This window comes from Microtus pennsylvanicus, chromosome 4 (genome assembly GCF_037038515.1).
Source record: "Microtus pennsylvanicus isolate mMicPen1 chromosome 4, mMicPen1.hap1, whole genome shotgun sequence".
Taxonomy (NCBI): Eukaryota; Metazoa; Chordata; class Mammalia; order Rodentia; family Cricetidae; genus Microtus; species Microtus pennsylvanicus.
In genome coordinates this window covers 74290718-74399179 of record NC_134582.1, presented here as the reverse complement: position 1 = coordinate 74399179, position 108462 = coordinate 74290718, and the positions used below count along the sequence as shown (strand labels likewise).

Below are 108462 nucleotides of genomic sequence, written 5' to 3'. Positions count from 1 at the left end.
AGTCTCCGGACACACACCTCACACAGGGACCATGACAGTCTTTGGACACATACCTCACACAGGGACCATGACAGTCTGTGGACACACAACTCACACAGGGACCATGACAGTCTACGGACACACACCTCACACAGGGACCATGACAGTCTGCGGACACACACCTCACACAGGGACCATGGCAGTCTCCGGACACACACCTCACACAGGGACCATGACAGTCTGTGGACACACAACTCACACAAGGACCATGACAGTCTACGGACACACACCTCACACAGGGACCATGACAGTCTGCGGACACACACCTCACACAGGGACCATGACAGTCTACGGACACACACCTCACACAGGGACCATGACAGTCTTTGGACATACACCTCACACAGGGACCATGACAGTCTACAGACACACACCTCACACAGGGACCATGACAGTCTGCGGACACACACCTCACACAGGGACCATGACAGTCTGTGGACACACACCTCACACAAGGACCATGACAGTCTGTGGACACACACCTCACACATTGCACACAATGTCTATTCAGCTCTATGGATACCTCGCACAGTGAGTATTCTTTAAGAACAGAAGGGCTGGAGGGATGGCTCAGCCATTAAAGGCTAGGCTCACTGCCAAAAATATAAGAGTTCAGTTCCCAGAACCTACAGCTGTTTCTCCAGCTACCAGGAAAAAAAAATAATCCTTTTTTTCAGAAAAATCTTCTTAGCTCTGGGCCCCTTTACAGCAGCAAGTTCTGTCTTCCCTGCATCTGCGAACAGCAGATAAGGAACGCCTGCCAAATGTCACCCTTCCATTAGTGTCAGATAAAAGCGGAAGCAGGGTTCTCACCGCACCCTTCGTGAAGACAGACAGATGGCTCTCTGAGGTGACTCTCAGTCCTCATGAAGATGAGATCAGAGAAGCTGACCTATGAGCCTTGACTCCACGCTTCCTGGGGCTGCAGGGGACATTTCTGTCTTGAGTGTATCAGAAGGTGCCCTGGGGCTGCAGGGGACATTTCTGTCTTGAGTGTATCAGAAGGTGCCCTGGGGCTGTAGGGGGACATCTCTGTCTTGAGTGTATCAGAAGGTGCCCTGGGGCTGCAGGGGACATCTCTGTCTTGAGTGTATCAGAAGGTGCCCTGGGGCTGCAGGGGACATCTCTGTCTTGAGTGTATCAGAAGGTGCCCTGCTCTGAAGCTCTGTTGTGTGCGACAGCAAGGGAGTGAGGTTTCATGTCTGGATTTTGTAGGGTTTTCTTCACCTGGAATTGCCTGGAGAGACCTCAGAGAACGAGTGTTGCCGCTTACAGAGGTTCCCAGCACCCCGTAGCCACCTGCAGCTCCCTTATAAGGCAGCCTGATGCCCTCCTTGGCCTCCGTGGGCACCCACACATAAACACACACACATAAATAAAAGTTTTTAATTTAAAAAAGGCAAGCAGCCGGGCTGTGGTGGCGCACGCCTTTAATCCCAGCACTCGGGAGGCAGAGGCAGGCAGATCTCTGTGAGTTCGAGACCAGCCTGGTCTACAAGAGCTAGTTCCAGGACAGGCTCCAAAACCACAGAGAAACCCTGTCTCGAAAAACAAAAAACAAAAATAAATAAAATAAAAAATAAAATAAAAAAGGCAAGCAGCTATCTGTGAGTTTGATCCTGACCTAGTCTACATAGCAAATTCCATTCCAGTCTGAATGGGGCCATATATGAGACCCTACCTGAAAATAACCAAGTTTTTAAAAAAAAAATCTGGAAATTTTCGGAATAAGTCTCTGTGTTAAAAACACAAAATGGGTACAAGCATAGATGTTTACAAGGCAATCTCCCAGCTGACCATTGAGCAGAATAAAACAGCATCCTCCAGCCATGGGCTCTTGAACAGCATTACAGTACCAGCATGAAATTCCCTTCCGTGGATCACACCTCACAATCCAGCCAGATGTGCACCAGTTCGGACACCTTGCCTGGCAGGTCCACACTGCAGCACGCAAGCCCAGCACTGAGACCGTTGGTTCGTTTTCTCCCCCAGCAACCTGCTTAGCCCCTTCCAGCACCGTGAAAGCTGGCCAGCTGCAAGTTTCCCAGTGGTTTTAGACTGATTTCTCCAGGTCCGGTGGTCTGTTACATGGTGGCTTTAGCAACAGGGTCTTGGCATGTACTTACGGTGGGTAACTGCAGCCATGGCAACGGCACGTGTGGTTTTGGAGACCTCTGGAGCAAGAACTTGTAGGGAGGTTTCCCAAACCTCCTGCTTCTCTCTGTAGACCTGGGCTGCTCTCAGTCTGTCAGAGAAACCTCTCTCTGCAGTGGGCAGCATCGGGTGCCGACAGAACCAGGTGAAGTGGTGAGAACAAGAGACAGGTGCTCAGCCCTAAGTGGGCTACATCCACACCAGCACCAAGGCTCGGTAACAGCAGGGAAGAGGGGCTGGGCAGGAGTGCACAGAACATAGCCATGAACTCGTGGTGCACCTGTGACCTGCACAAGGCCTGTACAAGATCCAGCCAGCCGCGAGCCCGAGCTGGGTGGGACAGAAAATACCCAGGCCCCACCCCTTACTGAGGAGTGGTGGCCAATTGCTGGGGAGGAAGAGTTGTCCTTTAAGAGACTCAGCTATTTACATGTCTGTGTGTGGGGTCCAGAGGCCAGAGGACACCATTTCCCCTGAAGCTGGAGTCACGTGTGTTTTAAGCTAAACTGATGTTACCATGGGAACCAAACCCCGCTCCACTGAGCAGCAAATACTTTGAGCCACTGAGTCACCCCTTTTGAAGATGCAGTTTTCCCATGCTCCAGTGGGTGTCCACTCTTACGCATACGTGGGCAGCGCTATCTGAACCAAGTGAGTTATATATAAAAGCCACGAAGTTGGGAGTGTGTTGGGGAAGACATTTTGGGGAAGATGGGAGTAGATTTTATTAAGTACATGTTTGATAAACCAGTGAAACCGAAAGTTCCAGAATGAAGCTGAAAGGCCACTGTCGAGCACCCTACAAGAACTAGACATCCATTTTAATAGAGCCGTTCTCACTAGGCATGTGGCAAGGAGGCCCACAAAACTCTCAGAAGTTTTGGTAAATAGATTATTCTCATCACAGTGTTTTGCTCTGAAAATATTTTAATTTTTTAAACAAAGACTGGGTTCTATTGCCGAAACTTTCCCCTTACATGTTCCATTTCTGAGGAAGAGTTGGGTCTCAGGACACCACCTTTAGCAGATGTGAGGATGGGGGGGGGCACAGGACACATCTTCATGCACGCAGGGCTTACCTGGGACTAGGGATCCCTGGCCTCCGGGGAAGGTGTATAACTCAAGAATTGTGACTGCTGCTCAAAAGATACAGGAGGATGTCTCTGTTCAAGACCGAGTGTCTGACTTGGACCTGAAGAGAGGTCTGTCTGGGGACAGTAGCAGCTACTTTCCCCTTCTCCATGGTGGAGAGAAGCAGCCCCATGGGTGGAAGGCTGTCCCTTGGTGGGCTTGAGCGGAGCCTGTAGCCGCTTCTTCTGGGCCCACTCCAAGAATTCCGATTTCTGCCCACACAAGAGCTTATCCTCCAGGAGCTTCCCGAGGGACGCCATGAGCTCGTGGGCTTCGGGGGGTCCATAGCTCATAGAGAGAGCCCTGTCTTTCTCTGATCTGTGTTTTGTGCTGTCTTTGCTGGAATGAAGCCACTGGAAGAATTGTCCCATCTTTTTTCTGAAGTAACCTTCGGGAGAATGTGGCTTGTGGTCTGATTTTCCTTTAACCGGTTGGCTCATCCTTCCTGCTTTGGATGTCTCTAACCCTGGGGTCTCACTGCTACTGTTTTCTCCTCGGGGTACTGGTGAGGCCAGTCTGTTCTCAGCTGGTGTTAAATTCCTTAATATATATTTGTAGGCCCTGGGCTTCTGCCATAGATCCAAACTGATCCCTGGGTTATGTAGGTGGGCGTGGAAGTCCCTGGAAACCGAGATGTCCACACTGGACACACTGTCGGAAGAAGATGGCGAGTAGCCAGTCAGACTGCCTGAGGCTAAGGACACATTGCTTTCAGAGCTTACAGTCCGGTTCTGGGACTGATTCTCCAACTTCAGCTTCAGTTCCCTAACCAACAGCCTCTTAAAGTCCAGCACTACCGGATCTTCAGGAAGTTGCGCCCTTGATGGGTTGTGCTCTGTGGCCAGACTGGAGGCTACTTTATTCCTGTCTTCATCCCCCTCTGTGGAGCTTATGAACTTGCTGCTAGAAGCAGACCCCGAGAGGAGTGGGCTCACCTCCGGGGCCCTGAGGATCTCGCTGAGCATGCTCCGTGTTATCTTGTACATTGGGTTCCTCTCCACCTTCTGGTCGCCTTTGGGGATTTCTGGGTGAGAAGAAGAGCCTGCCATTTCATTCTTCGATTCAGACTCAGCCACTTGGTCCTTCTCGGGCGGCTCCTGTCTAGGTCTACTGTGTGGTTCACCGTCGTCCCGACTTGTGTTGTCCACATTGCTGGGTCTGTCTCCCTCGGCTGTCTGGACCGTGTCTGTAACCTCATAAGCAGGGCTGGAGTGTGATTGTCTGAGGGGCTCCCCTCCTTTCCCGTCTGCATGTGGGATGGAGAGGGGAAGGAGGTCTATGATGGAGGCTGAGTTTGCTGAGTTTCTTTCTATCTTGTCTTCATGAAAAAGGTTAGAGCTTCCTCTGAGGGGAGTGGGGGAGGTATTTTTCAAATCCAGCTCAGAAGTACTGTTGGAAGGGGAGGGGCAATCAGACTGAGGAAGGGGCCATGTTTTGGCTTCTCTCAACATATAGCACTTTATGGATTCAATGACTTTGAGGGGGAGGTCCCACTTCTGACTCATTCGGAACCTGATAAGATGGGTTTCTAGCACCTTCTGTGTCTTGGCGTTGAGAAAAGGTATGCTGGGAATCGCGGCATCGCAGGAAACATTTCTTAGTGCGTTCCAGGGAAGCAAATCTTCAGCCAGCCATGAGCGGCACACCTGGAGTGGGATCCGACCCATTGTGATCTGCCAGAGCTTTCTGTTCATGTGTGACCTAAGAAGGCTTCTCGTTTGCCTTTGGTCCAAGCACTTCCTTAAGATGATGAGCCGCTGACGTTTCGAGCCAGTCCTGGAGTGGCACTCATGATTCTGCTCTGTCTTGGGTCCAGCGCTGAGATTGTTCAGGACATAACACTCCGAGATCACTTGTGCGTTGTCTAGGGGGCACCTTCCTAGGATTTGGCCGAGATTCTTGGCTACATCCTTTCCCAGCTGAGGCTGCATTGAGGCCTGCTCATAGAAACTCTCTGACTGGCTCAGTACTCCAGTCCTGATGTCGCTGCAGCTCTGGCTCCAGTGTACGGAGCGTTGAGGTTTAGCACATCTGCAGCCATGGGGAGATGTTCCTGTTGGCTTGGACTGAGGGTTCACCACTTCCGGGACGCCTGTCCTAATGCAGGGCTTATAGCGCCATGATGGGATGGGGCTGTGTGGTCCATAGAGCTCCAGGTTGTTCTGAGGTTCACTGTTGAAATGAAAATGGCCAGTCCTGGGGATGGAGACATAGGCCTGTGAAGGCTGGCTGACTGAGGGAAAGCTGGGAACTAGAAGACCAACGACATGTTCATACTGACATTCAGGGACCAAGTGCCATAAGCTAGCTGGATGATTCTGCAACAAATGGTATTGAGAATGTCCGCTTCCGCTTAAGACTTCAGAGATAGTCCTGGTCTGCAGTGTTCTGAGAGGACTTCCATGGGGCACAGATGATTGCATGGGAGAGAGTGGAGATTGCATAGGAGCCTGAGGATGGACAGGAGAGAAAGGGACAGTCTGTGACTGAGGATGTACAAAGGTGAGGGACACCGGGAGGGGCTGGGGAAGGGCTGGAGATCCGTGGTCCAGTACTGGGGCTGGGCCAGCCTTACAGACCCCGTTGAACAACACAAGGTGAGGTTTTAGGGGCACCAGGAGATTGGCCACGATGGACTCGCTGTGTAGGGAGGGGAGACCCCAGAAGCGTAGACTGTGCTGCGGTTGCCCCAAGTCTTTCCCTGGGGCCTTCACACACAGAGGCTCTTCAGAGACCCCCAACTGTCCTGCATCCCCTGTGAGATTCCAGTGAGTTTTCGGGCCTGGGGTGTCCTGCCCCGGTGCCTTCCACGGGGGTGTGAGTTGACATTCTGACCCCTCGGAGTCCGAAAATGTGTCACCCTGCTCTTCTGTCGTTGCCATTTCATTTGTCTCTACGATTCCTGTATGTGAAGGACAGAGAAAGAAATCGGGCCTGGTCCTGCTTCCAATCCCCAACCCAGGGAAACTTCCTCTGTGAAGAGCCGCAGTGACTCAGTCTCATGTGGTATGCTCTGCGGAGGAGCGCGGGGAATGGCGGGGAACAACAAGAAGAGACAAAGTGGTCCGGTCCAATAACTGAATCACCTTTTTGAGTGTGAAGCACTTTCAGGGAGGGAGGGTGTGCAGTCGGGGTAAGGAATGCTCACTGGAGGTCAAACTCCAGGGGAGGAGTGGGCTCTAGTGTCGGAGAGCTACTCCGTCGGTGGTCAGAGTGGAAGCGTTCCCCTGGTTAGGGGACAGGATGGAGGAGAAAGTAGGAAAAGACTCAGGCAGAGGGCCTGGCGCTGGGGTTCCAAGAAGGGCCAGGGAGGTCATGCACAGCCACAAGAGCTAAGGAAGCCAAAGGGACCAGAGATGGGGCATTTGTGCTGGTCAGGCACAGCAGGTGACTGACCTCAGCAGGACACCTTAGTTCCTGCAAGTAGCTGCTGTCACGATGCCCACCCACAAAGTGCACATGGAAAGACCAACACAAGGGACGGAAGGCCATGGTGGTCCATCTTAGGTGGGATGATCTAACGCCTATCATGGTCTGTCACATCTCAGACCCAGCGACTATCTCTCCCAGACCAGGACCGGCTACCCTGAGCACCCACGGCACACAGCTGTGTTACAAGGGGAACAAGGATAAAGACAAATACTTAAGTTATCTTCTAGAGCAGACAGCCTCTCCCCTTCTTCTGTTTCTCTCTGGAAAGCTCTCCAATCTGGGAAATAAAAACAGTAGTTTCTCTGTAATTGTAAATCTCAGTCGTCGATGTGGTGGGATTTACCATCCTTAAACAAATCCCTGCCATGTCTTCAAGGCACTTTCTACATTAGGCTAATGACATTGAAGAGCCACACTACACGGCAGCACCGGTGTAATGGTATTATATATGTTATAGTAAATAAGGCTTGCCTGAGGATCAGAGAGCAAAGCAGCCACACTAGTCAGCCATAGAGGCCAGGCAGTGGAGGTACACACCTCTAATCCCAGGACTCAGGAGACAGAGACGAACATCTGTGAGTTCAAGGCCACCCTGGGCTATACAAAATTGAATCTATCTAAAAGAGAAACAGAGCTCACATAAAGGTGATCCTAGCACTTGGGATCACACACCTTTAATCCCAGCACTAGGGAGGTGGAGACAGGAGCCATATGGCTGGGCAGAGAGGAGAATACATAGTGGAGAAGACAGGAACTTAGTGAAATGTGGAGTCTGAGGATTCGTGGAGACAGGTTCTCACCCTTTCAGTCTGGAGATTTGGTACAGGTAAAAGTTCTCTAGTGGCTGACTGCTTTGCTTTTCTGATCTTCAGCTTGAACCCCAATATCTGTCTCTAGGTTTTTATTATTCCTGCTCACTCTGGCTGACGGGCTGGGGCCCTGGACTGCACACAGAGGAGAGAGTAAGCCGACAGCTCTCATGTAGCAGTGCTCCTGGCTGCAGATGTGTTGTGAGATATTTGACTGCACTGTGAAACTCTGAGACTGTGTCAATCAGACTAACCTTGGATCAGGTTAATCTGATCCAGTGACTGGTCGACAAGAATTAGCCATAAAGAGTATGAAGAACCTGGGAAGACCAGAAGGAGAAGGAAATTTGCAGGCCTTTTTGGTTTGGGACAGCGTGGAAAGAGGTTCTCTTGCAGGGTCTATGGCAAAAAGGGAAGGTCAGCAGGTTGCTTCTCAGCTTCTCTGACCTAGCAGGTTTTCAACCCAACGTCTGACTCCTGAGACTTTACTGGTAAATAGGACAACTTAGGTAAAAACAACAGATGCAATAAGTCACACCGAGCCCCTGCTGCCATGATTTCCCCTCCAGGATAGAGTGTACCTTTGAACTATAAAACAAAACAAACTCTTCCTCCAAGTGGTCAGGGCATTTCATTGTGGCAACATCAAAAGTAAGTAATACAGAAATGAAGATTGAGACATAGACTCTACAAGAGTCCTTTGGTGGTAAGCACAGACATTTGAGTACTTGGGAACAAAGCGCTGCACATGATATCAGGAGACGGACATCATGACTCCAAGCAGCCAACAGACCTGGTTAAACGTCTCCTGACCAGAAAGGAGAAGGACCCAGTGCTGAGGTACATTGTTCCAACTACTGCATTTGTTCCTGTTCTGTTGCCGTGATAAAACGCCATGGCCCAAGCAGCTTGGGCTTACAGTTCCAGAGAGTTAAGAGCCCACTGGCCACAAGAACGGCTGACAACTCACATCTGGAGCCTCTGGCAGGAAGCAGGGGGAACAAACTTGAAATGAGGTGGGTTTGAGATCTCATAGCCTGTCCCCAGTGACATCCCCCCAACAAGGCCACACCCCCTAAGCCTCCCAAACACCACTACCACCTAGGAACCAAGCACTCAAATGCCTGTGACTACGGGGGTCACCGGGGCTCCGAGGTGTGCTCAGATGTGAACCTGTAAGCATTTTCTCTGAAAATTCCTCCTTAAGAGGAACTGTGTCTAGCAAGTGACATTATCAGATCATGGGCCTGGAAACTCATGGAAGAACAGGAAAGGCATTTTGAGGGGCTCAGGTCGGACAGGAAGAACCTTGGCTTTAAGTGTTAATTTTTTTTTTTTTTTTGGTCTTCTCTTGGTTCTGCTCTGGGCAGCATTAACTTTTTTTTTTGTTTGTTTTGTTTTGTTTTGTTTTTGCTTTTGCTTTTCAAGACAGGGTTTCTCTGTGTAACAGTCCTGGAACTAGCTCTTTTTTAAAAAAATATTTATTTATTTGTTTATTATGTATACAGTATTCTTCCTGCGGGCCTCATTACAGATGGTTGTGAGCCACCATGTGGTTGCTGGGAATTGAACTCAGGACCTTTGGAAGAGCAGGCAATGCTCTTAACCGCGAGCCATCTCTCCAGCCCCCTATAACTTGTAACTCTTGTAGATCAGGCTGGCCTCGAACTCACAGAGATCCGCCTGCTGGGATTAAAGGCATGCACCACCACCCGGCAACTCGTTTCTCTTCTACATCTATTATCCCTGAATACTGACTTCAAGTACCAGTTTCCTTCTTATTAACTTTGAAAGACAGTCATTTTTAACTGTTCTTTTTTTTGTGAAACTAAAGGAGTTTGCGCGGTCACATTCCAGGCTCTTAGCTCCTGGTCCTCTACTCCAGGCATGGTTCAGGCCGGCAGCCACAGCTCAGGACTTCTGGAGGTCCTATGTTTTGGGGACACAGGTTTTGCTCAGAGGCCCTTAGGGACCTCATCCACTGCCCAGCTTAGGAAAGGCCTGGTGAAGGGCAATGAGAGTGAACAGGGCAGATTAAAGGATTGGGGACACTGCTCTTCAGGGAACTCACCATCTGGAAAGAAGTCAGTGAGACCCCAAATCAGTGTTTGACCCTAGATCATGGGACTTCAACTCAGAGAGGTAGGCTGTGGGTCCAGATGAGAACCTTGGTTCTCCTTGAATCCCAGCCCTACCAGGCCTCATGCCCTAGGGCAGCCGTGTTCTCTCCCCTCCTAGGCATCCCCCTTCAGACGTCTCTCTGCCACAGCCAAACTCTTTACAGTCCTCCAATAATACGAGGACAGAAATGGGACACATCAGTAGAGAATAATCTATAGGGCTCACCTTTCTGAGGTCTTGGCATTTCCACGGTGATAAAATGAAGCCAGTGTTCCGTACACCAGGCACAGGAGAAGCAGCCCCTGCGCTCAGGAAGGTACGGTGGATCAGCATCCAAGACAGCCCAACCACGTTTCAGCGGTGGTATTCAAAAAGGAGAGGACCTTTCTCCATCATGTGAGTGGCTAGGCTGCCTGAGGCAGCTGAGAGCTGAGGCTGCCTGGGCCTCGCTCTAGTCAGGTCTGCATCACAGAGCAGGGCAGAGTCATAGAGGGTTTGTGAGGGCAGGGAGGAGGGTGAGCCCTCAGCCCCTCCCTACCCCCTAAATCCCAGCTTGAGAAGAGTCCAAGCTTGCTATTCTCTTTCCCACCCCATGTTCCCCACTTTGGGTTCCACATGAAGCTTTTCTGTTAGTTCCTTCTGTCTCCAGGGCTTCACCTTAGCCGGCTTTAGGTTTCGCAGCTCTCAATTCTATGTGCAATCGGTTTTACTGCTTTGGACTCCAACAGCCTACCTGGGATTCTTGCTTTGGGTTGGATTTTTAATCTCAACAGCACAAATGTCCTCCAGTACATCTTACCTGTGGAGCCGGGCGGTGGTGGCGCACGCCTTTAATCCCAGCACTCAGGAGGCAGAGGCAGGTGGATCTTTGTGAGTTAGAGACCAGCCTGGTCTACAAGAGCTAGTTCCAGGACAGGCTCCAAAACCACAGAGAAACCCTGTCTCGAAAAACAAAAACAAAAACAAAACAAAACAAAACAAAAATTTTATCTATGGAACGGTTCTATTTTCAGTCGGATTAGGAAGAAAAGTTCTCTTGTACTTACGTCTATAAATGTTGACTAGAACATTTTCATGTTCCAGTCCGTACTTTAACCAGGGGTATACTCAAATCATCAAACTCAAAGAAATATAAACCCTCCGCTAACTGCACACAATCACACCTTCCAGCGTTCTTGCATATAGTTTTATTGCATTTATTTTTCTGAAACTAGTGAAACTTCAAGTGGACCAAGACTAAAAGTCACACATGCGCTGTTCTCAAGTCAGAGACGATTTGGTCTTCCCGCCTTCATTTCTCCGACATCATCTTTTGACCCTGACTTCCCCCAACTCTACCTAGAGAGTAGAATCCTGGCCACGCCAACAACTGCATTGGCATTCCATGATTCAGACAGGGCTGATTGACCATAGGCCCTTGGGATGAGTCCCCAAGTCCTTGGTGACAGGGTGGGACCCAGGCAGAACCTAGGCTCAGGGCTCTCTATGATTATCCCTGAACTAAACTTGCTATAACCACCTAGTCCCAAGCTGGAGCCTGCCATTAGTATTTCTTCTCAGGTTTAAATAAATCTAATTCATACCCCACTGTCGCCTACAGTGTTCTAGACTTTTCCTCCATCTGCTCATTTCTCACAACTCCCTTAAACGCTAAACCCCGTCACTTCCTACTACAGCCCATGCAAGCCAGTTGTCTTGCAAGGGACTGACTCTAAGCTAGGCGGAGCCTGTCAGTTAAGCAGGACACTCCCCTGCCCAGAGGACAAGCTCCTCTTCATTGGCTTGCAGCCTCGGGCAGGTCTTCCTTTAGCGTCCCTCACTACTGCTTGACTAGGCTTCCCTGCCCGTTTCTCCAGCATTCGGCCGTGAACTAACGGTCCTTTGGGAAAGACGGATAAATAACACTTGGCACCACTGCCTAGATATTCTCCTGTATAGGCTCGTGCCAAGAGTTCAAGCCTACATGAAGTTTCAGTAACAATTCTTTTCCCAGATCCTACTTTGGTCCATTTTCAGTGTCTCCCAGATGTCCCCGCAAAGCTGAAAGAACAGCTGAGGACTGTGTTCTCCCCAACAAGGGAAACTTCACGAAGGTGCAGCTGCGTCCGTGAGGACATATTTTGGATTGCCAGCAGTGACCTCCACTGATGTCAAGTGATAGAGCGTCCTAACACGTATCCTTCTTACACCAACTGATTTTTTTTTTTTTTTTTGGTTTTTCGAGACAGGGTTTCTCTGTGGCTTTGGAGCCTGTCCTGGAACTAGCTCTGTAGACCAGGCTGGTCTCGAACTCACAGAGATCCGCCTGCCTCTGCCTCCCGAGTGCTGGGATTAAAGGCGTGCGCCACCATCGCCCGGCTACACCAACTGAACTATTGCAAACACAGTTGCTACCTGACATGCGGACTCTCAGCAACCCAGTGAAGAAAGCAGGGCAGGTACTGGGAGCCTTTTCTCAATGGATACAACCAAGCGCAGAGAAGTGAAGTAACCTCTAGGTGGCACAACCTCACAAATTCCTATGTTCTCAGTGCATCACTTAAAAAGTGATTTCTTTTTTTTTTAAAGATTTTATTTATTTATTATGTATACAACATTCTGCCTCCATGTATGCCTGAATGCCAGAAGAGGGCGCCAGATCTCATTACAGATGGTGTGAGCCACCATGTGGTTGCTGGGAATTGAACTCAGAACCTCTAGAAGAGCAGCCTGGGCTCTTAACCACTGAGCCACCTCTCCAGCCCTAAAAAGTGATTTCTTAATAATTAGGTCTGTACTGGCTGCTTTTGTGTGTTAGTGTGACACTAGAGTCATCAGAGAGGAGGGAGCCTCAGCTGAGGAGAGGCCTCCGTGAGATCCAGCTGTAAGGCATTTTCTCAGTGATTGTGGTGGTTTGAATGTCACTGACCCCCATAATCTCATAGGGAGTGGCACTACTAGGAGGAAGTGTGTCACTGTGGGGGTGTGCTCTGAGGTCTCCTATGATCAGTATCCTGCCCAACGTCTCAGTCGACTTCCTGTTGCCTGAAAGACGGAAGAACTCTCAGCTGCTCCTCCAGCACCATGTCTGCTTGCGTACTGCTATGATCCCCACTGTGATAATAATAATGGATAATAATGGACTGAACCTCAGAAACTGCCAGCTCCCTCAATTAAATGTTTTCCTTATAGGAGTTGCCATGGTTGTGGCATCTCTTCGCGGCAATAGAAACCCTAACTAAGGTAGTGATCAACGGTGGACAGCCTGGTCCACGGTGGGTGGGGCCATCCCTGGGCTGGTGGGTGGGGCCATCCCTGGGCTGGTGGCCCTGGGGTCTAGAAGAAAGCAGGCAGGAAGCTCTGTGAGTAGCCAGTAAGCAGCTCCCTCCACAACATCTGCATCCACTCCTGTCTCCAGGTTCCTGCTGTTTGAGTTCCAATAGAGCTGTGGGTGTGAAAATGTAAGCTGAACAAACCCTTTCCTCCCCAGCCTGCCTTTTGGTCATGGTGTTTCACACAGCAATAGAAACTCTAACAAAGACAAGGTCCTAGTTTTAAAATGAAAGCAATCTCATAGCCGAGAATATGACCTAAAACATTGGCCAATTTGTGAGTAGAGTTGTTCTGTGTGCCTTGGTCGTCTGCTGGGCTCACAGCTCCAGCACCCTCTGCATTCCTGCTTCCTCTCCTGGGAGTAACAGTGTGACATTCTTCTAAACTGAGAGCCTTGTAATGAGAATGGGGTATGTGAGATCTTTCTGAATGCCTGTCATGCCAACATCAATAAAGGCGGTTTGTAGAAAACAATACTTTCAAGGTTTGTATGAGTTAAAAAGCAAATGTACGTTAGCCTCTTTTCTCAAGGCTCTGGGGTCTACTTGGAAGAGGAAGCAGAAGGTGGTAAGAGACAGAAGTGACCACAAGAAAACCGTGTCTTCTGGAGACTCCTAGATTGATGCACCCGTGAACTCAGGAACTGTGACATCAGGCGTAAGACCTGCACAGGCTCAGTCAAATCAGAGAAAACCCAGCACAGCAGAGAAGATGGGGCTGCAGGCGAGCCTGTGGGGCATTTCCTTAATTAGATATTGCTGTGGGAGGGGCCAGCCCACTGTGGGTGGAGCCGCCCTGGGCACGTGGTTCTGGGTTCTCTAAGAAAGCTGAGCAAGCCACGGGAGCAGACCCATAAGCAGCATTCCTCAAGCTCCTTGTTGTTTATCACAGTGACAACAACCCTAAGACAGGAATTGGTGACAGGTTTGTGGGCTATTGCTGTGACAGACCTGGCCATGTTTGGGGAGGGTTGTAGAAGGACTTTGGAACTTTTCCTAGAGAAGCTGAGTTTTCAAAGCTCAGTTAGTTGCGAAACCTGGAAAACTAGAGGATAATGCTGGGAGCAACACAGTCGAGGGGAACCGGCCTGTGAATTTGCAGAGGGAAGCGAAGATGGCTATCAGGGCCATTTGCTACTTTGAATTAAGACTCTGTGGTTCTGGTCAGCCAGCTCAGGCTAAAGAATCAGCTGCGAGTAGTAACAAGATTCCAGAACCCCTGAGGTAGAAGCTTTGTTGTTCTGGGACACTTGCTGCTGCTTAGTTAAGAAATTATGGGTGCTTAAGAAGAGACCAACCTCACCGAGGTCAAATCTTCTGGGGGTGTTTTCGCAGGGTCAGCGCAAAGAAGCTGTGTTCCGGGGGGGCCTGAAGTTGCATCCCGTGCTGGCAGCTGCCCTTGGTAGTGTAAGCACCATCCAGGTGGTGCTGGTTTGGAGGGCAGAAAAGGGTCAGGAAGAACTGCTGAGTCACAGCACTGCGGGCACTGTGTGGCAGAACCAGAGTCCCTGAAGGGAGATTAGAACAGGGGTATTGGTGGAAGTACAGGTCAGTTGAGGCAGAGACTCTAGCATTTCTGAGATGCCGGTACCAGGGATGATCCCCAAGGACAGCAGCAGTGGGGAGTGGAGCGAGCCGGAGCCTAGAAGACAAGCTGTGTGCTGCGGAGGGCGGAGGGGAGAAGCAACCCGAGCCCTCAGGAGGAGCCCTGAGCATTTGAGTTCATCTCAGCCTTCTGGACGCTGAGGTATTCACACTGTTAGAGCTGCTTTTGCTTTGTTCAGATTGTGACTGTGCCCTGGTTCTTCCCCTTGAAGTAAGAGAGTATTTAACTTAATTTTTATTTTTCTAGGAGGCCACAGTTGAGAGACTTTGAACTTTTAAGGACATTTTAGGGTTTTGCAGAGACTTTGAATGCTTTTGAAGGAGATTTAACGTCTAAAGTGATTAACTTTATAAAGATGGTTGGACACTTAAGTTTTCAATGTACTTTTATAATATATTGATATTCATGAGATCCTGGGGACAAATGATAAACAAAAGTTCTAGTTGAGAAGAGACGTGTTGTCTATCAGGTTGATGACAGAGATTATCATCTTGACACAAGCTAGAGCCACCTGAGAGGTGGGAACCTCAGCTGAAAAAAAATACCTCTATCAGATTGGCCTATAGGGAAGTTTGTAAGGCATTTTATTAATAATTGATGTGGGTGGGCCCAGGCCCCGTGGGAGGTACTACCTTTAGGCAGGTGTTCATGACAGAAAAACTGTCCCTCAATAACTGTCTGGGAGTTTTGACTGGTATGTGTAGCTTTCTTGTCAGATTTTCTTTGGCCTGCCGGCCCCCAAATAATAATATGGAGACTTATTATGAAGGTTTGGTCTTAGGTTTATCCCACTACCTCTTAGAACTTAAACTAACCCATTCCTATTAATCTGCATCCTGCTACGCAGCTTTTCGCCTCCCCCATAACGCATGTCTGACTTCCTCCGTGTCTCACTGGTATTTCTTGATGAGCCAGATTCATCCCCCTGATCCTCTCTCTGCCTGGAAGTCCCACCTAACCTCTTCCTGCCTAGCTTTGGACTATTCAGCTCTTCATCAATCACAAGACTCATTTTCACACAGTGCACAAAAAGATTATCTCACAACAGGACCGCTTGGGATTTCTAGACCACTGGGGATAGGATGGTCATTGTCACGATATTGTTTCCTCTTGCCCGAAAGCATGGGATCTTTCCCTCTTCAGTGTCTTCAACGTTAATGTTTTTATTGAAGAGGTCCTTGATTTCCCCAGTTCGGTTTATTCCAGGACATATTTTGTGGCTATCATGATTGAGGTTGCTTCCTTGACGTTGGCTATGTTTGGTGTGTTTGTAGGAGTGGAGGAAGCTGACCCTGTCAGCATGTTCCTGACTGAGCTCTAGAAACTCCATCACTGTACTAAGCACACCATGGCCCAGCACACCCCTCACCTCATGAAGAACTTGGCTCTGAGAAGTTGACTCGTGGAGCCCACTGAAACTCAAAGTACAGGTGAACATTGCACAGCCTGCAGGATGGAGGAACTCACTCTCCAACACACTGAGGCTTTCCTCGGGAGATCATGAGGTCCCAGGGTCCCAGGGATTAGGGAGGAAGGTGCACTATTGTTCACCGAGAGACTATTATGTGAAAAGATGCCCGTTCCTGAGGACACATCAGGACGATCTACTCCTTGGCAGTATATTAGAGCTGCCTTGGTTCTGACTCCAGCATGTGAGTGTATGTGAATGTACGACCATGTGTGCACGTGCCTGTGTATGTGTGTGTATGTCTGTATGCGCATGCCTGTGCACGGGTGTTTGTGTGTCAAAGACGTAGTTGATAAAGCTCTTGAACGTTTTGCCTCCCATTAGGTATTTGTATGCTCAGAGGGTAACTTTAGAGTTCAGAGTCCCTTAAAACCTGAGTCACGATTCTCTAAAAGCAAAACTTGAGACACGATGCACGATGACCCAACTTTACGGAGCACAGGACGCCGGTTCTGCAATTAACCTGGACCGCTTCCCAAACACTCGGGAAATGGCTGTTCCAGTTCCGAGAGTCGTGGACACCAACTGCCATGTCTATTTCTGTCTTACCACAATTTCGGTTGCTCTGAGATTTGCCATGATGAGGTTGAGGCAGTTTCTAAGTGCTTCTACTCACAGCCTCTCTCTCAGTTGGAGGGTGATGGAGCTCTCCTGTGCTCACATTCGAGAATCTGCAAAGCAAGTGTCACTTTCTGTGGTGGTTTGAATGAGACTGGCCCCCACGGGTGGACAGATTTGCAGGCATCGTCCCCAGCTGATGAACTTTCAGGGACGGTTCCGGAGGTGTGGCCTTGCTGGTGTAGCTGTGGCCGCATTGGAGGAGATGTGGTTTGTTCAAAGAGGTACGTCACTGTGGGTGCACACTGAAGTTTCAAAAGCCCCCAGCAGGCCCAGTGTCTCCTGCTCTGTGGATCAGGATGTAGCTCAGCCGCTCTCCAGCCCCATGCCTGCCTGCCACCATGACAATGGACTAAACCTCTGAAACTTTAAGAAAGCCCCCAATTAAATGCTTTATTTTATAAGAGTCATCTTGGTCATCATGATGTCTCTTCCCAGCAATAGAACAGCGACTAAGACATCATTTCATGGCCTGAGGATCCTTGCACAGCCTAAGCAAAAGCACAGTGGAGGCGGCTATGGTTGGCCTGTGTGTCCCCTAAAGAACATAAACTCCCTGAACTGCTCTGCATGTCACTAACTTCTGGGTGCTACATGGAGGGTGAAGGCGGCGCCCTGAGAGGGCCTGTGGGACTCCCTGCTGCTCTCCACCACAGCAGATCTTTCACTCACCAGGTAACGATTTTCTCTGTTCACAGGCCTCGTATATAATAAGGGTTGCCTAGGTATTTTTCTAATTGAATAGATCAATGGATAACCAGTTTCCATGCAATAAATGGGGCTGGGAAAACTGCATATGCACAAGAGGCAAGACGGTGGTGAGAGACGTATGCTATAATTGTAATTATTATATGATATTGAAAATATGTAGCAACTAATAATAATAATAGAATAACAGTCCTAAATGGCATTTCCTTGCAGAGCAGAGTTTCTCAAAGTGTGGCCTCTTATAGCCAGTCATTTGGGTGAAAGTTGAAGTCTACTTCCTGAGGCTCGTTTGAGTTTTGGTAAGTGAAGCCTGAGGTATAGTTTTATACTATTGTTTTCTTAAGTCAGGGTTTGTTTAGCCCTGGTTAGTCTGGAATTCTGACCCTGAATTCACAGAGATCTGCCTGCCTCAGCCTCCCAAGTACTGGGATAAAAGTATGTCCCATCATGCCTTGCCAGGATATGCATTTTATCAAATTTCTTTGGGTAATTAAAAAAACTTTTTAAAAAATTTATTTATGTGTATAAGTGTTTGGCCTGCACATCTGTCAGTGCACGTGTGTGCAGTGTCTTTGGAGGCCAGAAGAGGGGGTCAGTTCCTCAGGAACTGGGATTACAGATGGCTGTGAGCTGCCAGGTGAGTTCGCTGGAGGAGCAGCCAGGACTCTTAGCTGCTGAGCCACCTCTGTAGCGCCACGCCTTAGGTGACTTTAATTCACTGAAGTTTGGAGATCGCTGGCATGGTGCTTTTGCCTTAGGAAAACCACACTGGACCCCAAGTCCCCCACTTATGGACAGACTGCCTGTCTCCTGTGGCCTGATTCTGCAATGTTCCTCAGAGCACGTGTTTTACTGTAGGCTGACTCCAGTTGAAAGGCGGTATGCAGCTTAAGAGGCAGGGACTAATGAAGTCCTCTGTCACGGGGGCCTTTGAAGGTCATTTAGCCCATGGTCTCCTTTTCTCTTTCATTCTGTGACACCAACTGAATGGGACCCCACTGACACTTTTTAAATTTCCTTCCTGTTTTAACTTTGTTTGTTTTTCGAGACAGGGTTTCTCTGTAGTTTTGGAGCCTGTCCTGGAACTCACTCTGTAGACCAGGCTGGCTTGAATTCACAGAGATCCACCTGCCTCTGCCTCCTGAGTGCTGGGATTAAAGGCGTGCGCCACCACTGCCCAGCCTCGGGTCTATCTTATAGTAGAATGTTTTATAGAAACCAGACATGGCATCCACGTTTAGTTCACTCATCAGGGAAGGGGCAACACTGTACTGAGTTGGTTGTGACGATGTGATTTACTGTGGACAGGGCTTAGTGTAACACTGGCTCTAAGTATTTGGTCTGGGGATGTAGCTCAGTAGTGCGCTGGGGTTGAGTGGGCATATGGCTTGCTCTTCAAAGCTTGGTGATAAGGTAAGGTAGGAAGCGCCCAGTAAATGTTGGGATTAACTCATAGGGAATGGAGCATTTTACATTACTTAGGAAAATCTTCAACTGTGAAAGTGTTTTGAATCTTTTTATCTTTGGCAATTTCATACATTAACCTCCCTTGATAACGCTTCCTAACTACCTCCCACTGACGCCCTCCCTCCCCCCTCCTCTGAGTACAGTAAGGGCTGCCTTCCGCAGTCAATGTCGTCAGCTTCGTCCACGCGGGTCTTGTACTGAGTTCCTGGGCACCACAGCCACACCCAGGGGATAGTATTTACAGTGCACTCCACTGGCTTTTATACTCTGTTTGCTCTTAGGCGTGTCCCTGAGCCTTGGGCAGGGCTTACTGGTGTTGATAAAGATGTCTCATACAGGGCAGAGCATCCAACAGTCACTTCTTGTGAGCCCTTGACCAGTTACAAGTCACTCTTGAGGAACCAGGGAGGTTTTGAGTTCCGTTCCAGCTGTAGCGTGTGTGCCTTTAGCCAGTCTCATCATCTAGTTCTGGTGGTCAGCCGAGAGCAATGGCAGGCAACAGTAGCTTGTCTTGTTTTAGGGGCCCTCTCTGATTAGTTCCTCATGGAACTAGCACTGAAATTTTCATTTGATTACTCATGTCTCTAGGGAAGAACCTCCTGTCTATCCGTGTAGGGTACCTGTTTTCGAACCTTTACAAAATTCTACTTTTAATCAGATGCAGAGGTGAATTTTTACAAAGGAATTTTGTATATGGTTAACCCACACTCAATTCCTTTCCTCCATCCCCTGCCTCACTTAAACCTTCAACCCCCAGTACTTCCCAATTTTCACAGCATCTGAGTTCTAATCCTTCAGCCCTCTGCTCCTCTTGGACCGTTTCTGGTTTTGTGGCCTCCACACACTCCAATTTAAACACACAGTTCCGAAAGTTCAAAGCAGGGATCCACATTAGAATACAGCACAATGTCATTTGGTCCACTTTCCTGCGGGTTGCTTAACTTCATTTTTCTTTGATTGAGTAAAACTCGACCGCATTTCCTTTGTCTGTCAGGCTGATTCCAGGAGCGAAGGCCAGGGATGAGCAGGCATTTTTGTAAGATGGTACTGAATCCTTTTGTATATGTCCAAGTTCTGTTGCAGGTTTTTGAGAAACCTCCCCACTGATTTCCACAGTGGCTACACCAATTCACGCTCACACCAACAGCGAACAAGTGTTCTTTCCTTGCTAGCATCACTGTGGTGTTCTTGACTGTCATTGGTATCAGGGAGGGGGACATGGAATCCCCAAGTCATTTAAATTTGCATCTTCCTCATAGCTAATAATTTGAACACTTTAAAAGATGTTTATTAACCTTTTATTTCTTCTTTTGATAATTCTGTGTATAGCTCCAGGGCCTATTTTCTCATTGGGTTATTTTTATTTTCTTGACATTTAGTCTCTGTATAGGTACTAACCCTATGTTGGATAAACTCCTGGCTAAGATTTTCCCCCACTCTTAAAACTGTCTCTTCATTGGATGTCTTTGTGAAGACACTTTGATGAGATCCCATGTGCCAGTTACTGGTTTTCTTTCACGTGGGATTTGAAGCCTATCAGAAAGCATTTGGTTCTGAGAACCTATCTGAAGACTTAAGAATTGATCCATGCTATTTCACCGAAGAAATCAGTTTCATTCAAGAGCCACAGTTAGGATTTGTGCACAGGATGCAATGGCTGACATCAGTCTAGTGATGGACACTAAATACAGGAGCTGATGCTGTGGTAATTTGTGTTATATCCACAGGACAGAATCGAGACTCGCCCATGAGCTAGGCCTCTGTGTGCTTGTATGGGGTTTCTCGATGTTGAGGTGGGAAACCTGCCTACTGTGATGGTGCCTCCCCAGGTTGGCTCCTGGGCGGTGTAAGTGGAGAATGGGAGCCTGGCAGCCACTGCATCCATCCCTCTCTCTGCTGCTTTACTGCAAATGCATTGCGCCTAGCTGCCTCAACTTCCGGCCACTGTGACTACTCCATAAAAATGAACATGTGACCTTGAACTGAGCTGAAGGAAACCCCATCCCCCTAAGTTGCTTTTGCAGAGTTATTTTTATCACAGGGACAGAAAAGAGACCAAGATGGATGCAATAGCAGATGAATTCAGCCAGCATTTCTCAGTGACATGCAAGGCAAAGACCACATGGCTGCTCCAGAACCAGGACATGGTTACGACATCTTATTTGCATGCACCGTGTTTCTCAACAGTGTTCTTACTAGACAGGCACAAAACTGGACAATCCTGGACCTATGCGAATCATTTTTGCTGTTTCCTGTCGGCCAGAGCTGTGGTGTCCAGTATGCGCACCTAGCTTGTTCTCCCTGTTGCTGGGACCTGCACTGCTAGGTGAGATGAGGAGGTGAGGTCACTACGGGGAGGGCCGTGAGCTACAGCAGCCACTCTTTCTCTATGCAGAGTTTAGCTTGCTCTGCAGCATGGTGGGACTAAGTGTATTGCAAAGTAGAGAACAAGCCCCAAAAGGTAAGGGGTTTAGGGGCACAGGCTCAATTGTGCTAAGATAGCCCAAGATGGGGCATCTGAGAGTCTCATATTTGGCAGTCAGCATGTACTACACTGCTGTCACGAACCTCCCCAAGCCAGGCACCTTAAAACAACAGAAATCTAGTCTGTGTGTCTGGAAAGTAGACATTCAAGATGAAGGTTGTCGGTAAGCCCACGTCGTCCCCCCCTCCCCCCAAGACTGCAGGAAAGACCTTTTGTATGCTTCTCCTAGCAAACCCTGGCATTTTGGACTACTGGCTCACGACCTCAACATGCCTGTGCAGTCACAAGGCTGCTCTGTGCTCCTCTTCTGAGAACACTGGCTAAGGTCAGGAGTAGATGGATCTTCCTCCTTCCTTCCATGGGATCAAAACCAGGTTAGTTTTCATTTCTAGACCACCATGCCCGAGGCTACTTGTGTTTGTGCTGATTCTGGGCTAAGCATGTCACCGATACCCCAGGGTTTAAATGAGTGCTCACAGCTTAGACGAACATCACAGACGTTTCCTGATGGCTCATACATCAAAACATGACAAGAAAGGCTATTTTTGAGGTATTTCCTGCTGAATCAATCCTAGGAAGTAGTATTTTAGGGATCCCCCAATCTTGTTCTCCTCCCTCCCCAATCTCCTATCCCATTTCCTGTTTGAGGAAAAAAAAAGCCATTCTAGTAGGTGCAGGGGTGGGGATGTTCAGAACAATGAGGCCCACAGGCTGGCCTTCTGAAACGCATTAAGGAGTGTTTAACCACAGTGGCCTGGACCATTCAACTCAGAGCTTCCTAACTGGGACAAGGACGTTTTTAACTGAGGTTATATGAAGAAAGAGATTTGCCACCTTGTGAGGCTCCTGGCTTGTCACTCGGCGATGCCACAGGGCTGGAGTGGGTGAGAACCTTCTAGGTTGGGCCCCCTCTCTACCTCTTCTAGGCCACTTTGTTGTGGTAGCACAGGACTGATACCTCTGGATGCTCTTCTCTGGCAGTCCTCCATTTGTAACTTTTAGGGTGGGGTCTTGTCACCTACCTCCCCTCCCCTCGCCCCACCCCCAGCCCTTGCGGGGCTCACAGATTTGTGTCAAGGCCTCCCACCTTGTCCTTTTCAGGGCATAGCTTCCCTCTGCAGTTTTCAAACCCATTAATTTTGTTCTTTCTCCCCCTTTTCTCTACATTTCTTGTCCTTAAAAACTCAGCTCAGAGGACATAACCTTGAGGCCACTTTCCGCTGGCCTCCCACCCCCAGAGGCCATTAAAATATGCAGTATTTGGCTGTACCTGTTCAGAGCACAGGGGTTATTTGGACCAGGCCATGTGTAATTTAATTATATAAAGTACTGTACTCAAGTCATGTTTTAGATTCTCACGTATGAAAAGAATGCAGTCAGAACAGTTCTGGCGCGCACCCCACACACAGCAGTTACAGTGCCGACAGCCTTCAGTGCGTTCATCTCACTGGATCTGAACTGCAAAGACCCTTCTGGAAGGAGAGAAGCTGAAGCTCGGACAAGGGAAAAGCATCCGGAGAGCAGATGACACTCTCTCCTGAGGAGGACTGGAGGCATCTGTGTCAGATGAGGGATGGTGTGCACACACACCTGTGTCAAATCAGAGATGGTGTGGCAACACACACACACACACACACACACACACAGTCAGCTGGAGCGACAGCGTGATGGGCTATGTGTGCAGCACAAACGGGCAGCATCTCCAGTGTGCACTCAGGTTTCTGGAGACAGCAGCATAACCGACAGTGGTTTAGCAGCTGACTACCCAAAATCCCCTCCCCCAACAAGAAAAGACAGTATTAGGATCACAAAGAGGTGAGTTTTTTAATTGATACTCAATCTCTACATACAATATTGCACAAATTAAAGATGTATCAACAATTCTATTTATGATAACAAACTCGTAACAATCATATAAAACTACAAGGTGGTGCATTTTGGTGGTAGGAATTTTAGTAAATAGCGCAAATATGAAACTCAGCTACTTTGTGAGAAACAGCCTTCCACAAAAGAACTCCAGGTTATTTAAGATGTCAAACACAGGTCAAGGTAAGATCACTTTTAAGAAAAACTTGGGATTCAGGTATGGTGGCACATATCTCAGAAGGCTGAAGCAGGAGGGTCGCCAGTCAGGATGGCCTATACTATACAGCAAAATGATGACTCAAAAAACTGGTGTTAAAAAATATGAAAACTTCAGCAATTTCATTTAGGAACCAGGAAATATATGCGTATTGGGAACTAAGAAGACACCTCCATGTCTGCTCCATAGGCCCTGTGCTCCAAGAGTAAATTCTTCTGCTGCAGGATCTCTGTAAGAAACTATGGTTTCAAAGCTCTGAACAAGCAAGATGGCAATTCAAACAAAAGAGCTTAAACAAGACTCTTCCATTCAGAAGAAAACAAATGCGGTCTATAAATTAAGAAAGTCGTATCAAATTGCTGCCCAGGCATGGAAGGCAGGCACCACTCACCTCCTGAGTGTCTCATACAGTACTGGGGTCACCTGTGAGGAAGGGAGAGCTGGGTATGGTCCTAGCTCTCTAACTTATCAGATCTGGTCTTCATATACACAGGGTTAAGTGCGGTGAGCTAGCTGGCTGCTTGTCACAGCTTCCAATGGAAAGGTCTAAGCCAACCATCTCGAAGCATGCCCTAGGGGATGGACCGAGACCAGGTCTGGCAGCTCCCACCTTCTGACACCATCACTCAGAAATCTGGAACTACTGAAGGGCGGGAAGAAGGCGTCCGATGATCATATTTCTAATAAAATGTAAAAGGCCATGGAGAATGTGAGGAAAATGAGGGACCACTATGCTGTTACCCACAGCTGTCCTGCCTGGGAGATGAGAAGGGGGCGAGGAGATGTCTCAGTCCACTCACTAGGATCTCTGGGTGCACACCTGTTACCCGTTCCCTCAGCTCCCGGCAAAGCAATGGCCACGAAGTTGGTCCTAGCGCAAAGAACAAAGCTACAGAGTTAAGAGCAGCGCAGGGGTTTTCTGTACAGAACAGGAGAATGACCTAAAGAAAACAATGTTTTCCCAGTTTCTGGGCTTTACAGACAACACAGATACCAGCTTTTCGGGATTAGCACAGTGGCTGCATCACTTTATTCCCCCCTGAGGTGGCCACACATCATAAACTCTGAAACATTGACAGTCACATGATTTCTTCAGTAAGCTCCCAGGTAGATCCCGGCTCTCCCGGAGCTTGGAGTCCTGAGGTTTCAAATGTTAAAGCTTTCACCACAGCCACAAGTTCCTTTGATGTTGGGGTTATTGAAAACAAACTCACTGGACAGTTTGTCCTCCACATAGTCCATTTCTGTTCCTAAAAGTGTTAACTGTGCTTTCTTTTCGATGAACACTCTGACTCCTTGGGAAAAAGAAACACATGTCACATAAAGCCTGTGGTGTGCAGAATCTGCAGTGAATTTCCAGTCGGTGCCACCAGCACCCACAGCTTCTGGGCAAGTCTAGGGCTTCCTTAGAGGAAGCACACCACTTCCCACCAGTCCAGCCCGTGCCTAACCCCAACCAATTATAACAAGGAAGAATTTTTACATTTGGAAATTCCACGGCATTTCTGCAAAACTGGTTTGCCTTTTACTCACCTCCCCACCCCAATCTTTTATGGGAAAACGTGCAATTCTGTGAGCTTTTAATGATGGCATTCACGAGACTCTGGGAACATCTGTCCTGACCCTGTCAGCTATAAACGCCCACAGTACTGTTGTTCCATGGTACATTCTAACCAGACCATATAAACCAAGACCACACAATGAGACATGGAATTCAGAGAATGCCCATGGGACCCAGAGCGGTAATCTGCTGCTAACCTTATAAATGAATACCATTCCCTAGTCACTGGGAAGGAGAGACTGACCTCTCAAAAATGCAAAACGTGCTTTTCCTCAAAAGACATCACTTAAACATGAACATACTCTATAGGTCTTTCCTCTGTAGGGGGCAACTGCAGCTTATACTTCTGAACTGATGTTATTTTTTAAGATTTTTCATGTGCATGGTGTTTTGCCTGTAGATATGTGTGCAATGCCTGTGGCAGCCAGAAGATGGTGTTGAAACAAAAGTTACAGATGGCTGTGAGCCACCATGTGGGTGCTGGGAACTGAGCCCAGGTCCTCTGGAAGAGTCAAAAGCACTTAACCTCTAAGCATCTCTCCAGCTCCATTTTTTTATAACTTAAGAAGGCCTTTATCGGTTAATTATTTCAGCTAAATATGATGGAAGTTGGGAATACAATTTCCTGCTTGTCTCACACCAAAATGGCTCCAATATACTAACAACAATATCTAGTGGTGGTTATTACCTTACATAGGATCTTATTAGCCCAGGCTGGCCTGACCTGATCTTTTTTTTTTAAATTTATTTATTTATTAAAGATTTCTGTCTCTTCTCCCCCACCGCCTCCCATTTCCCTCCCCCTCCCCCAATTAGGTCCCCCCTATCAGCCCAAAGAGCAATCAGGGTTCCCTGCCCTGTGGGAAGTCCAAGGAACCCCCACCTCCATCCAGGTCTAGTAAGTTGAGCCCTGACCTGATCTTGAACCCAGCACCTAAGATTCCAATCCCAGTATTAAGCCTGAGCCACTGTACCTCAGTCTTTGGTAGGTTTTGCAAGATGACAGGGGCTGGTGTCAAATGCAGGAGCTGATAAAGTGGAGCTGGGTCTGGAGAGCTCGTGCTGCTCTTGCAGAGGACCCCGCCTGGTTCCCAGAAGCCATCTTAGGCAGCTTACAACTGCTTGTCCTTCCTGCTACAGAGGACCCAACCCCTCTGTCTCCACAGAACTAGGAATGTGCACTAATACGCCCACATAAAACTGGTTCAGCAGAAATGGCTGGATTGTTCAACTGATGGTCTTAAAATCTGTGTGTGGTGAGTGGATGCCTGACTACCCAGAACCCATGGACCCAGGAGAGAACCAACTCTCAAAAGCTGTACTCTGACTTCACACACTAATACAGCTTTTAAAACCTGCGAGGATGAGCTTGATCCTCAGCCACTGTCTAATTCCAGCACCAGGATGTGTGGGAAGGAAGATCATAGTGAAGCTCTGGTCTCAAAAACAAAAACAAAAAAAAACCAACCAGGAAAAACAAACCTACAAGCCTAAACTGTTCGCTGTGATGACCATTCAGAGCTGAGACAAAACGTAACCCCCCCTTAACCCTTAGAACGGACTGGGTTCAAAGCTTCACTAGGTCCTTTCACTGTGAGCCCCTGGGCTTCCCAGCTACTGAGTCTCTCCTTGCACCAGGTTCTCCAACAGAAGCCAGGAAACTGTTGCCTCTCCCTATTCAGTGGAGCACATGGCAAAAGACTGTCTGCCAGCGCTGGGCACGTAACAAGCACCACTTAGACGATTCCTAACTCAGCAGCCTTACATCAGTTTCTACAAGTTTTCATCAGGAAAAAGTGACCACAAAATGTTAAAGAACAATGACAAAAACCCGTCCATTACTCACCAGAGCCAAGTGTAGGTGCTTACTCATACCCCACCCCATCACTGGGAGGCACAGCAGGAATTAATGTCATCCCACCCAGCTACATAAGAGTTCAGGGCTAGCCTGGGCTACAAAAGAATCTGTCTCAAAAAGACAAGGGAGCTTACCATCTTGAATAACTTCTTCATCAGAATCTCCTTTTGTCTTTGAATACTCCAGGGTGTAAGAGAGGCCATTACAGCCCCTGGTTCGCACGCCAACTTTCAGACCCACCTGAAAAGAATTGAGAAGATAAACATTGTGTGATGACCTACACCTTGAATCCCAGCACTGACATGAAATTCTCCTCTGTATGCTGTGAATAAGTTTTATTACCATTGGTTAATAAAGAAGCTGCTTTGGGCCTATGGCAGCCCAGAATAGAGCAAGGCGGGAACTCCAAGCAGAGAAAGGAGAAAATAAGGCGGAGTCAGGGAGACACTATGTAGCCATTGAAGGAGACAGACACTGGATGGAACCTTACTGGTAGGCCACAGCACCATGGCAATACACAGATTAATAGAAATGGGTTAATTTAAGATATAAGAATTAGCCAGAAATATGTCTAAGTCATTGGCCAAGCACTGTTGTAATTAATATAGTTCTGTGTGATTATTTTGGGTCTGGGCGGCCAGGAAATGAACACACAGCCTCCGCCCACACAGTACCTGCTTGGGAGGTGAGGTACAAGGACTGTGATATAGCAGTATATTATTTGTGTTTTAATAAATAAAGCTTGCCTGAAGATCAGAGAGCAAAGCAGTCATACTAGACAGCCACAAAGGACAGGAATGGTGGCACACACCTTTAATCCCAGAAGTGGGAGAGGCAGAGGGATCTGTTAGTTCAAGGTCACCCTGGGCTACTAGATTGAATCTAAAAGAGAAACAGCTCACACAAAGGTGATTCCAGCACTAGGGAGGTGGAGACAGGAGTGATGTGGCTGGGATGCAGGGGGAACGTAAGGGGAAGAGAGGAACTCAGTGGAGAGTGGAGTGTGTGGTGTGGAGTTTTCAGGATTCATGGAGACAGGATCTTGCCCATTTTTGGTCTGAAGTAGAGGTAAGAGCCAGTGGCTGGTTGCTTTGCTTTTCTGATCTTCAGGATGAACCCCAACATCTGTCGCTGGGTTTCTATTATTCGTGCTACACTGGCAGGCTGGAGCCAGCCCAGGTAAGGTGCACATGGTCTTGAGACAGTCAGTGCGGGTTCCACTAGTAAAGGGCACAAGAGCCTGCGGCAGATTCCTAGAGTCCAGATGAAAAGGCCCGGCACAGTGACACGTGTCTGTACCCACTCTGGGGAGGGGCGCAGATGGGCCACTTCTGCACCTTGCTGACCAGTCAGTCTAGTCCACCTCCTCAAGTCCAGACTTGTGAGAAACTGTGTCTCCAGTCAGGATGGGTGACTCCTGAGGTTGACCTTTGGCCTCAGACACATGCACACAAACACGAAGGTACTAATAGAAATGCATGCCTACATACAGGATAGCAAGCAAATTAAAAGACAGAAAGCAACCTTTGATATTACCACTATTCATTTTCTCGTAAACTCAGTGGTAAGCAACAGGTTCCTGGTTATAAGATGCCCCTATAGGAAGAACAAATGTCACGGGAACAAGCACTTAGGACAACACAGAAAAAGTGCACAGGAAGGGACTGCACAAGCCTCACAGTGCAGGAAGGTGGTTTCTCTGTCTCTCCAGTCCTGGCTGTGTCTGCATAGTTTTACTACAGCATAGTAAAAGTTTTACTCTATCTAGGCCTTTACATAGTCACAGTGTTTGCTTTCTTAACTATAGTTTGGAAGTAACGGGAGCACAATGCTCTCCTGTAGCCATCAGCATTCCTTTTTTTGAAGTACAGGAGGGCCACAAACCCACCTGTTTCATCCTTCAAAGTGCTGGGATTGCAAGGGCACTGCCATAACTGGCTTTTCCTTTACTTCTTAAACACAGGGTCCACAAATGGCACCACCTGCTATGTAGCCAGCTTCTACCTCCAAAGGCTGAGGCAATGAGCTCAGGCACCACCACATCTGGCTTTGTCTTTTCTCCTTTTGGTTTTTTGAGACAGGGTTTCTCTTTGTAGCCCTGGCTGTCCTGGAACTCAATCTGTAGACCAGGCTGGCCTAGAAATCAAAGACTCACCTGCCTCTACCTCTAAAATGCTGGGTCACCTCATTTTTTTTTTTTTAAAGGGCATTTGATGGTAGATTGCCTTTAAAACCTGGGATTCCTTTAAGAGGTTTTGCTCCACTATCTGGAGGCTTCCATGGTTAGTGAGCACTGAGGTTCATCTTCTCACCTGGCTCCAGTTCAGGAGCTTCCTTTCTAAGGCAATCTGGTAAAACATCCCAAAAGACCAGGAAGCCAAAGATCATAGAAGTTTAAAATGTGCCGGGCGTTGGTGGCGCACGCCTTTAATCCCAGCACCCGGGAGGCAGAGGCAGGCGGATCTCTGTGAGTTTGAGACCAGCCTGGTCTACAGAGCTAGTTCCAGGACAGGCTCCAAAGCCACAGAGAAACCCTGTCTCGAAAAACCAAAAAAAAAAAAAAAAAGAAGTTTAGAATGTGTAGTGGGGGGGGAGAGGGGATAGAGGGGCGGCAGGAGCTGATGCAGAGGCTGTAGAGGGTGCTGCTTACTGTCTTGCTTTGGTCCTTACTTTCTTATAGTACTTACAACAACCAGACTGGGGATACAACCACCCAAAATAGGCTACCCTGCCCCTCAACTAATCACCAATGAAGAAAATGCCTCACTGGCCTGCCTATAGCCAGATCTTATGGAGGCATTTTCTCAACTGAGGCTCCCTCCACTCAGATGACTCCAGCTTGAGTCAAGTTGATGTAAAACTAGCCAACACAGCACACGACTGGTTTTCTAACAATATCTACCTACACTCGCAATCTTGGTTCCTGCCCTTTAAGTGAACAATCAAGCCCTACTACCCTCAGTTCTGTCCCACCAGGGCACTGCAATCCTGAGAAACCCTGTCAGGTGTGCTTGCTTCATGAGCTTGATTGCAAAGCTTAGACTGAGGGCATTCCATTACTCTGAATGCATGAATTTTTGGGATGCAGGTTTAGTTTGTCTCTGTGATCAGGAAGTCCTTAGGAGAACAGGAGCCCACACATTAGAGTGTGCAGATAGGGCGCGGGGTGCAGCTCCGCATCAGGTTTGCCTAGCATGTCTGAAGTCCTGTGCTCACTCCCAGAAACACAAAAAGCAAAAGCAAACAGAAACCCTCCCCAGTCTCTGAAATCCAGTTTTCAGCAGGCATGGCAGCTCACACCTGCAACCCCCAGCACTCACAAGGAAGAGAGGGTGGATTACCCATGAATTCAAAAGTAGCCTAGTTTCCATAGGGATTGTTAATGCTGTAAATTACACTTATACACCAACGAGAACAAATACCTTACAATCCTACAAGGCTAATTTTAGTTTTTGGTCAATTTTGTGCTAGAAAGTTCAGAGTTAGAACACTGACACCTGGCGGCATTTAACAGCCTTTAGCATGGAGTGTAAGAAGTCCGGTCATGAAGTATAAGAGAATCCGGAAAACAGTACCAGGACCACCATCCACAGGCCACAGCCAGAAGCGACTGCATGCAGGGATGACCCCATGGGCATGGTAAGCCAGGCTTCCAGGTCTGACACTGGGCATGACTCACTTCACCTACAGCTGGTAAATTATGTCTGCGGCTGACAGCAAAACCCAGATAGCTTTCACACAGAGGATCAGTTGAACACATCAAACCTGCTCAGGGGAATACATGCAGTCATGAAAGAGGGGACCTTTACCAAATGATCTGGAGACTGAATTACTAGGTAGAACGAAGTGTAACCAAGCATCTACTGCATGTGTCATCTACGGAAGAAGCGAGAGAGATAGACCATGCAGGCCAGTGGTTCCCGAGGAGAACTCCAGAACATCCTCCAGCTACCCTAAGGCATGCAGTAGAGGCAGGGGAATGCCCAGCTAGTAAGCACACAGCCAACCTCAGGCTGCATCTGACTTAAGTGTGACAACGTGGAATCTTAGTTGTCTAGAGCTTTGAGCAGTGAGAAGCTGCTTTCTATGGAAAAACTCCCTGTGTGATTCAAGAATTTGGGTGCAGCTCCCTGTACTTGCTTGGCATGAGTGAGGCCAGGAAGTTGACACCTTAGCAATGTAAAAACTAACAAAAAACAATTTAATTAATGAAAATATACTATTTGTAACAAAATACATTTGACCTGCGACCACAACTTTTAGCTCTGCTAACCCTTCCGCAAGCTTACATGTTACTTACATGCTCTGGCTTGTCTTTAAGAAGTTGTTTTATCTTGTTCACAGCTGAGGGGGTCTGGAAAAAAGAAACAGCTGTTAGGCTCATCCTCTGACGCACAGACGGGCAGATGCCCCCACCAGAGCCTGGTGTAGTGCATGCCTGCAGGTTTTCCCAGAGAACCAGGTGGGTTCCATCCCATAAAGGAGCCACCGCGAAAGCACACTCCTGCCCTGACAGAAGCCCACCTTTTCTTGTGAGACCATATTCTGTGCATCCACTGAATGGCCTGTAACAAGGACAGTGCCAGGCACAGATGCTCATGAATAGCCCATCAATGGAAAAGTCAATTTTTTGGGTGTTCCCCTGTTGGTTCAATCCCCTTCAAACCCATCTGAATGCACGGCTGGAGAGTTGTTCCTGGGCACAAATTTCCACTGTGGGTAACACATACCTGGACATCTAGGTGAGCAGCCATGCTCCTCAGTGACAGAATCAAGTATGTGGCTATGTAGCTAAGAATGCAGTTCAACCTAGCCTAATGGTCTTTAGCAGGAGAAGGTGTCCCAATGTAGCGTGTTCTCAGGTCAGTATCACCAGTCCCACCTTCCTGTAGAGGGTGCTGGGAACCTATTCTGATCTGCACTGCTCCTGGACTGCTTCCTGGATATGTCCCAAAGGTAGACACTTTAAACAGTTTTTTTCTAACGTTTAGGAGGGATAATGCCCTTTCCTAGGATTCCTGTAAAGACTAATACTGAATACAGGGAAGGCGGCCTAAAGAGGATGGCATTCTGAAGTCCAGGAGAGGATGGGGCACAGTGCAAAAGGTGAGAGAAATCACGGTAAGGGAACGATGTCCTCCGTACTTGTGTTTATTGCCGAGGAGACAGATCACAGGCCTGGCCCTAGACCAGATCTGACTTAGAGGCCTGGACAGATGATGAAGTACAAATACAGCGTGGAACCAAATCCAGAGTCACAGAAACAATGCAGAAAGTACAGAACCAACAATGAAGGAAGAAGCTGTGCACTGCAGGCCGTGAAGGCGGCTCAGCTGGTAAAGAGCTTGCTTTGCAGCCACGAGGACGCGAGTTCAATCTCCATAAAACAAAACAACAAATAGGGATAGGGAGGGGAGTAGGTAGGCAGCCATGTCCACTTGGGGGGTTTCCTGTCAGTGGGAGACCCTTTCTCAAGACTAAGAAAGGTGGAAAGCTCCTGAGGAATGGAGAATACTGGAGATGCCCTCCAGCCTCCACACATGTGCATACATGAAACATGTACCAGCACCCCGCACATACGAAAAGAAAGCAACACGGCATGCTTAAAACAAATAGATGCTGTTTAGGGCACTATTTTAAGTCAGTGTGGGCTGTAAAGTCCTGACTCTCAGTTAAGTGCAGACAGACTGAACTGGCACACAGACACAACGTGAAGGGTAGAAGAGAGGAATGCCAACCTCAGGGAGTTAACAAAAACACTCATTAAAATCAACCACAAGCAGGGAGTGGTGGTCCATCCTTTAATCCCAGCACTTAAGAGACAGAGACAGGTGGATCCCTAAGTTAAAAGCCAGCCTGACTTACAAAAATGAGTTCCTGGACAGCCAGGACCACACCTGTCTCAAAAACAGCCAGGCAGTGGTGGTTCACAAGCCTTTAATCCCAGCACTCCGGAGGCAGAGGCTGGCGGATCTCTGAGTTCAAGGCCAGCCTGGTCTACAAGAGCTAGTTCCAGGACAGGCTCCAAAGTTACAGAGAAAGCCATCTCAAAAAAAAAACAAAACAAGAAAACGAACACACACTCCTAACTGTGATGCCCAGCAGACTGAGCTATAAGACTTTGAACTTCTGTCTGGTTATTTGGCAGCTTCTAATTATCACAAAGCAAGCTAATTACAGGTGATTTTATTACATCTTGCCATTATCTGTATTTCTCATAAAGTAAGGCTACACAAATAAGACATTTAGAGAGAAAGCCAAATAAAAGCTACTAAAATAATAAGGAGCATAAGGCAACAAGAGAAACTGGTAGGCAAGCCCATGCTTCTAAATCCTTGAGATTTGAGTATTGGTGAAACGAAGCTCCATGAACTTCAATGGAGCAAGAGGAAGGAGAGACCTTGCCTTTGCTCCTTAACTGTACCTTAGCTGTCAGGCTGCTTTCCTCAGGAAAAGCCACTGTGCACAAGGGACCAACCCAGGGTACTGCTATACAGTGACAGCATATGTCAGAATACACCAATATTCGCTGTTTCATATTTAAAGTGGTTGCTCTACAATATGGCCCCAGAAAAGAATTTTTAAATGTAAACTTATTTGGGAATTAAATAGTTATACAGATTTTAAAGATGCTAATACATTTTTAAATGATCTAAACTTAATTTCAGAAAGAAAACTATTTTAGTAAAAGTAAAAGGTTTATCAAAGATAAATAGAACTTTAAAAATGTGCTTATTTATTACACTTCCAGGCAGCTGCCCACAGCCCTTACTTCCCAGTCTTCCAGTCATACACTTTCACCGGCACATTTTCTATGAAAGTGCTGAGGAGACAAACCTAGTGTTTGTCAATACAACAGGACTTAGAGCACTCACTAGCTGTCCTTGCAGAGGACCTGACTTTGATTCCCAGCAACCACATGGGGGGCCAGCACCATGTAACTATAGTTTCAGGGAATCCATTGCCCTCTTCTGACCCCTGGGGACACCAGGTACTCATGGCACATATACATACACACACATATACATACAAACACAGACATTAAACAAAAAGCTTAGGAAATGCATGGCCTAGAAAGAAGTGTTTATTGGAGCAAGAACGTGAAGGAGAGCCTGGATTTCAAGCGCACAGGCCAAGGTGACAATGAAGCCTATACTATACTGCGTGATGTGAGCACGCAAGCTCTTTTTGATTAACTGGACCTGAGTTTTATTCCCATAAAGATTTCTAAGTTACCTAGATTGGTTTTATAAATCAGTGGGTTTTCCTCTCTTCTCAAGTCTTAGAAAACATTTAAACAGTAGCTGCTTATACTCCTTGCTACTGGGAAGCTGAGGCAGGAGTATCATGAATTTGAGATCAGCTTGATCTACACTGCTATGTTTTTCTCAAAACAAGTTCAACATAGCAAGTAAAAGCAAGGCATGTAAAACCACATGGGCACTGGGCTGCTAACACGCAAGGGGGAAATGACATTAAAAGGACCCAAATATTTTTGAGCCGCTGTCAAAGGACCAAAACAGATCCTAACTTTGCTGTCCCTCCCTGGGGAGCTGCTACTAAGGAGTTCTCAGCTAAGAGGGACAGACAGCTGAAACTGGCAAGTGACTATCCTGACTTTGCCTTGTTTTGGAGACAGACACTCAACTATGTATTCCAGGCTGGTCTTAACACTCGACCCTCATGCCTTTGCCTGAGTGGGGCGAACAGCTATTGTTCAGCTGAAGGAACTATTCTGGTCAGTAAAAAGAATTGAATGGGGCTGACTGTTGCTGGGGGTGGGGCTGCCCCTTTCTGTTCTAGATATAGCACTGTATTTAGCCCTAGAAGAAGGTAAGTGACTCCCTTGACTCACGTCCTGGCAATGATGAGGTCTCTCCTGAAGCCCACTGCAAAACTGGCAGTTCCCTACTGTGTCTGCACCCCTAGACCAGCTCAACCTGACCTCCCCAAGAAATTCCCCAACAAGTAAGGACTCAGAATTCAAATTACTGAAATACCCTAAAATCTAGCAATGTCTTTGGTCAGCTCCCGTGTACACCATAGGAACATGGTTACTTACAGGGACAACATCTTGAAGATGTTTACCAGGTAAAAGAGCGTGCCTCCACATTGAGGACCACACGATGGGAGATGAGAAATGATTCCCGAGCTGTCCTCTGACCACACAATCCCTAAGGCGCATGTGCCCACACCTTAAATAAGTCTAACTTTAAAATATTCAAAACCACAAACCAAAAATTGTTTCAAGGCCGCTTTTGCAGTCAGAATGCTGGGAAATGCACTCCAAGTGACCGTCTCAGCTCAGCTCCACAGTAGGGAGTCCAGGCCATCCTGCTCCCAGCCCAGCACTGGGAGTACAAGCATGCACCACCCCCAACCCTAGCTGTTTCTATCCAGGAACTGGAGAGGAAACTCTGGCCCTCAGGCTTCAGAGCTGTCTGCCAGCCTACCCGCCTCCCCCACCCCGGGGTTTGTTACCCATCATGCATTTAGTCTTACAGTTCTGTAGTTTAGGTATAAATATTTGCAGGGGCTGCTAAATTAATGATGCGAGAGTTAACGACTGAAAATTTTCAAAAAAATCACTTTGCATGGAGTATATAATCCTTTGGTAAAAGGCTCTCTTCCTTCTCTGACCCTAGCAGCTGCTCTGCCGCTGGACGCTGTAGTTCTCCTGGTAAGCTTCTGCCTGCATGCACGCGCCAGCTGCTGTCCCAAAGGTCTCTGGGTCCTACTCCAGAGAAGTAACAGGTCCATACATGTGTCCCTCAGGCCCTCAGTCAGGCGGCACCTGGAAGCTAACGGTGAACGAGCTTCTCTGCACACACTGATCCGGCCCCATCATTTACTCGCAAGTTGAGCTTTGGGCGGCACGAGGCTCTGGTCATAAGAGAGCTGCACTAGCTCTGTCTTGTGCACCAACGGAGATCGGGCTGCCTGTCAGCCAGCACGTGTTTAAGTCACAACTCACTCTGGTCCCTACAAACTCAAGTCTACTTAGTAACTCCTGGAAATACGGGGTGGAAGGAGCCCATGCTCCCTGGATGTCCTCTGCAAGCACCCAAGGGTCCTTGCACTAACGTCATCGGTGAGCTGGAGCCATTCCTCGTTTGTAGACAGTAGCCGTCAACAGTCTCACCCCGCCCCCCCCCCATGCCAGCCCATCAATTCCCTCCGTGGTTAACTGGAAGAGCTAAGTGGCGCCCACATTTCCATGTTACACCTGCCCTCGCCAAGGCGAGCCTCGAGTGGGCTCTGGAGCACTCCTCCCCTGTCAGAGGTCGCGGCCAGCAGAACCTAAAGCTATTCTATCAGTTTACTTTGGTTTGCTAGTGTCGCCCTCCCGAGCTTTCTGCCTGTGATCATCACGCGGCTTTTGCATGTTACATGCTAGGGTTCAAATGTTTACCAAACACACGAAACACAGGCGCAGCCTGCACACCAGCCAACAGGCGGTGGGGCTGCTCCTCAGCCGCTCCGCCGAGGAAGGACAGGATGACTGCCTACAGCTGAGACAGGGAACACGGAGAGGCTGTCAACTGCGATCTGCTGTGACCAATCATAGGGAGTGGAGCACAAACCGACTGAGCCAGGGTCTGTGCAAAGGAGGCGACATTTCGGGTAAGACTGGGCTACGGAGGGCGGGACCCAGGCAGCTCACTTATTTCTTGTCACAAAACAGCAGGGCTTGATAATGTGTGCTGAAAAGGTAGGGATGGGGAAGAAAGAGGGCACCTCGAAAATTCCCAGGTAACAGGTAACATTGCCAAGGGAAAAGCCTGCCTGGACACTGACTTTTCGGAGGATTCTGCTCTGAGTGAGAGGAGACACAGCCGGATTCCATGGTGTAACCTTGCGGAAATAGAAAGGAGCCGACTCTAGGAAAAGCAACAGAGAGCAGTGTAACTGAGACTAACTGGGGGCCGACACTGACCGAGCACAGAAAGGCTCCCCGCTTGGTCCCGGCTCCCTTCTATTTTACTTCACTTATTTGTTAGGACCCTAAACGGAGCAGATTCCCCGCCTCACGCGGGGAGGATTCTAAGCCTGCCTCCCGGCTGCCTCTGCCGACCCGCCTTCCTCCGCGGCGCCTTCCCCGCGTGACCTTCCTCCTGGACGCCGTGACCTCGGCGGTGGCCGCCCGGGTCAGCGCGCCGCCCGCCGGGCTGGAGCGAGCACTGCTGGTCTGCGGGCCAGGCCCGCCCGGCGCCCCGGGCCGCCGCCGCCTCCCGCCGCCGCGACTCACCAGCGTGAGCGCCGCCCGCGTGGGCTGCAGCTTCCTCTTGCTCACGGCCCGCACGGTGGCGCGGACCAACGACGCCGACATGGTCACGGCGCGGCGCCCGCAGCCTCCGGCCGGAGCGTAACCCCTCAGCCTCGCTCCATGTACACGGCTGGCTCTTTGACGCCACAAGCTCCTGCGCAGGCGCCGCAGGCCCCGCCCCGCGCCGCCATTGGACAGCGGGTGAGTGACGGGCTGGGCCGCACGCCGTCAGCGCTGACGCGGCGCGGGCGGTGACCTGTGACCTTGCGGGCTTCGCGGTTGCCGTGCTGCCGGAAGTGGAACGGTTTCTTCAGCTGGGCGCCCGCTGACAGGAAGCGGCGGAACCCAAGACGGAAGCCGCTCCGACAGCAAACGAGCCGGTCAAGCCGCCCTGCGACAGTTTCCGTTATTGAAAACCCGAGCACGTGACCTAGCAGCCTCGCGACCGACGAGGACGGAAAACCCTGGCAAGACGTTAACGGTCAGCTAGCCTGCTTTCTTGCAGGCGGATTCCATCTGACCAGCCGCACGCACGTAAACACAGCTTCCCTCTGGGCCTGTAAGATGAGCTCTCATCTTTTATCTTGGGGCAGCAGCTGCCCTGGGGCTGGCACTGGGAGGGCGTGGGGCGTGCTGGAGGAGTTCGCCAGCTCGAACCACCCTCCGGGTTCCTGGAAGGCTGAGTGCGGGGAGCAGGGCTAGGATCTTCTGGGGTAGTCCCGCTGACAGAACAGGAGTCAGCTGCTGTGTTAGCATCAACTGGTTGGCAGGGCAAGACAACGTGAGTGAGGGTAATTCTAGGCTGACAGACCAGGCAGACATAGTTACCAGGGTTGGTTAGAAGCCTGGAAGAATGTTGTGGAGATGTGCTGACTTGATTTTTGTCAGCCTGACACAGACTCAAGTCATCTGAGAGAGGGAACCTCAACTAAGAAAATGCTTCCTCCATAAGATGGGTCTGTAGGTGTTTTCTGATTCATGACTGATGGGGAAGACCACACATTGCTGATGGGGATAGTCCTGGGCTGGTGGGCCTGGGTTCTATAAGAAAGCAGGCTGAGCAAGCCATGAGGAGCAAGCCAGGAAACAGCACGCTTTCCACTTCGTTCCAAGTTCTTGATTTGATTTGCAACTTGGAGTGTGTAAGTCAGATAAACCCTCTCCTCTCCAGGTTGGCTTTGGTCATGTTTCATCCCACCAAGAGGAACCAGAACCATGGTTAGTTGGGGAAATGGGCATGTGGCAGGTCAGGTGCAGCCCTGATGCCATGCAGCACTGGGTGGCATCACCATGTGTACTTCACAGCCCATGGAGGAAGGCATGACATGTCAGACGATGACCCGCACTGGTAGGACGGCCATATGTAAATTCTGACCCTGGCAGTAATGAGCTACACAACACCAAAATCAGCCCCTCAAGATACTGCTAGGGTGGCACTGGGCAGGAAGGTATGGACAACTGGGGACGCTGGGGTCAATAGACATCATCCCTTTGAACAGCAATATCCTTCCTCTCTCTGTCTCTAGTGATGAAATCCTGAGCTCAAGGCTTACACAGGGCAGGCACATCTGCTATAAGGTGGGCTTACATCACCTTTAAGGCTCTTCTTTCCTAGAGTCAGAAACCCACAGGGCTCTGCTCATTTTTTAGTGTCTTTTGAAGCACAATATCAGACAGCAGAAGCAAAAGACAATTCTGTTCTGTTCCTCCACTGTGTGTCTGGGACCTATTGACAGGAATTATTTTGTACAGTTTGAGATTTTTCCAGATCAGACCGTTTTGTGCAGATAACTGCAGAGAAAAGCAAACACACCTAAAGCTTCCTTACCTCTTGACAGGTTTTGTTTTTCTACAGGAAAATCTTACTTTAATCTGTGGGGTTATGAAATGATATGGCTTTCAAAAGATAAACAGATGTGGTTTAGTATATGATAAAATAGATGTCAATGGGATGTTAAAACTTTTTTTAATGCTGTACTTACAAATGTAAAGCCTGGGTAAGGTCAGTCTCAAAAAAAGATATTTATGTCCTCATTGGCTGTCCTCTGGCTTTAGGGCTTTTTGTTTTGTTTTAAACATTTGTCATCCTGTATTGCATTTTCTCTCATTGTTTAAGTTCTCACAATGGACACAACCCTGTACATTTGGATAAAGCTGATGCTACAGGATGCAATGGAAACCCGTAAATGCCATGTGGTGCCAGCTGAACCGTAACTGACCTCTCCGGCACATTCTCTGGAGTTGAGGATCAACACTCCCGGTGTCTACAGCAAAAGAGATTCGTCTCCTGCCTCTGCAGCTCAGACCCAGGACACACAGCTACAACCCCGGAGACATCAAAGGGCACCTCATAGGCATCATGTTAAGGACATTTGTACTGTCCCAGATCCTTGATTGACTTTTCTAATGAGGCTTCTTTTATGTAATATAATAAAATAATGTGGATAAAATTACAGGTGAAAGTTTGATTTTATTTTAAAATGATAAATAAACTGAGGCATAGTTTGACTATGTACTATTTCAGAAAGGCTTGTGAAGTTAGAGAAACAGTTCAGAGAGGGCTCCAGTCAGACCCAGAAGGATGCCAATCAAATTTGTGACTGACAGAGACGAGACAGCCTCTTTGATCTTCAGAGGTTTGTAATAGATCTCCACCCTAATTTCTGAGTATCATAAAAAGTAAAAAGCACTTTTATTCTGTCAGTCATTTTCCCCTTGTAATTTTCTTTTTTTAAAACTGGCAAACAGGATTACTTGTTTTCATGACTTCATTTTTATGAGCACAACAGTTCTGTGTGGATTTACTTAGAGAAGGAAGCCCCGGAGGGAGATGCCCAGCAGTGCTGCCATCCACTGAGGCCTGTGTCCACGTCCATGGGGCCTGCATTCTGTGTTAGCACTTCTTCAAAGAACCATGAAGAATGCTTGTAGACCCCAAGTAGAGCAGCACAGTCCACATGTATTTGATGTGCGTCCACACTAGGACCCAGCAACAAACAGAATCCCTCTTGGAAATCGAAAGGGATATATGGGGAAAGGAGGCTAATTCCTCCTGTGAGCAGCACACACTACTTTAGTGTGCTCTGAAAGAATTAAAAACCATGACATTGTTGTTGTCATTGAATACTGGCCCACAGTTATATTTTTTCTTTTAACTTGGCTTAAATACCTCATGGCTTTTTATTAAAATCTTCAGATCTCTGGGGGTTGATGTTAAGACTGTATTAAAATTTTTCTTTTCCTCATTTAACAATTTCATTTAAATTTTAAAAATTCCGACATTTCCCTCAACTGTTACATTGAAGCCTGATCTGTGTTGCTATGTCCTCTGAAGCAAACCTAATTTTCCACGTGGATAGGGACACCTCAGTGCCATTTCCAGGGCTGCATTTCCTTCCCTCATGATTCTTGCTGGGTCCTCTTCATCGAGGCTTTCCCCTGAGTCATGTATTTACTGGAAAGGCTACCTAGGAGGGAAAACAAAATCCAACATAAATGAAAGAGCCTTACTTGATCGAAGTCACACAACACTTACTGTCAGCTACACAAGTGTCCCACTAGACAGGGCACTTGTCCTGGATCAGTGGTTAAGCTAGACATAAACAAGTCCACAGACAGGCATTAGAACATGCTAGTCCCTGCTGTGAGGCTGTTTAACGCAGCTTCAGGCTATATTCCCAGGCTGGTGCTGAGCTCAGGTGGAAGAAATCCATCTCTGAAAGTTCCTTACAAAGGTCACTCTTTTCATCTGCAACCAAACATGACAAAGTTCTCTGGCCAGAAATTAGCATCTCACACCATTCCCTTTATAAGTCTAGTAATACCTTATGGATGTACAAGTAGGAAATACAATTCACTGTGCGTACAGGTGAAGGACAGGAATGAGAACTTGAGACAGCCTATATAACCACTACTGTATAAGGAAGGCTCTATTCAGACGAATAGAGGACACAAGGCATTTAATAACTGGTATCCTGTCAACTACTTTTGTTTTACCTCAGGTTTTGGGTTTTTTCCCCCCCTTTTTGATGGCCTGGAACTCAAGGAGTTTTGCCTGCCTCTGAGTGCTGGGATTAAAGGACTATGCCACCACTACCACCAGCATACCTAACTCAAATACATAATTTTTGAAGGATAGAAGGAAGCTAGCTTCCTTTTTAAAATTGCCACCCCGTCACTCATTTCCAAATGGATCACAGACTTAAATGCCAGTAAAAGAAAAAGCAATATGTAAAGAAGAAAACACAGCTCCGTGCTTAACCTTCACTGCCAACTTAAGCAGATTCAGAAGCACTCAGGAGATGTAGGTGTGTTTGTGAGGGAGAAACTCAACTGAAGAAGCCCCACCATAAACACTGGTGGTGCTGGAGTTTACACACACTTCTTGAAGACGCAAGTGTGAGAATGTCTCTTAAGAAATGGCTTTTCACACTGTCCCTACAACAAGCTCAGCTCCATGGACACAACTGACTCCACTTCCCATGGCACTTTTCATGACGCTTAAGGCAACGGGGGAAGCAAACAAAATGCTGCCATTTGTGGCAATGTGAATGCCTCTAAGTCCCCCACTGATGTGTGTAATCATGAAAAATAACTTTCTGTGACGCCATTATTTGAGTTTGGTCACATCATTAACAGTGAGCTCAGCTGAGTGGCACTGCTATAAAAATACATGTGCCTGAGGTGGTAGCGCACGCCTTTAATCCCAACACTTGGGAAGCAGTGGCAGGCGGGTCTCTTAGACCATCAGAAAACAAAGATATTTATATGATTCATAACACTAGCAAAATTATAGTTATGAAGTAGCAACAAAATAATTTTAAGGCAGGGGCTCACCACATTAAAGGGTTCCAGCATTGGGAAGGTTGAGAACCAGGACTTTTAAGTAAGTCTACTGCTTCTTGTTTGCTGTCGTTCAGACTATTTGGATTTCTCAGTGTGTTTACAAACCAAAGATATAAGGAATTCACACACACACACACACACACACACACACACACACACACACAGTTCAGACTATTTGGATTTCTCAGTGTGTTTACAAACCAGAGATATAAGGAATTCACACACACACAGTAATTAATGCTTATCCAAAGATAAGAGGAAGTATCCTTATTATTTGGAAGCCATTTTTAGTAAGTGCATAAAATGTAACTTTTAATCAAATTTTGTAATATTTATTTTGACCATTTATATAGTCAAAATAAAAAAAACCGGAAATTTTTATAGCTTGAAGTTTAATAAAAAGTCTTAAAATCTAATTCATAAATGCTTTTGTTGTAGTTAAGTATGTCAGGGTAGTCAACATTAATTAATATATTAATGAATATATTCATTAATATATTAATGAATAATATATTCAATAATATATTAATACAAGAGGATTTCAAGACATTTGTATAAAAAATGGCCTACCACAAGCTTTTTCTCTATTTCCTATGACTTGAAGTTTTAAAAATCAGAGATATTTTAAGAGGTTGGTAGTTATCTTTCTTCCTTCATGTTTATGTATATACATATATACTTTATCATTGAACAGAATTTTAAAACCAAATGGAAACAAACCAATCAACCCTGTGTTGTCCCCCATGTATATGTTTGTATGATAAAGTTCATGTTTATGCATGTTCATATGTGTTTGGACACGTTGTATATGTGTGTATCCACATATGGAGACAGGTTGATATTGGGTACCTTCCTCATAGTTTTTCTCCTTCTCTACTGAGGCAGGGTTAGTTAGCTCTGCAGCCTGCTCTGCCTCCTGTGTGATGGATGACAAGCAGGCTGCCACATCCTCCCAGCATTTACATGGATGCCAGGATCCACACTCATCCTGTGCTCATGAAGGAAACCACGAGTGGGTCAAAGGCACAGTCTACAAGGGGCTCAAGGGGAAACAGTTCTACCCACAGCAGAGAGACTCAGTTCACATGTCAACAGCAGAACTGACACCTGCAAGTGACAGGTAAGTCTGGCAGCTATCATTAACTTACTTCATGGGTTATTTCATGGGCAAGGACAAACCTTAGCCATCTATAATTTTTCTTGTAGAAAGCAGAATATAATTTGTAATAAAATTTCCCCATAATAAATTAAGTTAGTAAGCTTTTCAGTAAGAGGATTTTTACCCAGAAGGTAAGTACTAACGTCTTTATAACTAAATTAATGTCAGCTGGCCATGCCACTTCTAGATCACTAACACCTGCAGTTTTCTTCCACTGTTTTACAACTTGTAAAACTATAGTCAAATGCCACTTTCAAGATATGTAGACTTGTAGACTTGTAAGCCGAGTGCAGCCTTGGGGACAGTGTAGGAATGAGGTCAGTGACATCACCATCAGAAACCTTTTCTCTGACTCCTCAGCAGCCAGCTGTTATTCTCCTGGTCTCTGGCTGAGACCTGAGGTGTGTGTGCAGGACACCTGGCATCCCTAGCAAATGAAGGAAACCAGACCCAGGCGGTACACTGCAGAACAGGTGTTTATACCCTGTGCTCCTTCTTATGCCTGGCATCAGGAACAGCGGGATTCTTCCTATGTAAAATGTTCTGAGGATGTCTGTTTATACATGGTACATCTGTGTACGTCCAAACTCCTAGATCCACAGGGAATACATCCCGCTGACCAGTGGTGTCAGTTGTCCATACCATTCTATAATGGGGGGTCATCTGAAAGCCAGCATGGTTATAACAGAGCCCATTTCTCCTCCCCACCCAGCAACGGCTTAACTGCAGGGTGCCACCCTCTCACTTTTGTCTACTGGATTTGGAGGGGACCCAACAGAACTCTTATTTTGAAATGCTGTGTTCCATGGAGAACAATTACAAATCTTCCTGAGGACTACTGGAGCTCATGTTCTCTTAAACTTCCTCCTGCTTATTTGCCACGTACAATGTTCTCCTTCAGGTCTAAGTGCGGTTAAGACTTGAAGAATTCTGTTTTTTTTTTTTTAATTAATCTACACATCAACCTCAACTCCATGTACATAAGATTTTGTGTACAGAGACCTGGTACCACAGCTGGGTGGTCACGTAGACAGTGGACTACTTGCTTGCCTACCATACATGTAGCTCACCCTCAGCTACACAGTAAATTTAAAGCCAGCCTTGGCTACATGAGATACTAGCTTAAAAAAAGGGGGAGTGGGTGATCTGATATAATTTAAATGTTTCCTCTCCACACTCTTAAAAAAAAGTACAATAACTGCAAATACTTGAGATAACACCTCTTGGTACTTAACAAAACCCAAGGCAAACGCACTAACAATGGCACAGTTCTCCTCCCTAACTAACAGCATCATAGTGGAGAACAGACATTCCTAGCCCAGAGCATCCTCAGCGTTCCCAGAGCGTGGTCAGTATCCTTGCCTTGACAGAAGAGGCCAGAAAGTCCAAGAAAGACAACTCGTCCTTCTGTGGGGCAGGGACTGTCATGGTCTGATCTTAGCTAAAACGTCTCACTCCAACAGTCTCTCCAAGCTAAAAAGTCAGCACTTTGTTCCTAGCATTAGGATGTCATTCCAGGGCTCCCCAGAGGATGCTTCAAACTGCAGCCAATCTGTGTTCTCCATGTTCCGAGCTTGTTCTTATCTTACCCTCGCTGTGACAGTCTAATGCATAAAAGAGATTACCAGTTTAACTAAACGAGACACTGCTGAAGCAAAGGTTACATAAGCTGTCATCTTGAAAAATTTCGACTCAGTAGTTAAGAGCATTTGTTGCTCCAGCAGGAGCCAGGTTTGATTCCCAGCACTCACATCACAACCTAGAACATCTGTAACTCTAGTTCCAGGGGACTCAACACCCTCTTCCGGCCTCCACAGGCACCACTCACACCTGAGGCACACACAGGCAAAACACTCATATACATAAAAAGACCCCCCTCCCGTTCTTTTTTTTAAATAAAAAAGGCAAGAACTTAGAAGAGGCTGATTGTTCACGCTCTTCCTTCTTAGGGTTCTTCCTTTAGCCTCCCTGTAAAGAGGGAGGGCCCAGGATGGACCGATGAGGCCATCTACTGGCCAGGACTCTGCTGTTTACATCACTTTTTATTCTTTTATTACTTTCTACAATAATGCTGAAGAAGTAACTTTCTTTTCCTTGACCTCAATTTCGTCCTCTCTTTTTCATCTTGCCCTGGTAATCCACCATGTTCTCTTTAGCATCCCTCTATAGGCCTGGGGCATGGCAGGAGAGACCCTGCCCTTGATACCACAGTCAAGGCTAAGCAGACTCCAATTCCTTTCCATGCAAGCCTGAACCTTATTCCAAAGAAAAAAGCTCTTTGCAGAGGCTTCAGAGAGGCCAGGTGCCAAGCCCAGGATTGCGCTCAACCTGCACCCAAACTGCAGGCAGCATCCACAAAGCACTGCATTTGCTGCAGTCTGAGACCAGCTCTGGCTCCTTCCGGAATCACCTTTCTCTTGGCCTTCCTTACTCCCAGGGTCTACACACTTCCCTTTGCTCTGTGTGCTTTACTTGCTGGGAGATCTCCATAGCACAGGGGCTTAAAATGCTATCTCCACACCGACAACACTTACACTCCTTTCTGCAGCCTGGACCAATTAAATGCCAGGCTCATATATTCAACTAGCCACTCGACATCCCTGCCCTGGAATTCCACAGCTACCACCATGAAGCAGACCTTTCCCCAACACAACAACAAGAACTCCTTTGTTCTTCCAGTTCTCAGAGACTGCCGTGACACGAGCCTCACTTCATATCAGTGCCCAGAATATCCACACCCAACCGTCCTCCCTGACACTCCACTCGAACCTGTAGCAGGGGAGGGGCTTTGCTTCTCACTGGGGTACATGCAGTGCTGAGGCCGCTGCTAAGTAGTTAGACTCTCAACAGATGTTTGCGGAGGGGTAAATAAGTGAAACAGTTGTCAGGTTGCAGAGTGGAGAGCTCAAGTTATGACTTTCTTTCCTTCTGGAGTACGGCAGGTAATCTCCACAAGACATGGCAATGCCCCAGCAGTCACAAGAGGCACAAGAAAGGCCTCCATGGTTGAGGGTAGCAGTTCTTCCCCAGGGAAGGGAAGTCACCTGCAATATCTGAAAACTACACAGGTCGCACTTACCCACTGGACAGTCAGACTAAGGATGTGAGGTGGAAGCAGAGCAAGAGGGTTTTTTGTTTTGTATGGTTTTGTTTAAGTTTCCTTGAGAGGTTCTGATATCCCTCTGTCAGCACCACAAGGCACAGGAAGGCTCTCAAAAGGCATGTGGTAAAATATTCAGAGAAGAAAAACAACACATAATCTGACCCTTTAAAAACCACATACCTGACTGGGGACTCAAAAATATGGTTGTTTTTTGTTTCTTTTTGTCTTCATGTAAAAGCACTGCCTAAAAAATGAAATAAATGGTTTAAAAAAACTGAAGGTAAAAGCAACAGAAACAGCCTCAAACTGTATCCAAGAGCTGGGAGAGGCAGTGGTGGCAGAAGTTTGCACGTTAGTTGGAATGACAGACATGTATGCAGGAAGTCATCCAGCAAGCCCCTGCTACCAGGGCCCAACAAGCCTTACCACACAGTACATGGGGCACAGGAGGAGGAAGCACACAGGCCAGCCAGGAGGGCCCAGCACACAGCTTCAAGCACTCCAGAAGACTCTGGGGAGTGAGCAGGACAGAGTGAACAGGGCTCCCTTCTCAGGTTTGGGCTGGCTTTTACCTGAGCAACTAGTCTCAAAGGGCTAGGTGAAGGGTATCCAGACACATAAGCTGACTGACACAAACCTACAGAAAGAAAGGAACACTTTTTGTTCCTATTTTAAATTTAAAGCAACGGCCCTACTCGCCAATGTTTTAAGGAAATTTTCCTATTGGTATGATGGGATTCCACCCAGCCCACTGAAGGAGTGACAGGGTAGCTAGCATTCACTGTGCTCTAGCCCACACGTCCCTCTGCTCTCGTGCTGACATGGACATTAGCTGTAAATACTACACGAGTTGGTTTCTAGACCAGGGCTTTTCCTTATGGCTGCTAATCCCTCTGCTAGCCAGGTGGGCTGCCAGAAATGCCACTCTCACACTTGTGTGTGTGCACGTGTGCGTGTATGTGCACATGCATATGGATGGGTGTGTGAGTCTGTATCTGAGTTCATTCAAGAGCAGTTCATTTTGGTTTTGGGGCAGGGTCTCTCACTGGAACCTTAATTGGGTTACGCTAGCTGGTTAGTGAGCCCAAAGATCTGCCCGTCTCTGCATCCTCAGCACAGGACCACAGCATCCACTGCAATGCCCTGCTTTCGTGGCCACATTGGGAACAGAACACAGGTCTTGAGCAAGCATTTTTCTAACTGTGCGTTTCCTCGGCCTCAACAGTTCTGAGACACGGGTGGGTCAGTAACTTACAGCCTGCTGCTGGGCGAAGGAGCACAGCTGAGGGGCGGTATAGGGTGACCACGCTGGAGGAGGGGAAGAGGGGACCACAAAGGTCTGCTTCATTTTGTTTGTAAACCCAGCCTTGAGTCTTCATCAAATACAGAGCAGAAGAGTAATTTTGAGAAAACTATGTTAAATTGTGTCTATATTGTCTAGCTCCAACTAGGTTGAAGAAGTCTGACCTAAATGAGATCATCTTTAACTATACTTAACTTTGAAATGGTGCCTGATTGACTTTTAGCATGTTGACTGAATGTTAACATGTCATTATTTTAATTCCTTTAAGTCTCATCTCCTTCTTATAAGGGGAAACCAAGGCAGATGTTGGGGTTCAGTTCTGACCTTCTTAGAAGAACAAGGCTAACTCAGGCCATGGAAGTCAGCCAAAGCTGGACCATTCACAGTCAAGCATCAGTTAGAAGACAATGTTAAAACAAACTCTTTCTATCTAATAAGGATGAGTGGGCCTGACAGCACAATCATGTAATCCCAGAACTCAGGAGGCTGGGAGTTTGAAGCCAGCTGGAACTACATAGCAAATTATAGGCTGGCTTTGACTACAATAGTTGAGTCTCTGTCTCAAAAACCCAAAGGGGGAACAAAAAAACACCTAAAGTTTCAGTCTTAAACACCAAGAGACTCTGCCTGGCAGACCTGCTATCTAAAATGGAAGCATGCATCGGCGCTGCCAGCACCCAGGGTGTTTGAGGGAAGGATTTACAGAGCTGCCTCAGCAAATGGGTAGTCACAGTTGCTCTCTAGGGCTCCTGTCTACACTTATCCAGCTTCACCCACACTTATTCTAAGAACCAGTACAGTCTATAAGTTGTTCTGAAGACCATAACTTACACAGGTTAAGGTGTCCAGACTATTAAAAAGGTGTCGATGATGGACACAACCTACTCAGTAAAAATGACCAACTTACACCCAGCAACATAAAGGTCAGTATTAGGGGGTGGTTTGATTGTGTGCTTAAGACAGAGTCACACTATGCTGCCTAGGCTGGTGTCACTCCCCTGCTTCAGCCTCCTATGTAACTCTGACCATAGACATGGAGAAGATCTGCACATGACTCTGAATTGTGGGCTATTAAGACATTTTCCTTTTCATCTCAGAGTCACTATGGTCATTGACAGAAAGGTATTCAAATAAGGGTTAAAACGAAACCCTCCACAGTTCTCTGCAGCACTGCCGACATCCTTCTATTCTTGGCTCATTTGTACCTCCGCTACCGCCTCCTGGGTGTCTCGGCAATGCTTTGAGTCACAAGCACACACAGTGAGCAGCCTCTCACTGTAACTTGTTTACTGGCTACAGAGACGATGTGTATGAGGATTGGAGATGAGCAAACTGCCATTTCATTGGTAATCTTAGATTTTCCTAAGACTAAGTAAACCGAGGAACAAGCAGTTAAGTCACACCCAGGGAGAGCATGTAAGGAGTGGGGGGAGGGGGATGTCATTTCCTTACAGCACCATCTTTGCCGAGCATATATTCCTTAAGGAAACAAAAGTGTGAAAAACTCTAAGAGGTTAACATCAAGGTCTCTGGAGAGGTGTCTGTACCTGGAGAGCCTTTGAACTGTGAGCATTCCTTCTTAATGTGTCCTTCTCTTCCACAAAGGAAACAACGTTTTTCTCTTAAGTCTTTGTCATCCTGTCTCTTCCATTTTTCCACTGGTGTCCTGAGAATCTTCTCCCGCCCCAGGTCCACAACTGCCCTCGCTGGCTTTGCTTTCACAGCTGCGCACTGTGTGGGCTTATCTTCTTTTGCTGACACTTCCTTTTCTGTGTACTTGTTCTGAATTTCTTTGTCTTCTTTGCTCCGTTTTTCTTTGCTCTCAGAGTATCTTTGGTTTGGGGTATCTTCCTGGTCTCGCCGCCGCCTCACTCTATAAAAGATAAGATACTATAGGAAAAGTGTCTACAGAAACTGACCAAGTTACATCCACATGTAGAGACAGCCAGGACCATAGTGTGAACAGGAAACCTTGAATTTGACAAGTGTGGCGTCTCTATTATGATTTCTACAGTTCTTCAGCATCCAAACTCACAGCTGCCCAAGTCCTTACAGAACATGGTGTACTATAAGCACAACCCACATACCCCCTCTGACAGTTACACCGTACCGTGGAGTGAACAACCAGAAACCCAAATCTGTATATGTTCAACCCAGGTGCACTAGACTCCATACAGCCTGTTTGCAGTTGGCTGAATTTTCAATTATTGAGCCCTGGGCACGGAGCCTGACTGTCACAGTGCTGGGAAACCAGTGCTTACTGCTGAGACCAGGCCTTGGGCCTGTGCTGCTGTGCTGACCGGCCTTCTGGTGTATTAGCTTTCACTAAGCAGTGACAGTTTAAACTGTAAAACTTGAATTTCACAGAAAACTTCTAACCATGATTTTAAAGATGTTTTTCTTAAAAAATGTCAGTCACTTTTATTTTAGTTTTTAGAAGTGATTTTATTTTCTGTATATGTATGTGTACCATACATATGCCAGTGTCCACAGAGGCCCTGGAATTGGCGTTACAGGGGGCTATGAGCCACAAGATGCAGGTGCTAGGGATGGCACTAGGGTCCTCTGCATGAGCAGTAAGTGCTCTTAACTACTGAGTCATCTCTTTAGCCCCACTGACTTTATTTTTTGAGACAATGTCACATATAGCCCAGGATGACTTCATACCCTCTTTGTAGCTAAGGCTGGCCTTGAGATCCTGATTCTCCTGCCTCAGCCTCCTAAGTGCAGAAAGTACTGGTAAATGGCACCCAGGTATCAAGATCATTTCTTTCTGCCCTACTGATCACTAGTCGGTAAATTCCAGATTGTGACCTCCTTTGCTTAAGTGTATTCTGAAATGGGAACAGCACTGTCAGCCAGGAGAACAATGACTCAAGCGGACTGTAGAAAACACCCCTGCTTCTCACTGTACCATCACCAGGGGACAGCACGGTGCCTAAGCACTTGATCTGCTCAAGGTAATGGGTAATGATTACACTAAAAGCCACGCCCAAACTTAGGTCCGAGCACCTGGCATGGAAGCTGAGCGCCCTGCATGGAAGGCAGAAGGCCGTCCTCACGTAAGCGGCCTCAGCATCTGTACTCAGCCACATCGGATCACTGCATTTTCATTTTTTATATATAAGAGCTCTGATGCCCTCTTCTGCTTTTTTTTTAAAGATTTTATTTATTATGTATACAGCATTCTGTTTGCATGTGTGTCTACAGGCCAGAAGAGGGCATCAGATCTCATTATAGATGGTTGTGAGCCACCATGTGGTTGCTGGGAATTGAACTCATGATCTCTGGAAGAGCAGACAGTGCTTTTAACCTCTGAGCCATCTTTCCAGCCCCACATTTTCATTTTTTTAAAAAAAGACCTTAAATTTATATGAAAAATGCTCGATTTCAGAGGCTTATTTGATTTTCCCTGTACGGCACAACACGGAGATAAAATGAGGCTGCCCCTCTGGACACGTGCTTACTTTCTCCTCATGGGACAGTCCTTCATGAAGTGTCCGATTTTTCCACAAATTCGGCAACACCTGTCATTCGGAGCCAGTTCTCCCTCAGTTAGAACATCTGGATCAAAAAAGTATTCCTACAAGAATACAGCCGTGTAAAATAAACTGCGAACAAGATCATGGCACCATGCGACCCATGCGAGAACAGATTGGTTTGTTAATATTGGTGCTGTTCATCCCAAACAAGACCTTACAGCCAGTGAGAGGCATAGCTGATAGACTGACCTAAACCTATTTCTTTTATTTCTTGAAGTTGGAGGACACTGACAACACATGCACACAAGTGGCTTCAACACAAAAGGAGAAGCCATGGCCACATAGAGGGCATCAGGAAACGAAATGGCTAAACGGCAATGAACTGAGGAACATAGTCAACACTGAGGCAAAGTGAGGAGCTGCACGCTAGTACTGGTGCTGCTGTGTAGCTTAAGAGTCTACTGCAGGGGTCGGGGATGCACCGCACCTGCACACTCACTGAAGAGAGCACCTATCTGAACAGACTGCGGGCGAAGGAGTTCTTCAACAAGCGTGAGAAGGACCACTGTAGATGTCAACAATGATACACTCAAAGCACCTCTACGCCCACATGGAAAAGTTGCATCAGTCTTCCTGGGGGTGGGGGCAGGAAGGAATGGGAAGCTGCTGTTCAAAGGGGATAAAGTTCTGGATAGAGAGAAAAGGAGTATAGGCCTGGGGAGACCTGTTGCCAAGTAGGGGCTACGGTCAATAATATGTATTTCAAAATAACTGCATATATTTCAAATGCCACACTACAAAATGACACTGGAGAAGACAGATCTGCTAAGCAGCTTGACTGAACCATCCCTTACTGCACACTTATTGTGACTAAGACGTGTGCCTTATTGGCTCTCTAGCATTTCCACAGAACTCACCATTTTTGAGGGGTAGTCCTTTGGAAATCCTTTTACCGGAATTCCAAATACTCTTCTACCATTGATAAAAGCTTTCATTATAAAATTTGTCACTATAAAGAAAAAGCAAAAATTAAATTTCATGCATTAAAAGAACAAGAGATGCCACCAAGTTTACAAACAAGAGTAACTTACTTTTCCTTGATAATCCAGCACCAAGATTATGATTCAAATCAAAAGGATCTGAGTAAGGAAAATGAAAGAGACAAAAAGATAATAAAGTAGGATATATAGCACCATCCATCCCTTAGCCTAGGTCCACACAACAGGAAAGCATCACCTCTTCGCTGAGTAGTAAGAGGTATGCTTGGCTAAGCAACAGAGAAGCCCAAATAGAAGGCAAGGCCCCCAAAGCATTGATTAAAAAAGACCGCTGTGTCGTCTTTACCATCTTTATAAGTCCTTCATATTACACAGGTTGACCATTTCTGGAAAAAGTACTGAGAAGACTCATTTGTTAGGAGTCACAGCATAAATGAACAAACTAAGGGTGGGACAAGACCTGAGTAGGAGTCACAAGAACACAAACAGCAGGTGCCATGGTGGACTGGTGCAGGGAGGCAGGTGTGACAGGCATGGCTGTGAGGAACTGCGCTATAACACAGTGCTACTGAGCACTGCTTCTACACTAAATAATATTTTATAGAGGATTTAAAATGCTATATACACATCTATACTAATATACAAACATATATATACACACACACACACTAATGATCTGGTCATCAGATGAAGATAGATATCATTTTCTCCCTGCCTAAGACAGTAGTGAAGAAGGCAAAGGAAGCCCTCCCCAGGGACCTGAAGGAGACATATGCACAGCAGGAGGAGCCAGAGAAGCGAGGCACCGGGGGCAAGCACTAAGCTGGGGAGTGACATCAGACGCTCCTGTCAGCTGGAGCACAGAGCCCTTCCTTTGCGTTCCTCTTGCCATAAGTGCAATGAGACTATCATCCCAGTTAGACCAGTCTTGCTCTCTTCTGTTGTGTGTGTGAGTGTGTATGTATGAGTGTGTTGTACTTTGGTTGTTTGCTGTAACTCTAGTGCTTGAGAAGCTGCGGCACTGCTCTGGGGTGGTAGGTCTGTCTCTCAGTGCTGAGATTACAGATATGGGCTACCATGCTCTCAATTCACTTAGTACGCTAGACAACAACAAAAGACATGGTAATAAGAGAAGATCCCTTCCCCACTAATTCTGCTTTGACAGAAGCATCCAAAATGCTAAATCCCCACCCACAGCCCAGGCTGAAGTGCACAGCCCTACATCCAACACTACCCAAAGAAATGAAGGAATCATAAAGTCTTCACACCATCTAGATATCAGTGCACAGTAAGAACATGGATCCCATGAGACCAAGAAGACATTTCCTCAGCCACTTCCTAGCTCACTAAAGCATTTAACCTTCATTTTGTTTTTAAAAATTAAATTCCTATCAGTTATGAACAACTAACTGTAAACATCAATGGCTCCAATGGATTCCTTGAGTCCAGTGGGGTGACCTGATCCAACGGCCTCAGCTTCCCAAGTGCTGGAGTCACAGGTCTGAGCACCAGGCCCAGCTGGAAAATGCCTTCCCCTTGGTCAGCACTGACAAATGGTGATAGGAGGCAGAGATCCGAAAACTCATTTCTAGTGGCATTCTCCAGCCTTTAGCAAAGTTTTATTTTTATTTTAGTCTTAAATTATTTTAACTTTAATATAAAAAAACCCTTGCAAATACATAAAAAACATCACACACCGAAATTAAGCAGACTCCAAATCTATACAACTCAATGCATCTCTCTATACAGTTAGACTAGGCATTCAGGTCAGGAGCTGTGGAAATGCATCTCTCTATACAGTTAGACTAGGCATTCGGGTCAGGAGCTGTGGAAATGCATCTCTCTATACAGTTAGACTAGGCATTCGGGTCAGGAGCTGTGGAAATGCATCTCTCTATACAGTTAGACTAGGCATTCGGGTCAGGAGCTGTGGAAATCTACATGAGGTTTTAAACATTAAGTATTAAATGTTTCATGCACTTGCTTACCTATGACCAAAAACAAAACAAACAAAATCCACATCAGAATTAGAACTGGAAAAACAACTCATCTCAGATTTAAACATCCCACTACCTTGAGACTGTCTCAGGTCTACTGCTGCCCTGCGCTCCCACACGGGTCCGACATTAGTGGAAGGTTATTCTGCTGAACAAAGATTCTGAACTCATGGCCTCACCTGGAGGCACTAGAAACTTAAAAATGAACCTGTAGAGTGGTATGGGCCGCAACAGGGCTGCTGCACTGCACACTATGGGCAGTGGTTCAGTGACTCCCCCACAGAAGCTGTGTGCCGGAAGAGCCAGGAGGAGCCTATGGTTTAGAGTCGACGTCCAACTTGAAAGGCTCTTTACATCACCCCTCAAACTTGATAGGCCATCAGCTCACTTCTAATTTCACTTCATTCATACCTTCAATAACGATGTATTTTGAGGTCCACTGTTTCTTAAAAGTCGTCAGCAGACCTTTTCTTCTGATGCTGATTACATGCTCCTTAAAATCAAACTCCTCTGTGTAGAAGCGGAGAAGTCCCAACCACAGCTGCCCAACAGATTCTGTATTTTTTCCATATTCTGGCCAACAAGTGGGCTAGAAAGAGAAGGGAACGAGAGATACCGCTCCATTACAAAGGGCTAACAGCAGTATGTCTGCACTCCAGGAGGACGGTCTGGACAAGTTAACTGGCTTACATACACAAGATGTAATAAGTTCTCATTCACATTTTTTTGTTTTGTTTTGTTTTTTTTTGAGACAGAGTTTCTATGTGTAGCTTGGCTGTCTTGGATCTCGCTTTGTAGACCAAGATGGCATTGAACTCAGAGATCCACCTGCCTCTGCCTCCCAAGCACTGGGATTAAAGGTGTGCACCACCACACCTGGCTTTCATTTATGTTTTAAAACAGCATTTACACGAGTCTATTAACCGCTACTCTGACTTGGACGAAGAGACAATTCGAGTTTTCAACAATGTATTATCTCAGAATATGAAGGTGAGAATCTGTGGAGAAGCTTGAGAGCTGTGCAGTCAGGACAGAACTACAGGAAGAACAGCCATGCAACAAAAACGTGTTCCCTTGGAAGAGCCAGTGGACATTGATGAAACTCCGGTGCAGTGCCTGTAAATACATTTAGCTTAATAAAAGAGAACCCTCAAGAATGTCGTCACTGTCCTAGCAGACAGACGTCAGCTCTACACCATGGTCATCTACAGCACAGAACAGGACAACTTTTAGCCAAATCTTTACCTAAAATACTCACCAGTTCATCTATTTGATCGAAAAAGTAAATATTCCAGCCATCAACAAGTATTTCTGGTTTCTTTTCACCTTTGTATATCTGAAATTAATTTAAAAAGTTATTAGTATAGAATGAAAAACTAATGTGCTGATACCAACACACCTAGGAAAAGTTGGAAACTTAATGACAGAACTACAGCATGCTAGCAGAGGCAGAGGCTCAGAGACAGCCCAGTTCTGCAGAGGACACAGGCCCTGGGGGTACCTCTTGGAGCACAGGGATGACAGGTGGAGACCTCTGCTGAAGGAAGTATAGCACCATAAGAGTGTAGGCGTAGGAGGACAAGCTGCCTCGGGACGCGTCACCGATGTCACACATCTAGAGGGAGGAGACAGCGCTGTGAATGCCATTTCTACGCAGCTCGCAGTCACCCAGAACCACTACCTCATCTGAGGAACTAATACAAAAATCACATTTTCAAAATGAAAATATGTCAACTAAAGCAACCAACCCAACCTAAATCAAACTGAACTCAAGAAAGTAGTGCACTGTTAGTCACAACAGGGTTATTATGAAAAACTAAAACACATCAATAATGGGTATGGTGGCTCATGCCTTTAATCCTAGTACTTGGGAAGCAGAGGCAGGAGGATCTCAGTGAGTTTGAGACCAGCCTGATCTGCACAGTGAGTTCCAATCTAGCCCACTGTGTGTGCAAGGTGGGAGTGTCACACTTATGCTTTCAAAAGGATTTGAAAACACAACAATTTTCAACTAAGCCACAAGCAGCAGCACCCACCTTTGTAAACACTTTCATGGTGTAGCACAGATATTTCACTCTGGGGTCAATGGCGGAGTATGCAGATAAGAGTCTTGTGTTATGAAGAGCCTGTTGGAAAGGAAAGGGCACCATGAGGCTTGACAACATTCTGACCTAGAAGGGTTCACACTGCAACACAGTTTAGATAACAACAAATACATGCAACTTCTGATTTCATTAATAAATCTTTAGTCTGCATAAACTGAAAAAAAAGCCATTTAAATAAACAAGCATGTTACTAGGTATGGTTGTTGTGATTTAGAAAAAGCAGCATGTGAGAGAAAGACGCCCTGCGACAGAGTTCACGGGAGGGGTTTTTACTAGGGGAAAGGGAATGGAAAAGGAGGGAAGAGGAGGGGGAGACTGACCTCTGGGGACAGGAGTGGCAGAAGAGAAGCGCGCAGAAAAGAGAGAGAAAGAGACAGAGACGGCAGGTGGGTAGGTCCTCTGAAGAGAGAATGCAGCTACTGTGCACAGGTGGTGCTCTTAGTGGCACACCCCAAGGTCCCCAAGGTCAGGACAGTACAGATGTCTGAATACTAACTGTGACATAGGCCTGCCATCCTAGCACTCAGAAGATGGATTTCCTCTAAGCAGATGTAAGACTTTCCCTTTCCCTGTGGCATCATTTGAGTCAAATGCTTTCAGGCCCCACTGGGTCTGGGAGCGGCCATGTGTGAGGCCAACGAGAAGGGACACAGCACACAAACCAAATCACAGTCAAGTTCAAGCCAGGGAGACAAACGTGCTATTCTGATCTCATCTTAAGTGCATCTTCTCTTGGGCTTATGTGCGCTCTCTCTCTCTCTCTCCCTCGCTCTCTCTCTCTCTCTCTGATGCACACATACACGTGCACACATGCAAACAACTCTCACACTGAAACTGATGAGCATTTGACCAACTCCCTGACAACAGGGTAGGGATGGAAGGAGTGAAGGCAAACACCCTACTACTGAGCTCCACCCTTAGCTCGTGTGGATATGAGTAGCTACTGAATTCTCCACAGCCCACCTGCAGAATATTACAAGACACACATCAAGCACCCAAATAATTCCCAGAGACAGAGGAAAACAAGGGCAGAGAGCTGCCTTAGCTACTGGGGTTAAGGCCGAGCAGCCAAACAGATTGGGTAAGGAAGATGAAACGAATTTCTCGTTTCACTGATTTACTTATTTTTAAAGAGACACTCATTCCTCTTGATCTAAAGAAAATGCCTGAAACACCAGGCATGGTAATGTCTGTTTGTAATCTTAGTACTTGTGGGGTGGAGCCAGGAAGACCAGAAATTCAAGGTCATGGCTAGCCTCAGCACCGGTGAAACCCTGTCACAACCTCCCACTCCCAGCCCCTGCAAAAACAAAGGCTGGATGGGAGGAAGCAAGCAAATAGGAAGCTTTAAAAAAAAAGTACTCAAGAAGGAACCAAAGTAGGAGGTTTACTACATGTCAAGTGAGAGGTCAGACTGGGGTAGGTTAGTCTTTGAGACTCTTTAAAAAAATGAGAAAGCAAGCTAGGCTGGCCGAACCCTAGGAATCTTACCAGTGTGTTATACAAGCTGATGTCGACCTCTAGACCACTTCTTAGATGAAAGAACTTCACAATGGGCACCTTGGCTGTTGTGATGGGCAGGATGTTCCTCAGGCCTAAGAGGGAGTAAGACATAGGATTACTCACACCGGGCAGAGGCGATTCTCATACTGGTGGCTCCATGATAAACAAAACCTGACTTGAGCTGCCTCACTGAATTCATCATAACTAATCAACAAAGTTTGCTATGAATAACTAACTGACTTCATCTATTAAACACACTGATATTTGAATCACAAGAACCAAAAAGTCCACTGTCCTTCACAAACCAACTGACCCATGAGAAGCTGCAAGTGTGTGCGTCCTGGGGGCGGGGGCGTTTCTACAGAGGAGCTACTGGAGCTTGCATTCATGAGTCCCACTACCCTGTCCATCTGATTACTGTGTCCATGCTTGACACAGTCATCACCACAGAGCTAGAGACGACAGCTGGAAAGGAAGGAATGACTTTCAGTAGAGCTACACTTTGGAACGCTGAAGTAGGGGAGTGGAGGGCATTTACCTGTCAAGGAAAGTGGCACAAAAAGGCTCCAGGGCCCTTCCGTGGCACTATGTGGACTGGAAAATGGACTTGAGGGAAAGGAAAATGTGTTCTAAGAGACAGGAGGAAACTGAGCAGAATTGTCCTTGAGGACAAAGCAGTCAACGAGCGGACGTAAGTACTGGAGAATCATGGACCACAGAGTTGAACCAAGTTCTTGGTGAACAACCAGAGGCACAGGGATAGAGGCAGGGTGACCCCTCTATAGAAATGACTCTACAGAGTCATTTCTGTCCTAACGACAACCACTGAACATGTTTTGTCTTATAAAATATACACTGAGGATGCTTAGGACAGGACAGTCTGCCTCAACCCAGGTGATCAGAAGACTGAGAGCAAGCAAGGGTGAGTTTACAGTCATCGTCAAAGTCCAACTCAGTCCTGAAAATTAAAAACTGTCAAATCTAGGAACTTTGGTTTCTTTGCATAATCTGAGAATCCAAACAAAACTAATCACTAGAGATGGACTCTTACTTGAAGAAAGTATCTTCTCAATATACATAGGAAATTGTATCTAAAGTGTGTCCACAAGAACAGGGGCCATGTGGCTCACCCTCATTCCTTACTATTAGAACACAAGTTTAAGAGATTAAATTAATGTTTAAAGAAAGTATTGTGTCAAGTGTGGTGGCTTGCACCTGCAATCCTAGGCAGTCAGGAGGCTGAGGCAAGAGTTTTGTTCAAGGCTATATTAGACCCTGTCTCAAAAACAAGAATTCCTCCCAAACAAACTCAACCAAAACTAACCAATTAATCAACTAAGCACTCCACCCAGCAAACAGCCAGGCATGATGGTGCATATCCATAATCCCAGAGTGAGTTTGAGGCTAGCCTGGGTTACATGTTTAAGACAGCGCTAATGTTGGACTGCAGTGGTTGGTAGAGTGCTTGCCTCTGATAATCAAGGCCTCAGACTCTATCCCACCAACAGACAAGCGAGCAAACAAACATAGACTTTCACTATTTGGGTCCACAGCTGCCCCCAAGAGCATTTCTGGTTTGTATGTTATTACATATTCTATTTCTTTATTGGAAACTACTTACAACAGTCTTCTAGAGCTGTGATGAGAATCAAGCTATGTTAAGTATCTTGTTTACAGTTCAGTTTGTTGTGCAGAGGGGAAGCAGAGTCAGTTCACGAGGTCTGTATGCTCTTTACCATATGTCTAGAGTTGGATTCACATGTAAGGCAAAATGACCTAAATCCCTCACCTGCCTTGAATATGTTTTGACCAAAACAAGATAATTAGCATCACCCACGCAGGCATTACTACCAGTTCTCTTCCATATTAGACTATAGAATATTTTAATGATACTAACATTACATATATTTACAAATGAGAAGGCATGCTTTCTCAATGGACGAATAAATTCTAAGTATATAATAACACAAAAGAAAAAAAGGACTTCTAAAAATTTCAAGTTACCTGAATGCTTTCTGAGGACTCTGGCCAGCTCCTCGATAGTTCGTACACAGTCTAACCCCTGCAGCAAAGGCACAAAAAAAAAAGGAAGCTAAATCAGAAAACAAGCTGGTTTGCTGGCACATACCTGTAATCTTAGCTACTTGGGAGACTGAGATAAGACAGTCAACAATTATAGGGCTGTCTGGGCTGCATAGTAAGTTCAAAGCCAGCCTGGGTAACTTAGTAAGACTCAGGGGAAGGAACTCAGTGCTAGAGTGCTTCTCTAACTTGTGTGTGTGGTTCTAGGTCAGACTCAAAGCAAAGCAGCAAGCAGGAGGCAAGGTCCTGCACTGTGACAGTTTCTATCCCCTTCAGAGACAGGGAGGGGCATTTCAAACCATTTTCCTTCTGACTTTTATTTGTGTGCACACAAATGCCAGGACTTTACATGTGTGACTGAGAGCATGCATATCAGAAAACAACTTTTCAAGAGTCAGCTTCTTTTTCCACTGTGGGATTCAGGCACTGAACTTGAATCATCAGAGTTGGCGCTGACGAACTTTTAACCTGCTGAGATGTCTCATCAATTTCAGATGGTTTTTATGTCCCTTTCAGTGGAGTGTCAATTACTATACACACAAAACACCCTAAAGATATGCAAACCTCTAAACATGTCTTAATTTCTTTTGGATGTACAACAAAAACCGAAATCAGAACTTAGAGAAAGGTCTTTGGAAGAGTACCTTAGGTGTGGGTATGCACGAGGGCTCCTGGACTTTGTCTCATTCACGCTGCCCACCTGCATACAGTTTAACTGAGAACTGATGGCTTGCTGTGGACAGTGAGTTCAGGGCACTAGTCCCCTGTGGGACTAGTCAAGATTAAAGTCATACAGTAATCTGGATGGTATTCTGGCCAAGTCATACTTCATGTTTGTGTTGTTTTCCAGACCAAGTCCCTCTATGCAGCCCCGGCTGATCTCAGATTCAAGGCCTTCCTGTCTGTGGGATGCAAGCACACACCACTGTGCCTTGTGGTCCTGTCTGTGTGAGTTCTTCTGGTTATACAGACACTACAACATACTTAGGGCTTCAGAAATACTGTCAAAAGTAGTGTCTAAAACACATTAATGACAGTCAACATTGAGGAGACACAGCGGGTGAGTCCATATGGTAGACCTAATCTCCCTTCACACCAGCACCAAACTCCAGGCAGACCTACTTTGGGCTATTTTCCTGGAGTCAGAGACACCCTGGAATGCAGACTCAGAACAAAGAGATGGACAGAGCTCCTGAGCAGCAGCAGTGCAGCAGCATCTATGCCACCACTGTTCCCAAAGAGGGTGACTCTGTGCACGGCCCTGCCTGGCATGCTAAGGCACTTCTCAGACTGTGATCAGAGAGAGAGCACAAACAGGATTGGGTGTGGCAGGGTGCTAATAAAACAGTGAAAATAGGCTGTCAGAGTGGCACCAAGGCACAGGCCAAAACCCCAGGATTCAGAGACTGAGGCAGGAGGATCCAGGCTAGCCTGAACTAGACAGTAGACTCCCATCTTCAAAAGGAGGGGGGAGTCAACAACAACAAACCAGACTCTAAGCTGGATTTCAGAATAAGGGGTATACTGTGCTGTCTCTGGACACACAATCCAAGTCAACAGGGGGAACAGAAATTATTACTGCCTACCAAAATACACGTTTCGTACTGATAAGACCAACTCTGTCTCAAATCTAGGTCCTGTACTATAAAGTCAGTACTCACCATGTATAAGCAAACCAACACCACAGGCAACTCTAGGAGGATGGATGTGCTGGTGTAGTGGCTAAGCAAACGGGTACTGGTGAAGGCGGAAGGCTCCACAGCATCCAGAATGATCTGTGCTATGTGGGAAAGCCCCTTCAAAGCTATCTAGCCAATGTGCGTGCTCTACTTTTTTTCTTTCTTTTTTTTTTTTGCTATACAGCCCAGGCTGACCTTCAACTTCTAGCAGTCCTCCTTCATCAGGCTCCCAGGTGCTGGGATCACAGGTGTGCACCACCCATGCCCAGCCAGAGCTTTCTACTCTTCACATCCCCTCCAAGCGGGCCAGTACAGGTGTCAGAGGCTGTGCTGTGTGGTGCACTGCATGTGGAATGCCCCGGCACATTCCAGATGCCTCACAATTCTGCCAGTGAGGACGGCGCTAACCACATGTTCACAGCGCATGTGTGTTCACGTGGCAACCGTACCTCAGCAGTTTCATGTCCGTTAATTGTCATACAGATGTCAAGGTCACTCTGTTTGAACCCAAATCCATTTTTGGAGGAGCCAAACAAGCTCAACTTAGTTCCTGTTAGGGACAGATGACAAGTAATAGCTCATTACCTGAGTACATTTAATTGTTGTTTTAATGAATCCAAAATACCAATTGCTAACTATCCTATCTCATAGTTAAGGTTTTTAAATGTTTTTATGACATTTATTTAGTTATTTACTGTGTCTGTGTGCGCATCTGGAAGGCAGAGGACAATACGTAGGAGCTGGTTTTTCCTTCCACCATGTGGGTCCTGAACTCAGGGCATCAGCTTGACATGAAGGTCATTTATCTGTTGAGCCGTCTCGCCAGCCCCAATGTCTTTTTAACTACACATTTATTCTTAATGATTCCCTCAGTTTACTTAAAAACACATGCTGTATATGACATGAAAGATTAGTGGATACCACTTTATACCAAAATGCAAGGATGTTTCAAGGAAAAATGTGGAACATTTATTACGGTAAGAGCAATGCTTGCAGTGTGCCCCTCTGTGTGTGTCTACACACTCTAGTCACGTCTGCAGAGACCAGCGGCGCCAGATCCCCTGAAGTCAGTCTGCAAGAGCAGCATGTGCTCCTGACGGCTAAGCCAGCTCTCTAGCCCCTGGAAAGACGTGGGACTGACTGCCCTCACGTGTGCTGGGTGATCTGCACTGTTGTAAACCACATGTGGTGGACCAAAGCCCACCCTAGACACACAGACTACCTCACCTCTGCCCCTGGCCACCATAGGTCTTCCCGTAGCTGCTGCAGTTAATGTGCCTGTGATACATGTGATCGTTCATCACCTCTCCTTTCCTAAACATAAAAAGCTACTCACCTGGAAAGTCCTGTTTTATGAAACTTTCTAGATTTTGCCGGATATGTTCGCGAGCCTGATCGTCTACAAGAGTTGGAGAAAAATCCTCTGTTTGGAAACAAATAGACACAGATGAGTGGGGAGTGGTTTAAAAGAGGAGAAAGAGTTGACACTGCTAGAAAACCTGAAAAGATAGTTTTGAAAAAAGAAAACTTACAAGCTTCAAAAACTAGATTTGATGCCTTCTCAGCAGACAGTTCTAGCAATAAAAAGCAGACGAACAAGCCGGGCGGTGGTGGCGCACGCCTTTAATCCCAGCACTCGGGAGGCAGAGGCAGGCGGATCTCTGTGAGTTCGAGACCAGCCTGGTCTACAAGAGCTAGTTTCAGGACAGGCTCCAAAACCACAGAGAAACCCTGTCTCGAAAAACCAAAAAAAACCAAAAAAACAAAAAAGCAGACGAACAACATCTGTCAAGCTAGGCCTGTGGGACACAGATGTAATGCCAAGCGGAGGGAGGGAGATAAGAGGGTCACTTCAGGGTCCACAGCAGCCAGGGCCACTCAGGGAGACCCTGCCTCAGGAAGTCTATCCCCGAGAACTGCCCTCGAGACAGAAGCTAACTGGGACGGGGCTCAAAATCTGAGTGGATAGAATCCTCTAGAATTCCAGCAGAAATGTCTGTGGGCTGATAGAATCCTCTAGAATTCCAGCAGAAATGTCTGTGTTGATAGAATCCTCTAGAATTTCAACAGAAATGTCTGTGGGCTGTTTTGTTTTTAACTGGGAGCCTGGTTTTCTTTTTTACTATCTGAAAAAGTTTAACAAAATGAAAATGCCATTGACAGCTGGACAATCCTCGGTATTTGGGAGGTTAAGGTGGAGGAGGATTGCATGAATCCAAGAATTCAATAACATGATGAAACCGTATCAGAGAGGGAAGGCAGGATTAAGCTGGGCATGATAGCCCTGCCTATAATCCTAGTACCCTGAAGGCAAAGGCAGGAGGTCAGCAAGTTCAGTGGCAGCTTCAGTTACAGAGAGGGCCATAGGGGAAGCTCCTTAAAATGTCCATGTGGAGTACTGAGTACATCCAGTCTAAGCAGCAGCCGGCTTCTTGTGGAAATAGAAACCGAGACCTCTCGATACCAGTGCTTCCCCAAACGACTGTTCCTTAAAGAGTTTGCACGAGGGCAGTTCATTAGTGTTCGCTGAAGTGTTCTTTCCCTCAAGGCTCTGGGACCATCCCAGACAAGGGAGAGCCCGAGGCTCCAGAACATCAGACCAAAGCAGTCGATATTCCAGCATGGACGGGCTAAGTAGCCCTCACGCTAACTGAGGAACTGACAGCCGGTGGCGTCTGGGAGAAGGAGAGGTAGCTTTCTTTATGGATGTGAATCCAGTGGATGGCCCCACAGGAGGAGTCTATGGGAAGCACAGACTGAATCAGTGAGAGGTGGGGAGTGGATGCAGGAGTTGGGGAGGAGTGGTCAGTGAACATGACCACAACACAGTATGGATTCTCAAAGGACTACCTGCAAGGCTGACAGGGCACATCAGGGGAACACAGAAGACTTACTGTAACACTGGATGCAAACTTGGTCTAAGATATTTGAGAACTTGGGTGTCAGTGGTGGCAGAGGGTCCAGTTGGATTCTCTTGAAGTCCTCAGGACAGTCCTTCTTTAGATGGCCTTCTCGCTTACACAAGCTACACACTACTGTGGGAGACTGCAGGGGTATGGAAAACCAGAGCAAGTGTGAGTGAGAATCTTTGCTAAATAAAGGGTGCTAGAAAAAAAAATTAACTACACATATACCCTAATTTAAGCTACTCCAAATGGCCTGAAAGATGGGACGTGGTGCTGGTGACATCAGGAGAAATGTGAACTGTCTGTGTCCTATACACTTCTAAAGGAGGGACATGAATCAAGTGGTGTGAAATGGATCAGAAAGTGTGAAACCACAACCAGATGGGAAGCTGCCGTTCTAGTGCACAGACATGGAAACCAGGCTGACAAACAGCTTAGCTGGTAAACGGAGCCTGCAGCCAAGCCTCAATTCCTAGGACCCACACAGTGAAGGAGAGAACTGACTGCCACATGCAGGCTAACGGCACACATGCCTCTTCCTCACAGGAGATAAATGGGTAGGTGTAATAGAAGAACACCAGTAACGGTATTCATTAGAATTATCCAGAGTCCCCAGATCTAAGACCACCAGCGACCATTACCTTGCCTTTGGTGAAGGCCAGTTTTCTAAATTCATAGAAGAAGTCAGACTGGTCCCTGGGTGAATTTTCCTCGGGAAAGCTTTTCTCGTTAAGACTTATTCTGTTTAGGTCTATGAGTAAAGTCCCATCCATGGGTTCTCCACACTCGTCGAGATCTTTGCTCTTAGCAGTCTCAGCCAAGTCATCCTCTTCAGAGAGGACATCCTCCTCACCCGACCCAGTGTGCCTGTTGTCCTCCTGATGTTCACTAACAACCCCCTCCTCATCTTCTGTGTGGTTCATGCTGAGCCTGGGCTCTTCATCTTCCTCCTCTTCCTCCTCCTCCTCCTCCTCCTCCTCGTCACCATCGAAGTGCATGACTGCTGAGGCCTGGCCCTGGACTCCCGGGGGAAAGCAGTTCAGAGACTCCTCCAGTTCATCAGCACTGTCTGTGTGTCCTTCATTTATGTCAGCCTTGTCATCCAAGGAGGCGCAGCTGTCCCGCTCCTTGGCTCCAGGGCTCCGGAGCCCGACTAACTCCAGAGTGTTGTCTGCCTGGAGACCACACAGGCCGCCACAGTTCTGAAGTTCTGGATGCTTGCTGCAGCTTAAGCTGTGATCATCACTGCTCCAAAGATGCCCGGCCTTCCTTCTGACTTTCTCGTTGCCACTTTCTGTTTCTTGATGCTGTGCCATGGCATCCTCACAGCCCTCGCAATGGACCTCTGTCTGGTGTATCTCCTTTGGTGGGCTTCCCAACTGCTCAGGGGTACTTTTAAGAATAAGCGGTTGTGCCTTGCGGGCTTCTGAGGTGGGCACACCAGGACCTTGGGCCACAGCTGCTTTCCCCGGTTTATCAGTTTCTGTAGCTTGGAGCTTCGGGCCACAATTCCTTGCTCCTTTATCTAGGTCTGAAACATGGGTAACGGGACTAGGAGGCTTTGTGAGGTTGGGTTTTGTGACTCTATGTGGAAGAGCAAAATATTTGTATGTTGTCCTCAAACAATGAAGTATGTACTCAAACACGGGTTGGTTATTCAGGGTCCTTGCCACATTTCTTTTAACAGAATAGGGGTCTGTAACAGGGGGGAAAAAGAGAGAGAGAAAAAAAAAAGAGAAAGCCACCACTTCATACTCTTTTATTTCACCATGCTTAGAACTAGACTTTAAAAGGTAACACAGGTAACAACAGTAAAATGGATCATGCACCTTACATGCTTTAGTACATTTAAAAACAACTCGGGTGGGAGTGAGGGCAGCAGTCTAAGAGCTGAAAGCAATGCTCCTGAGTCTCCTGCTCTCCGCAGAGAACCCCGGGAACTGGTTCCCTTCCCTAGCTGCTCAGTGACTGGAGGGAGGAAAGATATCACTACCGTGGCTCTGGGGAACTCAGACTTCCCGACAGGCTTTGTGACCGAGCGCTCTGCACCCTGCTCAGCCAGCCTTGCAGTGTGTCGAGCTTACCTCCACTCTTCCGCCCTGGGAGGCCCCATCACTGAAGTGGCTGGCCTGAGTTTCAGGGGCGAGAGGGAGGCACCAGGAAGAGACACCACTTCTCTCAATCTTTTCTCCTCCCCTAGAATTCCAGCAGGTTAGGCAATTGGCCAGAAGAGCTGAGCCACAGAAACTGCAGGGGAGGGTTTAAAATGTGAGATTCCCTAAGACTGCACATAGAATTTATGCAAAAAGAAAAAAAAAAACCTTACGCAACATAAAGCTTGAAAAAAAAAATCAAGCAAAATCAAGATTTCCATGTAGGAGTTTTGCTGTTGCTCTTAGGTTAAAGGAGGAGAGCTAATATTTCTAGACGGTTCCAACCTCCTGACTGCAAAGCTGAGAGGAGTTCATCCATTCAGTGACGCCAACAGGACATCACTGTCTGGGCTGACTCTGCAAAGTGACAGCCTTCACTAGAACGTGGTCATGACGAAGCTACTGTTTTCTGCTTCAAAAATAACTCTCTGTTCCCTCCACTGGAGTCAACCAACATTAAGAACAATGCTTTTCACGAGAAAAATATTTTACTCATCTTGGTAAACTAATCCTCAAAAGGAATTCCTGAGATGTAGAAGTGAGGACATGAGGAGAACGACGTAAAAACCACAGGGACACCGAGAGAGCTATGTTCCTACACACCTTACAAAGCAGGGACTCAGGCACCTTTAACCAGTCACTTGCTAATTAAAACACTGTACCTTAGGGTAAGCCCTTGGTCCCTCAACCCAGTGCAGTGCATGCAGGGGCCTAGTGTTATTTTACCTTCAGACCAGGCCTACCTCTGGCAGCAACTGTAAAGAGAAATGTGATAAAAGTGGGCTGTTGGTTGGCACCATGTAAAAAGTAACCGAACATTATTACCTTCAATAGCGATGCGCTTTTTGGGCCAGTCCTTTGATTCCCGGGATATCAATTCTTTGACGCGAATACTGATCACTAAATCAGCCAGATTAAACTCTAAAGCATAGAACCGCAGCAGTTCCACCCAGAGCTGCCCAACTGGCACTGAAGGCTGGTGTTTTATATTAAATGTCAATGGCACCTATGGATGATAAAGAACACAGAGGTTAATTTAGATGCCAGCTCAGCCTGAAAAGTCAGAGATCACTCAAACTTAAGTGAAAAATCTGAAGACTTCAGAAAAGCATGAGCTGGACAGTCCATCTAGGTAATCTTTGTGAGTTCTGTGAGCTGGACAGTCCATCTAGTTAATCTTTGTAAGTTCTATTTGGTCAGAGGCGAACAGCCCTGCACCCTGGGGTTCGAGTATGTTAACACTCAGCCATTGTCCCCAGAATGTCACTACAGGAGTGGACAGCACTAGGTGTGAGGAAGGCTGCTGGTGTGCTCAGGAAAGGCCTCCTGCTGCTGCTGCTGCTGGCAGAGGCACCTGTGCAGGTGGGGTACTGCTGAGGCAGGGGAGGAGGAAGGAACTCACCCTATCTGCCAAGTGGCACTGCATCTTAAGTCAGATAACATTAATATCAGAAACTGACACATGTGTGTCATCACAGACTCTGACAAGTCAAACAACATACGTGACAAAATCAAAGTCCATAGGACCTAGGATGGAAGGGAGCAGGGGAAAGTCCCACCGTGACTGCCAGCGCACAGCTCTTAGCTACTCTGCAACTCACTTTCTCCACTCTAGGAGAACTGGCTGTGTGACAAGTCTAGTTTAAAACCCACACTCTGCCAGGTACTAGCTGTGATGACCTTGGTCGAGGTCTATAGCCTGTCTAAGACTTGAATTCCTCATCTGGAAAATGGGGATAGCAGTACCCACCTCATAGGGTTGTTGGGAAGACTGAGTGAGATAGTGTCTGTAAAGGGCTTAGCACAGTGCCTGGCAGACAGTGTTCAAAAAATGGTCGCTATCATTATCTGCAGAGAAGGGATGGTACACCTATAACACAGGACAGCGATGAGGATTAAATCAGCAGCGAGGGAAAGCAGCTGGCAGATGTGGCTACTCTTGCACTCTTTCTCAGGAGCTATCTTTGGAAGAATGCAAACATCACTGAAACACGTCACACTGTAAGATGCTCTTTAGAGGTAACTTAGTTCAACGCCCAAGTGCTACAAGAAGGACCTGAAAGGCGCTTCCATGATTGGTTGGTGACACTGCTTAGCAGGAAGAGTCAGGAGAGGCTAAGCATGCCACTGCTCTGAAGTTAAGGATGTTCTAGAGGCTGCTTAACCTCTCAAAATATCAGTTTTAAAATGAAGCATTAAATGGACACATAACAGTGGGTTCACATTTTTCTCTACTACACAACGAATAAAACATTTTCAATATATAATATATAAATTTGTCTACAATCACATTTCTAATACCATGCTTCAAAATAAGCAGTGTGATACTACATTAATTAGTAACCCTCAGGCACATAGATTCTGCCAATCATGAAAGGCCATGCTGCGATTCCTGACTGGAACGGGCATGGTCTAAGTACCACACATTGTACCTGAGGACAAAGAAAGCCTGAGAGCCTTGCTGAATTGTACCTCTTTATCCACAGCCATTTGTCTCTCATGAAGGATTTTTAAGTCTCTCATTTAAGCCTTCAAAGCTTCATAGCAAGGAGCTTAGAAGATGTGAAGTGTCTACACCACTGGCATTAATCTTTCTTTCCATAGAGAGCGTTCCTCTCCAAACAGGAGCAGCATAGTGCTGCCAACCGCACTACATCCCCAGCACTGAGCTAAACTCTCTAGGAGTCACTGACTGCTGGAGCGGGCACCGAGATCCCTTGTGGGGAGGAAGCCGGGGCACGGGAGAGTTAAGGGACCTAAGAACACAGCTGGGAAGGCAGAGCTGGACACAAGAGCCTAGGCTGCTGCCCACAAACAAGTCCGCAGCTCACCACTGTTCCATAAACCATGGACTAGAGGAGTGACATGACCTTTTAGTATACACTGGGCTTAGAACCACAAACCCCAGTCTTAGAAGTATTTTATGGCTAGTACAGTCATCTTATATCAAAGGATTCTTCTACTCAGTATCTTTAAAAGGTCTCTGCACATAGAAGAAGTCATATAAATAAATGGATTCGTGATGTCAATTTTTCAACCTTTCTCATCACTTGTTTATTCAAGAGGCGGAATAGACAAGGAAATGAAACAGACATGAGCTAATATATAAATATGTGAGCTCCTTAAGAAATAAACAGGGCCAACCATATGACCCAGACCTACACTCAAAGTCAGCTTACTATAGAGAAGCTGCACACCCATGTTTGCCAGTGCAGTACTCACACAGCTCAAGCTATGGAGTCAGTCTAAAAACCCACATGGATGAAAACAATAGGTCTCTCTAAATGGCATGAGATCTTATTTGTCCATAAAAAGGAAATTATGTTGTTGGCATGAAAATATATGGAATTAGAGATTATCACACTAAAATAAGCCAGTCTCACAAATATGGGAATCCCATTTTGTCTCATATGCAGAGCAGAAGAGCGGAATAAGGTAGGTCAGTAAAAAGGGGTCTATTTGGGATACGGAGAAGGAACAGTAGTAGGGGACAGGTGGACCAAGAAATGGTAGCAGAGGAATGAAGAAGATCAAAACATATTACAATCATGCAGAGAAACGGCGTTTGTAGTGAGACCCACTCCTAGGTACAATGAACCAGTCACGATAAAGCCACATCTGGCAGCTTTGAGAGGCTGAGGCTGGAAGACTGCCACAAACTCCAGACTACCCTGGGTCAGACAGCAAGACCCTGTTTCCAAAACCCAAACCAACGTAAACAAAAGAGAGTGAGGACAAACAAGACTGGGGACAGACTGATGCGGGAACACCACAGCCGACACCAGGGAGAACAGACCTGCCCCGTCTTCCTGGGCGTCTCTTTGGGGGCCTCCTCTTTTGTAGTGCTGGCGCCCCCTGTGGTGTCATCGGTGTACTCCCAGACCACGGAGTCTTTCTCAATGTCTTTAAGGCTGAAATTCCCTAATTTATTTAATGAGAATTCTTCAATCTAGAAAAAAATAATTAGACATATCTTACTATATAGTATGAACAATTCTGATACAGAGGGTTTCAAAATATTCATAGGAGTAAAAACTCAACACACACAACAGATCACTGAACGTAAAATTGGGGATGGCAAGATAGGTCAGTGGGCAAAAGGCCTAATGATCTGAAGTCAATCCCAAGGTAGAATGGAGTAGGGGGGTTCTTGAAAGTTGTTCTCTGACTTCTACACACAATAATGAAAAAAATTACAAAAATAAAAAAAAAACAAATCAGTTCACCAACTACCTTTAAGATTTGATAATTTAAGTATCTTTTCAGGGTAAAGAGCAGGGTTTTTATTTGCAAAAGCCATGGTGACTTTGCTTAAGTTTTCAGTATCCTGGCATGTCTAAGACCTGTCACAAAACTGGAAACAAACAAACAAACCAAAACAAAACAAAACCCTTGGAGAAAACAAAATAGCCTAACAAGTATTTGAAGCTGCTGGTTCTAAAAGTAGATGACACTTTAGCCTTGGCTCCCTCTAGCTATGTGCCCTTGAGAGTTTGAGGCATCTCTCTAGGCCTCAGCATCCTGAGAAGTGGAGTCCCGTTACGAAGTACTGGTGCTATTATTTATCTGCTAATGGCACAATGTTCAAAAAATTTCAAAGGAGGCCAGGAATTGCTCCTATCAGCACTGTGAGGATATGCAACTATCATCTAGACCACCCTCATTACAGAACAGTCTTCCAGGGGTGGGTGGTGTACCTGGACACACATGAAGTCCAAGCTTCTCAGCGAAAAGCAGGAGTTCAAGGAGAGTCTAGTCAGCTTGGCAAGATTGTCTCAAAGCCAAACAGGGCTGGAGAGACGGCTCAGTGTCTGAGAGCACTGGTTTCTCTTCCAGGACACAGGTTTGATTCCTAGCACCCATGTGATAGTTCACAACCACCAGTAACTACAGCTCCAGAGGATCTGATGCCTCTGGCCTCTGTAGGCACCTGCATGCATGCATGCCCGCACATGCACACAGAGGCTAGGGAGACGCCGTGGCAGAGCATTTGTGATGGTAGCATGTTAATTCCCAGAATTACTACCCCATAAAACATTAGATTTCACAAATTCTTACTAAGTCCAAAAGTATTTATGTGTATTTTTTACATTACTAATGAAAATGCCAGTGCATTGCAGAAGAAAAGGTTTGGGGTGCTAAGCTCAGAGAGGCACTATGGAGCGCTGGACAGTTCTCTCCCTACACAATGTGGGGGTTCATCAGTCATAGTGCCTGGGCTACTTTTCCTACCACTGAAAGAAGCAACGTGAGTAACAACATGTTTATTCTAGCTCATAGTCAATCATGGCAGGGAAGTGAAGGTAGCTTTCTCCTTCAACCCATATCAACCTGATGAAGACAACCCCTCTAAGCATGCCTAGAAGCTTGTCTTCCAGGTGATTCTAGATTCTGCCAAGTTGACAACACAACCATCACATGTAATCAACAAGTTAACGAACACACTAAGATGTGGATTGTTCCCAAATGTACACCTACTGGTTGTCAATCAATGGCTTAGCTGACAGCAATCCTACTGAAGAGTTAGAGCTCTCCTGCCTGTCCTGCTTTCCTCTTTACCCAAGAAGTCAGTCTTTTCCTGGCCTTCCTAACACTTCTATTCCCAGTGCCACAGACTCCACCCCTTTTCTCTAAAGGCCTCCCCTTGCCACCTCTCTCATTTCTCAAAGACACCACAATCTGACAGACATGCACTAGAGCATGAGAAAGACCTCACCCAGGTGGGTATGCACGTTTATGACATGCATTGTTTGGTTTGCTGTTCTAACATAGCACCCAGAATGGTTGGAGAGAGCAGTGCTCTATAACGATTCTCCCAGAAACACTTTGGAAGACAGAGAGTGATAGTGTGTCTTCGTTAGATGCATGCATTCAGTGTTCTTAAAGTCAGTGCTATTATTTCTGGTCTTCATAATTTTCTTCTTTTTTTTGTATGACCAGGAAAAAGCTCTACCATGGAGCCTATCCTGTCCTTAATGTTTTGTAGAAAACAAAATTTTTAGAACTTAAAATGTTTACTATTTTTTTAAAAAATATTTATTTATTTATTATGTATACAATTATTTTGTCTGTGTGTGTGCCTGCAGGCCAGAAGAGGGCACCAGACCCCATTACAGATGGTTGTGAGCCACCATGTGGTTGCTGGGAATTGAACTCAGGACCTCTGGAAGAGCAGGCAATGCTCTTAACCTCTGAGCCATCTCTCCAGCCCCTAATTTTTAAACTTGATATAGATTATAGTTTTAGTTTTCTTAGAAACTCTTACTATGAAGACTTCACTTCTGAGCATTCCAGTTTTGACTTTCCGTAGGTGTCTGACCCATTCTGAGGTAACTAGGGAGTACAAGGGCTTAATGTTTGCCTTTTCCCCATGGATATTTGGTTTTTCTTGGTATTTCTTAAAAAGACATGTTGTAATCAAACACTAATATTTCGGTAACGAAAGTATGGTAGAATAATCAGATACTTCAGATCTGGTTAAGTGTTTAGATTTTTTTCAGAAGTAATTTAATAAGATCACTATTAGGCAAAACCAGAAAGTGTCATACCCATGATCCTAGATAAACTGGCAAGAGAGGGTCTTTCCTTTGCTGAAGAAAGAAAACGGCCATCAGAGCAAACACGTATGGCGGCAGGCCTCCTTCTTCAGGGCGGTCGATGCTACAAAGCTGCAACAAATCAAACCCACATTAGTGATGCTTGTTTGGGGGTGGCTGGAGACTAAACCCATAGGCAACTTGTACTAGCAAACTCTGTCCTGAGCTACACCCCAGCTCCTGTAAGGTTTTTCCAATTCACCAAGTTAAAAATGGGGAACCCTGTTTATCCCAGATTTAAGAAGTGGAACCTTCTAGCATGGCTATACCTGAATCAGTAAAGCCTTGGCTTATGAACCCTCTGTTTTTAACTGGGTATTTTATTCCTGGGCTGTCTTTTTGAGACAGGGTCTTGGTATGTAGTAGCTCAGGCTCCTGTCTCAGCCTCCTTAGCACTGAGACTATCGATATGTGCTAACACCCGGCCAGCTGTCCATTTTATCACCATGATGTGATCTTCGTTTGGGGCTGCTTATGTTGACACTGCAACTCAACAACTTATCTAGAAGACTACGGAACTGTAGGACAATTACAGTACTTTTGTCTTTCTGGAGTCTCTGAATATGTTTCTGAAAATAGTCTAAGAAGCTTTATGTCAGGGGCTGGAGAGATGGCTCAGTGGTTAAGAGCACTGACTGCTCTTCCAGAGGTCCTGAGTTCAATTCCCAGGAACCACATGGTGGCTCACAGCCATCTATAATGAGACCTGGCGCCCCCTTCTGGCTTGCGGGCACATATGGAAGGAATGCTGTACACATAATAAATAATTTTTTTTTTTTAAAAAAAGCTTTATGTCAAATTACTATGCCTCAGAATAAAGAAGTTAAAATAGAACTTCTTTGGTTATATTCTACAAGTTTGTCCCAAATCTGATTTTTTTTTCTTTTCTTTTCTTTCTTTTTTTATCCTTTGGTTTTTCAAGCTAGGGTTTCTCTGTGTAGCCCTGGCAGTCTGGAACTCATAGGGATCCACCTGTGTGCCCTGCGTGCTGGGATTAAAGGTGTGTGCCACCACTACCGCCTAGCTCCAAATCTGATTTTTAATAAGCATTATAATTCATTTTATCTTCTGAGGAATAATGTCACACTGAAGTAGAAATGCCAAGCTTTTCTTCTGTGTATGTTCAAGTTTCTAGTAAATATTCTGACATCCACTCTCTTGATGCCTGTAAATACATGTCTGACATCAGGCATGGTGACACATATCTGTAATTTCAGCACTTGGGAAGCAGAGACAGGAGGATAGCTGCAAGTTTGGGGACAGCCTGGATTATGTAGTGAGTTCCAGGCTAGCCAGGGCTGCCAAAACTAAACAAAAACAATCAAACAAACCCAACAAAATCCAAACAAACAAAACCAAAACAGATACTCACACACAAAATCCCCCCAATCCTACCTTTGCCCAGTATCTAAATGCAATCACCAGAGGAACCAGCCTTGGCTCTAGTTTTCCAAGAGCCGTTAGGTGCTTTGTGGTCAGACAAGCATTTTCATTTCCTGCACTCACTTTACAAAGAAGACCACTAGTGGGGGAAGGAGAAGGATGGGAGGGAAAAGAGAAAAAATTGTGTTAAATAGGGATACATCAACAAATTTACACCAACAATAAAACCTAAAGAAGAGCATAAAATCATGAGCAGCTTCATTAAGATGCTAGATTTAAAAAAAAAGGAGTTTTATTTTATGCATGTGACTGTCTTGTCTAAATGTAAGTATATTGTGTGCCGTGCACATGTATGGTCCCCTAGAAAGTCAGAAGAGGGCTCTGATTCCTGGAACTGGAATCCCTGTTTCCTGTAAGCTACCAAGTGGATGCTGGTCATCAAACCCAGCTCCTCTGCAGGAACAGCCAGTGCTCTTAACCTCTGAGCATCTCACCAACCCCAAAACTGGATTTAAAAAAAAAAAGGCAGCTATTTTTGAGTATTAAAAATATCTTGGAAAGAGCACAAGAAAAGAGAAGTATTATCCAAGGCCTGCTTTGCCCATCCTAGTAGTACAAGAGTGTCCTGAGAGTCAAAGGGATTTGCCGGTAAGTGGCAGTGTCCGTGCTTTCCACACTGATCCCTAGCTCAGATGCACAAATGCTACTGAAGACAATGGCAAAGGTGCTACAAGGAAGCAACGATTCAATCAGGCCGGGTTAGCTGAAATCTGTTAAGATACTTCCAACACTTTATTTTCCTTTTCTTCTAAAAATAAAAGAACAGGGAAGATGCCAGCAAGTACAAGTAACAGCCAGGTTAGGAACTTACAAGTTAAGCCTGAGATTTAACCAAGTACTTGTGACTCTGGTGATCTGAGGAGCTGGGCATAGCGGTACATTCCTGTGATCCCAGCACAGAAGCAAGCACACAGCCATAAGCTGGAGGCCATCCTCAGCTACATAGTAATTCAAGGCCATCCTGGGCTACATATTGTTAGACTGTATCTCAAAATAAACCCAAATACAATAAATCATATAAAATAGCTTAAAGACATGAGACCTTTGCTTATCTCTGCACACCACCACGGGCACCCGGGCATGGAAGTCAGCATCAACATCAGTAAAGGAGTCTGAGGAAAGAGGAAAAGCAATCAAGAGGGTTAATTCAAACCTTTAAGATGCAGAACTGGGAAAGCTCAAGAGCAGTGGGGCCTGAGGCCACTATACAAACCACCCTCAGGTGACTTAGGAAGAGAGAGCACTGTGTCCAAGAATGCCCTAATCTTTCACAGCTAGTGTTTGACCAGGACTGCAGCGTTGAAGCAGCATTTAAACGCTATGTGGACAACATAATTAGAAATATGCACAGAGACTAAAGACAAAGTGATGCGAAAGCTACTAAATCATAGTGTCAAATATGTACCGATTGAAACAAGATGAAATGTTTAAATGTCTCTTATAACAAACCGAAAGAATAAGAACACCTAACTCAAGGGAAGGTACCATCCCCGAAGAGGCCTAGCTACTGAGAAAAAGCCATAAGCCCCAAGGGGGACATTGTATTGGACAAGACAACTGATGAGCCCATTTGGGAACAATTGTCTTTGAGTTCATTAATTCGGATGGGGCCATACCTATTCACCACTTGAAAGGCTGGTTTAAACCACACAATGAAGCAGATCACTATGCATTTACTCCCAACAGTAAATACCACAGATTTTTGAATTTTTCACTCAGTCTAGGGCTCACTAATCCTGAATGCTGTCAACCTAACCACTGGCTGACTGCTGGTCCTGCAGAGTGCTAGCTGGACTCTAGCTAATAATTTAAGGGCGTTTACTTTTATTTTTGCTTTGGATTTTACCCATGTAAGTAATTTTTAAAAGTGAAATTCCTACTTGCAGTTTGGTAGTAAGATATATTCAAATTTATAGACAGAAGACAAAATCAGAAGCAAAATGTGGAAGAATTTGGCCTTACCACTGTTCTTTAAACATTCTTGAACAAGTAAGAGGACATCTGGCTGAGACATCTAGGAAATAAATGAATGAATACATGAAATAATCCCTGAGTATTTTTGTTTTTCTGGTATAATACAGTTTGAAGTTCCCCAAATTGCTTTCCAAATAAGAAATGCACATTGCTACAGGTGAAGAGAATAGTCATTAGCCTGTGTGTAAAGCCACCCAAGAGTCCGTGAGGAGGCATGGGTGTGGGTAAAGGACTGGCTAACTATGTAGAAACTCGTTCCTGAGGTAGTGATCCCCTAGCTGTCTCAATGGCGGTTGGAAGGTGTTCTACTGCAACAATGTTCCTCTCACTCTGAAACACTGTTGCAATACACAGCTACACGTTCCAATATCAATATCAATATCCCTTTCTCTTTGTTCCACATCGGACCAAAACCCTTCAAGATTCTCCAATGGATCCTTTAAATTTAAATTTGTTTCTTATGTTGTTGGTTTGAGGTGTTTTACTTTTAGATTTGTGTGTGTGTGTCCCTGAAGAGATCAGAAGAGGGTGTCAAATCCTCAGAACAGGAGGCATATGGCAGTTGTAAACAGGAGGCAGGTGTAGGCAGTAGCAAACACCTGATTTGAGGTCTGGGATGAAAACACAGATACTCTGGAAGCAGCATCAACACTGAACAGCTGAGCTGTCACTCTAGCCTTTTTCCGACCAGGTCTTGTTCTACAGCTCAGCCTGGCCTCAAACTCATAGGAATCCTACTACTGGCTCTCGAATGCTGGGATTACAGGTGTGAGCCACCTTCCCAATTCATAGGTTCTTAAAATACTTGCTAATATCACACTGTTGTTAGGTCAAGGTCAAAGTTTTACTACACAGTCTTCAAGATCCTGTACAACTGGCCCAGGTCTCTACAGGCTAAGCGGAATTCTGTGGAAATGTGCCTTCTTTGGGGAAGCTAAGTCTGTTCCCAGAGCTTGTCCCTGAGTCCTGCTTCTCTGCACAGCAGTCACTGAAGAAACAGCGTATGTCCTGACTAGCTACAAGTGCCAGAGAACCAGGCCTATTTTGTCCTTTACAAACTAGCACAGTGCCTACATGCAATAGGGACTTAGTGAAAATTTGCTATATCAATGATACCAGATCAAAATAACTACTATGGATTTACTCTGATAAATCACTTAGTAGAATTTGAAACTTAAAAAACTATTAAGATTGGGGCTATAGATGGCTCAGCAGTTAAGAGCACATACTTCTCTTCCAGAGGACCTGAGTTCAGTTCCTAGCGCCCACATTAGGCAGCTCACAACCACTTGTAACTCCAGTTCCTATGGGGAATCTAATACCTCTGGCCTCTGAAGGCACACCTACACTCACGCACCTATACCTACATGGAGACGACAGACAGACAAACACAGACACACACACACTCTAAAATAAAGTTTTAAAAAAGAAGTAAAATTTATGGGTTACCTAATCAGGTAGCTATAGAATCAAGCACAGCAAGGAATGAGAGACTATGAGCAAGACCATCAAGGAATCCAACCTCAGAATCTGGTTGTTGTTTCAAAGACAGGGTCTTACTAAGTAACCCTGGCTGACCTGGAACTTCACTATGTAGACTGGGCTGGCCTCATACTCACAGAGACTCACCTGCCTCTAGGACCAAAGGCATGTGCCACCATGCCTGGTCTCAGAATCTGTATTTTTAACAAACAGCATAGACCAGTTGTGAAAAAGACAGTGGGAACCAGAGTGGGCAAACGGATAATCTAAGTTTTTTCTGTGCTTAAAGTTCTGACTTATCCATGTCTTTGGGAATCACATTTTACCAAAACAAAGGCTTACGTAGCTAGTTTGCGAGTGTGTGTGTGTGTGTGTGGTCCTGACTTTATGCTTGCCTCCAGCTTGCTTTGTCTGAGGCTAGCCTTGAACTCCTGATCTTCTTGCCTCCAGTTCTCTAGTACTAGGATTACAGGATTCCATCATGAGGTTGTTTTAAAAAGCCTATTTTTTAAATTGTATGTATGCATTGTTCCTATGTGTGGGGACATACATACATATGGCCAGAGGACAGTTTGTGGCACCAGACATGGAGCTCCAGTCATCAGGCTTGGGGTCAAGCACTTTTACCCACTGAGCCATCTCTCTGGTCCATCACTATTTTATTATTATTATTACTACTATTAATAATACATAAAAGGGGAACTGGGCGCTAATTAGGTTTCCAGACCATGTTTTCAAACATACACTATTTGAATATCTGCCTTCCTGTCATAGAAAGGTTGGTTTTATGAGGGGAATTTAAACCTTCTGAATTCATAGACACATACACACCCTCGCAAGATCCATACACCTCAAAAGTAAGTAGAAAAGATCTGTAGAAAAATAAACATGAAAATCTGTAAAGTAAAATAATAAAATTCTGAAGCTGCAGACAGACAGAAGACATAAAAATGAAAATTCTCAGGGAGAGCTGTCACGGCCACACTTTAAGTCTCAAAATATATTCACATCCAGGTCACATTGTAAAGAATTTACACTTTTTGCCATCAGACAGCCAAGAGTCTAGAGCACGCTCTCTGGAAAAGCCTATGCCACTGTGCACCACAGCAGGCTGACACCAGCCAAAGCTAAAGTCCTAGAAAGGAACATGGTGACAAAGTGGCTTCGTGAGGCCTGATTTCCTCACAATCCATAGGAGCCCTAGAGACTCGCTCATCAGCAATCAAATCCTGAGAATTCTCAGATCTAAAAGCCTTGCCCCTGATGTCCCCAAGAACACCCACCACTCCATTAAGAAAGTGGCTTCTGCCAGGTGCACGCCTTTAATCCCAGCACCAGGGAGGCAGAGGCGGGTGGATCTCTGTGAGTTCAAGGCCAGCCTGATCTACAAGAGCTAGTTCTAAGACAGGCTTCAAGCTTTCAAGAAACCCTGTCACAAAAAACAAACAAAACAAAGAAGAAAGTGACTTCTGTGTACATTTTGAGAGGAACAGAAAAGATAAGGACACCAACTGGCTTGATATTCTAAGACCAAGCAGGTCTGCCCAGCCAAATGAAAATACACACAAATGTGGCCAAGTTCTCCACAATAAAACAAGCTTAAAATAAAGACAGGGGCTCAGGAGTTAAAGCACTTCTTTTTCTGGAGGACCAGAGTTCAGATCCCAGCACTCACACCAGGTGGCTCACAAGCTCCAGGGGATCTGATGCTCTCTGGCTTCCATGGACACCTACACACATGGCATTCATGCACAAGCATGCACACGCGCGCGCGCGTGCACACACACACACACACAGAGTAGGAAGGGCACGTGAGTGAGTTCATACCAGCATGTAAACATAAAACCTTTCTTAAAAGCTAAACAAATAAGAGAATTCTTGGTGACTGCAAAGTCCAGCACATCATTTTGTACTTACGATAGCTGGAAACTGAACATCAATGTTCACATCTGAGTCTTTGAAGCCGAGTCTGCTACAGGAAGATCCATACAGCCTAAGAGAACAGTCTAGAAACAAGTAAGTATATGGGAGTCACAGTTAAAATCTCTCAAAAGCTGTAACCAAACACTGCTGTTTAAAACCCAAAACCATCAAAGCTGTGCCCAGAAGCAAGACCATCCGAGCCCAGATACTCGCAGAGGAGGACTACAAAGACATTGCTCAGCCTTTTGACTCCAGCCACCCTGCCACGGGCTCTGAAGCCTCTAATGATCACATTGTGATCACGATCACATTTTAAAATCCTGATGTGGAATGTGAAAAGTCCCCTGGTTTTAGAACCTCAGTACATCATGAGCTACTACAAGCATTTCTTTCTAATGTCAGAATGCACAGGGAGCTCTGACTTAGTATATGGAGTAGGTTTCACTAAAAAGTAAGGGTTCTTGCTGTTGTTCAGGTTTGCCTTTGTAGTGATACTGTGTTCGTTTTAAAAAATAAAGCTTGCCTGAAGATCAGAGCACAGAGCTAAGCCACTAGAGTCCAGGCAATGGTAGCACACACCTTTAATCCTAGTACTTGGGAGTTCCACACCTTTAATTTCAGCACTAGGGAGATTGAAACAGAAAGGGAGATGGCTGGGCTGAGAGAGGAATATAAGGAGGGAGGACACAAGAGCTCACTGCAGTCTGAGATTTGGTGGAGACAGATGCAGTCTGGAGATGCAGTCTGAGGACAGGATCAGCCCTTTGGTCTGAGCATTGGTAGAGGTAAAAGAACTCTCTAGTGACTGGCACTCTGCTGCTTCTCTGATCTTCAGCATTAACCCTATATCTGACTCTGGGTTTTTGTTATTAACACCAGTTAGAGTTTGTGCTACATGCCTTGATTCTGGGGCAATCATTTTGCTGCACACTCCCAAAAGCTGGAACCCCAGGCTTGTCTACTATACCCAGCTAACAGTGCCATTTTTGTGAGGGAACAGGTCTTTGAGGCAAGGCCTCAAGTAGCCTTGTTGGCACCTAACTACCTCTGTAGCCGAGAACAACTGTGAACTTCTGGTGCCCCTGCCCCACCTCCTCCTAGGCGTTAGAACTGCCACCATATGAAGCTCTGAAGTGACTTTTCAGTAGGAATCACCACTGCATGAACAAAAGCCTTGAGCAGAACACAACCACTTCTGAAAATCATTTGCAAAATACTACAGAATAATTTAAACTGTGACAAGCTGGGTGTGGTGAGGCTCACACCCAAGTCCCCACATTTGGAAAGTTGAGGAAAGAGATGGAGTTTACTCATCCCCTCATAAGGGCATCTCCTGGTCATTTGTAACTTTAGTAAATTTTATTTGTAAAATTGAATATACTTTGTTACGGAAAACTGGTGAAACCCAAGAAGTCACTCAAATCATTTAATTTTTTTTAAATGATAAAGCTCCCCTTGATGGGGAGTCTTTTAGGCACAGTGGAAGAAGCATTGAAATTAACGCTATAAACGCACACAGGTGACTCACGTCTGCACCCACACCTTGCTAAAAGAGCAGTGTGCCGGGCGGGGTGGGGCACGCCTGTAGTTCCTTCCAACACCTGGGAGGAAGTGGGCAGCTCTCTGAGTCTGAGGCCAGCCTGGTCTACAGAGTGAGTTTCAATCCAAACAGGGCTACACAGTGAGACCTTGTCTCAGGGGAAAAACAAAAGAGGAAGTGCTTTTAATTTTGGTTGCTTGTTATGACCGTCATGTGCATAACTTTGGTATGAGTAGTTCAGAGTCGTGATGTAATTAAGCCATGACTCCAGCTCTCTTCCCTCCCTCAGCATGCAGCTCACTAAGCAGCCCCAGGTAGCCTGGACGTCATGATCCTCTTGCATCAGCCTTCCAAGTGCTGGGGCCTTGTGGGATTTTTGGATGGGGTTGTCTGCTATTCACTGGCAATTCTGCCACACAGGAAAGACTCCGGAGCCCACTAAGCTCCTCAGTCACTTGCCTACAGAGGTCCAGCCAATGTGTGGGTGAGTCAGCTGCTGTGCAGGACTGGACAATGACTGTCAGGCAGTAACTGCCCCAGCCTTAAATGTTACAGACAGCTTGTCCCTCGAAAGCTAACCTCATAACTCGATGACTCTAAAATTAAAGAGGCAGCCGGGCAATGGTGGCGCACGCCTTTAATCCCAGCACTCAGGAGGCAGAGGCAGGCGGATCTCTGTGAGTTCGAGACCAGCCTGGTCTACAGAGCTAGTTCCAGGACAGGCTCCAAAGCCACAGAGAAACCCTGTCTCGAAAAAAACAAAACAAAACAAAAAAAAAAAAAAGAATAAAGAGGCAAAAGACAGACACAACTTGGAAATCATTGCAAGAGTAAACAAAACAATAGCACATAATATGCACTAGGCTTCAAAACCCAGTTTCTATACAATTCTTTCATGTACATTTAAATATAATTCTATTTTGACACATATAACCTAAAAATTACTTCAGGATACCTTTTTGATGAACTGGCTAGGGCTCAGTATAGTGGAATTTCCTAGTATGTATGAGGTTCTAGATTTCATCTCTAATGCTATAAAAATAGTCTAATAAATAAGGCTAGTTAAAAAATAAGAGCTGGGGATGTGGCTCAGCCAATATCAAAGCACATGTCTTACATTTGCAAAAGGCTCTTGGTTTGCTTTCAGTATTGCAAAACAAACAAACAACCAAACTAAAAACCCCTATGCTAATTTATATCAAAAAGTAACCAAACATACACAGACCTCATAGTGTCTCAATAATACAGAGTATTTAACCGTATTTAGCCACACAATAAAATGTATAATGGAAAGAGACATATAATGACAGTGCATGTAAGTTGTCTGTTACCTTGGGAAAAGTCAGAAACACATATATACACACACACTAGAGCTAGATGTGATAGCACGTGCCTGTAATTCCAGCCCACAAGAAACTAAGGGAGGGGATTCATGAGTTCAAGATCACCCTGGACTGAATAGCAAATTTCAGACCAGACCAATCCACTAGAAGAAAGAAGGGAAACAAAACAAAATGAACACACCCCCTCCTCTTCCCCACTGCCCACACATACCAAAACACCACCAACACCAGAACACTAAAAATGGGCGTTTTCTGATGTAGCAAAAAAAGTCCTAGTAATGCCTTGCTTCTGGAGATGGGGTTGGCTATGTAGTCCAGGCTGGCCTCAAGCTTGCCTTGGTAAGCTGGTATTATAGGCAGCAGCCCAGTGCCCAGGCCATAAGTTAATTCTCTCCCCGCCCCTCACCCCAAGACAGGGTTTCTATGTGTAGCTTTGGAGCCTGCCCTGGAACTCACTCTGTAGACCAGGCTGGCCTCAAACTCACAGAGATCCTCCTGCCTCTGCCTCTCAAGTGCTGGGATTAAAGGCGAGCACCACCATCGCCTGGCCTAAGTTAATTCTTATTAGGTGAAGTAACGTTAACTGTGAGGTACTCTTGCTAAACAGAAACAATGAATCTAGAAAATACCTGGTAGTTTGTGCTGGAAGACACTTTCCATGACATGCTTGATTTCTAGCCTTTGATCCAGGTTTTCATTGTGTAAACCGAACTCCTGCACCACTCTGTCAACGGCACTGCCGACTGCTTTTATCTGGGAGGGTGTGGGCGGGGGCAGCGTGGTGAGCAACTCTTCCTCCTGCTTTTCCTGTAATATCAATGGTAAGATTAAAAAGGCTCATATGTACTCTGGCCTTTCACTTCTCACTGAGACAGTACCCTGAAGAATTTTCTGGACTCTTCTGTGCTTTCCTTATCTTAGACATGGTGGTCTTCAGCCTACCACACCCACACCCAGGCACGCACCATGTAGTTAATATGGATAGGAAGGAGCAGGCAGGAATAAGGAGACAAGAACATGGATGAACAACAGACATCATGTGCCTCCTGCCAGTGGCTTCCTACATCCTGACTCAGTACTGGGGAAATGCACAGGGCTACCCTGCAAACACAGGGAGCAGTGGAGCAGTCTCCGGGGTGTAAGGAAGCCAGACTCACCCTGAGGTTCTTCTTGTGCCTCTTCTCCTTGATATGCTTATGAGCAAACGGGATGGAGTCGATCAGAGCATCACACAGCTTGCAGGTGTACTTTGCTGTAGGACAATTTCGTGGTCGCTACAGTTTGAAAAGATTGACAAAAAAAATGTATCTCCAAACATTTAGAGAAACAAAATTAGCCAGAAGAATGGTTTCCCCCATCACTTCAAAACTGAACATCACTCTTGCCTACCTACAATGGCGGTGACTCTTGATTTTCTTAAACCACACTGAGTGTCTATCCCTTAACATATAGACTTACACAAGGATAAAGAAGTGGAAACCCAATCCACTGAGGCAAATGTTGCAAATACTAAGAGTGTAAAGTGAAACAGATATGACCCAGAAAATGTATGCACAAATATGTTACCCTTTTTAGCCTGTGGATGCAGTCTCTCTTCAGCCGTTCCTCGGCCTGATGTAAGCCCAGCAGCTCCTTTGTTGAAAGTACAGACTCGTCAATCACAGGCCCTTCCAACTCTCCATCCTGCTCACTCTCTTCATTTCTAGTCCTCCGTGGCTTCCGAGGTCTGGACCGCTGTTTCTTGTTTTCTTAAGTTAGGGGACAACAGTGGCAGTGGTGAGTACCATCACTTGGAGTAAGAAGTACAACTTTTTCCTTTGCACTCACTTGCTTACACACAGCCCTGGGGATTGAACGTAGGTCCTCACATATGCTGGCAAGTGCAAGACCCTGTGCTCTCCCCCAGCCCACAGGAACTTACTCCAGTGATGGGCAAGGGACGCCTGAACACTGAACAATGGAGAAAGCACTCTCTACATTCACCCATCCACATAAATCACTGCATTACGCTGCTGAGCACAATCATGCAACAGTCAAAGTCTCCCGCTGAAGGCAGATGTAACTGCAGTTCCAATACACTTGATGTATAATGTACGCATACAGTATTTTCAACCAAACTGTAAGTGCACCAGGTGTTCTCAAGACAAGTATTCATATTTGTTTTGTTTTAAGTGAAGACTCCCGGTGGAGAATGGACACCACTGCATGGACATGGAGAGCTCAGAAATTGATCATTTTCTTATGTGACTGCATGAAATCATTTAGATACAAATTTAGCCTTCAATCACAATTGGGTTTCTTCATTAAGAAGAAAAAATTCAAACCAAAGTTTTACTGAGAACACACAGTTCCCACTTTACTTTGGCTTTAGTTTTTTAAAATACCACCGGCACATTGAGCATATTCCACAGGGGAAAAACAACTGGCAGACAAAAAAAAAAAAAAAAAAAAATCAAAGTTCAGATGAAATAAAAGTTATAAATTCTTTGTTAGTTCTATAATCCTTAGAACAAATAAACAAATTCAAGCTAACTACTTTTCAACCTGTGAAGCATACAATAATTGTGGGACTGAACTTTAAAAACTACGGGGCGTGGCCTTGGGACTCCTATCAGGTTCTGAAAGACAATGCATGCTAAGCATAATGTGGGGCTAAGATAATATTTATCCCCGAGCTAAGCCTCTGAATGAGGGCTGGAGAGATGGCTCACTGGAAGGAGCTCCTGCAGAGACCTGGGGTGTGCTCCCAGGACCATAGAGCTTATGCAGGCATCGACAATGCACAAACCCACATAAACAATAATACAAATCTATTATATAAATAATAAAATAAATCTATTTAAAAATTCTGATTAAGTAGATGGAATGGTTGTTATTGACTTTTCATAAATTAGTGCTTGGGAGAGATTTTGCATAAAGCAACCTCTCTCTGGCCTTCAGAGGAACTCGTTACCAGTATAGCAATTGCAATGCACTAGCTAATTTCAGAAGGGAATTCTGGATAGAAAAGGAAATGCAGGACTTCCAATCTTAAAGAATACCATTGCTGGGGCTAGAGATGGCTCAGAGTCATCAGTAAGTCAAGTTCCAGGGGACCTGATGCCCTCCCTTCCACCACGGGCTGCTATATATGGATGGTGTACAGACAGCCATCCAGGTGTGCACACACATTCACATCTTACAAAAAATAAAGAATGCCACTGCTAGATTGGGAACTTAGCTAGGTGGCAGAACACTTGCCCAACATGCACGCGGGCACCGAAGACCTCACGATGTGCAGCCTGGGGAAGACAACCCATCAACTGGCAATAATTAGCTGCAGCTGTGATCAGCTGTGCACTCTGCTACACTGGGACGCCGAGGCAAGGGAGAACCGAAGAAAGGGCTGGGTGATGGCAACAGCAAGCATCACCATCTCATTCCACGTGGAGGGAAAAAGCAAGTGCTTTTGTGTGCCCTGCCTCCTGTGATCGCTACAGTAATCCCCTCATCAGTGCTGAGATTACCCCATCGTGCAGTTGGTGACAAGAGCCAACTCAGAGAACTATGCGACTTGCTAAGGACACAGGGCCAAGGTAAAATAAAGATCTAAACTGCAACTTAAAATATACCAGAAATGAGCTTTGTACCTCCCAGTATGCAAAATGAAGAGAAATCCCCACAAGGCCCCTGTGGCACACACCTTTCCACATCAGGAACAGACAGAACTGACAGGGCCATCGAGGCTCGCAGTACCAACTGTGAGGAAAGCTCCCTGGAGCAGCAAAACAGCCAAGAAGGCTCCCCTACCACTGACAAGATTTCATGCTCCCTGGGTGTCAACCCCAGCTGTCTGTGAGCATTCCAAGTCCCTCACATCTTATTTGCATACGGACATCAACCCAGTCACAGAGGACATTTGAATGGATGCCTCCAGTCAGCTTATGAATGACTTTGCCCCAAATACTTTACACTGACAATTAGACATTTGAAGGCTAAGGGAGGGGGCAATAATGTAGAAAAAAAAAATCAGTACTTAAAAAGTTTTAAAAAATCAACTTTAATATATTTTTTATCACATCTCATAGTTTGATTGATCCTTATTATTGCAGGCCATGGTGGTGTACCCCTTTAATACTGGAACAAAGGAGGCAGAGGAAGGTGGATCTCTATGAGTTTGAGGTGGCCTTATCTCCATAGAGCATTCTAGACCCACCAATGCTATAACAGAAGACCCTGCCTCAAAAGGGAAATTTTCAATTTCTTCACTTGGGAACTTAAAACTCATGCCTGGACTTCATACATACATACAAACATACATACTTAGATGAGCTTCTGCAAATGCAGGGACAATGTACCCCACTTCGCACCTGCTGAGGCGCCTCCCTAGTTATTCCGAAAACGGGGACGAGCATGTTTAAGAGGGTTTAGGTCTGCACTCAGCCTCTTTAATATTTCTAGTTGCAAAACACTGATCCATAACTATATCAGCAGCAGCAGCAGTAGTGATTTTAGACAGGGTCTCACTAAGCAGCCCTGGCTGGCTCACTAGGTAGACCAGGCTGGCCTCAAATTCACAGATCTGTTGGCCTCTGTCTTTTGCACTCTGAGAATAACAGTATGTGACACTCAGCTTGGCTTAACACTCACCTTTTAAGGTGGGTCATCCAGCCCAGTCAGTAAGGTACGAGACTCTAAAAGTCCCTTTCCCTGCCCTTTTTTTCATTTGTTTGCTTTATTTTTTCTTGAAACCTAGACTGGCCTGGAGCTCCAGATCCTCTGACCTCCACCCCCGAAATATTACGATTAGATGAGTGGGGCCACCATGCCTGGCCTAAAAAAGACTCTTAACCGTCCCCTCTCCAAGGTCTTGTCATGTAGTCCAGGCTGGCCTCAAATTCTCCATCCTCCCGCCTTGTCCTCCCTACTTCTGAGATTGCAGGAATGTGATACACACATCTTAATTTTTTAATTTCTGTAAGACAAATGTAATTTAGTGTCCACATCTACATGAATGCTATAATATAGAAATACTTAAAGTATGCAAAAAAATTATTAAAAAAGAAACAAACAAATCAAAATACCAATAAATATTCAATTTCCTTCTCAGGACTCCAGGTCCTACAAGACTGAGGGAATGGCCAGAGTGATAGAATGAACACCCAATTTGTTTCAGTTCGAGTTTCACTTTCTCACCCAGCACTGTATAAACAAGTCTGCACAACTTCCAACAACAGCCTTTCTAGTTTGCCCAGCTCTAAGATTTGTAGGCTATGGTTCTTTTTATGGTGTGTGTGTGTGTTTTGTTTTTGAGACAGGGCTCTTTAAACCCTAGCCCAGGAAGAAGCAGGAGGATCGTTGTTAGGCCAGTCTGGTCTACATAGAAAGTTCCAGGTCAGTTAGCACTACACATTAAGACACTTGTCTTTTAAAAAAGCAATTTTAGTCCACTTTCATACTATAAACAGTTTTCACATTTTTGCATCCAATTTACGACTTTTATTTCACATCAGTAAATACATCAATTAAACAAATAACTTTCTTGTTTTGAGGAATAATTGCTACACAACATCTACTTGCACCTTTTAGAAAAATGTACAACCATTTGTATAATTATTATAAAGCATGTGAAGCTAGCTCTGACTACATGAAACTGTCTCAGAAAAAGAAACAGATTTTGATTTTTCTGAATGGGAGCAGCACTGTTTTTATCTGCATTCTGGGCCTCTAAATACCCATTTTCAAATTCTGTCGTAATGCTTGTATTCCAACTTCCCAGGCCCCACGCGACTTTGTTTAACAGCAGCTCAGCTTCCCTTTTCTCCCCAAACCTTCTCTTTCCCCACCACTACTTCTTTTTTTTTTTTTTTTTTTTTTTTTTATTTTCAAGACAGGGTTTCTCTGTAGCTTTTGGTTCCTGTCCTGGAACTAGCTCTTGTAGACCAGGCTGGCCTCGAACTCACAGAGATCCGCCTGCCTCTGCCTCCTGAGTGCTGGGATTAAAGGCGTGCGCCACCATCGCCTGGCTGCACCACTACCTCTTCCACCCTCTCTTTGGAATATATGCAGCCTATTCTGTCTTCACATTAAATATTTTTAGTTTGAAATTGTCATGTACATTATGAACACATTTTAAAGTTAAAATTATGAACATAAAAATACATATACATTACTCAGAAATTACAGTGTGACCTCCAAGGTCATATGACCCCCCTCATTTATAAAGTGTTTACTAATAATGTAAAATGGGCCTTACTTTTTTTTGAGTTTTGGGGGACAGTACCCTACTTGGCGGCCCAGCCTGAATTTGAGCTTGTGACAGTCCAACGTCTGAAATATGTTGAGTTACCCAAGTATAGCACTATAAACCCTAACATAATCACATTAAATAGCTCATTACTGAAAATAACAAAACTAATTTTGATGAAAAAAACAATACAGACACGTAACCTAGAGACGTGAAGCGTACCAGGGCTTCCTGCTTCCATCTCTGACATGGCTTCCAGGACGGCGACGTCCTTCTGAAACAGCCTTCTGGCTGCTCTGCAGCCTCTGCCGTCCGGCCACCTGTAGCACTCGTCACTTTCTTGAAAGGAGTCTTTCCTTGACCGGCTTATGGTGGGAATCCTAGGTCCCGGCTTGAGCTCTCTCCAGCTATCTGTATTACCAGCAAGTTCATCTGGCAGCCATCTCTTATTTTGATCTTTGTGGTTGTCATTCATCCAAACAGGCTGGCTGTACATTGGGTTTTTAAATGCATATGGATTGCTGGAAACCGCATATGGTCCTTTCCTGGGGGTGTTCCCATAGTTCCCGGGCGCTATCTTTTTTTTGGGAAGGCCTTTTTCCATTTTACTGCCGTGGCCTTTAGCATAATCATCCATTATTAAATAATCTTGTTGGGGATGACCCCTTCTGAAATCATCGTCATCAGTAATTCCACGGTCTTTAGTGCGCTTCACAAAGTAAGGTTTTGCTGTATCTCCCATGGTCTTTGACTTCAACTTTCTTACTTTGTACCTGGAAGAAGGCATTGTGGCAGAAACAAACAACTATAAAATGATATCATACCAAATACTCTAACGCATCCCCATTAAAAAAATAAAACTGCTACACATTCCTAATAATTAGTGCATTCTTGAAGTTAGGAGGCTTAGCCCTTTCATGTCCACAAAAACCAGTCTTTAATGTTCCGACCAAACTTGAAGATGCTTCTATAACCTCACAAACTAAGGTAGCAACTTGGTTAGCTTCTATGTAGCAAAAAAAAAAACACCTCTCGTCAAAGTAAACATCCTAAGTCAACAATGTTACAAAACTCCCCCAAGTCTATTAAAAAAAAAGTTGGCAATTACTTTCAAGTGTCAAAGTAGCCGAAACTATGTGAACAGATTTAGACCAAACCCTCTCTCGGCTTTCCTTTTCACTTCAGACCCGGCGCGACGGCCGGGCGAAGGAAGGAGCAACACTCCCCAGCAAGGTACCACAGTCTCAGGGCCGGGCTCCAGATCGAGGGGCAACGCCAGCTGACTTACCCGATAGCTTAGCCCAGCCCCGGACAAGTCCGGTTTCGACACCAACCACAATCTTCCGCGGAATGACACTCCTTTTCCTTCCCCATTCGGCTGCCCCACCCCTGTGTGCCTCAGTTTCCACAAGCGGAGTCCCTAGGCGATGGAGGCAGCGGCCCCGCACTACCGGCGACAAAGGCGCCGTGGGGACTGGTAAGCAGGAAGCGCCCGGCCATTGACAAGGTTCTGGGGGTCCCTTCGGGGCCAGGGCCGGAGCCCCGACACAAAGTGAAGACACGGACTCGAACCCGAGGGCTCCGGGCGCGCAGCCGGGCCGAGGCGGCCCGAGAAGGACGGCGCCAACGTACCTCCGGGCCGGGCAGACGGGCTCCTCGGGGCCCGGGGTAAGCCACGGGTCCAGCCCGGAGGCTAGTCCGGGAGGGACGCGAAGAGACGGCGCCCCGGAGCACTCACCGAGCGCTGCTGCGGTCCCCCGCCGCTTCCTGTCCGGGCCGGGCTCCTCTCCGTGTTTTCCTTCGGCCCCACTTCCGGCGCTCAGCGCCGTCTCATTGTGCGCGATTGGAGGCCGGCGGTGCCCCGCCCCGCGCTCCGCCGCGGGCCGGAAGCGCGCACCGGAAGCACGCGCCACCCAGGTTCCGCCCAGCGACGGGCGCGCGCGGCGGGTGCGGCCCGAAGGGTCCGAGTGGCTCTCTTCTTGCGGGCTCTGCTGCCGAGCGCTCTCGGACTCCCCTGAGGCCCCTTTGTGGCTTCCGGGGAGACTGAGCCAAACTGTTCCTAGTGACTCAAGGTGTGAGCGAAGGCTTCGTGGCCGACCTTGAAGAAAGACCGGCGACCTAAGCCTCTGGCTTACCCAGCTCTCATGCTCCAGGGTACACTCCTCCTCTTTTCTTTCGGTTTCATGTGATTTAGTTTGACTTTTATGAAAAGTCACATTTTGGCGGAGACAGACAGGAGAATCTCTGAACTCGAGGCCAGTCCAGTCTACATAGGGGAACCCTGTCTCAAAAACAAAACAAAAAGGTTCTATTTTGAGGAATACATGTATTGGTCAATTTTCTAGCCCAGCATTCATTGTTATCCGAAGTGTTCTAAATGCCTCAAAAACATCAAGCAACTAATATATAGGAAGTGTTGGAAAAAATAAAGCCGTTTTTATTTATATTCTTACCACATAACAAATTTAAATCCATTGGTTCTGTAGCCAACAGTCTTTTTTTTAAAAAATATTTATTTATTTATTTATTATGTATACAATATTCTTTCTGCGTGTATGCCTGAAGGCCAGAAGAGGGCACCAGACCTCATTACAGATGGTTGTGAGCCACCATGTGGTTGCTGGGAATTGAACTCAGGACCTTTGGAAGAGCAGGCAATCTCTTAACCGCTGGGCCATCTCTCCAGCCACTGTAGCCAACAGTCTTAAAATGAGGAACATATACCAACCTTGGCTATTCCAAGACTCTGCTTTTCTTTTTCTTTTTTTTTTTTTTTTTGGTTTTTCGAGACAGGGTTTCTATGTGGTTTTGGAGCCTGTCCTGGAACTAGCTCTTGTAGACCAGGCTGGTCTCGAACTCACAGAGATCCGCCTGCCTCTGCCTCCCGAGTGCTGGGATTAAAGGCGTGCGCTACCACCGCCCGGCTATTCCAAGACTCTGTCTTGGAAACTTTGTACATAAATATTAACTCAATCCTACTGGTTTAGGGCGTCAGGATCATGATACAATGTTGCAAAGCAAAGGGACACGCTAAGTGGTAGGTGTTCTACAAACAACTTGTCGGAGTTGGTTTTCTCCTTCCGCTCTGTGGATCTTGGCAATCACCATCCGCGCTTTTACTTAGCCATTTCCAGGGGCCCACAAAGTCAGTACCTGGTCTGCTAACATAAATCGAGTGTTCCTGTCACTCTGTAAAAGTTACACCCACTGGCATGTGACCACCAAGCAACCTAGAGTATGCCTCTGTTAGATGTGGTTAAGGAACGAAGTAGCCGAGGGAATGAGTTAGAGCCGTAGCTGGTGTTGCAGAGGACCAATGTCCACTTCCCACCACCCACGGTGGGTTGCTCACAACCATCTATGACTCCATCCCAAGGGGATCTGACACTCTATTGGATTCCATCAACACCTGCATGGCACAACACACACATGCAAGCATGTACAGACACACACAATTTTTAAAAATGAGGAAAGTACATTAGGAACAATTGTAGGGGAAATCCAATTATTCCCATTTTTGAGATGGCAAAGCTTAGCCCTTAAAGAGACCTGACTGAAATCCAAACCTTCAATAGCTGGAAGTTTTCATGTAGCTGTGTGTGACTTGAAACACACTCTTAAAAATTTGTGATAGTCTCTTATGTAGACGTTTTGGTTCTGAAAATTCATGGGAGCCGAACTAATAATCTGTTTGCCAGGCAGACAGTGGCATTTCATAAAGTCCAAAAGGAGTTGCTTCTACATCATTACATTTATTATGGGCCACCGCAGCGTCACCACGCCCAGGTGAGTAATCCCTGTAAGCCAGCTGTTCCTGGAATCCTAGAGGAAGGACACAGCATACACGGTTTTCAGGATTTAAAATACTTTTATCTGTATTTTCTTCAATATATTTCACATATTCTTTTCCTATTCTAAATAGTTGCTTTTAAGCTCCTGAGTGCTTAATGGCTCAATGGTTAAGAGAATGAGTTACTCTTGCAAAAGTCCAGGTCCAATTCCCAGCACCCACACGTCAATTTATGACTGTCCATACTCTAGTTCCAGGGTCTCCAAGACCCTCTTCTGGCTTCCATGGGCACCAGACACACATGTGTATAGAGATACATATGAACAAAACACTCACACACATAAAAAAATAAATCTTAAAAGGAGGAAAGGTTCATCTTCAGGGACTGTAGAAGTGACTCAGCAGTTAAGAGTAGTGGCTGTTTTTGCAGAGGACTCAAGCTCACCCATGTTGGGTGGCTCACAGTCACCTGTACTCCAGCTCCAGAAGGATCCGATGTCTCTGGCTACTGAGGGCAACTACACTCACCTGCACATGCATGCACACACACACTAAACATAAACAAATTCTTACAAACATCATTCATTTGAGGATGCAGCTCAGTTGGAAGAATGCTTTCAATTCCTTCCCAGCACTCAAAAAAAAAAAAAAAAACCATATTGAGGACCTAGTACTAATCCAAAATTATTACTGACAGCAAAATAAACCTGTCAGAATATATTGGAGATTTATATTGGTCATGGAAATTCTAATGTAGTCGAAATGTTTGGTTTGGATTTTTTGGGGGGGGGGGAGTTCTTGGGAGGAAATCTGAATTTCTTGGAATATTTGTGGCATTACTTCAGTAACCTGGAGAAGAAACGTGGGGGCAGGAGACAGTAAATGTTCCAGAACTGTTCTTAGAATAGGGACACTGCTCTTCATGTTACACTGTATCTTCTGTCCGGAAGGGAAGTGGTTTCCCGAGATACATCTGTAACAAACCCAGTGCCCTTTGTTCTGTAGCTCCATGGCATCAGAAGTGCAGCTGTTAGCTTCATAGTTTTATCAGTTAGGACTTTTTTCTCTTTCTCTCCAGGCTTTTTGTCCACTTTGTTAGCAAATTAGGGCCACTATTACTTAAATACACCTAGGAAAGGAAACCAAAAGAAAGGTAAACACGTCCAGAGTCCAGTGACTTCTTACATCTCCAGCCTGAAACCTGGTGTGACTCTGTCAGTTACCAGTCTGGCTTGGCTGGCTTGCCTCAGGCAGTAACTTCCAGAGAGTTATGGCTTGTGTTACTTTCTTGTTGCTTCTAAGAGTAAACACAGGTTCTTAAAATGTCCACACAGCTCCATTTACCTTTAGATACACATTTACTACTCTTGTAATGATAAAACATGGCCTGTATTTGGCTTTTGTTTCCTGCCATGTTTTGCTTTTCTTTATAGGTTGATAAGATGAAAACAAATCAGAAAGGTCAAAAAGATTTTTAATACAAGCAGGCCATACAGACATTAAGACATTTCAAGCCAGTTTTCATGATGTATACCTGTATGTGCTCACAGGCTCTGCCTATACATACCTATATGCTTGGCACTCAGGAAGCTGAGGCAGGAGAATTCTGTGAGTTTGAGCACATCCTGGGAAACACACACACACACACCCCACACATGTGTGCACACAGATATAATTCCAGCACTTGAGAGTGGAGGATTACTACAAATTCAAGGACAGTTTGATCTGCAGAATAAGTATCAGACTATTCAGGCCTGTAAGATCCTATCTCAAAAAGAAAAGAAAGTTTAAAACAAAATTGTTTGATCATAAATGTGGCTTACAGCTTTCTTTGTGAGCTTTGAAGAAGAGTACAGGTTTACATAAGGAAGGGGAAATGTTAAACTTAACAGACACACACGTTTTTACCTTAGGTGGTGCATTAGTAGTCACAAAAAAGTTTTTGCTAGTTGTGTGAAAGTCGACTTTCAGCCGACAAGTAAGATGTTCCTTCCCATGTCCCTTAAAGTCCCATCTTTCTGTCCTGTCTCAATCTTCCTTTGGTATCTAGTTCACACCCTCTTGGCCTTTCTTATTTTTACACAAAAATTATGTTTCATTGCAGCCCCCTCTGAATCTCCCCACCCCCGTGTGTGCACGTGCGTGTGTGTGCTGGGAGATACACAACTCAGGTAAACCAGATTTTTTTTTTAAAAATTGTTTTTATTGAGCTATATGTTTTCCTCCACTGCCCTCTTTTCCTCTCCTCTCCCCTTCTACCTTCTCCTGTGACCTCCACGCTGCCAATTTACTCAGGAGATCTTGTCTTTTTCTCCTTCCTATGTAGATCCATGTATGTCTATCTTAGGGTCCTCTTTGTTGTTAAACCAGAATTCTTTTTTTAAAATATTTATTTATTATGTGTACAATATTCTGTCTGTGTGTGTGTCTGCAGACCAGAAGAGGGTACCAAACCTCATTACAGATGGTTGTGAGCCACCATGTGGTTGCTGAGAATTGAACTCATGACCTTTGGAAGAGCAGGCAATGCTCTTAACCACTGAGCCATCTCTCCAGCCCTAAACCAGAATTCTTATCACCTAACTATAGTTCCTATCCCTGGCTACTGTTTGTTTTGAGACAGGGTCTCACAATAGCTCTGACTGGCCTAGGACTCACTCTGTGGCCCAGGCAGGCCTCAAACTTCTAGCAGTCCTCCTGCCTCAAGCTGCCTGAGTGCTGAGATTGGGGCTTGGATCAAACCCATAGTGTGTTAGGTGTATAGTACAGGGTTTGAGCCATTTAGCGGCTCTTTGCCCATCTATGTTGCTTTCCTAGTCCTATTCATTACCATGTTTCTCTAGTCTCCCTTGTCACCATGTTTCTCTAGTCTCCATTGTCACCATGTTTCTCTAGTCTCCATTGTCACCATGTTTCTCTAGTCTCCCTTGTCACCATGTTTCTCTAGTCTCCCTTGTCACCATGTTTCTCTAGTCTCCCTTGTCACCATGTTTCTCTAGTCTCCATTGTCACCATGTTTCTCTAGTCTCCCTTGTCACCATGTTTCTCTAGTCTCCCTTGTCACCATGTTTCTCTAGTCTCACTTGTCACCATGTTTCTCTAGTCTCCATTGTCACCATGTTTCTCTAGTCTCACTTGTCACCATGTTTCTCTAGTCTCCCTTGTCACCATGTTTCTCTAGTCTCCATTGTCACCATGTTTCTCTAGTCTCCCTTGTCACCATGTTTCTCTAGTCTCCATTGTCACCATGTTTCTCTAGTCTCCATTGTCACCATGTTTCTCTAGTCTCACTTGTCACCATGTTTCTCTAGTCTCCCTTGTCACCATGTTTCTCTAGTCTCCCTTGTCACCATGTTTCTCTAGTCTCCCTTGTCACCATGTTTCTCTAGTCTCCATTGTCACCATGTTTCTCTAGTCTCCCTTGTCACCATGTTTCTCTAGTCTCCCTTGTCACCATGTTTCTCTAGTCTCCCTTGTCACCATGTTTCTCTAGTCTCCCTTGTCACCATGTTTCTCTAGTCTCCCTTGTCACCATGTTTCTCTAGTCTCACTTGTCACCATGTTTCTCTAGTCTCACTTGTCACCATGTTTCTCTAGTCTCCCTTGTCACCATGTTTCTCTAGTCTCCCTTGTCACCATGTTTCTCTAGTCTCCCTTGTCACCATGTTTCTCTAGTCTCCCTTGTCACCATGTTTCTCTAGTCTCACTTGTCACCATGTTTCTCTAGTCTCCCTTGTCACCATGTTTCTCTAGTCTCCCTTGTCACCATGTTTCTCTAGTCTCCCTTGTCACCATGTTTCTCTAGTCTCCCTTGTCACCATGTTTCTCTAGTCTCCCTTGTCACCATGTTTCTCTAGTCTCACTTGTCACCATGTTTCTCTAGTCTCCCTTGTCACCATGTTTCTCTAGTCTCCCTTGTCACCATGTTTCTCTAGTCTCCCTTGTCACCATGTTTCTCTAGTCTCCCTTGTCACCATGTTTCTCTAGTCTCCCTTGTCACCATGTTTCTCTAGTCTCACTTGTCACCATGTTTCTCTAGTCTCCCTTGTCACCATGTTTCTCTAGTCTCCCTTGTCACCATGTTTCTCTAGTCTCCCTTGTCACCATGTTTCTCTAGTCTCCCTTGTCACCATGTTTCTCTAGTCTCCCTTGTCACCATGTTTCTCTAGTCTCCCTTGTCACCATGTTTCTCTAGTCTCCATTGTCACCATGTTTCTCTAGTCTCCATTGTCACCATGTTTCTCTAGTCTCACTTGTCACCATGTTTCTCTCTTGGAGCACTTCAAGCGCTTATCAGACTCTTCAGTTAATCATTAAAATTATTTTCTGAGCAGGGCGGTGGTGGCGCACGCCTTTAATCCCAGCACTCGGGAGGCAGAGGCAGGCGGATCTCTGTGAATTCGAGACCAGCCTGGTCTACAAGAGCTAGTTCCAGGACAGGCTCCAAAACCACAGAGAAACCCTGTCTCGAAAAACCAAAAAAAAAAATTATTTTCTGTCATTGATTTCAAATAAAATATAAATTTTGAAATGTCAGAGACTCTCCTATTTTGCTTAAAAATACATCAGCAGGGTCATGGCATTCCCTGGGAAGATTTGTGGTGAAAAGAATGGAACTTACAGAGCAAGGCGGTTTCTGCTCAGTGATTCTTATGCTCATTTGTGTGGTGGTGGTTTGAATGTAACTGGTCCCCATAATCTCACAGGGAGTGGCACTAGTAGGAGATGTGGCTTTGTTGGAGTGGGTGTGGCCTCGTTGGAGGAAGTGTGTCACTGTGGAGGCGGGCTTTGAGGTCTCATATATGCTCAGGCCATACCCAGTGTCAGACCACTTCCTGTTGCCTGTGAGTCAAGATGTAGGACGTCTCCAGCACCACATCTGCCTGCACACCTCCATGAAGCACCGTGATGATAATAGACTGAACCTATGAAAATGTAAGTTTCCCCAGTTAAATATTTTTTCTTATAAGAGTTGCCAAGGTCAGGGGCTGGAGAGATGGCTCAGTGGTTAAGAGCATCGCCTGCTCTTCCAAAGGTCCTGAGTTCAATTCCCAGCAACCACATGGTGGCTCACAACCATTTGTAATGAGGTCTGGTGCCCTCTTCTGGCCTGTAGACATACACACAAATAGAATATTGTATACATAATAAATAAATAAATATTAAAAAAAAAGAGTTGCCAAGGTCATGGTGTTATCTCTTCACAGCAAAAGAAACCCTAAGATAGGATTTCCCTGTCACAAAGAAAACCTAGATGAGTCCCTAGCTTCACCTTCTCAAACACTACTGTGTCCTCTCTTTTGTTTTTGCTGTTTGTGGAGGGTGATTTTTCTTGAGAAGTTCTCCTGTAGCCCTGGCTGGCTTTGACTAGCAGCTATGTAGCTAAGCATGGCCTGAAACTACTGATCCCCTGCTTCGACCTTGCAAGTTCTAGGAGTACAGACATGTGCCTGCTCACTCCTGCTTCCTCTCTTTTGTAAGGTATAAAAGCACCAAGGCCAAACTAACATACAACAGAATTTACATGATTTTAGGGGATGAGTATGACGGCACACACCAGTCCCAGCATTGCACATGGGTAACTGTGAGCTCCAGCACATACCAGTCCCAGCATTGCATGTGGGTAACTGTGAGCTCCAGCACATACCAGTCCCAGCATTGCAGACAGGTAACTGTGAGCTCCAGCACATACCAGTCCCAGCATTGCATGTGGGTAACTGTGAGCTCCAGCACATACCAGTCCCAGCATTGCATGTGGGTAACTGTGAGCTCCAGCACATACCAGTCCCAGCATTGCATGTGGGTAACTGTGAGCTCCAGCACATACCAGTCCCAGCATTGCAGACAGGTAACTGTGAGCTCCAGGCGAGCCAGGTGGACTTAGTGAGACCCTGCTCCAAAACAACAACAGAAGAAAATGAACTTCGGAATTTTCATCTGAAAACAGTTTCTCCCCTTACCCCCAACCCTCCAGCCATCCTGGAGTTTTCAACAGGCACAAAAGCTCTAGCTTTGTTTTCTTGGCACTGTTCCACCAAGTCTTATACCAAGCCCTCTGTACTTCCAGCAAACGATAAACCAGGATGTCTGTATAAACTTCTCAAGCAGCCCTTAGCTGTCAGAGTTCCTGCCTTAACCTCCCCACATAACAGACCCGGGCCACCACACTCAACTATGGAGCTGTTTGCACCCAAGTTCCCTTGTAGCCCAGACTAAAATTGAACTCATAATTCTTATGGTCCATCTTTCCAAACACAGTTTTTTCCTTTTCTTTCTTTTTTTTTTTTTTGATTTTTCGAGACAGGGTTTCTCCGTAGCTTTTTGGTTCCTGTCCTGGAACTAGCTCTTGTAGACCAGGCTGGCCTCGAACTCAAAGAGATCTGCCTGCCTCTGCCTCCTGAGTGCTGGGATTAAAGGCGTGCACCACCACCGCCTGGCCCAAACACAGTTTTTACTAGCCTGTGCCAACACACCCGGCCACTGTATGTTTCACGGGTTGTAGTAACAACACTCACCGTTAATAAATTCCAGTGCTTGGAAGGCAGAGGCAGGAGGATCTTGGTTAGTTTGAGGCCAGACTGGTTACATAGCCAGGCCAGCCAGGATAACATAACAAGACTCTGTTTCTAGTGTGTGTGCCTGTGTGTCTGTGTGTATGGGTGTGTGTATGAGTGTGTGTGCCTGTGTGTCTGTGTGTATGGGTGTGTGTATCTGTGTGTATGGGTGTGTGTATGAGTGTGTGTTGGAGGTGGGTGGTGAAATTTTTTTTTCAGGTTGGTGCAGTGGGATATATCTGGGTACAGTGGAATATATCTGTGTGCAGTGGGATATATTTGAGTACAGATGTAATCCCAGTATTCAAAAGGAGCTGAATGCGGAGAATCATGAGTTTGAGTCTAGTCTGGGCTACAGAGTGAAGCATTGTCTCAAAAAAAAAACCCCTATTTAAATGTTTTGATTTCTTTATTTTATTATATGTGTATGAGTGTTTTCCTTGTGTGTGTGTGTGTGTGACATAATGTGTGCTTAGTAACCACGGATGTTGCAAGAGGCCTTCTGATCCCCCTGTAACTGGAGTTACAGACAATTGTGAGCCTTCACATGGATGCTGGACACTGAATCAGGCTTCTCTACAAGAGCAGCAAGTTCTCTTAACCACTGAACCACTTAATCACTTCAGTTCCTCAAATCCTTTCTTCTCATTGAGAGATCTGTCTCCCAACACCCACTCAGGTTCCCCTCCACTTTTTTTGGGTAACACTTAGGGATATGATTGTGTGGACTCACAAGTAACAAGAGAAGTCCTTTGTTGCGGGAGGTCCTCCCACTCCTCCAGCCTATAGCTGCTGAGATACCAGCCCATTGGGGCGTGGTCTCTCTCCCTTTAAAAAAGTGGCCACTTCCCTCTCAGCTCTCTCTTCACTTCCTGCTCCGCTGGCGACTAGACTCCCTTCCTGGTTGTGTAGAGGGCTGTTGCCTGGGACAGTGATCTGTAAGTTTTTTCCCCTTTAAATACATACCACCCTATTAATCATAATTCCAAACTGGTGTGGCATTGTTTGTGACTTAAGCCTTCATTTTGGCGCCCAATGTTTGGTTTTAGAACCTCTCCTTTCCCCGTTTGGCTGCCCGCCGCGAGTTTGGCTTGGCTGGAGCCTTCCCTTCCTCAGGCGCCGCCTTGCAGCGGAGGCCTTGGCCTCCCCACATGGATTTAAACTCCACAGGCTCGCGTAGTCTCTGCCCGCGTGGTTTGCTCTTTTCTGAGTCATTTTTAAATCTCCCTTGCAAGCACAGCTCTTAAGTGGCACGAACCAGAGCACGCGGTTGCTGAAAGCTGCAACCCCTCAGGGTGACTCTGTCACGTGGAGGCATAAGCGGCTTCCAGGTTGCTCTTCTCTACCCCTGGATTCTGGGTTTCTGGTTCTGTCTCTGGAATTGATTTAATTACATTTACTTTGTTGAGAAACTTGCATTTTCCAGTTTTTAACATCTACTAAGGCACTGAAACAGGATCCCGTTTTCATCGCGACTCTGCAACAGCGCCATCTGCTGGATAATAGGTAATATGGCAGTTTTCGTTTCTAATGCAAATTTTACTGCTTTGTTTTCACTAATACAATGGATTAGTAAATTTATATTTAATAATACAATGGATTACATCATACAAGGTTTATATGATTATGGGGATACCTTGATTTGCTTGTTACTAGGTTTCAGTTTTCTTTTCCATATTCTATCATTAAGGAATAATATGGCACTCCTAAGAACGATAGAATCTTTACGAACTAATAATGAACAACTAATTGACAGGATTAAAATTATTGAAAATCAGAGGTTATCTGAACAAGTGGATACTATGACAGACAAAATTGACTCCATATCTAAGAGTATTAGAAAGTTACCTGAAAGGGTTCAGGCTGTTGAATTTGACATTCAGACTTTATCACAAAGTTTTGATAGGGTAACAGACAGAATGTACCTCCAAGATGGGAATCTACATGATATACAAGAAAAGTTTAAGGAGGACATGTTATCTTTGAAGGAAAAAATTAAAGCTTTGGAATCACAGGTGCAGAATGGGAACAAAAAATTGATGCCTCAGTGAAATCACTGGAAATATATACAGGTTAGGAGATTCAGGATTTAAGAGAGACAATGTTAAAAAGATTTGAAAAGCGCCGGGCGATGGTGGCGCACGCCTTTAATCCCAGCACTCGGGAGGCAGAGGTAGGCGGATCTCTGTGAGTTCAAGACCAGCCTGGTCTACAGAGCTAGTTCCAGGACAGGCTCCAAAGCCACAGAGAAACCCTGTCTCGAAAAACCAAAAAAAAAAAAAAAGATTTGAAAAGATTGGAGAAATTATTGCAGCTGGTGAACAGAGTAAGGAGGCACAAGGACAGGATACAATGCCTCCACCAGCTATTAGAACTGGCTTACCCAGAGTTCTAGCAACATACCCTATACTTAATTCTGACAAAGTGTCAACTTCTAAAGGCTCAAAGGGAGTCAGAGAAGCTAGATGGACGCCAATAGCAATGAATGATCTGAAAGAAATTAAGCAAGCTGTTGTTAATTTTGGCTTGCACAATGCATATGTAAAGGAAATGATAAGGACTTGGCTAACTGAGAAGCCAATATGGATCAAACAGTGGCCTCTAGCTGAAGATAAACTACAGGCATTGGAACAGCTGGTGCAAGAGCAACTAGATGCTCAGCCCTTGGAATTCTCCTGTGTTTGTTGTAAAAAAGAAATCTGGTAAATGGAGAATGGTGACAGATCTAAGAGCTGTCAACAAAGTAATTCAACCTATGGGCCCACTACAATCTGGAATTCCTTTGCCTTCTCTATTACCAAAAGGATGGCCTCTTATAGTTATTGATTTGAAAGATTGTTTTTTCACTATACTGTTACAAGAAAAGGATAGAGAAAAATTTGCCTTCACAGTGCCTACTTATAATTCTCAGCCTAATAGGAGATATCAATGGACTGTCCTCCCAGAGGGTATGCTCAATAGTCCTACATTGTGCCAATATTTTGTAAGTAAGCCATTGGAAATAATTCGTAAACAATTCCCAAAGTCCATAATTTACCATTACATGGATGACATCTTGTTATCTGATTCAAATAAAGATACTTTAGAAAGGATGTTTGAAGAAGTAAAGAAAGTCTTGCCTAGGTGGGGATTACAAATTGCTCCTGAAAAGATTCAAAGAGGAAATTCTATTAATTACCTAGGTTACAGAATAGGGTTAGAGAAAATTAAAACGCAAAAGGCACAAATTAGGAGAGACTGGTTAAAGACTCTTAATGACTTCCAAAGATTGTTAGGAGACATTTCCAGTCTACGACCAGCTGTTGGGATAACACCTGATCTAATAGTTCATTTAAACAAAACATTAGATGGTGATAAAGATTTGAATAGTCCAAGAGAACTGACAGCTGAAGCAGAAAAGGAACTGACAATGATTGAGGAAAAATTATAGGAGGCACATGTGGATAGGGTAAACCCAAATCTTAGCTGCATCCTAGTCATATTGCCTTCCAGAATTTCTCCTACAGGGATTCTAATGCAGAGGGAAGATATTATTTTAGAGTGGATATTTATACCTAATAAACCAAGTAAAAAATTAAAAAAAAAGTCTCTGAATTAATTATAAAAGGTAAGCTGAGACTTCGTCAACTGGCAGGTATAGACCCAGCAGAAATTATAGTGCCTTTTACTACTGAAGAAATAAAAAAGTTATGGGAAGACAATGAACCGTGGCAAAGAGCTTGTGCTAATTTTTTGGGAGAAATTAATAGCAACTATCCCAAAAGTGGTAGACTTAACCTCATAAAAAGAACTTCTTGGATTCTTCCTAGAATTGTACATGATGCTCCAATAACTGGAGCCCGTATGTTCTATACTGATGCAAATAAATCAGGGAAAGCAGGTTACAAGTCAGATGAATTGAGTAAGGTGGAATAAAGCCCTTATAATTCTGTCCAGAAGGCAGAATTATATGCCATTCTTATGGTGCTAAGGGATTTTAAAGAACCTCTTAATATAGTTACAGATTCACAATATGCAGAAAGAGTTATCTTGCATATTGAAACCGCTGAATTTATACCAGATGACACAGAGTTGACTTCATTGTTTATCCAGGTACAAGACATAATCAGGAACAGGCTTTGTCCGATGTACATAACACACATCCGGTCCCATACAGGTCTGCCTGGTCCTCTAGCCCAAGGCAATGCTGAGATTGATCAATTATTGATTGGAAGTGTGTTGCAGGCCTCAGAATTTCATAAGAAGCATCATGTCAATAGTAAAGGCCTAAAGAAAGAATTTTCCATTACTTGGCAACAAGCTAAGGACATTATAAAGAGATGTCCTACTTGTTCTTTCTATAATCAAACACCATTGCCTGCAGGGAGTAACTCAAAGGGTACTAAGAGAAATGAAATCTGGCAGATGGATGTGTTCCACTTTATGGAATTTGGTAAATTAAATTATGTACACCATACCATAGACACGTATTCAGGTTTTCAATGGGCTACTGCCCTGAGCTCAGAAAAGGCTGATTCAGTAATCACACATTTATTGGAAGTTACGGCCATCATGGGTATACCTGCACAAATAAAGACAGATAATGGTCCAGCATATGTATCTAAGAAAATGAAACGCTTTTTTGATTATTATAATATAAAACACATTACAGGTATACCAAATAATCCTACAGGTCAGGCAGTTATAGAAAGATCAAATCGTACTATAAAGGATATGCTGAACAAACAGAAAGGGACCGAAAATACACCCAGAAATAGATTATATAATGCTTTATTAACCTTGAATTTTCTTAACGCTAATGAGAAAGGAACGACAGCAGCAGAAAGACATTGGATAATGGAAAAGTCTGCTGAACTAAATCAACCGATTTATTTCAAAGATGTGCTGACCTCTCAATGGAAGCCAGGAGATGTGCTACGTTGGGGAAGGGGTTTTGCTCTTGTTTCCACAGGAGAAGAAAAATTGTGGATACCATCAAAATTAATAAAGTTTCAATTTGAAGAGGAGAAACCTCTTGGAAAGGAGAAATGACAACTCATCCACAATGATGATATTCATACAGGTGGTAAGAAAAACATATAGAATGGGGGCAGGGTTCTGTTCCTATCTCCACAGGAAAACACTCATCTTTGAAAAATTCAAGGGACCCTGGATGTTTGGATACTGACAGATGGAAAAATACCTGCCCAATAGGAAATATCAAGAAAACTGAATGGGTTGTGTAAGTAATATTAAACCATATTTCTAAATTTATAAAGCTGGTTTTGAAGTTGGACTCTGGCTCAGTCCCTCTCCAATTCCAAGCCTGTTAGTAAGAGAAAAACCCAGAGTTTCTGGAGTTTCTGTCTCATGTCAAGAGCCATGATATGGGACAGAAAGAAATATCTTTGCTTTTCTTCATATCTATCATACTTTTCATTGAATATATCTATCATGTCTTTCATTGAATATATATATATATATATATATATATATATATATATATATATATATATATATATGTCTATATGATTAATGTTTAAGTTTTTCATAATGAACAATGAGTTTTTCCTGAAGCAACATTTGAAGTTTCCAGGAAGAAGATGGGGCCCCATAACAACAACTCCACCTGGTTGATATGATGTCATGATACTGATAGCTCTACTACAAGACCTGCTTTGGGTACCAGCTACACAAGACAGTTCCAACTTGGTTAGCTGAAATGGTGCACATTTTATACAACATTTTGGCCAGACCTGCACAAAATACTCAGAGACTATTTGCAATTTTAAAAGACATTGATCTTGAAATTTAACCATCATTTTACTTTCACAGGATCCCCCAGAAAGAACGTCGCCCCCATGACAGCTGGAAGTAATTCTAGAGGACGACGTCCCCTCTCCCAGTAAAGTTTGCCCTTGGGTTTAGGGACATCATTTAGGGGTTGATTATAATTAGTATATGATTGAGGGTTGGGGGAGGAATTTTATAAGTTCTGGGATCATTTTGAAAAAAAAAAGAGGGATGATGGGATAATAGATTTATAATTGTGAGTTACTGCTTTTAGACAAATATATTGGTATAGATTCTTGTATATTGATACAAAGTTAAATTATATTGACTATTGTATGCATGCATGCTTCTACCTCTGTTTAAAACATTTTTTTATGTATTGACATATATTGTATTGATATGTATATTGTATATATTTACCATATTGCAGTGTACATTTCTACCTCTGATTAAGATACTTATATAATATTTGTGTATTGATATATATTTACCTACTGCAATGTATATTTGTACATTGTTTATATTTGGAGGTCATTGTCCTCATTTGTTTCACAGTCGTTTATTTTCTTAGTCTTTAAGTTAGATAGATATTGAGAATTATATAGATTAATAGTCATCTAAGTTTGTCATTTATAATTAGACTAATCAGGTTCTTTAGATATATAGAGATTATACTCAGTATAGATAGATAATCTTCAACTTCTTCAAAGAGCTGTAGAAAATGGCCTTTAATCTAACTCAGAGTTTTGTGGTAGTAAGACACAATTGCTCCTGGCAACACCACTCTATTCCCGAGAGAATGTTGAGCACCAAAGACACTCCACCTGGAGCCTTTCTTTTTGGCAGAACTGGCCTTTGGGCAAAGAAATGCCCATACCTCAACGACTGACAAAGATACAGAGCGTGCATCAGTGGATAAAACAGGACTGTCATATCCTGCCAAGACAGGGTAAGATAGTTTTGAAAAGTTGCTTGCTTTAGAAAATGGTATGTCAGTTATGTTAGGCCTTAGCCAAAGTTGGTTGCTTCAATGCTGCTAATGTGACTTTGGGTGATTGCCCAGGTAGCTAGTTGTCTCTGTGATTTGTTGCATGTTTTGGAAGTTGTTTTACTGAACTTTCTAATTACCCAGGTAACATTATTTCCCTTCTCAGATCTTCGATGGGGTTGAAGACTATATAAATGTAGTTACTTTCTCTCATGACTTGGCCAAGTTATTTATTATACAAGACCAAGCTAGTTAGAATAGGATATTTGTACTTATTGTATATAATTTCATAGTAGGTTTAGAACTCTCTTATTTAAACAAAAGGGGGAGATGTTGCGGGAGGTCCTCCCACTCCTCCAGCCTATAGCTGCTGAGATACCAGCCCATTGGGGCGTGGTCTCTCTCCCTTTAAAAAAGTGGCCACTTCCCTCTCAGCTCTCTCTTCACTTTCTGCTCCGCTGACGACTAGACTCCCTTCCTGGTTGTGTAGAGGGCTGTTGCCTGGGACAGTGATCTGTAAGTTTTTTCCCCTTTAAATAAATACCACCCTATTAATCATAATTCCAAACTGGTGTGGCATTGGTTGTGACTTACGCCTTCAGTCCTTGACACCACACACACGCGCGCGCGCATGCACACACACATGCCTGCACATACACACATCACAGAAATATGCACACACACATACACACAGACATACAGATACAAACATATACACACTGACATACACAGATACACACACATATACACACACACACAGAGATAGAGATACACACAGCTGTTTGAGTGGCATTCTTGCCTCTCTGGTCTTTGCAGATGAAGTCAGTGTTAAGGAGGTTCCTGGAGCAGCCAGAGAGCAGGTGAAATGTCAAACACAGTCAGCTGATGTCCCATTGCACAAAACTGAAACTCAGGCACTTTCCCGGCTTTGATAAACCATGATGAGAGAGAAAACAGCCATTTTTTCCAAACAGGGTAGTTTAACCTGATGTGGTTATGGATGTTCCCTCAGCGTAGTCCTTACACAAAACGATGCGCTCAGGTGAGCCAACACTGGACATCCGTGAAGGTCTCTGTTCTGCCTGCACACTGTAAAGTGATCCTGAAGAGACCAGCTGCTTCACTTTATCCAGCCTTGCTGGGCCTCTGGTTCATTCCTGTGGGAATAGTTTTTCTTTTTGCGTTCTTAGTTCTCTGATTCATTCTTGTTTCCTGTGTGTGTCTGTTTGTACATGTGTGTGGAGTTGCTCCAACTTTCAGGAGTTGCTCATCATCTCCATGTGGGTCCTGGGGATGGAACGCAGGTTGTCAGGTCTAGCAGCGAGCCCCTTTGCTCACTGAGTTATCTCGCCAGCCCTGAAACATTTTTTTTCAGTTTCATGGAATTTAACAAAAAATACAGCCAGCTACAGTGGCTCAGCCACATATTTATGACTTTATATTTTATTATTTTACTTATTTGGGGGTGATTTTGCTTGTTTATTTTGGAAATAGGGAGTCTCATTTTGTAGTATAGGCTGGCCTCGAACTCACTAACTAGTCAAGACTGACTCCAAAACTCTTGCAACCCTCCTAGCTCAGCCTCCTGGGTGCCAGAATTATAGGTATGAATTATTATATCTGATTTTGTGTTTTTTCCCCTGTGTGTGTGTGTGCATGTACGTGTATGTGTGTATGTGTGTATGTGTGTGTGTGCACATGCCTGCATGTGCTCAGAGAGGTGAGAAGAGGGCCCCTGATTCTCTGGAGTTGGAGTTCCTGGTAGTTGTGAGCCACTCGATGTGGGTACTGGGAACTCAGGTCCTCCGCAAGAGCAATGGACTCCCTTACCTGATGAGCTAGCTGTCCCTCCAGCCCTAGTTTGTCTTTCAAGCCCAGCCTCTCTTCGTGTTGTGCTCTCTGCTCCCTGGATCTGAGCTTGTCCACCCCCATAGTTTGCACCCACTGACTTGGACTCATCCTTCACAGAATGTCATCAACATCCCTCTTGGAGTCTGGCTGCAGCTCAGAGGTGATTTTTGTCAGGGTTGTCATCGTTTTGTCTCGGTTGTGACAATTCCTGGCTACTTTGCCTTTGGTCTTTCTTAGCACCAAAAAGAAGCTAGAAACACCTGGACTTCTTCTGAGGACATGTGGCTTCTCAAATTGTCACGAGCCATCTTTTTGAGGTGACTTCTGTGATCCTAGCAGGGGTGAGTTCATATATTCCAGGTTAGGAGTGTGAGGATTAGAAATGTTGGAAGAACAGAGATAAGAAACAAACACAGAGACACAGGATAGTACCAGGTGGGCAACTCAACAGCTCCTGAAACCTGAAGTTTTTGCCCACATTCATTTTCCATACACTTTTACACCCCAAATATAAAGGGGGGTGGGAAGAAGGCAAAAGACTGCTTTA

At 45.5% G+C, this 108462-nt stretch overlaps 2 protein-coding genes and 1 long non-coding RNA gene across 10 annotated transcripts; 1 reads left to right on the top strand and 2 right to left on the bottom strand.

The window, feature by feature from the left end:
- Positions 1–23148: 23148 nt before the first annotated feature.
- Isca1 (iron-sulfur cluster assembly 1) lies at positions 23149–37235 on the bottom strand. The gene is made up of 4 exons (XM_075969408.1): positions 37101–37235; positions 31152–31205; positions 26986–27091; positions 23149–24727 (listed from the first exon to the last, which is right to left on the bottom strand). The coding sequence occupies exons 1-4, from the start codon at positions 37179–37181 to the stop codon at positions 24579–24581; spliced, it is 390 nt and encodes a 129-aa protein (XP_075825523.1). The 5' UTR covers positions 37182–37235; the 3' UTR covers positions 23149–24578.
- A 160-nt stretch (positions 37236–37395) lies between these two features.
- Positions 37396–39573, top strand: LOC142848003 (uncharacterized). Its single transcript, XR_012910347.1, has 3 exons — positions 37396–37677; positions 38290–38566; positions 39235–39573. It is a non-coding gene; the product is annotated as an uncharacterized LOC142848003 (long non-coding RNA).
- On the bottom strand, positions 39569–90787 carry Tut7 (terminal uridylyl transferase 7). 8 transcript variants are annotated; one of them, XM_075969395.1, is made up of 29 exons: positions 90699–90787; positions 89183–89733; positions 84301–84482; positions 83892–84008; positions 83364–83541; positions 79846–79934; positions 76435–76486; positions 75515–75584; positions 74425–74551; positions 72982–73101; positions 70230–70382; positions 67259–67439; positions 64922–65976; positions 64269–64419; positions 62711–62797; positions 61824–61924; positions 59618–59675; positions 57602–57705; positions 56042–56131; positions 55507–55620; positions 55264–55341; positions 54417–54594; positions 52102–52149; positions 51928–52019; positions 50996–51111; positions 49076–49401; positions 46798–46862; positions 46406–46469; positions 39569–40585 (listed from the first exon to the last, which is right to left on the bottom strand). In XM_075969395.1, exons 2-29 carry the CDS (start codon positions 89700–89702, stop codon positions 40518–40520), a joined length of 4584 nt encoding a protein of 1527 aa, XP_075825510.1. In that variant the 5' UTR covers positions 89703–89733; positions 90699–90787; the 3' UTR covers positions 39569–40517. The 8 variants fall into 8 exon arrangements, with proteins under 8 accessions (XP_075825510.1, XP_075825508.1, XP_075825509.1 ...); XM_075969393.1 differs by having other exon boundaries at positions 90249–90768; XM_075969394.1 differs by having other exon boundaries at positions 90593–90768.
- Positions 90788–108462: the final 17675 nt, after the last annotated feature.

Excerpts from the sequence above, each read along its gene's own strand:
- Tut7 (XM_075969395.1), bottom strand. The coding sequence starts at position 89,702 with ATGGGAGATACAGCAAAACCTTACTTTGTGAAGCGCACTAAAGACCGT. Across the intron at positions 57,706-59,617 it reads AGTCCTCAGAAAGCATTCAG|GCCTGAGGAACATCCTGCCC; the intron begins GTAACTTGAAAT and ends ACTCCCTCTTAG. Across the intron at positions 52,150-54,416 it reads AAAATACATCGTTATTGAAG|ATCCTTTTGATTTGAATCAT; the intron begins GTATGAATGAAG and ends TTCCTTACTCAG.
- Isca1 (XM_075969408.1), bottom strand. The coding sequence starts at position 37,181 with ATGTCGGCGTCGTTGGTCCGCGCCACCGTGCGGGCCGTGAGCAAGAGG. Across the intron at positions 27,092-31,151 it reads TTAAAGACAAGCCAGAGCAT|GTGGGTCTGAAAGTTGGCGT; the intron begins GTAAGTAACATG and ends AATTCTTTTCAG. Across the intron at positions 24,728-26,985 it reads TGAAGAAGTTATTCAAGATG|GAGTCAGAGTGTTCATCGAA; the intron begins GTAAGCTCCCTT and ends CTTTTTCCCAAG.